Below are 111,013 nucleotides of genomic sequence, written 5' to 3' on the forward strand. Positions count from 1 at the left end.
ATACTAAAAGAAAGAAGAAAATTCGCAGAATTTTATAAGCCATCTTTTTTTTTTTTTTCATTTACAACCTCCCCTTAATGTCAGGTGTGCAGTTATATAAATTCCTCCTCAGGAACCCCAGAGTTCGGTTGGCTGTGGCACTGGTGTGGTCTATGTGGGTGTTGAACTTTAGGTTAGTGGAGAGGTGGACACCAAGATACTTGTGTGTGTGGACTGATTCGATCTAGGTCTGAATTATGGAGAGTGTAAGTGTGATGGATGGGGTTGTGAGCTCTGGTGAATCTTAACAGTTTGTACTTGTCAGGGCGGAAATGCATTAGCCAGGTGCGCTCTCACCGCTCGAGGGCGTCCAAGTCGTTTTGTAGTAGTCTGCAGTCGTCAGTATAGTCTTTACTGCTCTAAACAGCAGACTATCGTCGGCAAATAGTCTAGTAGAAGAGTTAGGCGTTGACAGTGGAAGATCGTTAATGTACAGGAGGGGGGGGGGGGGTAAAGATTGCTCCCTCGTGCACGAGGGAGCACGGGCCTTTGCCTAAGGCAGCCGACAGCAGGGAGCCGACAGACCGACTCTATCGGCGATCGAAATCTAGCCGACCAAGTCGGTCCGTCGACGAGGATTGGCGTGTCTCTGTACAGGAGGAAAAGAAGGGGGCCTAGTACGGTGCCTTGTGGGACACCTGAAGAAACAGGGACAGTGTCAGATGAAGATCTGTCAAGAAGAACACGTTGAGTCCGGTTATTAAGAAATGTAGTGATCCAGTGTAGAATATAGGTCTGAAATACCGTAGTATTTCAATTTTAATGTCAGTCTTTTGTGCGGGACTTTGTCGAAGGGTTTGGCAAAATCTAAAACAATAGCGTCAACTTGTTTGATGTCATGTCGGTCAAGTAGCCTCGTCATGTCGTGAAATGTAGTAATGAGTTGCGATTCACATGAGCGTTTAGGTCAAAAGCTGTGTTGTGAGTCAGTAAGGATGTTGTTTCTGTCAAGGTGATTCATTATGTGTTTGCGTATTATGTGTTAATTTTTTTTACATGGAATCGATGTTAGTGAAATGGGGCGATAATTGGCTGGGTCAGTCCGGTCACCTATCTTACAGGGGGGTTGTGAAATCCCAAATCTCATGTTAAATTCCTTATGTTCTAAGTGTATCGGTCCCCTCTCTTATTTATGGGCCGATTTCCTTCATTTAAAAAGCATTTTAATCAGGAAGGATAGGAAACTAAAGGCTACTCTCTTTTGGCTTTATACAATAGTAAAAAATGATTTTTTAAAGTTCGATGAAATAATACAAAAAATTTTAACAAATATTTTTCAGAAATTAAAATCAACTTCAAACAATAGTTTCGAGAGTAGCCTTTATTCCTTACATATATTTTCATAAACTGCAGTGGACGATATGTGTATAACAAGAAGTGCAAAGGAGGAGATATTTTTTAAAGTGCAAAATCATGGTTTTGAGATATCAAGCGATGAAGTTTAAATATTTTTTTTTTTTAATATTACCTATTCCACTATAGGGACTTGATATCCACGGATATATACATCAGGATATGAAGAAAAAAGCAAACATGGTTTCCCTTACTTAATTTTATTGATGGTGTAAACAGGCTGCTTTGTTTACCCAAGGTTACGTCATTTTTACAGGGTCATAAATCCATGTACCTACTCGAATTTTACCATATTTCACCATATTTCAAAGTAAAAACCAGTGTTCTACTGTAGAAAATCAATAAAAGATAATGAAAAAAGACTTATGAGGCGGATACATAGAGTATTTTGTTGGATTTATGAAAAAAATATATATTGTTATGGATAAATATAAAAATATAATAGTAGGTGCTAAAATTTTCCATTTTTTTAGCCAGTGATGAGAGAGGACCTAAGAGTTTCATGACAGACCTTGGAAAAAAAATCCTATAATTAAAAAGGGCAGAAAACATGGATTGTAGCCCGTAGCGCCGCGCGGAAACTCATTGCAGCACGTTGCATTGCATGTTGCATACCACTGTATTATTTTTTCATCCTATTCATTCACATACCAAAAAGATAAAAATTCACAGAATTTTATAAGCCAAACATAACAAGAACGATTTTTTTCAGGCCGACCACTTACAACCCCACCTTAAATAAAGGATTAATATTTGCCAAAAGCCAGTCAGAGGGTAATGAGGTGGATGATAGGGATAGGGTGTATATGGCCTGAAGGATGGGGGCAAGGATGGGGGCAAAGGATTTAAGGATGAAGGTGGAAATATTGTCGGGGCCAGTGGATTTAGTTGTGTCAAGTCCTTCCAGTAATTTCTGTATTCCGTTAGTCGTAATGTCAAGGAGGGCTATCGGGGGAAAGGGGCTGTGTGGCATATTCGGTGTCAGGTTGTGTTCTTGTGTGTACACCGATTGGAACTGTGTGTTGAGTATTTGTGCTTTGTGTTGTGGGCTGGTTACTAATGTGTTAGTGTTGTCTTTCAGTGATGTAATCGTGTTAGTGTCATGTTTGCGCGGATAATTTGAAGAAGTTTCTTTTGTTACTTCTTACGTTGTCTGCGAGGTAAGTTGCTATGTGTTTGTGTTCCGCTACTTTTATGTTTTTGGCAAATGTCTTTTGGTGGTTTTTGTAGGCGGTCCAATTATCTGTTGTGTTGTATGTGTGCGCGCGTCTGTAGAGTCTTTGTTTCTTACGATGTTGTCTGCGTAGTTTCCTGGAAAACCAGGGAAGTGTGTACCTACTAGAAAGTGTTTTTTGTGGTATGTGTCGGTTCATATTGTCATGTATGGCGTGTTTCAGGTTGTTCCAGTTAGCGGAAGGAGGTCTTGTGTGTGGGTCTATCGCAAAAAAAGTCAGTGCTGAAGGCAGTTAGGATTGTTTGATCATGTCTAAGTCAGCTCTTGAATAAAGGGATATCTGTCTGGGTCTCGCTTTATGTCTAATCGGTCGGAGGTCAGCGTCAATGATAAGCATGTCATGTTTTTTTTGTTTTTTTTACAACAAAGGAGGCAGCTCAAGGGCACAAAAAAAAAGCTCGCTAATCGCTGCTGCTCCCATAAAAGAATCAGAAGAGGTGGCCAAAAGCAAGGTCAGATCCGGGAGGAGAAGTGTTCTGATACCCTCCTCTTGAAAGAGTTCAAGTCGTAGGCAGGAGGAAATACAGATGAAGGAAGATTGTTCCAGAGTTTACCAGCGTGAGGGATGAAAGAGTGAAGATGCTGGTTAACTCTTGCATAAGGGGTTTGGACAGTATAGGGATGAGCATGAGTAGAAAGTCGTGTGCAGCGGGGCCGCGGAAGGGGGGGGAGGCATGCAGTTAGCAAGTTCAGAAGAGCAGTCAGCGTGGAAGTATCGATAGAAGATAGAAAGAGAGGCAACTTTGCGGCGGAATTTAAGAAGTAGAAGACTATCAGTAGAAGGAGGAGAGCTGATGAGACGAAGAGCCTTAGCCTCCACTCTGTCCAGAAGAGTTGTGTGGGTGGAGCCCCCCCACACGTGAGATGCATACTCCATACGAGGGCGGACAAGGACCCTGTATATGGATAGCAACTGCGCGGGGGAGAAGAACAGGCGGAGACGATACAGAACGCCCAACCTCGAGGAAGCTGATTTAGCGAGAGAGGAGATATGAAGTTTCCAGTTGAGATTTTGAGTTAAGGTTAGACCGAGGATGTTTAGTGTTGAAGAAGGTGACAGCTGAGTGTTGTCGAAGAATAGAGGATAGGTGTTTGGAAGATTGTGTCGAGTTGATAGATGGAGAAATTGAGTTTTTGAGGCATTGAAGGACACAAGGTTCCTTCTCCCCAAATCGGAAATGATAGCAAGGTCTGAGGTTAAGCGTTCTGCAGCCTCCAGTCTGGAGTCGTGTACTTCCTGTTGCGAGGGTCTTCTATTGAAAGAAGTTGAGTAATGCAGAGTGGAGTCGTCGGCGTACGAGTGGACAGGACAGTTTGTTATGGAAAGAAGATCATTGATGAATAACAGGAAGAGAGTGGGTGATAGGACAGAGCCCTGTGGAACGCCACTGTTGATAGGTTAAAGGGAAGATCAGTGACCGTCTACCACCGCAGAGATAGAACGGCCGGAAAGGAAACTAGAGATAATGGAACAGAGAGGGATAGAGTCCGAAAGAGGGCAGTTTAGAAAGCAAAGACTGGTGCCAGACTCTATCGAAGGCTTTCGATATGTCTAGCGCAACTGAGAAAGTTTCACCGAAACAGCTAAGAGAGGATGACCAAGAGTAAGTTAAGAGAGCAAGAAGATCGCCAGTAGAACGCTCGTGCGGAATCCATACTGACGATCAGATAGAAGGTCAGAAGTGGAAAGGTTAAGGATTGATTCAAAAGCTTTAGATAGACAGGAAAGTAAAGCTATTGGGTGGTAGTTTGAGGGATTGGAGCGGTCACCTTTCTTAGGCAAAGGCTGTACAAAGGCATACTTCCAGCAGGAAGGAAAAATAGATGTTGATAGGCAGAGACGAAAGAGTTTGACCAGGCAGGGTGACAGCATGGAAGCACAGTATTTAAGGACAATAGGAGGCACTCCATCAGGTCCATAAGCCTTCTGAGAGTTGAGGCCAGAGAGGGCATAGAAAACATCATTAGGAAGAATTTTAATAACAGACATAAAGGAGTCAGAGGGGGGATTAGTAGGAGGAATATGCCCAGAATCGTCCAGGGTGGAGTTCTTACAGAAAGTTTGAGCGAAGAGTTCAGCCTTAGAGACAGATGAGACGGCAGTGCTGCCGTCAGGGTTAAGGAGAGGAGGGAAAGAGGAAGAAGTGAAATTGGAGGAGATATTTTTGGCTAGATGCCAAAAGTCACGGGAAGAATTAGAAGAAGCAAGGTGTTGACATTTTCTATTTATAAAAGAAGTTTTGGTAAGTCGGAGAATAGATTTGGCACGATTCCGGGCTGAAATGTATAGATCAAAGTTAGTGGGAGTTCAAAGGCTCTGGAACCTTTTGTGAGCTGCCTCTCTATCTTTAATAGCACGAGAACAAGCATGATTAAACCAAGGCTTTTTAGCATGAGGAGTAGAGAAAGAACGTGGAATGTATGCCTCCATTCCAGAGACAATCACCTCTGTGATGCGCAGAGCACACACAGAGGGGTCTCTCTCCTGGAAGCAGTAATCATTCCACAGGAAATCGGAAAAGTACATCCTCAGGTCGTCCCACCGAGCTGAAGCAAAATACCAGAAGCATCGCCTCCTCGGTGGGTCCAGAGGATGTACAGGAGCGATAGGACAGGATACAGAAATAAGATTATGATCGGAGGAGCCCAACGGAGAGAACAGTTTGACAGAGTAAGCAGAAGGATTAGAGGTAAGGAAGAGGTCTAGAATGTTGGGCCTGTCTCCAAGACGGTCGGGAATACGAGTAGGGTGCTGAACCAATTGCTCTAGGTCGTTGAGGAGAGCAAAGTTGTAGGCTTGCTCACCAGGCTGGTCAGTGAAAGAGGATGAAAGCCAAAGCTGGTGGTGAACATTGAAATCTCCCAAGATGGAGCTTTCAGCGAAGGGAGAGTGGGTCAAGATGCGCTCGACTTTAGAGTTCAAATAGTCAAAGAGGTTTACATACTTAGTAGGGTGAGGTGAGAGATAAACAGCACAGATGTATTTAATAATAGAATGACAATGAAGTCTTAGCCAGATGGTGGAAAATTCAGAAGAGTCAAGGTCGTGGGCACAAGAGCAAGTGATGTCGTTGCGCACGTAGGCGCAACATCCAGCTTTGGATTGAAATTTAGGATAGAGATAGTAGGAGGGGACAGAGTAGAGGTTGCTGTCACCTGTCAGTAGCCTCAGAAACCTGTGTTTCGGTGAGGAAGAGAAGGTGAGGTTTAGAGGAGAGATGGTGTTCCACAGAATAAAAATTAGAACGGAGACCGCGAATGTTGCAGAAATTGATAAGGAGAAGGTTCGAGGAGTTATCAGGACACCTCTCAAGTCGGCAGCCAGAAGGGGAGTCCTCCCTGGGGGAACTTATGGTCTCCCCCCAGGCGGGGACTCCGAGGCAGTTATTTTTTTCGCCATGTTGAATTTTGAATTTTGGGAATAGGTGTGTGTGTTTTGTGAATGTAGTGTGGTGTAGAAAGAGAGGGGAACTGTCTTTAGAGAGCATGCTGATCTGCTCTCTGGTGTTGATGAGACAAAAGGGAAACGGTTAGTGAGGACATGGGAAGGGTCTTTGAAGGGCTTCAGCACCCTCCTCGCTTCCCATATATCCTCACCGGGAGTAGCTCACGCCCGTTCAGTAGGTGTCTTCCTACCTACTCCTACTAGTTTATGTTAGTTTAGTTACTAATAAGTCCTGGAACAACCTGAGTGTTTGTTATGATAAGAATGTTGTTGGTGAGAAAAAGGTCAAGTGTGTGTGCTGAGGTCAAAATAAGGGCCACCGTGGATATCAATGAAAGTGTCGTGTAGTTGGCGTCTGTTTGTGTGGGGAATATGTAATAGGGTTGGGGGCGTCAGCATCGGGAGGGTCAAGAGGGGAAATAGCAGTCCAGTCAGTGTCAGGGAGGTTGAAATCACCCGTGATCCAGATGTGTTTGTCTGCCTGTATGCGTGAAAGAGAAATGTGAAGGTTGTGTAAATAGTCTGTATTGGTAGAAGGCGGTCTGTAAAAAGCACCAATAAGAAGAGATTTACAGTTGAAGGGAATACTGTCATGCTAAAGGGGGGAGGGAAAAGCTCACTACTATAGTCTGTTCACTTAAGCCAGATCGCCTAGGCAGGTTGGTAATCTTGCAGCTGATTGGCTTCTTCTTCTTTTAAGATTTACCCCCTAAAAAGGGGGAACGGGCCTTTCTCTATGCGACGGCCCGTCGCAGGGGGGAACCCGCCGCTGGCGTGCGGCGGGTGTAGGGAAGCCTCCGCCGCCGCCACAGCCACGGGTAAAAGCCGGCGAGCAGCGACGGAGGCACGGGCTCTCTGGGCAGGCGCCCAGCAGACACCCGTAGCGGTACTCGTGCGAGCAGCCGACTGGTCGACCTGACCACGGAGGGGTGGCCCTTAGCGAGGAATACCCCACGGGTCCACCTCGCCTCCGTAGCAGGGCAACCCGGCTGCTCGCCCGAGGAGTGCTGGCGTTCCACTCGCTGATTGGCTGCTCCGCTCTCCCACCAACACTCATGTCGGACCACATCTTGCATGCTCGAGTGAGACATGTTTCTTTATTATATGCCATAGCTCACCTCATATACGAGCTAGCCAGTTTTGGTTGACACCATCAGACTCAGCAGTGACTGTAGAATCAAGATGTATTGTAAAAACTCGACAAAACAAAAAAGAAAATGGTATTACGATGAGTTGAACCGTGAAGATGTTAAAAAAATGTTTATAACATGTTTTAATTATGCTCACTATTTTCAACAGTTGTTCATTGACTGCAGAAATATATTATTACATGACGTAGGAAAATCTCTCATGAACACGATAGTGTGATCAGAATGCAGATGAAGCTCCACATATTGAAAACACAGGGTTGTTTATAGCAACATGTCACTCGCCCCAACCATCATGACGCGCGACACTCATTTTTTTAACATCATCATACAGGGTGTCTCGACGCCGTGATGGTTGGGGCGAGTGAAATGTTGCTATAAATAACTCTGTGTTTTCAATACGTAGAGCTTTAACTACATTCTGATCACACTATCGTGTTCACGATAAATTTTCCTACGTCATGTAATAATATATTTCTGCAGTCAATGAACAACTGTTGAAAACAGTGAGCATAATTAAAACATGTTATAAACATTTTTTAACATCTTCACGGTTCAACTCATCGTAATACCATTTTCATTTTTGTTTTGTCGAGTTTTTACAATAGCTACATCTTGATTCTCCAGTCACTGCTGAGTCTGATGGTGTCAACCAAAACTGGCTAGCTCGTATATGAGTTGAGCTATGGCATATAATAAAGAAACATGTCTCACTCGAGCATGCAAGATGTGGTCCGACATGAGTGTTGGCGGGAGAGCGGAGCAGCCAATCAACTACAAGCTTACCAACCTACCTAGGCGATCTGGCTTAAGTGAACAGACTATAGCTGCCATACATAACATACGGGGAGGAACTGTATGAGAGAGAGAGAGAGAGAGAGAGAGAGAGAGAGAGAGAGAGAGAGAGAGAGAGAGAGAGAGAGAGAGAGAGAGAAAAGTTGGAAAGTTTGGTTTAGTCGGCGCAACATCTGTGGTCATATGCCGGAGAGAGACAGGAGGGGAATTAAGGAATTACAGGAGAAGGGAACAGAGCCCAGGTGACGGGACACAACCCTCGATTAATACCTGACGGAGAGAGAGAGAGAGAGAGAGAGAGAGAGAGAGAGAGAGAGAGAGAGAGAGAGAGAGAGAGAGAGAGAGAGAGAGAGAGAGAGAGAGAGAGAGAGAGAGAGAGAGAGAGAGAGAGAGAGAGAGAGAGAGAATAAAAAGAAAGAATAAAAGAGAAAAAAGAAGAGTGTAAGAGGAATCGGAAGAGGAAGAGAAGGAGGAAAAGAGAGCATGAGTAAGATAGATACATAGATAGAAAGATAGATAAACAGGGAAAGAGAGATTTATAACTTTGCGGTGCCGTTGCAAAGACAGCAGCGTCCACCACACTCACCCCAAGCATCAGCGTCAGCATCAGCAGAGGCAGAGAGGGACGCTGTGTTATTACTTCTTAGCAGGAGCGGTGACGGTAAGAGGCAGGGAGGAAGTGGGCTGTGGCGGGGGGTGAGGTGGCCGGGCTGTGGCGGGGCGGGGTGAGGTGTGGCCGGGCTGTGGCGGGGCGGGGGTGAGGTGTGGCCGGGCTGTGGCGGGGCGGGGGTGATGTGTGGCCGGGCTGTGGCGGGGCGGGGTGATGTGTGGCCGGGCTGTGGCGGGGCGGGGGTGGTGTGGCCGGGCTGTGGCGGGGCGGGGGTGGTGTGGCCGGGCTGTGGCGGGGCGGGGGTGAGGTGTGGCCGGGCTGTGGCGGGGCGGGGGTGATGTGTGGCCGGGCTGTGGCGGGGCGGGGTGATGTGTGGCCGGGCTGTGGCGGGGCGGGGGTGATGTGTGGCCGGGTTGTGGCAGGGGGTGGTGTGGCCGGGCTGTGGCCGGGTTGTGGCGGTGGGTGAAGTGTGGCCGGACTGTGGCGGGGGTGTGAGGTGTGGCGGTGGGTGAGGTGTGGCTGGGCTGGCGGGGGTGTGGTGTGGCGGGCTGTGGCGGAGTGTGAAGCGTGGCAGTGGGTGAGGTGTGGCTGGGCTGGCGGGGTGTGAGGTGTGGCGGGCTGTGGCGGGGTGTGAGGTGGGGCTGGGCTGGCGGGGGTGTGAGGTGTGGCCGGACTGTGGCGGGGGGGTGAAGTGTGGCGGGCTGTGGCGGGGTGTGAGGTGTGGCGGACTGTGGCGGGTGTGAGGTGTGGCCGGACTGTGGCGGGGGTGTGAGGTGTGGCCGGACTGTGGCGGGGGTGTGACGTGTGGCCGGACTGTGGCGGTGAAGTGTGGCCGGGCTGTGGCGGGGTGTGAGTGTGGCGGACTGTGGCGGGTGTGAGGTGTGGCCGGACTGGGGCGGGGGTGTGAGGTGTGGCCGGACTGGGGCGGGGGGGTGAAGTGTGGCGGGCTGTGGCGGGGTGTGCGGTGTGGCCGGACTGGGGCGGGGGGGTGAAGTGTGGCCGGGCTGTGGCGGGGTGTGAGGTGTGGCCGGACTGTGGCGGGGGGGTGACGTGTGGCCGGACTGTGGCGGGGTGAAGTGTGGCGGACTGTGGCGGGGTGTGAGTGTGGCGGACTGTGGCGGGTGAAGTGTGGCGGACTGTGGCTGGGGGGTGATGTGTGGCCGGACTGTGGCGGGGGTGTGAGGTGTGGCGGACTGTGGCGGGTGAAGTGTGGCCGGGCTGTGGCGGGGGGGTGAAGTGTGGCGGGCTGTGGCGGGGTGTGAGGTGTGGCGGACTGTGGCGGGGGTGAAGTGTGGCGGGCTGTGGCGGGGTGAGGTGTGGCCGGGCTGGCGGGGGTTTGAGGTGTGGCCTGGCTGTGGCGGGGGGTTGAGGTGTGGCCGGGCTGTGGCGGGGGTGTGAGGTGTGGCCGGACTGTGGCGGGGTGTGAGGTGTGGCGGACTGTGGCGGGGTGTGAGGTGTGGCCGGGCTGGCGGGGGTGAGTGTGGCCGGGCTGTGGCGGGGTGAGGTGTGGCGGGCTGTGGCGGGGGTGAAGTGTGGCCGGCTGTGGCGGGGGTGATGTGTGGCCGGACTGTGGCGGGGGGGTGAAGTGTGGCCGGGCTGTGGCGGGGGTGAGGTGTGGGGCTGTGGCGGGGGTGAGGTGTGGCCGGGCTGTGGCGGGGGGTGAGTGTGGCCGGGCTGTGGGGGGTGAGGTGTGGCCGGGCTGTGGCGGGGGTGAAGTGTGGCGGGCTGTGGTGGGGGTGAAGTGTGGCGGACTGTGGCGGGTGAAGTGTGGCGGGCTGTGGCGGGGTGTGAGGTGTGGCCGGGCTGTGGCGGGGTGAAGTGTGGCGGGCTGTGGCGGGGTGAGGTGTGGCGGACTGTGGCGGGTGAAGTGTGGCCGGGCTGTGGCGGGGTGTGAGGTGTGGCGGGCTGGCGGGGGTGAGGTGGCGGGCTGTGGCGGGGGGTGAAGTGTGGCCGGGCTGTGGCGGGGGTGTGAGGTGTGGCCGGACTGTGGCGGGGTGTGAGGTGTGGCGGACTGTGGCGGGGTGTGAGGTGTGGCCGGGCTGGCGGGGGTGAGGTGTGGCGGGCTGTGGCAGGGGTGAGGTGTGGCGGGCTGTGGCGGGGGTGTGGCGGGCTGTGGCGGGGGTGAGGTGTGGCCGGACTGTGGCGGGGTGTGAGGTGTGGCCGGGCTGGCGGGGGGGTGAGGTGTGGCCGGGCTGTGGCGGGGGGTGAGGTGTGGCCGGGCTGTGGCGGGGGTGTGAGGTGTGGCCGGACTGTGGCGGGGGGGTGAGGTGTGGCCGGGCTGTGGCGGGGGGGTGAGGTGTGGCCTGGCTGTGGGGGGTGAGGTGTGCCAGGCTGTGGCGGGGGTTTGAGGTGTGGCCTGGCTGTGGCGGGGGGTTGAGGTGTGGCCGGGCTGTGGCGGGGGGGTGAGGTGTGGCCGGACTGTGGTGGGGGGGTGAGGTGTGGCCATGCTGTGGCGGGGGGGTGAGGTGTGGCTGGGCTGTGGTGGGGTGTGAGGTGTGGCTGGGCTGTGGCGGGGGTGTGAGGTGTGGCCGGGCTGTGGCGGGGGTGTGAGGTGTGGCCGGGCTGTGGCGGGGTGTGAGGTGTGACCGGGCTGCGGTGGGGGTGTGAGGTGTGACGGGGGTGAGGTGTGGCTCCAGCAGCCCTGCGTGGACACAGGAGCCCTGCAGCACACCCTTGACCTTCAGTACAAGTTGGCGCTTATGGTGCACCTCCCAGCCGTTAATGTTTCCTTTACTGATGTACCAATAATGTGCCCGGGCAGCAGTATGGCTTGCCCTTCCCTGCCCGCGGAGTGTTGCGTCCCTGATCATGTGGTTCACCTCGGGATCACTGGCGCTCAGACCTGCTGACTGTGCTAAATGTTCAGAGAGTTGCCCATCTCAAAATTTCATACACTGGGCAAAATATTGTGCTTTTTCATTTGGAGATAGTTTTTTTCGGAAACTACAAAAAAATGACATTGCAATTTCATCACAAAAGCGTAGCCTCCTTTGGTGGCGGCTGCGGCGACGTTGCTGCCGCTGCAGTTGCAAAATAGCTCACATAGGGTTTAGGGTGGGGGAGCATATTTAAACTACCCCAACCTAACTTTACGACCTGGTTAAATGGGGATGTTCACCCCCCTCGACCCCCATTCTAACCAGGGGAGGCGCAGCCCTCCCTGGACCCCACCCACATGTATATAAAACATTTCGGTAATACTTTATAAGAAGTCCGCCTCCCCCTTTCGCCACTCCAGCCCCCCCTAATCCCCAAGACAACCCTGGGGAACTGTGGGGAACCGGGGTTTGGGGGGGGGAAACCATAATCACTGAAAAATGGGCTTCCAAAATTTCCCTAGAAAAATCCCTCAATGAAGGAAAATTCCCTTGTCTCGAAAGTAAGGAAAGTCCCAACTTTATAACCTAACAGCCCCCCTCGCCCCCTTGGACCCCCCCACATGCATGATGCGCCGGAATATCGTTGGTTTTTTTTTCGGTGGGGAGCATATTTAAACTACTCCAACCGAACTTTACGATCTGCTAACGAGGGGGCTTCGCCCCCCTCGACCACCCTCCTTTCCAAGGGGGGACGCAGCCCCCCCTGGACCCCCCCCACTTCCAAAATTTCCCTAGAAAAATCCCTAAATTAAGGACAATTCCCTACAGGGGGGGGCCAGGGGGGGCACAGCCCCCCTTGATTTGGAGGGGGGCTGTTAGGTTATTAAGTTAGTACTTTCCTTACTTTCGAGACTAGGGAATTTTCCTTCATTTAGGGATTTTTCTTGGGAAATTTTGGAAGCCCATTTTTCAGTGATTTTGGCTTCCCCCCCCAAATCCCGGTTCCCCACGGTTCCCCAGGCTTGTCTTGGGGGGTAGGGGGGATGGAGTGGCGAAGGGGGAGGCGGACTTCTTATAAAATATTACCGACATTTTTGCGAGAAGGTATTTCTCACAACACCGGCTGCACCGCTGCCGCGGCCGTTGCCAGAGCAGTCAAGTACAGCGCTCGTAAACAGTGGTAGCCGTAATTATTTCTTATTTTCAATAATAGAAAAAAGTTAAATACAAAGTCAGTTACCCGTGAAATGTCAACGCGTGTGGATGTCATGTTATCCCTCCCACGCCCGGGGCCCACAACACCGCGGCCTGCAAGAAACTCACTAACTTTTTAAAAATCGGTAGCAGCGTTTCTATCAGTTTGAGATGCATATTTATGGGGTTCAAAATGCATAGAATAATGAGATCTAACCCATGGTTAGGGTGAGAAGTACCACATTGAGATGGGTAACTCTCTGAACATATACCCTGATGGTAGCCTATTTCCACTGTGGATGGTGTGCTGCCTTTGGATGCCAGTAATCGTGGGTGGTGCGCGGCATCCACGCCACCTCACTCAGCCCATTGGTCTGAGGGGACATTCCCAGGCCCAGGTCCAGAGCCTGGAGAGCCTGGGCTGAGAACCTCGCCCAGCTGATGAAGTCACAGCCCAGCGTCAGTGTGCCCAGAGATGCAACTCATTGACCTTCCCCTAAACTGAGGTGAGGTGACTTGACCTCGTCCTTTTTCCCCCTACTAAATTGAGTGGGTATGGAAATTGTATGAAATAAGTACAAAAAGAATAATCGTACTTTTGAATGGTACCGTTTATACGTGAGGAAGGATATCGAACCGTAATGCCAAGCCGTACATTTAGCCCTAAAATAACCACCGCAATTTCATATTGAATCATACCTTACTTCATGCCCTGCCTGTGGGCCTAGCCACCTGCAACCACGCTAGTTCCCACACACTTCATGACTATTTTTTATTATTAAAAAAATGTAATTCTGAAATCAGTGGGCAGCTAACAGAAGTTTTTAGGAAGTCGCTAAACACAGGGGTGGTGCCTGTTTCATGGAGGCAGGCACACGTTATTCCAATCTATAAGAAGGAAGACAAATCTTCTATGCAAAGCAATAGGCCGATTAGTTTGACGTCAGTTATAGGTAAAATGCTTGGGTCAATAATAGCAGATAATATTAGGGACCATATTGACAGACAGATTTTAATTCATGACTCACAGCATGGGTTTACTAAAGGAAAGTCGTGCCTTTGTAATCTCTTATCATTTTACAATAAAGTATACAAGGCAGCTGACAACGATGAGAGTTATGATGTAGTTTATCTTGACATTAGTAAATCTTTCGATAAGGTACCTCACAAGAGACTATTAACCCTTAACAGAAACCAAACTGAAGGAGGTCATCTAAATAGTGTTTGATAATAACTACAATGTATGGATGAGAGATAGAAAAGGCAAAGGTGGAGGAGGAGTGATGATAATGACGAGAAAGGAGTCATTAGTAAAATCAGTAGTACATGGAGAAGGAAAGGCGGAAATAGTGAGTGTAAATCTGGAGAATAAAAACATGGAAAGGATGACGATTATAGCAACTTATGTTCCACCAAAACTAACTCATGGAGTAAAGAAGAATATGAGACCATGATTGAAGATATCATCCAGAGTTTAAGTAGAATACTCAGGGCAAAAAAAAAAAAAAAAAAAAAAAAAAAAAGAGTCCCACTAGTTGGTGACTTTAATTGTGAGGAGGTAAATTGTGAGATGTCTGAAAGTGGAGGTAGTGAAACGGCATGGGGGGAAAGGTTTTTTAGATTGATGACGGAAAACTTGATGACGCAGTGGGTGAAGGAAAACACAAGATATAGAAGTGGAGACGAACCGGCGAGACTGGACCTGGTGTTAACAAAGGGAATGCACTTGACAAATGAATTAAGGTATGGACTCCTGGGCAAGAGTTACCACATGATAATAGAGATGGAAACAGAGGAGGAATGAAGTGAAGGGGATGAATCATATATAAGAAACAGGTTAAGGGTACGTCGGCTGACCTTATAGGTGTGGTGACATTAGATTTCTTTTTTTTCTCGTTGTGTTGTACATACTTACCCCTTACCACAAGCTGTTATTTGCCAAGTTCTACTTTCGGTATATATAGTACGTAGTGAGGATACTGGGAATAGTGTTGATGATTTAAAACAACATGTAATTTATCATTTCTCTGTATTGGCCTGATCAAACCCTTTTTTCTACATTTCAAATGAAAGATTAGACATCTAAAATCAATAATTCCAGAGTAGTTTTAATGTGATTTACATTTACAATTTATTGCGAATTTTTACATGTGAAGTACATATTTAAATGACTTAAAATTATTGAAAAAAATTGATAAAAATATTATAAATGAATGTTCCTTTTATTTGCTTTTGGAAAATAAAAGACCTCAAAATATACTTTAAAGTGCAAAAGGAATCATTAAAATCCGTTAATTCTAAGCAGAGTTATGTTGCGGCAAAGTATGAAAAAGTAAGTTTTCAGTAAATGAACATTTAAAGTTCGCCGGCATTAAAAGGCCGTCCATTTAAAGTTAAAACTCTCTAGCTGCATATTCTTTTGAGTCTCCCTTCACTCTCTTGCGTTCTTTTTGCCCTCCCTTACTCTCCCGTTTTATATCTTCTCTTTCGAGGGCAACTTATCCTATACATGTAGTTGGTAATCCAAGCAGTGGCTGAATATTTCCAACTCTGTAACCTGCGTTATAGTCATAAAGTCTTCAGAGCAGCACGGGCCTTCTCTGCACTTTTACGTAGTGCCTTCTTGCCTTTCTTGACACCACCCATGATATAGAAAAGCAAGGTAAATGATGAAGTATAAGGAGACCAGAATAAAAGTATAACCCACCTCTCTGTTTGTGTGTCACTGAGGCCTGAAACAATGGGAAGGGAGGCTATAGCCTCATCGAAAAGATGCCAAAAACCTCCAGCAACATTATTTTATCCAATTAAATAAAAAAATATCAATATATTTACCCGTATTACATTGTAAACAAGTGTTATGCATGCGTATGGGGTTGCCAGATGTTGCCAATATTTTATCTATTTTATTCTAAAAATATATTTATATAGCAAATACAGCTGTAAAACATTGTAACAGTGTTGGGAGTAGTATATAGATGCTCTTCGTGTGTTTCACAGAAAATCACCCATTTGCCATAATTCTACGTGTATTGGGGTGCGACGTTCCCTTAACCTATAGGAAGGCAGAAATGGAAAACCTCAGGAAATACTATGGAGAGCTGGACTGGGAAGAGTTAAAGAGAACAAGTGAAGTGCAAGAAAAGTATGATATTTTCATGGAGGTGTATAAATCAGGAGTTATGAAATTGGTACCAGAATACAAACCCAAAGAAAAAGGAAAAAAGGACTGGTTTAATGCAAAATGTGCTAAGGCAAAAGAAAAAAAGAGACAAAGCGTGGAAAAGATTGAAAAGAAATAAAAACCAAACGAATAAAGAAGATTATAAGGTGGCTAGGAATGAATACAGTAACCCCTCGCCATATCGCGGTTCACTTATCGCGGTCTCGCTGTATCGCGGAGATTTCGCTATATCGCGGGATTTTGCGGTAAAATAATAATTTTCTAGCCTTAAAAATGAAAACGATATAAATCAACGTAAGTAGGAACACACCTAAATAAGCACCTACGTCACCTACCTATTTCTTTTTATTTTTCCGTCACGGGCTATTGCGCCGTTAGTCTTTTCCCTGGTTCACTCCTCTCCACTTCCTTTTTTTCTTCTCCCTCTCCGTACCCATATTTTTCTCCTTCCTTCTCATTTCTTTCTTCTTTTCCTTTCACCTCCCTCCCAGTTTTTCTCTTTTAATCTCTTTCCCTCCCACTCACACCCTTTCTCTCCCCCTCTTTCCTCACCTTTACCTGACCCTCCCTACCTCTCTTTTAAGCTCTTTCCCTCCCACTCACACCCTTTCTCTCCCCCTCTTTTCTCATATTTACCTGACCCTCCCTACCTTTCTCTTTTAATCTCTTTCCCTCCCACTCACACCCTTTCTCTCCCCCTCTTTCCTCACCTTTACCTGACCCTCCCTACCTCTCTCTTTTAATCTTTTTCCCTCCCACTCGCACCTTTTCTCTCCCTCTCTTTCCTCACCTTTACCTGATCCTGGCTACCTCTCTTCTTTTCCCGTCCCATTCCCTCCACTCACTTCCCTTGTTTCCTCCTGTCTCACACCCTCTTATCTGTAGTCTTATCTCTCACTCTACCACTCTTCCTCCCTTTCTCCTTCCCCATTAGATTATATGAACACACACACACGCAAACACACACACACACACACACACACACACACACACACACAGAAGGTGAAATGAAATATAAAGGGTGTGGGGAGAGAGGGGCGGAAGTGAGAGTCCTGTCATGTCCTGACTGAAGTCCTGACCTGACTATCCCTCAGGACCTCACCTGACTCTCCCTCTGGACCTGACATGACTCTCCCTACTGTCCCTCCCTCCCCACACCCTTCTTGTTTTCATCCTCTTTATCTCTACCTGTTTCCTCCACTACTTTTCCTTGTTCTCCCTTCTTACATCCTCTATCGGTAGTTTTTTCATGACTCATTCTGTCCCTCTCCTCCCTTTCCCCTTCCATGTATTTACCTAATTGTGACATAAAAAAAGTGAGCTACGCTCATATTGTCCTTTCTCTGAGTAATCTTCCGCCCCTCCAAACTAATTCTTGCGCGAAGTTCGTATTTACGAAGCAAATTTCGAAAGTCGAAACAAAAATTATACGTAGTATCATTTATTGGGACTGCGCCGTAATAAGAACATAAGAACATAGGGAAACTGCAAGAGGCCGGGTGGCCTACACAGGGCAGCTCCAGAATCCCCCCCACTACTCACGGTGCGTGAGGTGTAGTTACAGGGGTTACAGGTAGAGTCTTGATCCTCGTTATACCGGCGGTACTAGGCACGCATCCAGTACCCCGTCACCTTACTGCACCCACACCTCACTGCCACCTGTCGTCCTCGTCCATGTAGCTATCCAGTCTACTCTTAAAACAAGCTATCGTCGCTGCACTAACTATGTGATTGCTGAATCTATTCCATTCCCCCACCACCCTATTACTAAACCAATGCTTGCCTATATCTCTCCTAAATCTATACTTTTCTAATTTAAATCCATTAATGCGAGTTCTATCCTGTTGGCTAATTCTCAGTACTTTACTTATATCGCCTTTGTTGTAACCCTTGACCCATTTGAATACTTTTATCAGATCTCCCCGCACTCTTCGTCTCCCTAGTGAATGTAAGTTTATATGTTTCAGCCTATTTTGATATGGGAGGTTCCTCAGCCCCTGAATCATCTTGGTCATCCTCCTCTGAACTGATTCTAGCAAGTTGATGTCCATTCTGTAGTGTGGGCACCAAAACTGGACAGCATAATCTAAGTGTGGCCTAACTTACGCTAAATAGAGTCTGAGGATGACCTCTGCACTCCTGTTGGTTACCGTCCTGTTAATAAAGCTTAATACCCTGTTAGCCCTATTCCTCGCACTAATACATTGCTTCCTTAGTTTTAGGTCAGAGTTCACTAACACTCCCAAATCCCTTTCACACTCAGACCTGCCTATCGCTGTGGAGTCTAAACTATACCCGTGTAATGGGCTGCGTGTTCCTACACTAAGTACGCTACACTTGGTGATGTTAAAATTCATCTGCCATTTATCTGACCAAGCTGACAGTTTGTTGAGATCCTCCTGCAGTGCTCTAGCATCCTCCCCTGTCCTTATAGTGCGTCCTATTTTGGTGTCATCTGCAAATTTACCTATGTCACTAGTTATCCCATTGTCTATGTCATTGATGACATAGCCTAAAACTGAACCTTGAGGAACCCCACTGGTAACATTACCCCATTCGGATTTTTTACCGTTAATGGTAACCCTCTGTTTCCTGTCGCTAATCCACGCCTTAATCCAATCAGATACCTTCCCTCTTATCCCATGAGCCCTGACTTTATTTAACAGTCTCTGGTGAGGTACCTTATCGATGGCCTTACTAAAATCAAGATAAACCACATCATCGCTCTCATCATTGTCAGCTGCCTCGTAAACTCTATTGTAAAAGGATATAAGATTAGTGAGGCATGACTTTCCTTTAGTAAACCCATGCTGTGAGTCGTGAATTAAACTATGTCGGTCTATATGGTCCCTAATACTATCAGCTATTATTGACTCAATCATTTTACCTATAACTGACGTCAAACTAATCGGCCTATAGTTCTCCATAGAAGATTTGTCTCCCTTCTTAAATATTGGAATAACGTGTGCCTGCCTCCATGAAACAGGCACCACCCCTGTGTCTAGTGACTTCCTAAATACTTCTGTTAACTGCCCACTTATTTCATTTTCGCATTCCTTTATTACCCTGGGGAAAAGTTCATCTGGCCCTGGCGCCTTAGTGACTTTAAGTCTATCTATCTGTCTAATCACGAGCTCCCTACTTATGTTGATGTCGGTTAATTCTTCTACCTCTTCTCCCCTGTAGATCTGTTCTCCCTGAGGTATATCATCTAATCTTTCTTTGGTAAATACAGTTAAGAAATATCTATTTAACGCCTCGCTCATTTCCTCATCTCTATCAATCAGTGATTCTCCTGACTTAAGCGGCCCTATCTTATCCCTAACCTTGGTCTTATAAAGCTGAAAGAAGCCCTTCGGATTGGTCTTTGCTTCCCTGGCAATTCTAATCTTATAATTACGTTTTGCCATACGTATGTTTTTCTTTACTGCTCTAGCTAAGTCATTGTAACTCTCCCTTAGGTGAGTTTCCCCCTTTTGATTCTAACATATAGTCATCTTTTCCTTCCTATTTCAGTTTTTAGCCTATCTGTCATCCATCTCGGGTAACCTGTTGACCTGACTTCCCTGTGAGGTATAAACTGTTTCTGTCCTAATTTAATCTCCCTGACCAGACTATTGTACTCACCCTCCAAGCTACTGACCTGACTAGTGACCTCACCAGAGATTACCGCCCCTCCCTGCTCTGGGTCCTGACCTACTTCTGATCTCATCCCCCTAAGCCTCTGCAGCTGCTTTCTTAACCCCTCGTGGTCTGCCTTCCTGAAGTCAGGTATTAATGTGTTGTTACTGCTGACTCTATCCTCCCATTTAATATTAAATCTAATTTCCTTATGATCACTGTTACCTAATGAATCCCCAACCTCAATGTTGCTGATTATGTCCTCTCTATTAGTTAACAACAAATCCAAAATATTTTCTTCCCTCGCTGGTGTTCTAATTAACTGCTTAAGGAAACTATCCTGTATCACATCTAACAAATCCTGTGCCTCTTGGTCTCCGGATAAAGTATCCCACTCTATGTTCCTATAATTGAAATCCCCAATTACACACACATTCCTATATCTTGACGCCCTACTAATTTCTTGTAAAAGGGGTTGGCTACTGTCCCTGGTAAGGTTGGGCGGTCTGTAAAGTACTCCGATGACAAGCTTCTCCTTCTTACCTATTGTTTCTACCCAGAGGGATTCTGTATTGCTATCTTCCTTGATTGAGTTGTTAATGACACACTTAAGATTGTCCCTGATGAAGAGTGCGACCCCACCCCCCTTCCTGCCTATTCGATCCTGTTGAAATAACATACCCTTCAATCTCTAATTCTGGGAGAAAGTGTCTGTCTGCAGTGTTTATCCATGACTCTGTGATCGCTATCATATCAAATTTCTCTACGCACGCCTTTCCCCTCAATAAATCTATCTTATTCCTAATACTTCTACTGTTTGTATAGTACACATTTAGACCTACCCCTTGCCTTACCCTGCAGCCGCTATTATTATTACTATATTTAGTGCTCCCACTTGGTATTGCCATCTTGGGCCCCTTCTTACTTACCCTAAAAAACCCTGCAGGGCCCCCAATCCACGTTCAAGGGCATCAGACAAGATCTGTACCCCCTCCCATGAGAGGTGAACCCCTTCCCCCTGGTATAGGTGGTTCTTGCCAAAGAAACGGTCCCAGGCGTCAACAAATATCCATCCATTGGCTTTGCAATAATCTGCCAACCTGCAGTTTAATGCAATAGCCCTGGACATCCAAATGGCACCAACCCGCCGCCTTGGCAGAACCCCACACACCACAGGAACCCCGCCTTTGGTCGTAATTCTTCGAATAGCCTCAATGTAGCGACGCAGGAGCTGCTCACTACCTAACCTGCTTATGTCGTTCCCTCCCACGCTCAGGCAGACGATGGGTTTGACTCCCTCGCCTGACATGCACGACTCTACCCTGTCGCTGACATCCTTAATCCCCGCCCCAGGAAAACACACCCTTGTCCTACGTGTCCTATCTTTAGCACAGAAGGCCCTATCTAACAACCTGACCTGGCTATCCCCAACAACCAAAATGTTACCTCAGGGCAGGGATTTGTCATCTGCCCTCCTCTCCTTCACCTCCTGCTCCTTCACTCCCTCCCTCAGCTCAGAGAGAGCCTGGAAGGAGTTGCGGCACTCCACACCCGCAGGATTGGTCCTCTTCAGCTTTAAGCAGTTGCCATGGCTCTTGACTACCTGCCAGCCCCCATCTTGTGACGGTGTACTATGTACGTCGCCTGTCTGAGGACCTGATGAACGAAGGGCTCGATTTTCCTTCCTCATGGCCTCCACAGTCCTCTCTAACTCTTCAATTCTCTCCAAGAGAGAATTTACTAACTCAACTGTACCCCCACCGGCCCCGCCTCCTCCCCTCATTGCACCACTGTAACTCATCCCACCAGACATGGTCAACCCAAGAGCTAGCCCGAGCACGTCGTAGGAAGTGTTTATAAGAGTGTGAGAAAGGTCAATAGGAGTGTGGGAAAGGTTTGTAAGAGCGTGGGGAGGGTTTATAAAGCCTTAAAATATATATAAATAATAAAAAAAATAAGAGGTCGCTACTTTGCGGATTTTCGCCTATCGCGGGGGTTCTGGAACCTAACCCCCGCGATAGACGAGGGATTACTGTACATGAAAGTAAGGAGAGAAGAAGAAAAGGGATATGAAAAGGATATTGTAGAAAAGTGTAAGGAACAACCTAAACTGTTTTATAGATTCATAAATGGAAATATCAAACCAAGGGAAACAATAGAAAGATTGAGTGACAGGAATGTGATCATCGAAGATCCTAAAGACATGACAGCTATTAAACAAAATGTTCCAGCAAGTTTTTACAAAAGAATCAAAATTCAACGAACCACAAGAAAACAAGATAGATGCTCATATGGAAGAAGTCACAGTAAATGAAGAGGAGATATTTAAAATGATGGAGGAACTGGAAGAGAGGAAAGCAGCAGGACTGGATGGAGTCTCAGGTTATATATTGAAAGAATGCAGAAATGAGCTGGTTGGACCGGTATATAATATCATTAACACTTTCGCCCACGTGGACGCGAAATACGCGTCAGTATAATTGTCTGGTCAAAAAGCACGGCTTATGATTGACGCGACTATCGCGTCACTGATACAAAAAAAATTCACCAAAATCTCTGTAATTCTCTTTGACGCGTAATACTTGGTCTGTAGACAGGCTAGCGCATGGCGGCTCAAGGTAAGCTGATAGACCCTTCTTGCCGGGAAATGTTCCTGGTGACTGGTGAAAATCTCTTCAGTTGACTCTCTAGCGGTCACGGACGGGTTAGTGTGTGGCGGGGGGCAGGGTTACCAAAGACTTTACTCTTTAAAGCCTAACTCATCAACTATACGTATATAAGAAATTCGAAACCTTCCATTGTATAGGTAATGATCTGTTCTTTAAGATGAAACCATAAAAAAACTATAACAGTTATGGAGATCAGTGGAAAAAAGTGAATTTTTTTAAAAATCAATTTTTAATTTTTTTTCAAATTTATGACCGTTATAATTGGTGTATCAAAATTCTGTTTGTTGCGCTAATTAGCTCATAAATGTCTGCTTCTTTTGTTATAGAACACAATTTGTTGTATTTTTACTCCTATGTGAAAATGTGTTTTTTTTTTTTTTTATTTCAGAAATCGGTTCGCGTCACTTCAACTCGCAATATCTCGGTAAAATATAAAACAAACATTGTTTATTTTTCTTTCCGTATGAAAGAGCTTACAATTTGCAGTGGAATGTATGTAGTTTCATAAAAGTGAACCGAGCAAAAGATTCGATAAGCGAGTTTTGAAAAAAAATTATACCGCGCGCTCAAGGTACCAAAATCAGGCCTGCCAATAGCCAGTCAGGTGTGCGTTTTGGACGAGAAAATCAAATGGGAGGGTGTGCGCTAAAGTGTTAAATCCTTAATAACAACTGGTGAAGTGCCAAAGGAGTGGCGGAGGGCTGAAGTGGTCCCATATATAAAAGTGGAAAGAAGGAAGAACCCCTGAACTACAGACCTGTATCATTGACCAGTGTAGTATGTAAAATATGTGAGAAATTGATAAAGAAACAATGGACAAGATTTCTAGAAGAGCATAATATAATCACAAGTAAACAATATGGCTTCAGAAAAGGGCGCCCTTGTGTAACAAACTTACTGAGCTTTTACTCAAGAGTGACAGACATAATACAGGAAAGGGACGGATGGGTTGATTGCGTTTACTTGGACCTGAAGAAGGCGTTCGACAAAGTTCCACATACAAGACTGCTGTGGAAGCTGGACAATAAAGGAGGAGTAAAAGAGAAAATGAAGAACTTGATGGAAAGCTACCTTAAGGGAAGAGAGATGAGAACAGTGGTAAAGGACATGAAATCGGAATGGAGAATTGTAGAGTGTGGAGTGCCTCAGGGATCGGTATTGGCACCAGTACTTTTCCTAGTATATGTCAACGATGTGCCAGAGTGGGTAAACAGTTATATGAGCCTGTTTGCAGACGATGCAAAACTGCTGAGACATATAAGAAACAGTAAAGACTGAAATTCTGCAAGATGACCTGAACAAGATCTGGAAATGGAGTATTAAATGGGAGATGGAATTCAGTGTGAAGAAATGTCATGTAATGGAAATGGGAAAGAGTGAAGGGAGACCAAAATGGACATATAAAATGAGAGATGGAGAAATATTAAAGAAAGTTCAAGAAGAGAGAGATCTGGGAGGGACAATACAAGATAATCAACAGCCTGAGAGTCATGTTACTCGGGTATTCGGTGATACGTATAGAATGGTGAGAAATATAGGATTAGCATTCCACTACATGGTTAAGGGTATGATGAAAAAGTTAATAACTATGATTAGGCCAAAATTGGAATATGCGGAGGTGGTGTGGTCTCCCCATGAGAAGAAACACATAAAGCACTAGAAAGAATCCAAAGGATGGCAACAAAAATGGTTCCAGAACTGGAGGGATTGACATATGATGAAAGATTAAAGGAAATGGACCTGCCAACACTGAACAAAGAAGAGAAAGGGGAGACCTAATACAAATTTATAAATTATTGGGCAAAATGGAAGAAGTAAATAATGAGGAGTTACTACTAAAAGAAGGAATTACCACCAGGAACACAAGAGGACACAGTTAAAAAATTAAGGAAAGGAAGATGCTTGAGAGACATAAAGAAATATAGCTTCACTCAAAGAAATATAGAGGTTTGGAACAGACTAAGTGAGGATGTAGTATCGGCGAGGCATGTGCAAAGCTTTAAGGAAAAGTTGGACAAATACAGATACGGAGACGGGGCCATACGAGCGTAAGCCCAGGCTCTGTAAAAGTACAACTAGGTAAATACACCCGCACATACCCACAAAAGATACTCATGTTTTCCATCCAGGATGGAAAACAAAATTTTATTCTCAAATGCTTCCCAATTGTTTCTCAAGACTGTGCACACTAGTAAAGTTTGTATGGAAACTCAGCTTTGACATCTCAAAGGTTTTAATGAGGCTCATAAAAGGATCTCTGCCTGTCAGATTATGGCTGCAGGCTGATGGGAGCTGGAATGGCTTTTCTGTGCCTTGTATCGATTCGTGGTATTTTGGGAGCCACCGTCCGCAATAGTTCCTCAGTCAGTGGTGGACATTCAAAGAGAATTATTAATTAATTAAACCCTGCTCTCACCTCCATCCAAACGTAAGTCATTCTGTAATGCTCAACTTTCAATAAATGATCTCACCCATATGTGTTTCCTTGTCTTCTTCTTGCTCTCCAGTGAGTGCAGTAACAAGTAAAACACAGAGGCCATTGTAGCAATCTCCGCACACACCGACATCCTGAGAACAACCCTAAGGTGTGGACAGGAAACATTATTTCCCGAGAGTATCCAAAAGTATCCCAGTGGTTTCCGGAACCATTTGATAAACGTCTGGGATGCAATTTTGTCATACAAAGATTCCTGGTGTGGACGGGCCTTAAGACGCACTTTTTTTCCAAGAAAATGTCCCAGAAAATAACCCTGCGTCTTATAAGCTACTGAGGTCTTAGTGCTGCAGTGGTACTTAGTAAATAAAACTGCAAACCTCCCCGCAAACGTAAACAAGATGGCGATCGCCTCTACACCAACAATAGCAACTCTTTTCTAAAGTGACCGTGTATAGCAGCAGTACTTACCACTACTGTATGCAGTGGAACCTCGCATCTGGTGATGGGTTAGAAACTTTCCAAAGCCCTTCATTTCGCGAGATAGCATCGCATTTAGCAATCGCTCTGTGCGCATCCAGCTTCTCGCTTGGCAGTGGCCATTTTTGATTGGTACCATTGTACGCCGTGGCGGTACGAGGTGGAGAAGCGGCGGACGACATGGACATTGACGACCCAGACTTAAACTTTGATGGATTTGTGATGCAGTCCATAGACTATGACCACCAACAAAGGTTCAACCCAGCCATCCAAGATGACGAAGAAGACTCGAGCGAGGACAGTGGCGAAGAGGCTGCCACCCACTCATATTTATTCTTCAACCCATGAGCCACACTTTTGCCCAATAAAACACTACTGAACATATGGTGAGTTTTTACACAGCCCTTACTTGTGTTGAGGCTTTGTGGAGTTATGATTAACGTCCTTGGGATAAGAGGACGGAAATATGGGAAAATTACGGTCAGAGACAAAATTTTCCGACTCCGGGAAATTTTACAGTTGCGACTCTGGCCCCCATGTCCCTCCCCCTCTATTGCAATTTTTTTCTTTTTAGATGCTGCCTGTAGCGCCGGTAGACTCTTGAGGTCCTTTTTCTCACAAGCATTTACATCCAAATTACGCGTACTCTGTATAGACAAATTCTAGATGATGTAAAAGAAAAAACTTCACAACTACATTACACGATAAATGATGACGTTAACCCCCTCGGTGCCAAGCATTTTTTGCAAACTTGGATTTTTTTTTTTTTTTGCTAAAAAGTGTTCAGAATGATTAGACGACACATAATTGATACATTTTACTACTCACCTCTTATAATTTCCATGATTTCTAGGCGCCGGAAATTTCCGATATTTGGAGTGTTACATCCCGTAGACTTACTCGCCCCAGGGAGGTCGTCTATCACCATCGCCATATAAGAGGCGCCTTTTGGCCTGAGAGGCAGCAGAGGGTTCTAAAACCCTCCTTGCTTGGGCATAATGCGAGTGGCAAGGCGTCGGCACCTCACTTCCCTCACCACTCAAGCTACCACTATCACTATATATACAGTCTTTATCAGGTCACTATCAGACTCAAAGTCACTCGCATCACTATACGCGAAGTCACTAGGAGCCTTGTCAAGGGCACGAGCAAAGTTGGGCTTTTGCAAAATGTGCTTTGCGCAGCAAGGCATCCTCCCTGCACTGCGGTCAGGTCAGGAAAAGGACCTGTACCCTCGGGATCCCTAGAGGCTCGATGGGGGGTGAACATCAGTGACTAGGAGGGGTAAATGATGAAAAGTGTCCTGACAAATTATGAAAAGCTTCTCAGTCAAAATAAGGCCACGGCGATTTTTCTAAATTGCCGCCGTAGATAAACGTTGCTGGCACACGGCGTGCGCCTACCCACCGCCGTAAATAAACGCCGCTGGCATCCTGGGGGTTAAGGAGTCGGAGTCGGGGGTATTTTTACCCACTCCGACTCCGACCTAAAGTAGCCAACTCCACCTACTCTGACTCCGACTCCACTCCCCTGGAAAAAAGTCTTGGTAATGTTTCCCCATTTAAAGTTTGCCCCAGATCTGGCGATGTTGCATTTGGCATTATAGTTTCAGAGTAATACGTACATTCGACAGATGTGAGGTTCCATTGTATAAAGTAACACCAGTCAGGAAGAGAACTAAATGAAGTCACTTAACCATGCGTGTACCTAAACAAACTAGCGGACGGTTGTGCACAAAACCTGACAACACGCGCAAGACACACTTTCTTGTCTTGTAAAAGTGTACAAAATATTTCAACTAGAGATACGACAGAGAATAAACAAGATTATCTTCACACTTCCTGATGTTTTAAAAATGTACTAAAATATTACAACAACTAGATTTACGATATAGAATGATAATACAAAAAATATGATGTACAAACTTTATACCCGTTACCCCTCTGACAATGTCGCTGTCTACACCTTGTTTGTTTACGTCTCAAAGCAGTACTCTTGAGTCTAAGAGGGACTGTTCTGGTAGGTCCCAGCATATATTAAGGCTTTTATGTGTACAGTATTGGGGTTAATAATGATCTGAATAGTACATATGACTTTAAAAATGGTGTCAGGCCAAAAATCTTCATTTGACACTTGTTGTTTAAACCCGTTTATTATATATATTTTTTTCACATGCCTGCCCAAATTTGGGGTGTGTGTGTGTCTTATAAGCTGTCAAATACGGCATTTATTTTGAAGGATTTTTTTGTTAAGTTGTGATCTTTGTGTCCCAACAGCCCCGCCGGTGCTGGTGCAGAAGTGAGGGTCTGAGGCGGTGCTGTGCTCAGCGCTCCTTGCGTCCTCACTGCCGCTGACTTCTGTTGCAGACTTGCAGTGAAGGCTGCAAGCCCGGGCAGTAGCCGGGACCAGCAGGAGCAGACTGTCTGTGGTGTGAGGGTCAGGGGTGATCAGGAGAGCCACCACCACCACCACCACCTTGCTGCTGGCATCTCCAGCCATAAAGGAAAGTGAAAGTTTGTGTTCAAGAAGACTTTAGACTGAGAAAAGGTCCACTAGACACAGCCTTGCACACACTGGTGAAGGAAACCATGAGTGCCAAGAGTGTGGGAAAAGACTCCCTGGGAAGGGTGACCTCACCAAGTACACCCACACACTCTGGAGGAAGACCTCATGAATGCCATGAGTGTGGCAAAAAGTTCAGGCTTAAGGGTGACCTTAACAGACACACCCTTACACACACTGGTGAAAGACCTCATGAATGCCATGAGTGTGGCAAAAAGTTCAGGCTTAAGGGTGACCTCAACAAACACACCCTTACACACACTGGTGAAAGACCTCATGAATGCTGTAAGTGTGGCAAAAAGTTCAGGCTTACGGGTGACCTCTACAGACACACCCTTACACACACTGATGAAAGACCTCATGAATGCTGTGAGTGTGGCAAAAAGTTCAGGCTTACGGGTGACCTCAACAAACACACCCTTATACACACTGGTGAAAGACCTCATGAATGCAAAGAGTGTGGCAAAAAGTTCACTCAGAAGAGTGACCTCAAGACACACACCTCTACACACACTGGTGAAAGACTTCATGAATGCAAAGAGTGTGGCAAAAAGTTCACTCAGAAGAGTGACCTCAAGACACACACCTTTACACACACTGGTGAAAGACCTCATGAATGCAAAGAGTGTGGCAAAAAGTTCACTCAGAAGTGTAACCTCAACACACACACCTTTACACACACTGGTGAAAGACCTCATGAATGCAAAGAGTGTGGCAAAAAGTTCAATCAAAAGAGTGACCTCAAGAAACACACCCTTACACACACTGGTGAAAGACCTCATGAATGCCGTGAGTGTGGCAAAATGTTTAGTAATAAGAATAACCTCAAGAAACACACCCTTACACACACTGGTGAAAGACCTCATGAATGTCAAGAGTGTGGCAAGAGGTTCAGTTCTATGTCTTATCTCAATGTGCACATCTTCAGACACTCTGGCCTGAGAGAGTTGAAGTGTGATGTTTGTGGGAAGCATTTCAAGATGAAGGCAGATATTGCCCAGCACATGAAGATCCACTTCCCCTGAGGTGCTGTGTGTGGTGGTGGAGGGCAGCGGTTGGCAGCCATGTCCTGGTTCTGCTGACGGGTCATCTTCCTCGATGCATCAGCATGAGGTACGTAAGGCTGCCCAGTGTGGCGGGTTCGGGGAATTGCACAGGTCAGGGCTGGCCGCTGCGGAATGCTTGCTGTCATTTCTGCATGGAGCATAATGAACTTGGTGTTTCTCAGTGCTTCAAAGACTCAATTTCTCCATCCATGGGGAGGCAGTGGCTGAGTGGTTAGTGTGCCAGCCCTGCATTCGGCGCATCGTCCATGATGCAGGTTCGAATCCGCCGCTACCACCTGGGATTTTTCAGTCACCGCCGAGTGGCCTAAGACTACCCACATGTTGTCCTGAAGACCACCCATCAACCCAGACTCTACACCTTTTCAACTTTAAATGAAAAAAATTGACCTTCAGATTTAAAAAGTTGACTTTCAAATTTAAAAAAGTTGACTTTCAAATTTGAAAAGTTGACTTGCAAATTAAAATACTTGACTTTCAAATTTAAAAAGTTGACACAAATAAATAAAAAAGTACAAATTAAGAAAAATGTAATTAAACTGAAAACAAGTTAGTATGTGAATGTGTGTAGAGCCTGTTTTCATAGCTTGTGGGATATTTTCTCATTATATCCTCATTGGCAACACTTTCGTGCCCCTAGTTAACGGTGCTAAGCACAACCCAACCCTCTCAGTGACCCAGCGAGCATCTTTTTTTAATCCTGCACTGGAAATACAGTTTATAATGCTACACCAGGATGGAAGGCTTGCCAAACCTACTGTGGAGTGCTTTTATTTCTTAAGCACAGTGGGGAGTGACCTGTGTTTGTCCATAGGTTACCGCATCCTTGCGCAAGGCTTGGAGGGTCCCATGACGGGTGTCAGGAGGTGGGGTCGAACCTACGACCTTTCGGTTGTCAAGGCGATGCTCTACCAACTGAGCTGACGAGAGTTCTAAATTAATTCCAATATAAAAAAATAAAAAACATGAAAATCTGATGGCATGTTTCAGAGCTGGTTAGATCCTCAGCATGCGGTATTCATTAGGATTACTTAAAATTACATGCAAAATAATAAATAACAAACAGAAGCCTGGGAATAAAATGTTATTAAAATAAGTCATTTGATTTTGAGGCTTTTATTATCGTCAGGTGTCATGTTTGCAGAGAAAACAAATCAATATTTGTATCCTTTTTTTCTTTGTAATGCATCCCATGGTAGTCAAGGCAGTTACTACTTACTAAGGGAAATAAAAACTGTCCAATTTAATAAATCAATATGAATTATGCTGTTAACTGAAAATCAAGCTTCGAAAACTAGCTCTCTACACACATTCATATGATATTAACTTATTTTTCAGTTTAATTATTTTTTTAAATTTGAAAGTCAACTTTTAAAATTTGAAGGTAATTTTTTAATATGAAAGTAAACTTTTTAATTTGAAATTCATTTTTTAATTTGAAGGTGAAAAAGTGTAGAGTTGAAAATAAACAATTAATTGACGTTTAATTGTCGCGACACTTTATATGACGCGCATTCAGCTCCCGTGCTCAGTCATTTGCCTCACGACTGCCGCAGAGGTAGGTGCATGATAGTTTCCTGCTAATTGCAAATAGTTTGGTGACATTCTAACTCGTCCTACTCTATTATTACTGATGTTATTGTGTTCATTTTTTTTTTTTTTTTTTTTTTTTTTTTTTTCCCCCAGAATGTACAGTCGTGATATGAAGTGATGTCCTGGCTGGTGGGATGGGAGGTGTCTTGTCCTGGCTGGTGGGAGGGGAGGTGTCTTGTCCTGGCTGGTGGGAGGGGAGGTGTCTTGTCCTGGCTGGTGGGAGGGGAGGTGTCTTGTCCTGACTGGTGGGAGGGGAGGTGTCTTGTCCTGGCTGGTGGGATGGGAGGTGTCTTGTCCTGACTGGTGGGATGGGAGGTGTCTTGTCCTGGGTGGTGGGATGGGAGGTGTCTTGTCCTGGGTGGTGGGATGGGAGGTGTCTTGTCCTGGCTGGTGGGATGGGAGGTGTCTTGTCCTGACTGGTGGGATGGGAGGTGTCTTGTCCTGGGTGGTGGGATGGGAGGTGTCTTGTCCTGGCCGGTGGGATGGGAGGTGTCTTGTCCTGGCTGGTTGGATGGGAGGTGTCTTGTCCTGGCTGGTTGAATGGGAGTTGTCTTGTCCTGGCTGGTGGGAGGGGAGGTGTCTTGTCTTGGCTGGTGGAATGGGAGGTGTCTTGTCCTGGCAGGTGGGAGGGGAGGTGTCTTGTCCTGGCTGGTTGGATGGGAGGTGTCTTGTCCTGGCTGGTAGGATGGGAGGTGTCTTGTGATGGCTGGTTGGATGGTAGGTGTCTTGTCCTGGCTGGTTGGAGGGGAGGTGTCTTGTCCTGGCTGGTTGGATGGGAGGTGTCTTGTCCTGGCTGGTTGGATGGGAGATGTCTTGTCCTGGCTGGTGGGAGGGGAGGTGTCTTGTCTTGGCTGGTGGAATGGGAGGTGTCTTGTCCTGGCCTGGCTGGTGGGATGGGAGGTGTCTTGTCCTGGCCTGGCTGGTGGGAGGGGAGGTGTCTTGTCCTGGCTGGGGGGAGGGGAGGTGTCTAGTCCTGGCCTGGCTGGTTGGATGGGAGGTGTCTTGTCCTGGCTGGTAGGATGGGAGGTGTCTTGTCCTGGCTGGTGGGAGGGGAGGTGTTTTGTCTTGGCTGGTGGGAGGGGAGGTGTCTTATCCTGGCTGGTGGGATGGGAGGTGTCTTGTCCTGGCTGGTGGGATGGGAGGTGTCTTGTCCTGGCTGGTGGGACGGGAGGTGTCTTGTCCTGGCTGGTGGGACGGGAGGTGTCTTGTCCTGGCTGGTGGGATGGGAGGTGTCTTGTCCTGGCTGGTGGGATGGGAGGTGTCTTCTCCTGGCTGGTGGGATGGGAGGTGTCTTGTCCTGGCTGGTGGGATGGGAGGTGTCTTGTCCTGGCTGGTGGGATGGGAGGTGTCTTGTCGTGGCTGGTGGGATGGGAGGTGTCTTGTCCTGGCTGGTGGGATGGGAGGTGTCTTGTCCTGGCTGGTGGGATGGGAGGTGTCTTGTCCTGGCTGGTGGGATGGGAGGTGTCTTGTCCTGGCTGGTGGGATGGGAGGTGTCTTGTCCTGGCTGGTGGGATGGGAGGTGTCTTGTCCTGGCTGGTGGGATGGGAGGTGTCTTGTCCTGGCTGGTGGGATGGGAGGTGTCTTGTCGTGGCTGGTGGGATGGGAGGTGTCTTGTCCTGGCTGGTGGGATGGGAGGTGTCTTGTCCTGGCTGGTGGGATGGGAGGTGTCTTGTCCTGGCTGGTGGGATGGGAGGTGTCTTGTCGTGGCTGGTGGGATGGGAGGTGTCTTGTCCTGGCTGGTGGGATGGGAGGTGTCTTGTCGTGGCTGGTGGGATGGGAGGTGTCTTGTCCTGGCTGGTGGGATGGGAGGTGTCTTGTCCTGGCTGGTGGGATGGGAGGTGTCTTGTCCTGGCTGGTGGGATGGGAGGTGTCTTGTCCTGGCTGGTGGGATGGGAGGTGTCTTCTCCTGGCTGGTGGGATGGGAGGTGTCTTGTCGTGGCTGGTGGGATGGGAGGTGTCTTGTCCTGGCTGGTGGGATGGGAGGTGTCTTGTCGTGGCTGGTGGGATGGGAGGTGTCTTGTCCTGGCTGGTGGGATGGGAGGTGTCTTGTCCTGGCTGGTGGGATGGGAGGTGTCTTCTCCTGGCTGGTGGGATGGGAGGTGTCTTCTCCTGGCTGGTGGGATGGGAGGTGTCTTGTCGTGGCTGGTGGGATGGGAGGTGTCTTCTCCTGGCTGGTGGGATGGGAGGTGTCTTGTCGTGGCTGGTGGGATGGGAGGTGTCTTCTCCTGGCTGGTGGGATGGGAGGTGTCTTGTCCTGGCTGGTGGGATGGGAGGTGTCTTCTCCTGGCTGGTGGGATGGGAGGTGTCTTGTCCTGGCTGGTGGGATGGGAGGTGTCTTGTCGTGGCTGGTGGGATGGGAGGTGTCTTCTCCTGGCTGGTGGGATGGGAGGTGTCTTGTCGTGGCTGGTGGGATGGGAGGTGTCTTGTCGTGGCTGGTGGGATGGGAGGTGTCTTGTCCTGGCTGGTGGGATGGGAGGTGTCTTGTCCTGGCTGGTGGGATGGGAGGTGTCTTCTCCTGGCTGGTGGGATGGGAGGTGTCTTGTCCTGGCTGGTGGGATGGGAGGTGTCTTCTCCTGGCTGGTGGGATGGGAGGTGTCTTGTCCTGGCTGGTGGGATGGGAGGTGTCTTGTCGTGGCTGGTGGGATGGGAGGTGTCTTGTCCTGGCTGGTGGGATGGGAGGTGTCTTCTCCTGGCTGGTGGGATGGGAGGTGTCTTGTCCTGGCTGGTGGGATGGGAGGTGTCTTGTCCTGGCTGGTGGGATGGGAGGTGTCTTGTCCTGGCTGGTGGGATGGGAGGTGTCTTGTCGTGGCTGGTGGGATGGGAGGTGTCTTCTCCTGGCTGGTGGGATGGGAGGTGTCTTGTCCTGGCTGGTGGGATGGGAGGTGTCTTGTCCTGGCTGGTGGGATGGGAGGTGTCTTGTCCTGGCTGGTGGGATGGGAGGTGTCTTGTCCTGGCTGGTGGGAGGGGAGGTGTCTTGTCCTGGCTGGTGGGATGGGAGGTGTCTTGTCCTGGCTGGTGGGATGGGAGGTGTCTTGTCCTGGCTGGTGGGAGGGGAGGTGTCTTGTCCTGGCTGGTGGGATGGGAGGTGTCTTGTCCTGGCTGGTGGGATGGGAGGTGTCTTGTCCTGGCTGGTGGGATGGGAGGTGTCTTGTCGTGGCTGATGGGATGGGAGGTGTCTTCTCCTGGCTGGTGGGATGGGAGGTGTCTTGTCCTGGCTGGTGGGATGGGAGGTGTCTTGTCCTGGCTGGTGGGATGGGAGGTGTCTTGTCGTGGCTGATGGGATGGGAGGTGTCTTATCCTGGCTGGTGGGATGGGAGGTGTCTTGTCCTGGCTGGTGGGATGGGAGGTGTCTTTTCCTGGCTGGTGGGAGGGGAGGTGTCTTGTCCTGGCTGGTGGGAGGGGAGGTGTCTTGTCCTGGCTGGCAGGAGGGGGGCATCTTATCCCAGCAGCCAGGAACAGCTGGTGAAGGGCAAGACCAGAGCTGCCACTAGCATGCAATTTGTCATGGCTGACGTGTCTTAGTGTGGGAGAGGGAGGAGAGTAGCTGATAAAACAGGCAGGATCATGTAGAGGCTGTGTGTCATGATGCTTTATTCTGTGAGGAACAAACGGTGAAATGTTTCCCCTTCTTCAGGTGGAGGTGCCGGGAGGCCAGCCATGCCGGGTGGGAAGATCCCTGGGGACCAGAGGCTGCCGGAACACCCCAGCTGTCCAGCACCCCATGGCGGGGGGCATCTGCCCAGCCCCGGGAAGGCAGGTCACCCGGGCAGGACTGCTGACACAGCTGGTGGCCCTGTGGTGCCGAGGTCGGTGTCGGGGCCACCTGGGGGTGCTGTCGCCCTAGGAGTGAGGAGGACACTGCCCGGGAGTCTGGGATGACCTGCAGATAAGACAACACGTGAGGAAGGACCACAGGAACTGGCAGCAGTGAAGGATCCTGAGGTGCATCACTGAGGGCAGGGACATGAACCCAAGCCTTCAGGGTGACGGCAGGCAGCACACCAGCTGGACCACCGATGGCCTGTAGGGGCACTGTACCGGGGCCACGCTGCCACACAGCCACAGCCCGGATAAGTGTGGCAGGCGTTTAGAGTCATTTGTGTGGTGTGGGGCAGGTGTCAGGGGGGTTGTCAACATACTGTGGGGGGGACATCCTGTGGGCTGTGGCGAGGCGTCTCTCTCTCTCTCTCTCTCTCTCTCTCTCTCTCTCTCTGAAGGCTGTCACAAGAAGGGCTCGGGCACAATGGTTCCTTCACCCACCCCACAGGCTGTACCTTCCTCGGCCACTCCTTCGGGTCAGTTCCAACACCAGTCAGTCAGTCAGTCAGGCGCGGCTCCTCACCAGCTTTCTGTGAACCACGTCTACAGTTAATGACTGGTTCCAACATGTTAGTTTTCTGTGTTAATAACTGTGTGACAAATAGGCCAGGAAGAAAGTAATAGAATGTGCAGTTTGTGGGTTATAACAAAGGGCAAACAAGTGTTGTTGCCTGCGTGGTGGGTGGTTGCATGTCTGTAGTCTGACACAAAAATTTGTGTGGGTCCCGCACCTCTCCCCGGCACTGACACATCACCCCAATACATCACTCAGATGTCAGCTGTTTACTGTTTGAAGTTGTGTATATAATATTCTGTATATATTAAATAAGGCTACATAGCGCTAACAGACTTTCCGGCGCTGTGGGGAGGTAAGCTGTAGTAACCCGCATGTCACCCTGCCCTGTGTCCCGGGGTGATGGGCTCCCTCCCAGCACAGGCTCAAGGGGCAGTGTGGTGGAGATGAGCACTGAGCCACACACAGGTACAGTGTGTGTCACAAACTTTACATCTTTACCTTTACTGAAAGTTTTGAAGTTGCTGTTGGTGTTTAAAGGACAGGCATCTCTTAGTGCGGGAGAGCTTGGAGCGCGGCCACACCTTGCTCTGCAGTCTTCTCTGCCACACTTGAGTGCTGCAGCAGCACCCTGGAACAGAGGGAACACAAGCCATGTATGACTGTTCACCACAACACTGAGCTGGGACATTATATGTTCAGCTCAGTTTCTCTTAATAAGCACACAGCCTCCCCTACTTACCAACAGGCTCAGGTGCAAGCAGTGGTTTTAGTCCGTGGGCCACCCTGTAATATCTTACACTTTCGTCGGGCATCATTCCGCAGCGCTCGTTTTCTTCAGGATATAATAGGTTTTATTACATAGAAGCTAGTTTCGAGGAGCTTAACTAGTTTTACTTGCACGTTTACGAAATAATAGCATATTAAAATCTATTTTTTTATATGAATAGGATAGTACTCCACAAAAACTTGTTGTATTCTCTAATGCTTAAAAGCGCCAAAGAAAATGTACTTTTATGGCTGACTAAATTCAATTCAATATTTTTTTATTTTTTTAATGCTTTAATGAATATTGAATTGAATAAAAAAGCACAAATAAAGTATGTCAAATATATGTAGTTTTATTTATACAAAAAAATATTTACGTACCTATTCTAATAAGGTTTTAATATTAACTGTAAACAAACGCCTTGCCTGTTCGTTCTGATGAATATTTCGACTCACGGGACTATTCTCGTTTTTTAAGAAGACAGAAGACCGTAATGTTAGTAAATATAATCCATATAATTTTGAAATGGCCTTGCGACTTTGGGCCACCATCAGATATCGTACACTTTCGTAATATTGCATAGAAGCTAGTCTCAAGGAGCTTAACCAGTTATATGTGCACGTTTACGAAATAATAATATAAAAAAAAGGCTTCTTGGTATGTATAAAATAGTATTCCCTACACGTTAAGTGATAGGAAAAGCAACTCTAAGCACTTTTTCATCTATGGCAATTTGTGTTTAACGCCTTCGTTTTAAAGTTACAGGATGCTTAAATACGAAAATTGATCCAGCCTTTGGTCCTGATCTGAAAATAAAGGTAGAGACATCAGGATGGTTGCAAATTACTCTAAAATACAAGCCAAACAATTTATATTCAGACAACATTGGGCTAATGTTAACTATTTGACCTATAAAAACAGTCAGTTATGCATGCTGTCATGAAAATACCATTTGCATCGTATTTTTGCTTAAACAAGTTGTACAGCCTAAACAGTTGCCATTAGACAAAGACTGTCTTAATGTAATTTGTTTGTCTTGTAAAGTAGAGTAATTTGCAACCATCCCGAAGTCCCTACCATGATATTCAGATTAGGAACAATGACTGGATTCCAATGAATTTTTCTTATTTAAACATCCTGTAATTAACTTGCATCCAACCTTTGGTCCTGATCTGAATATAATGGTAGAGACTTCAGGATGGTTGCAAATTACTCTACTTTACAAGACAAACAAATTACATTAAGACAGTCTTTGTCTAATGGCAACTGTTTAGGCTGTACAACTTGTTTAAGCAAAATACGATGCAAATGGTATTTTCATGACAGCATGCATAACTATGACTGTTTTTATAGGTCAAATAGATAACATTAGCCCAATGTTGTCTGAATATAAATTGTTTGGCTTGTATTTTAGAGTAATTTGCAACCATCCTGATGTCTCTACCGTTATTTTCAGATCAGGACCAAAGGCTGGAAATTGATCAATTTTCGTATTTAAACATCCTGTAACTTTAAAACGAAGGCGTTAAACACAAATTGCCATAGATGAAAAAGTGTTTAGAGTTGCTTTTCCTATCACTTAACGTGTGGGGAATACTATTTTATACATACCAAGAAGCCGATGTATGAATTTTCACTGTATGTTAATGTGCAAGTATTTTTGGTTAAGCTCTACGGATAAAGTGTTGAGAACATTGCTGCAACCTATTACAAGTGAAAAATTTCAATGCGGACATATGCCCGACGAAACTTGTTTTCTAGAGCTATTTTGTGAGGGTGGCCCACGGACTATTTGTAAGTAAGGTGTGTACATATTCAGGATTGTACAGCAGTGTGTGTGTGTGTGTGTGTGTGTGTGTGTGTGTGTGACAGGTGAGCATGTAGCAATGGGTGTGCAGTGTAGAGATATACAAGACTGTACAGCAGTGTGTGTGTGTGTGTGTGTGTGTGTGTGTGTGTGTGTGTGACAGGTGAGCATGCAGCGATGGGTGTGCAGTGTAGAGATATACAAGACTGTACAGCAGTGTGTGTGTGTGTGTGTGTGTGTGTGTGTGTGAGACAGGTGAGCATGCAGCAATGGTTGTGCCGTGTAGAGATATACAAGACTGTACAGCAGTGTAGGGTGACAGGTGAGCATGCAGCAATGGGTGTGCCGTGTAGATATACAAGACTGTACAGCAGTGTAGGGTGTGACAGGTGAGCGTGAAGAAACAGGTGTGCAGTGTAAAGATGCGTTAACTCAGGAATAATACAAACTACACGGTGGTAAATAAAACGTGTAATAAATGAAATAAAGTTTATAATAAATTGAATAAGATCTTTAACATTGCCTTAAAAATGTGGCTTTAAGTGGTGAAGGGAAACTAATCTACTGAGTGGAGGTGGAGGTGGTGGCCGTCAGCAACAGGAGGCGATGGCTTGGGAAGCAAGGTACTCAGCCCAACGAGCCCTCGGCTCTTCCATGTCCGACACAAAGCAGCTGTCAGCTGTTTGGATAGTGTTCACCTGAGAGGGAGGCTCAGAGTGGAGCTTCTTCAGAGCCTTGGTAAGCAGGTCGCAGGTCATTTGTTCTTGCCAGACCAGTGGCAGGTTTACCTCCACTACTGCTTGTAACCGCCAAGCCTCCTTGCGGAAACGAAATCAGCAGAAGACATGTATTTACCTAGTTGTAGTTTTACAGGGCCTGGGCTTTACGCTCGTGTGGTCCCATATCCGTATCTGCATTTATCCAACTTTTCCCTAAAGCTTTGCACACTCCTCACCGATACTACATCCTCACTTAGTCCATTCCAAACCTCTATATTTCTTTATGTCTCAAGCATCTTCCCTTCCTCAATTTTTTTACTATGTTCTCTTGTGTTCCTGGTGGTAACTTCTTCTTTTAATAGTAACTCCTCGTTATCTATTTATTACATTTTGCTCAATAATTTATAGATTTGTATTAGGTCTCCCCTTTCTCTTCTTTGTTCTAGTGTTGGTAAGTCCATTTCCTTAAGTCTTTCCTCATATGTCAATCCCTCCAGCTCTGGAACCAATTTTGTTGCCATCCTTTGCATTCTTTTTAGTTTCTTTATGTGTTTCTTCTTATGGGGACACCACACTGCCTCTGGATATTCCAATTTTGGTCTGATCATAGTGTTAATTATTTTTTCATCATATCCTTATCCTTATCAAAATGTTAGAATCGGTGCAGAGGAGGATGACTAAGATGATTCAGGGGTTGAGAAACTTGCCATACGAGGAAAGACTCAAACAGTTTAAACTTGCATTCTCTAGAAAGGCGAAGGGTGCGTGGAGATATGATCAAGGTTTATAAATGGATGAAGGGCTTTAATAAGGGAGATATTCATAAGGTTTTGTTGGTAAAAGAACTGGGTAGGACACGAAGTAATGGGTTTAAACTGGATAAATTCAGATTCAACAGGGACATAGGCAAAAATTGGTTTACCAATAGGGTTGTGGATGAGTGGAATAGGCTTAGCAGTCATGTGGTGAGTGCCAATACAATTGTCACATTCAAAAATAGATTAGATAAATTCATGGACAGCGATACTAGGTGGGGTTAGATACACGGGAGCTTAGGGTCAAAGGAGCTGCCTTGTATAGGCCCACCGGCCTCTTGCAGACTCCAACGTTCTTATGTTCTTATGTTCTTAGGTGGAATTTGAACCTTTGCTTGGGTGGGATGGAGCACACCAACACCAGACAGAGGACCAGGTGGAGAGGTGGAATTAGAACCTATGTATGTGAGAAATTGATAAAGAAACAATGGACAAGATTTCTAGAAGAGCATAATATAATCACAAGTAAACAATATGGCTTCAGAAAAGGGCGCTCTTGTGTAACAAACTTACTGAGCTTTTACTCAAGAGTGACAGACATAATACAGGAAAGGGACGGATGGGTTGACTGCGTTTACTTGGACCTGAAGAAGGCGTTCGACAAAGTTCCACATGCAAGACTGCTGTGGAAGCTGGACAATAAAGGAGGAGTAAAAGGGAAAATGAAGAACTTGATGGAAAGCTATCTTAGGGGAAGAGAGATGAGAACAGTGGTAAAGGACATGAAATCGGAATGGAGAATTGTAGAGAGTGGATTGCCTCAGGGATCGGTAATGGAACCATTAATTTCCCTAGTATATGTAAATGATATGCCAGAGGGAGTAAACAATTATATGAGCCTGTTTGCAGACGATGCAAAACTCCACAAAACAAAACAAATCAGTAAAGACCGTGAAATTCTGCAAGATGACCTAATCAAGGTTTGGAAATGGAGTATTAAATGGGAGATGGAATTCAATGTGAAGAAATGGGAAAGAGTGAAGGGAGACCAAAATGGGCTTTTAAAATGGGAGATGGAGAAATATTAAAGAAAGTTCAAGAAGAGAGATTTGGGAGTGACAATACAAGATAATCAACAGCCTGAGAGTCATGTTAATAGGATATTCGGTGATACGTATAGAATGCTGAGAAATATAGGATTAGCATTCCACTACATGGATAAGGATATGATGAAAAAGTTAATAACCATTATGATTATATCAAATTTGGAATATGCGGAGGTGGTGTGGTCACCCTATAAGAAGAAGCACATAAAAAACTAGAAAGAATACAAAGGATGGCAACAAAAATGGTTCCAGAACTGGAGGGATTGACATATGATGAAAGGTTAAAGGAAATGGACCTACCAACACTGGAACAAAGAAGAGAAAGGGGAGACCTAATACAAATTTATAAATTGTTGGGCAAAATGGAAGAAGTAAATAATGAGGAGTTACTATTAAAAGAAGGAATTACCACCAGGAACACAAGAGGACAGCAAAAGATTGAGGAAGGGAAGATGTTTGAGAGACATAAAAGAAATATAGCTTCACGCAAAGAAATATAGAGGTTTGGAACAGACTAAGTGAGGATGTGGTATCAGTGAGGAGTGTGCAAAGCTTCAAGGAAAAGTTGGACAAATACAGATACGGAGACGGACTACACGCGCGTAAGCCCAGACCCTGTAAAACTACAACTACTATTCAGATCAGACCCGATGACATACCGTTTTTCGTAAATATCTTTCAAACTAAGACTTGGATCAGCATGGGGCCTTGGCACAGATTGTTTCACATACTCCGCTAATTTTTGACGCTATTGTGCAATGCCAGATGTGGTTAATTATGACGTTTACTCTTGACTGTGATGGCAAAACCTGCGTGAGCCACTTACACATTCGAACAGGTGAGGCGTGACGTATTTGTGACGTGTATCCACCACCTACCTCCACCCCTGGCTTCCCCTACTCCCTTCCCTCCCTTTCCCTCCCTCCTCCTTCTCCCCCGCACACTTTCTCCCCCATGCCTCCCCCCTCCCCCCTTCCCCTCTCTCTGGAGGTAGTTGGTGGATACACGCACAGAGTTGATACACGTCACAAATACGTCACGCCTCACCTGTTCGAATGTGGAAAGTTGGAAAGTTTTGTTTAGTCGGCGCAACATCTGTGGTCATATGCTGGAGAGAGACAGGAGGAGGAAGGAATTATAGAAGGGAACAGATCCCAGGAGACGGGACACAACCTTTAATACCAATTAATAATACCTGGTACCCATTTACTGCTGGGTGGACAGGGGCGTAGGGTATTGGAAAAGCCATCCAAATTTTTCCACTCCGCCCGGGAATCGAACCCGGGCTCTCTCGGTTGAGCCGAGTGTACTAACCACTGCATCACGAAGCCCCTTGTTCGAATGTGGCTCACGCAGGTTTTGCCATCACAGTCAAGCGTAAACGCCATAATTAACCGCATCTAGCAATGCAAAATAGCGTCAAAAATTACTGGAGTGTGTGAAACAATCTGTGCCAAAGCATCCTGATGATCCGAGTTTTCGTTTGAAAGATATTTGCGAAAAACGGTGTGTCAGAGAGTCTGATATGGATAGTAGTAATACGTATGTGCTTAACCTGGTAGCTGCGGGTATCATGTTTCTTTAAGGCCCCCTAAGCGAGAAAAATGAGAAAAAGTCATCACTCACGCTAATCATTTCATAATAAATATCAACGCATTTGTGATCAGTTTATGCATCATCTATTTTGGAGGGTTTATATCATGGCAAAAATGTGGCCCGTCGCTGCTACACGGTAAAGCCACAAATTTGGCCCGTCGCTGCTACCGGTTTAAAAGAGGACACGATAACTTGGCTTTTGTCCTCTAACACTCCAGCATCCAAACACAGCACACCAGGGGCGGTATTCTTTGACGCATAATTCCACCTCGCACATCAACTATTTTCAAAGGTCAATATGGAAATTAATCGGGCTTTCATGAGTTTTTTTTTCACATTCATGGTACAGAAGAAGAGTTAAACAGCCACCAGGGCCATTAAACTACCCCTGAAAATGCCCGAAACGCCTGCTAAAGCCTTTGTCAAATATGTGTCATTAGGCGCCGAACGGTTTGAGAATACGGGTCCTGGGTCATCTTCCTGCCCCTCGCTTCTCCATGCTGAGTTTTCACGAGACTGTGGGACATGCCGAGCAACAGTCAGTCACTCAGCCAGCAAGTCAATCAGTCAATCAGTCACTCGGCCAGCAAGTCAGTCAGTCAGTCACTCAGCCAGCAAGTCAATCAGTCAGTTAGCCAGCAAGTCAATCAGTCAGTCAGTCACTCAGCCAGCAAGTCAATCAGTCAGTCAGCCAGCAAGTCAATCAGTCAGTCAGTCACTCAGCTAGCAAGTCAATCAGTCAGTCAGTCAGTCAGCCAGCAAGTCAATCAGTCAGTCAGTCACTCAGCTAGCAAGTCAATCAGTCAGTCAGTCAGTCAGTCAGCCAGCAAGTCAATCAGTCAGTCAGTCACTCAGCCAGCAAGTCAATCAGTCAATCAGTCACTCAGCCAGCAAGTCAATCAGTCAATCAGTCACTCAGCCAGCAAATCAATCAGTCAGTCAGTCACTCAGCTAGCAAGTCAATCAGTCAGTCAGTCAGTCAGCCAGCAAGTCAATCAGTCAGTCAGTCAGTCAGCCAGCAAGTCAATCAGTCAGTCAGCCAGCAAGTCAATCAGTCAGTCAGCCAGCAAGTCAATCAGTCAGTCAGCCAGCAAGTCAATCAGTCAGTCAGTCACTCAGCCAGCAAGTCAATCAGTCAATCAGTCACTCAGCCAGCAAATCAATCAGTCAGTCAGTCACTCAGCCAGCAAGTCAATCAGTCAGTCAGCCAGCAAGTCAATCAGTCAGTCAGTCACTCAGCCAGCAAGTCAATTAGTCACTCAGCCAGCAAGTCAATCAGTCAGTCAGTCAGTCAGCCAGCAAGTCAATCAGTCACTCAGCCAGCAAGTAAATCAGTCAGTCACTCAGTCACTCAGCAAGTCAATCAGTCAGTCTGTCAGTCAGTCAGTCAGCAAGTAAATCAGTCAGTCAGTCACTCAGCCAGCAAGTCAATCAGTCAGTCAGTCAGTCACTCAGCAAGTCAATCAGTCAGTCTGTCAGTCAGTCAGTCAGCAAGTAAATCAGTCAGTCAGTCACTCAGCCAACAAGTCAATCAGTCACTCAGTCACTCAGCCAGCAAGTCAATCAGTCAGTCAGTCACTCGGCCAGCAAGTCAATCAGTCAGTCAGCCAGCAAGTCAATCAGTCAGTCAGTCACTCGGCCAGCAAGTCAATCAGTCAGTCAGCCAGCAAGTCAATCAGTCAGTCAGTCACTCAGCCAGCAAGTCAATCAGTCAGTCAGCCAGCAAGTCAATCAGTCAGTCAGTCACTCAGGCAGCAAGTCAATCAGTCAGTCAGTCACTCGGCCAGCAAATCAATCAGTCAGTCAGCCAGCAAGTCAATCAGTCAATCAGTCACTCAGCCAGCAAGTCAATCAGTCAGTCAGTCAGTCAGCCAGCAAGTCAATCAGTCACTCAGTCAGCCAGCCAGCTTGTTACTATATATTACCTACTGATAATGGAAATACATGTCAGGATTAATCATCAAATACAAGGAAAAAAGAATCATGTATGGAAATTGTGAACTTTTAAGTTCATGTAACAAACAAGGTTTATTATATACAAAAAGGTTGGATACTTCAGATGTAAAAGATTTTTGGATATAACATCACCCCCTTCCTCCATATTGGTTCTTTAAAGCAAGGGTTGACTACAGCTGATTATCATTTGCGGCAGGTTTAATGACACTTTTTTTTTTAGTGCAAAGCATCTGGAAATCAATGATCATTACAAGGAATACTTCTCATGAGTAGCTACTAAAACTTGACAACCTAGAAGGATGCACCATCAGACTGTAAAGGATAGATATATTATAAGACAAAGCTACATTGGTGGATCCAAGGGGGGGCCCAGGGGGCCCGGCCCCCCCCCCCCCCCCAATGGTCCTGAATGATACAGGAACCCTAGCTCAAAAGCGCGCTTCGGATAAAACATTGCTTTGGCACAAAGTCCAGGCCGTTATACCCGTTGGTTTAGATCACTCCACCAGTTTTTCAAGACCAGGACTGCCGAGAATGGCTAATCGGTAATGCTAATGTTCCTTCCACCCGCAAAAAGTCTGACGTCCCCCCCAAAATCTGCACCCGAAGACATACCGTAACATGGTTCAGTGATCATGGACAAAAAGAATGTTAAGACAATCAATATCCAATCATTTCAGGATACATAAAGCAGCATCCATATGAAGGAATTCTACAACTTAAAAGTGATGTTGAGCAGGGCATGTGTTAAGTGACTTGCACAATCTATTTTGTGAAGTCATAATTAGATTAATAACACAACAATCAACAAACACTAGATGAAGTATTCATACCAAAATCAGTACATGGAGCTGGTGCACTGCAATGGGGAGTACATTCCTGCAGCTCAGCAAGAGGGTTGGATGCTGCCACGTACATCAGGGGGGGTGGCTAAATGTCTTCACCCTTGGCCTCTTTCTTGGACTCTCCCCTTCAGGTGCCACATTCTCTTGGATGATATCCGACGTGTTCGGATCTGTTGGGATGTGGTTGTGTTAGATGTGGAATAACATACGACAGTGGAACATGGAAGGAAAAAGTATGTCCACACGGTAAAATACAGAGATGAGGATTGCACTGGATTAGTTAAGTGATTACAAGATGAAGATTGAAATTCTTTGAATACTGAAAGGATGTACGGGGACAACTGGGTGAGAAGGGAGAGAGATGCAGATTTTGATGTTATATAGCACGTTACACCAATGAAGACTTAGGACATACACATTCAGAAAGACCACAATTTTGGCTGCTAGACGGAAAAGCACTAGATGTCAAAGTGCCAGGACATTGAAGGAAGTAATAATAAGAAAAGCAATAATAATTAATGAGTATAAATATATTTCTGATATTTTTGTTTATCTTAATACTAGTATTAGAATTTTCAAACACTAATAATAAAATAAATAAATATTGATAAATTAATGATAATAAATACATTAATTGTACTAATAATACCACTAACAATATTAACAGCACTGCACCTAATAGACTGAGCAATAAACTGAGTCTGATATGTAACCATAATTAAACTGTCTCTGTCTGAGTGTTATGTGAAGCTTGCTCCATGCACCGTGATAGGAATGGAATGGCATAGATGCATGCAGGTTGCTGAGATACTTACAGTCACCAGCCACTTGTAGATATGGCACAAAAATGTGTTGGAAGCATTGGCGGCCAACTTCCATTTATTTAATTATTATTTTCTTTAAACAAAGGAGACAGCTCAAGGGCAACAAAGCGTACTAGAAAAAAAAGCCCGGTAAAGATTCGTATTAGGTCCGGGCCAGTATCTCATAATCTACTTTATGAAACATCACTATCTCTTCATATATCTTTTCTACAAACCTTCAACAGTCATGGAAACGCTTTGAAAATCCAATTCCAGGACTTTTTTTTTAATCTTGAAAATAGGGGATAATGTTTACGAAAGCGCGTCGCCTCCTCTGGCGGCGGCCGCGGCGACGCTGCAGCCACAAAATAGCTCGCAGAGGGCTTAGGGTCGGGGAGCATATTTAAACTACTCCAACCGAACTTTACGACCTACTAACGGGGGGCTATGCCCCCCTCGACCCCCCCTTCTAACCAGCGGGGGCTACGCCTCCCCCCTGGACCCCCCCCTCATGTATATGTGACTTATTTCAGCGAGGAGGTATTTCTCGCAACACCCGCCGCGGCCAGCACCAGAGGAGGCGACGCTTTCGTAAACATTCTCCCCTATTTTCAAGAGTAAAAAAAAAGTCCTTGAATAGGATTTTCAAAGCATTTCCATGACTGCTAAAGGTTTGTAGAAAATATATATGAAGAGATACTGATGTTTCATAAAGTAGGTAATGAGATACTGGCACGGACCTAAAACGAATCTTAACCAAAAGCCCCACTACTCACCACTCCCAAACAGACAAAAGTAGAGTCTTGATACACTCTTCTTGAAGGTCAAATTATAGGCAGGAGGAAATGCAGACGATGGAAGGCTGTTCCAGAGTTTATCAGTGTAAGGGATGAAAGAGTGAAGATGCTGGTTAGCTTTTGCATAAGATGTTTGGCAAGATAGAACATGCAGTAATTGACTTAAATTAGAAAAAGTATAGATTTAGGAGGGAAATGGGCAGGCATTGGTTCAGTAATAGGGTGGTGGGGGAATGGAATAGACTCAGCAATCACGTAGTGAGTGCGGGGACGATAGCTTGTTTTAAGAGTAGACTGGATAGCTACATGGGCGAGGCTGACAGGTGGTAATGGGGGGAATCTGGAGCTGCCGTGTGTAGGCCATTCGGCCTCTTGCCGCGGGAGGAGGGGAGGCATGCAGTTAGCAAGTTCAGAACAGCTGTCAGCGTGAAAATGATTAGAATTTCCACATTATCATTATTTATATATATCACTTACCCCGGCTGGCATCCTTCCGTAATAAATGTAGCTTCACACCAGGCTGTGTCCTCTTTTTCACCACAAAGGGACATGATTTGAGGCTCCGGCTGGTAAACGTGGCGGCCGCGGCGGTGTTATGATTTTTGAACGAGGCAGCGTTGCAATCGGAGCAGAGAAAGATATTGCTGCGAATAGCAGTATAATAAACAGTATAAGTTAGACCAAGATAATTATATTCACTCACTCTTTCCCCCTACAAACCAATGATTCAATGTAAATCATTACTGATGGCAGTCAGCGTGCGTGCTAAAACAATGAGTTTGGAAGAAAAACATGTTCACATGGTTTTTAAAGAACGGCAGTAGGGCTACAATCTTAGTTCATTCCGGTATGTATATAGAAAGGTTAAACACATAAAACACATCTAACCACTGGTAGCCTCCCACAAATGCAGAGAAAGTAATATAACTCTCTCTCTCTCTCTCTCTCTCTCTCTCTCTCTCTCTCTCTCTCTCTCTCTCTATATATATATATATATATATATATATATATATATATATATATATATATATATATATATATATATATATATATATATATATACATATATATATATATAGAGAGAGAGAGAGAATGGAGATGCTGGTTAACTTTTGCATAAGATGTTTGGCAAGATAGAACATGCAGTAATTGACTTAAATTAGAAAAGTATAGATTTAGGAGGGAACTAAATGGGCAGGCATTGGTTTAATAATAGGGTGGTGGGGGAATGGAATAGATTCCGCAATCACATAGTGAGTGCAGGGACGATAGCTTGTTTTATGAGTAGACTGGATAGCTACATGGACGAGGCTGACAGGTGGTAATGGGGAGGAATCTGGAGCTGCCGTGTGTAGGCCATTCGGCCTCTTGCCGCGGGAGGAGGGGAGGCATGCAGTTAGCAAATTCAGAACAGTTGTCAGCGTGAAAATGATTAGAATTTCCACATTATCATTATTTATATATGTCACTTACCCCGGCTGGCATCCTTCCGTAATAAATGTAGCTTCACACCAGGCTACGTCCTCTTTATCACCACAAAGGGACATGATTTGAGGCTGCGGCTGGTAAACGTGGCGGCCGCGGCGGTGTTATGATTTTTGAACGAGGCAGCGTTGCAAACTTGCAATCAGAGCAGAGAAAGATATTGCTGCGAATAGCTTATAATAAACAGTATAAGTTAGACCAAGATAATTATATTCACTCACTCTTTCCCCCTACAAACCAATGACTCAATGTCTATATATCATCATTACTGATGGAAGTCAGCGTGCGTGCTAAAACAATGAGTTTGGAAGAAAAACATGATCACATAGTTTTTAAAGAACGGCAGTAGGGCTACAATTCCTTGGTTCATTCCAGTATGTATACAGAAAGGTTAAACACATAAAACACATCTAACCACACATGCAGAGAAAGTAATATAATTGCGGTATAATAATATAACAATAATAGCATTACTCATGACATGCAGTCAGGCTATATCTACCTAGTAAATATATACAGTATATATAGTTCCTACTGTTCATTTTAATATTTATCTACCTTTATTTTTATTTATTTAAAATGGGAAATAACCAGACTGAAGAAAAAAAGTAGCAACATTTGCTGCTTGATCCCATGTAGCAACACTGCTGATTGGTTCTAGGGGTTGGGGGTGGGTCTTAAGGGGGGGAGGCGCCTGGATGTAAACAACGCTGCTCCTGCGCCATCTGTTGCAACCGATCGACATACACCGCCACCCGCCCACGGTCTCCCATAGAGGCCCCCTCTCCTGTTCTGTAGTCTCCTTGCCGCCCACGGTCTCCCATAGAGGCCCCCTCTCCTGTTCTATAGTCTCCTTGATGGGAGACCGTGGGCGGGTGGTGGTGTATGTCAGTTGCAACAGATGGCGCAGGAGCAGCTTTGGTTACATCCAGACCCCCCAGTACCCATCAGCAGTGTTGAAGGACAGCAAAGGCTCCTCCCCACCCCCCACCCCTCCAGCCAAAGCTGGCAGGGAAGGGAAAAAAAGAACCATGCAGCATGGAAAAACTGCATGGAATTTATGTAGAAAAGAGGAAAGAACTATCATTACTGCTACCACTAACCGGGCGATAAAAGCGGACAAGGACACCAGTATTCGAAAGAACTTGACGTTATTACGACAATGAGTAATATCTTAGTTGCTGGTTGGATTCAAAATACTTGTCTAATCTATTCTTGAAGGCCGTAACTGTTGTACTATCAACGACATCACAAGGTAGAGAGTTCCAAACATTAACAACTCGATTGAAGAAGAAGTGTTTAGCTTCGTGCGACGAGAATTTTTTACCACTTATCTTCAAACTGTGATTTCTTCGTGTTCTATTTGATCGATCAATTGTAATCTTTCGCATTAATGTCACTGAATCCTTTAAAAATTTTAAACACTTCTATTAGATCGCCTCGCATTCTTCGTTTTGATAGGCTGAATAAATCTAATTCTTTAAGCCTTTGTTCATATGATAAATTTCTCAACCTAGGAATCATCTTCGTTACTCCTCGTTGAACCCGTTCCAACTTTTCAATGTCTTTTCTGTAATAGGGAGACCAAAACTGTACACAGTACTCTAGATTTTTTTTTTTACAACAAAGGAGGCAGCTCAAGGGCACAAAAAAAGAAAAGAATAATAAAAAAGAATCAGAAGAGGTCCTGATACCCTCCTCTTGAAAGACTTCAAGTCGTAGGCAGGAGGAAATACAGATGAAGGAAGATTGTTCCAGAGTTTACCAGCGTGAGGGATGAAAGAGTGAATATGTTGGTTAACTCTTGCATAAGGGGTTTGGACAGTATAGGGATGAGCATGAGTAGAAGGTCGTGTGTAGCGGGGCCGCGGGAGGGGGGGAGGCATGCAGTTAGCAAGTTCAGAAGAGCAGTCAGCGTGGAAATATCGATAGAAGATAGAAAGAGAGGCAACATCGCGGCGGAATTTAAGAGGTAGAAGACTATCAGTAGGAGGAGGAGAGCTGATGAGACGAAGATTCCACTCTGTCCATAAGAGCTGTGTGAGTGGAGTCTCCTTACACGTGAGATGCATACTCCATACGAGGGTGGACAAGGCCCTTGTATATGGATAGCAACTACCCTGTCTGTTCTCTCTTTCATGACTAAAGATGGCAGAGCCCGGTAATCTATATTCCGCAATGAAATCTCTATTTGAAGTGTCTATCCAAGATTTTGTGACTCCGATGATGTGATAATGATTTGCAGCTGCGAGGACTTCTAAGTCTTCAGATTTGTTACGTAGGCTACGAGCGTTTACATAGCAAGCTTTAATGTAATTCGAGTCGGGGGTTTCGCGGGTTGAGTGCTCCCTTACGGTGGAGCTGCTGGTGTTCTCGCCTCCGCGTTTTTTGGCTTTCGAAGAGCCACTTGGTCACAGAGCAGCCTCCCGAAACGGGCTGCTTCAACAGGGTTTAAGTGGATGCCATCACCAAGGAACAAGTCTGAATCGTAGTAAAAACTGTTCCACAAGTTAGCGAACTGGACGTTTTCTTGTGAGCAAAGGGACTGAAGTCTGTTGTTTGTGCTGAAGGCCTTATTGTAAAAGCTATATTCGGCGCCGACCCTCGGGATGATTCCTGAGATTATGATGTTATTGGCATCCGTTTTACGTTTATACTGCTTGATCATGCGGCGGTATTTCTCAAGCAGTTCCTGAGAACGGGTTGTCTTTACGTCATTTGTCCCCGCGTGAATGACAAAAAGGGTGTTTCGGTCGGCATCTCTCGTGACATCATCGCACGCTGCGGTGATGTCATCCAGTCTAGCACCTGGATAGCAGTAACGTTTTCTGCGGCCGTTTGATGAACGACCACAGAACTCAACCAGCTGGCCACGCACCATGGAGTCCCCAACTAGGCGAGTTTCGAACTCATCCTCCATGGTGTCTGCCAGCACCTGGAACCTATTGAAGGTAGTGGGGGTCAGCAAATGCTTGGTTGCCTGCTTCGGTTTGACTCCATTCCTTACAGGTTGGAACCCGACATCCTGAGAAGCAGGAATAGAAGCGTTAAATGGGGCAGGCTGGAAGGTGTCCTGTGAGGCAGGCTGGGAGTTATAGCCTGTGAGGCAGGCTGGGATTATAGCCTGTAAAGCAGGCTAGGGGTTAGCTTGTGAGGCAGGCTGGGGGTCAGCCTGTGAGGCAGGCTGGTGGTAGTCCTGTGAAGCAGGCTGGGGGTTAGCCTGTGAAGCAGGCTGGGGGTTAGCCTGTGAGGCAGGCTGGGGGTTAGCCTGTGAGGCAGGCTGGGGGCTATAGCCTGTGAGGCAGGCTGGGGGTTAGTCTGTGAGGCAGGCTGGGGGTTGTCCTGTGAGGCAGGCTGGAAGTCAACCTGTGAGGCAGGTAACTCGTCCTCCCGTGAAGCAGGAGATTCGTCTGGAGAAGGCACAGAGTTATATACCTAGAGCGCGCGCTCCCGTGTTGTGGGGTTGGCGGCGGGTGAGGCAAGCTAACCTGGCGCGGCAGCCATCTTGGGGAGCCCACTTTCCCTCACTCTGTGGTGGTGGTTTTGATGGTGGTGGTGGTGATGGTGGTGGTGGTGAAGGTGGTGGTGGTGGTGGTGGTGATGCTGGGATTGCTGGTGGTGATGATGGTGGTGGTGGTGGCGATGACGGTGGTTGTGTTGGTGGTGCTGTTGGTGGTGGTGGTGGTGGTGGTGATGATGGTGGTGGTGGTGGTGATGATGGTGGTGGTGGTGGTGATGATGGTGTTGGTGGTGATGATGGTGGTGATGATGGTACGTACGTGGTGGTGGTGGTGATGGTGGTGATGATGGTGGTGGTGGTGGTGGTGATGATGGTGGTGGTGTTGGTGATGATGGTGGAAGTGGTGGTGGTGGTGGTGATGGTGGTGGTGATGGTGGTGGAGGTGATGATGACGATGGTGATGATGATGATGGTGATGACGATGATGGTGGTGGTGATGGTGGTGGTAGTGGTGGTGGTGGTGATGATGGTGGTGGTGGTAATGGTGGTGGTGGTGATGGTGGTGGTGGTGATGATGATGATGATGATGGTGGTGGTGGTGATGGTGGTGGTGGTGGTGATGGTGGTGGTAATGATGGTGGTGGTGGTGGTGATGGTGGTGATGATGGTGGTGATGGTGGTGGTGGTGGTGATATAGCACCACCACCACCACCACCTACCACTTACCTCCACTTTGAAGCTGCCGGCTGGAGGACAGAGTTGGCTGGACTGGGCTCCCAAAGATGGCGGCCGAGGTACTCCCGGTTGCCGCACCCGAGTGTCTGGCTCGAGCGCTCTAGGTATATAACTCTGTGGGAGAGGGCACAGTTTCGGTGGAGGGCCTCACCACCATCAATGGTGGAGTCACACTCACATTATTTGAAACAAATTCCTGAAGGGCTTCGAATTTCTTTTCAAGATCATCATGTTTGACTTTCCATTCAGTCACAGCCTTCTGAAGTTGTAATCTTTGAACGCAGAGGCGGCAAGTTCTACTCAGCTGGAAGTACTGAGCTGCAAATCGTCCGGGACAGACGTCACACTTAAGGTTCGAAGGCACTGTTAGAAATTTAAGTGAGTTAACAGTTTGGGCAAATACTATTAAAAGCGCTTTCGAAATAACTTATAGTGTGACCATAAATTGAATTGGATAAAAATTGTGCATGGAAATTAGATACTGCTGTGTTAGATGCCTCCAACACTGGGAGTTCGCTCCCACAGGGTCTTGAAAACGCATCAAAGACCAATCGCTTGTCCTGAGCCTCGGTCACGAGAGAAACTTTCACAACCCGGCGCTTTTCAGCTATTGTCCTCGAAGTTTTGTCCCATAGAACGGGGCCGGCGTAGTGACTCAGAGCAGAGCTAGCAAGGGAGGAGAGGAACCAGCAATTCGATCCCACTTTCCGAAACGTCTAACCCAAATCTGCGACCCTTTCGAGGCCTCGCCAGTGGCACCTGTCACCAGGTGTTCTCCACCAACTCTAGAGAGTATCAGACGCCCTTCCTGACCAAAAAGCTGATATATTCCTTGTGTATAAGAAAAACCCTCAGAAACTCCACCTAGAAGCCGGGAGGTACAACCTCAAAAGGCCCACGGAAGACATCTCTTTCAGGAGAAAAGAACAAGAACCAGCTGCTATGCAGAATAGGGATGGGAGTACCGTCGATAGAGGGGAGGAACGGGGAGCTCACACCGACAAATGGTTCCCAGGGAGGCTTTTTAGTGTAGAGGTCGCCACACTCCTCTACACCGCAGGCCTAAATAATTAGGTACGGTCCAGGGGTGGGTTTCATCAAAGTTCCCAAGTCCTTGAAAGTCTGCTCAAGGAGTCCCAAGCGTGCGAGAAACCTTGGGCATGTTTCACGAAAGCTCCCAAGCCTTGGAACTCTGCCTATCTCGCTCGCCGCCTTGGGAGGCCGTGCGGGGTCTCCCAAGCGCTCCCAAGGAAGGTTCCGCGCGTCAGACTGTAAACATGGCAGCCCGTGAACAACCCCGTCAGCACCGACCGCTGTGACCGCACGGCTCCTCTCAGTCCTGTTGCCAATCACGTGTCGCACCAAGTCAGTGACGAACAACAGGCCACGATCCACCCTGTACCTCTTCTTGAACTCGGTGTCATCGTACTCGTTGAAGATGTCCCTTCTCGGGCGAAAATTCCTTGGTCGGTGATGGCGGGGTTGTTCACGGGCTGCTATGTTTACAGTCAGACGCTTGGAACCTTCCTTGGGAGCGCTTGGGAGACCCCGCACGGCCTCCCAAGGCGGTGAGCGAGATAGGCAGAGTTCCAAGGCTTGGGAGCTTTCGTGAAACATGCCCAAGGTTTCTCGCACGCTTGGGACTCCTTGAGCACACTTCCAAGGACTTGGGAACTTTGATGAAACCCATCCCTGGAACTCCAGCCATTGTCTCATAAAGAGATCCTCTGCCTGCAGTCTAATCCACCACTGTTGCTGCCCAGAGGCTTCACCGTGACCCTGGCACGGGAGACAGATCAGGTATTACACCTTGTCCAAGGGTGACCTGAGACTATGCAGGGCAGGGTCGTCTAGTTCCCTGAGGTGAAAACACTTCACCCGCATACCGAAAAAAGAATGGTAAAGTTGGCAAAAGTGTTCCTCGCACAGTGCTGGGAAAAAAAGGGCACAAATGTCTGAATAGTGAATATAAGTGACTTTGTTTCAGGTTAGAAGATAACATAACACTGAAAAGGAAGGTGTGTGAATAAGAGAAGGGAGGAACGAGAGGAGAAGGACCTAGGCGGTGTCACACTAGCACTTTTTCCGTCAACTTTTTCCGTCGTTTTTCTGAAAATCGTCGATATCTTGGCTGCGGCCTGTCACACACAAACGGTGTTTCGTCTGAAACTTTCCGTCGGCACAGACCAAGGAATGTAAACAAACATGGAGTCCACGCTGCGGCAAAGATACGCTGCTCTGAACCTAATACTGTGTATTGTGAGACTTAGACGAGCTAAACAAGCCAAAAAGCGTGCATAGATGCGCTCATGGTTGGCTCGTCGGGAAAGAGAAAGTGTGTACCACAGGCTGTTAAAAGAGCTGAGTTTAGAGGATCATGAGACTGAAGAATTGGATCAGGTTGGACAAGAGCCAGTACCACAGACTTCTGGAGTTAGTGACACCTCTTATTGCCAGAAGTGACACCAGGATGAGGAAGGCTGTCACTGCAGGAGAGCGTTTGAGACAGGTTGAAGCCACGCGGAAAGTCTCGGTCTTGGTCTTGGAAATGTAAACAAAGGCGGAAATTTGCAGGTGGAAACGATCCTGATCGTCTGACAAATTCATGCGATAAGTTCATGCGGAACGATGAAAAATCGACGGAAATCGCATTAATCGACGGAAAAAGTGCTAGTGTGACACCGCCTTTAGAGAGGTGTCAGGACACCTCTCCTCCCGAATTTGACCTTGCTTTTGGCCACCTCTTCTGATTCTTTTATGGGAGCAGCGATTAGCGGGCTTTTTTTTATTATTGTTTCCTTAATTTTGTGCCCTTGAGCTGCCTCCTTTGTTGTAAAAAAAAAAAAAAAAATACAAAGCGTTACAGGTCAAAAGAAGAAGAAGAAGCTCTCCCCGACGGCTTGTGATTGCTTGTTCCGTGACGCCTTCCTTGAAGACACGAGAGAGAGAAAGGAATATTCCCCTACAAGCCAAGCAGTCCGCGGTGCCGTTGCAAAGACAGCAGCGTCCACCACACTCACCCCAAGCATCAGCGTCAGCATCAGCAGAGAGGCAGAGAGGGACGCTGTGTTATTACTTCTTAGCAGGAGCGGTGACGGTAAGAGGGAGGGAGGAAGCGGGCTGTGGCGGGGGGGTGAGCTGATAGTGAGAATTAGGAAAGCCGGGAAAGGAGTAGAGATAGGAGGAGAGAAGTTAGGGTGCCTGGCTTACGCTGATGATGTAGTGTTGATGACGGAGAGGAAAGAGGAGATGGAGGAGATCCTGCACATAGCTCAGGCATATGGGAGGGAGTGGGACCTGAAATTTAGTGAAAGAAAATGTAAGGTTATGGAGTTTGGTAGTGGAGGCAGTAACCAATGGGTACTAGGAAACAACGTGCTGGAGGTAGTCGATAAATATATGTACTTAGGAATGGAGGTTAGCAAGGAAGGCATAGGAGGGGAGAAACAGAGGAAAGTGAATGAAGGGAAGGCAAGGAGGATGTCAGGGATGATAATAAATGGAGGCAATAGAGTAGTAAACAAATATGATGTAGGGCGAAGTCTGTGGAAAGGAGTAGGTGTACCATATTGCCTCTATGGATCAGAGATAACACACTACAGAGAAGGGGACATCGCACAGCTAGAAAAGGTTCAGAACACAGTAGGCCGGTGGGGATTAGGAGCCCCTAGGAGCACAGCGGTAGAGGCCGTCAGAGGAGATATGGGATGGAGTACGTTCAAGGAAAGAATTGTAAAGGGCAAGTTGGGCTTCCTTAAGAAAATTGAAAAGAGTAGTGAGGAGAGATGGGCAAAGAAAATACTGCAAGAAAGTGGAAACAAGTCCACCTGGGGGAAAGAGTTAGAGAGGTGGAAAAGGAGAGAACACCTGAGGGAAGAGTGGAATGAAATGGAGATCAGGGATGTGAAGAAGGCAGTAGAAAGGAACGGACAAGTCAAATGGCAGGAAGGAATGAGTGGCAAGTCAACGCTAAAATGGTACAGTAGGAAACAGAAACCAGAGGGAGTACACTGGCATGTAGGAGACTGGGGGAGCAAACTATTGTTTAAAGCAAGAACAGGAACCCTGGAGGTAAACGGCAGGAACAGGGACGGGGGAAACCAGAACTGTAGCTGTGGGACAGGGCAGATGGAAACAGTAGAACACCTAATAGTGGAATGCAGCAACTATGAGAGGCAGAGAGGGGAGTTGGTGGCAGGAGTAGTGATGGTAATAGGCGGAGAGGAGTGGGCTGGGAGACTAGAGGAGGAAAACGGGGCGATCTGCACGGTGTTGGGGCTGTATGGAGACAAAAAGGAAACAGAAAGAAAAATGGTAAAGTTGGCAAAAGTGTTCCTCGCGCAGTGCTGGGAAAAAAGGGCACAAATGTCTGAATAAGTGAATATAAGTGGCTTTATTTCAGGTTAGAAAATTACATAACGCTGAAAAGAAAGTTGTGTGAATAAGAAGAAGGGAGGAACGAGAGGAGGAGGACCTAAGAAGCGATACAAAGCGTTACAGGTCAAAAGAAGAAGAAGAGGGTGTGAGGTGTGGCGGGGGGTGAGATGTGGCTGGGGTGTGAGGTGTGGCAGGGCGTGAGGTGTGGCGGGGTGTGAGGTGTGGCCGGGCTGTGGCGGGGGGGGTGAGGTGTGGCGGGGGGTGAGGTGTGGCAGGGTGTCAGATGTGGCGGGGGGTGACGTGTGGCGGGGTGTGAGGTGTGACCGGGCTGTGGGGGGGGTGTGAGGTGTGGCGGGGGGTGTGGTGTGGCAGGGTGTCAGATGTGGGGGGGTGTGAGGTGTGACCGGGCTGCGGTGGGGGTGTGAGGAGTGGCGGGGGTGAGGTGTGGCTCCAGCAGCCCCGCGTGGACACAGGAGCCCTGCAGCACACCCTTGACCTTCAGTACAAGTTGGCGCTTATGGTGCACCTCCCAGCCGTTAATGTTTCCTTTACTGATGTGCCAATAATGTGCCCGGGCAGCAGTGTGGCTTGCCCCTTCCCTGCCCGCGGAGTGTTGCGTCCCTGATCATGTGGTTCACCTCGGGATCACTGGCACTCAGACCTGCTGACTGTGCTAAATGTTCAGAGAGTTGCCCATCTCAAAATTTCATACACTGGCTATTTATTTCTGGGCAGAATGTGGTGCTTTTTCATTTGAAGATCGTTTTTGTTTGGAAACTACTAAAAAGTGACTTATTGCAATTGCATCATGAAAGCTTAGGCTCCTCTGGGCCCTGGCGGTGGCCACGGCGACGGTGCCGCCGCTGCAACTGCAAAATAGCTCGCAGAGGGTTTAGGGTGGGGGAGCATATTTAAACTACCCCAACCTAACTTTACGACATAGCTAATGGGGGTGTTCACTCCCCTCGACCCCCCTTCTAACCAAGGAGGGCTGCACCCTTCCTGGACCCCACCCACATACATGCGACTTATTTCTGCGAGGAGGTATTACTCGCACCACCGGCTGCACCGCTGCTGCAGCCGCCGCCAGAGCAATCAGATATGCCGCTCGTAAACAGTGGTAGCCATAATTATTTCCTATTTTCAATAATAAAAAAAAAGGTAAATACGAAGTCAGTTACCCGTGAAATGTCAACGCGTGTGGATGTCACGCTGTCCCTCCCACGCCCGGGGCCCGCAAGAAACCCAATAACTTCTTAAAAATCGGTAGCAGCGTTTCTATCAGTTTGCGATGCATATTTATGGGGTTCAAAATTTCATAGAATAATGAGACGCACGTGGACGTGACAAATGCGTCAGTATAATTGTCTGGTCAAAAACATCGCCAGGAAGATCAGCGTACGCCATTTTGCTATGAGTGAGACGCCATTACAACAACAACGATGATATTTAGTAAAAGGACGGCCCTTAACTCCACTCTGGAAGCACTCTTGAAGCACTGGCAGTCACTGCAGCAAGAATTTTTTTCACTATGATTTTCAGGGTGTTTGCCCTGAGGGAATAAGTCGTTTCAAAGAATGGAGTTGGGACCAAAGGGGACAACTACCTCCCGAACTAAGACCAAGACCCGAGATGATAGATTCAGCGAACACTGCTCTCATTCAGGTGGTATGCTCTCCCTACGGCAAAGTAACTCATCCCAAAAAGTAACTTCTCCTAAATCTGAATTCCTCTCCAAGGTGAACGCCTTTCTCGAATGCATTGGGGTGCTTTCAGCAAGTGTTTGGTAGAACAGTGTTGTCACTCATGCCGTGGCTTCTTGGTGCGACGAGCGGGATATTTAAAAATCCTAAAAAAATCTTCCATGACAATCCGTATAAAACCAAAACCGTACTATTGGAAACTGTACTATTTGAGGGACGACTGTATATATATATATATATATATATATATATATATATATATATATATATATATATATATATATATATATATATATATATATATATATATATCCCAATAAATGATTCTATAATTTTTGTTTTGACTATCGACATTTGCTTCGTAAATACGAACTTCGCGCAGGCATGAGTTTGGCGGGGCGGAAGAATACTCAGAGAAAGGACAATATGAGTGTAGCTCACTTCCTTTATATCACGATTAGTTAAATACGGAAAGGGAAAGGGAGGAGAGGGACAGAGTGAGTCATGATAAAACTACCGATAGAGGATGTAAGAAGGGAGAACACAATAGATGATGTAAGAAGGGAGAACAAGGAAAAGTAGTGGAGGAAACAGGGAGAGATAAAAAGGATGAAAACAAGAAGGATGTGGGGAGGGAGGGACAGTGGGGAGAGTTGTGTCAGGTCCTGAGGGAGAATCAGGTCAGGGCTTCACGGCCGTCTTCTTAAACAGTGTAAATCTAGGATACCATATTGTTAGTTAGCTAGACACCCACAAATGGATTTCATAAACGCCTCTGACACCGTTCTGTGTATGGCTAGGATCCCACATTATTGGAACATTCGTGTGTTGACCTACCACACAACATGGGGCGACCGTACCCACCCGAAAGAGTAACGAAATGTAAGAAATATATTCATTATATTAAAAGCACTTATGAATAATCAATAAATATGCTATTATTCTACTTCTGTTATTATTTCACTTCTCTTTTTCAATCAGTAACTCTGTAATCACAACAAGTACAAGATTTTAAAACAGCATGCGTGGTCGCGCGTGTATTGAAGTGAGTAAGAAGTTGATTATAAGTATACAGTATAGTAATGTAGTTTATTATGATTAAGATGAATGAGATCACTACCTTTGGATGAATTCTTCTTCTGTGAGGTACGTCATTGGGTCACTGCAATCCTGTAAAACTGTGCGGGGTAATCTAATTCGTCGAATTTCTTCAATTTGCTCATCATCAAGCTCTTGTATGAGATGAATGACTCCACGAAAAAGTTCCAGGGCCTGAAATATGTAATGGTAATACGTACATGATAATCGAGTATACTTATACATGTGCCTACTTGTAATATATAATAATTGAAATGATGCATTCAGGCCTTGATATGCAGACTACTTCATAGTCTTTTCTTTTTTTTCTACTCAAAGATTTATACTGCTGGAAATCAGTAATGTTGATATAGTAAAATTCTAGTTTAACGCCACAGTACTTGGGCAAATCATTTGTAGGTCAGCAGCAGGGAATTGGGTATATTTTACTTTTTTCTCCGTCTCACAGCAGTACTTCTCACACTTCTCATCGGTTAAATGTCATTATTCTATGCATTTTGAACCCCATATAAAGGCCTAGGCATCACAAATTGCTAGAAACGTCGCTAGCGATTTAAAAAAAAGTTAGTGGGGCCTCGGGGCACCTTGTGGGAGAACGTAACGTGTTGACATTTCACGGGTAACTGCCTCATAATTAGGTTAAGCTTTCCCATGCCGTATTTCATGCTAAAACAGCATTGTAGTCGGATGGTTTCCTGTGCACAACCGGACTGTCTCTTATCTGCTTCACTAGAAATCATTTTTTTTTGCAAGTAAGCAGGGTGGTCTAGTCTCTCATAGCCATTTTTAAACAGTGCGCTGCTAGCTGATACACAGGTCAGCCAACCTACGAGGGCGGGAGCTACCAACCTTTGCTATTCTGTGGTATGCCAGGTCACGAGAGTGGTTGTCTAGCTAACAACACACTGCTGGGTGTGTGAGTGTTTAAGAAATCGAAACATAACTTTCGGGTGCTAGCACACCATAGTGGTGTGTTGACCTACGAAACAAAATTTTAGAAGTTTAAGAAAACGGGGGTCAGTCAGGACATGACCTGACTCACTTCCGCCCCTCCCTCCCTAGCTACAGCCTTTCCATTTTACCTTCTATGCAATTCACCTCTTAGTCTGGTCTCTCTCGAGACAGCCAGCCGTTCCCCTACGGAAGAGCACAGAGCTCATAGTACCGATCTTTGGGTAAGACTGAGACCACTCACACACAACACACCGCGACAACGAGGTCACAACTCCTTGCCTGACGTCGCGTACCTACTCATTGCTAGGTGAACAGGGGCTACACATAAAAGAAGATAAACCCAACTTATCTTCACCCGGCCGGGGAATCGAACCCCAGTCCTTCTACCCCTACCGATGGGCGGTTACCCCCTTTGTTGTGTAGTAATATGTAAAGTTCCCCTTTGTTGTGCCGATCCATGGTATCCTCTGGTATCTTAGACCTGCATGAATGTCTCATCCCAGGATTAACTCAGTAATAGAAAAGGATACATTTTTAGTGTCATTTGTATAGTCCAATGTTTGTGTGGACTCATGACTACCTCCTTGGTATCTTGAACCCCCACGACTACCTTGCTTCCATGATCATCCCTGTGAACACATATCGGTGGTAGGAAACATTTTTCTGTAATAATTATGTATCATTGAGCCCTGATTAGGGTAGTTTGTTGTTTAGCAATGGTTAGGTGTTGAAGCTATGGCCAGTGTACCATATCTACCATATAGTTGTAATAGTCTGAAGAGATGAGTGAGCCCTTTAAGGTGAATAGGAGTGATGAGTGATAATTATTAATTAGAATTGTTACTTAACTTCAATAAGCTCGCTACCATTACCAACAGAATAAAGAGTGGCCACAATATTGTTCCATAAGCTCGCTACCATTATATACCAACATAATGTGAATAAACCTCATAATTCAACCTTTGTGTTGCGTCACCCTAATAACTATGAAGCTCACTTGATAGTAATATATTAAAAACAGAGGATCGAAGCTCAAGGCCCTCAAGACCCTTCCCATGTCCTCACTAACCGTTTCCCTTTTGTCTCATCAACACCAGAGAGCAGTTCAGCATGCTCTCTAAAGACAGTTCCTCTCTCTTTCTACACCTCACTACATTCACACAACACACACACCTTTTCCCAAAATAAAAAATAAAAAATGGCTAACGAAAACACCGCCTCGGAGTCCCCGCCTGGGGGGGGGACCATAAATTCCCCCAGGGAGGACTCCCCCTCTGGCTGCCGACTTGAGAGGTGTCCTGATAACTCCTCGAACCTCCTCCTTATTAATTTCTGCAACATTCGCGGTCTTCGTTCTAATTTTCATTCTGTGGAACACCATCTCTCCTCCTCTAAACCTCACCTTCTCTTCCTCACTGAAACACAAGTTTCTGAGGCTACTGACAGCAACCACTACTCTGTTCCCTCCTACTATCTCTATCCTAAATTTCAATCCAAAGCTGGATGTTGCGCCTACGTGCGCAACGACATCACTTGCTCTCGTGCCCACGACCTTGACTCTTCTGAATTTTCTACCATCTGGCTAAGACTTCATTGTCATTCTATTACTAAATACATCTGTGCTGTTTATCTCTCACCTAACTCTACTAACTATGTCAAATTCTTTGACTATTTGAACTCTAAAGTGGAGCACATCTTGACTCACTCTCCCTTTGTTGAAATCTCCATCTTGGGAGATTTCAATGTTCACCACTAGCTTTGGCTTTCATCCTCTTTCACTGACCATCCTGGTGAACAAGCCTACAACTTTGCTCTCTTCAACGACCTAGAGCAGTTGGTTCAGCACCCTACTTGTATTCCCGACCGTCTTGGAGACAGGCCCAACATTCTAGACCTCTTCCTTACCTCTAATCCTTCTGCTTACTCTGTCAAACTGTTCTCTCCGTTGGGCTCCTCCGATCATAACCTTATTTCTGTATCCTGTCCTATCGCTCCTGTACATCCTCAGGACCCACCAAAGAGGCGATGCTTCTGGCATTTTGCTTCAACTCGATGGGAGGACCTGAGGATGTACTTTTCCGATTTCCCGTGGAATGATTACTGCTTCCAGGAGAGAGACCCCTCTGTGTGTGCTCAGCGCATCACAGAGGTGATTGTCTCTGGAATGGAGGCATACATTCCATGTACTTTCTCTACTCCTCATGCTAAAAAGCCTTGGTTTAATCATGCTTGTTCTCATGCTATTAAAGATAGAGAGGCAGCTCACAAAAGGTTCCAGAGCCTTCGAACTCCCGCTAATTTTGACCTTTACATTTCAGCCCGGAATTGTGCCAAATCTATTCTCCGACTTACCAAAACTTCCTTCATTAATAGAAAATGTCAACATCCTGCTTCTTCTAATTCTTCCCGTGACTTCTGGCATCTAGCCAAAAATATCTCCTCCAATTTCACTTCTTCCACTTTTCCTCCTCTCCTTAACCCTGACGGCAGCACTGCCGTCTCATCTGTCTCTAAGGCTGAACTCTCTGCTCAAACTTTCTGTAAGAACTCCACCCTGGACGATTCTGGGCATATTCCTCCTACTCATCCCCCCTCTGACTCCTTTATGCCTGTTATTAAGATTCTTCCAAATGATGTTTTCTATGCCCTCTCTGGCCTCAACTCTCAGAAGGCTTATGGACCTGATGGAGTGCCTCCTATTGTCCTTAAAAAACTGTGCTTCCGTGCTGACACCCTGCCTGGTCAAACTCTTTCGTCTCTGCCTATCAACATCTACCTTTCCTTCCTGCTGGAAGTATGCCTTTGTACGGCCTGTGCCTAAGAAGGGTGACCGTTCCAATCCCTCAAACTACCGCCCTATAGCTTTACTTTCATGTCTATCTAAAGCTTTTGAATCAATCCTTAACCGGAAGATTCAAAAGCATCTTTCCACTTCTAACCTTCTATCTGATCACCAGTATGGATTCCGCAAGGGGCGTTCTACTGGTGATCTTCTTGCTCTCTTAACTGACTCTTGGTCATCCTCTCTTAGCCGTTTCGGTGAAACTGTCTCTGTTGCGCTAGACATATTGAAAGCCTTCGATAGAGTCTGGCACAAGTCTTTGCTTTCTAAACTGCCCTTTTTCGGATTCTATCCCTCTCTCTGTTCCTTTATCTCCAGTTTCCTTTCCGACCGTTCTATCTCTGCGGTGGTAGACGGTCACTGTTCTTCCCCTAAACCTATCAACAGTGGCGTTCCACAGGGCTCTGTCCTATCACCCACTCTCTTCCTGTTATTCATCAATGATCTTCTTTCCATAACAAACTGTCCTGTCCACTCATACGCCGACGACTCCACTCTGCATTATTTAACTTCTTTCAATAGAAGACCATCACAACAGGAAGTACACGACTCCAGACTGGAGGCTGCAGAACGCTTAACCTCAGACCTTGCTGTCATTTCCGATTGCGGCAGAAGGAACCTTGTGTCCTTCAATGCCTCAAAAACTCAATTTCTCCACCTATCAACTCGACACAATCTTCCAAACACCTATCCCCTATTCTTCGACAACACTCAGCTGTTACCTTCTTCAACACTAAACATCCTCGGTCTATCCTTAATTCAAAATCTCAACTGGAAACTTCTTATCTCCTCTCTCGCTAAATCAACTTCCTCGAGATTGGGCGTTCTGTATCGTCTCCGCCAGTTCTTCTCCCCCGCGCAATTGCTATCCATATACAGGGGCCTTGTCCGCCCTTGTATGGAGTATGCATCTCGCGTGTGGGGGGGCTCCACTCACACAGCTCTTCTGGACAGAGTGGAGGCTAAGGCTCTTCGTCTCATCAGCTCTCCTCCTCCTACTGATAGTCTTCTACCTCATAAATTCCGCCACGATGTTGCCTCTCTTTCTATCTTCTATCGATATTTCCACGCTGACTGCTCTTCTGAACTTGCTAACTGCATGCCTCCCGCGGCCCCGCTGCACACGACTTTCTACACATGCTCATCCCTATACTGTCGAAACCCTTTATGCAAGAGTTAACCAGCATCTTCACTCTTTCATCCCTCACGCTGGTAAACTCTGGAACAATCTTCCTTCATCTGTATTTCCTCCTGCCTACGACTTGAACTCTTTCAAAAGGAGGGTATCAGGACACCTCTCCTCCCAAAATTGACCTTCCTTTCGGCCACCTCTTTTATATATTTATATATATATATATATATATATATATATATATATATCTATATATATATATATATATATATATATATATATATATATTTATATATATATATGTACAGGAAATCCCCTATATACGAAAGGGTTAGGGACTGAAAAACCTTTCGTTTATCGATTTTTCGTATATCGAAGCCATTTCCCCATAGGTTGTTAATAAATAGGGGTTAGGGACCAAAAAAAAAAAAAGTTAAATATAACAATGCTTAAAAGCAATTTACTACTCACAATACAATGAAACGCAAGGCTCATAAATAATTAAAACAATTACCATTTCCTGTTCCTTTACTGTTATAGAAATGCATTACATATGTTAGGACAATCCTCTAACTCGTCACTACAACTCATCACTTAACATTGCCAATGTTTACTGCCCAAGCTGTGAAAGGCCAGTTCGACTCTCGTGCCCAAACACGTGCCAAACAGTACACCTCCATCACCCTCACGTTTCCTCACGCTGGCTGGGATGTGTTTCAACTGGCAACGCTAAGTGATGAGCGTTGAAGTGGAGGACTGGACATGGACACTTGCTGCCTAATCACCGCGGTGTGCGTGAGGTGATTGCGCGCGCGCGGCGACCGATATAGACATCAACAGTGGGCGCGGAAACTGTCGTACTTTTCGTAAATTGTCCTATATTTTCACTTTCGTATATCCGAATTTTCGTACATCGAGCTATTTCCTGTATGTATGTATGTATGTGTATATATATAAATATATATATATATATATATATATATATATATATATATATATATATATATATATATATATATATATATATATATATATATATATATATATATATATATTTATATTTATATATATATGTATGTATATATATTTTCGTATGGCTAGCTGTCAAATATGGTATTTATTTTGAGGCATATTTTTGTGAAGTTGTGATCTTTGTGTTCCCACAGCCCCGCCGGTGCTGGTGCAGAAGTGATGGTCTGAGGCTCTGCTGTGCTCAGCGCTCCCTGCATCCTCACTGCCGCTGACTTCTGTTGCAGTGGAGGCTGCAAGCCCGAGCAGCAGCCTGAGCGGCCGGGACCAGCAGGAGCAGACTGTCTTTTGTTTGAGGGTCAGGGGTGACCAGGAGAGCCACCACCACCACCACCACCTTGCTGCTGGCACCTCCAGCCATAAAGGAAAGGGAAAGTTTGAGTGCAAGAAGACTTGAGACAGAACAGGTCCACTAGACACAGCCTTGCACACACTGGTAAAGGAAACCATGAGTGCCAAAAGTGTGGGAAAAGACTCCCTGGGAAGGGTGACCTCACCAAGCACACCCACACACTCTGGAGGAAGACCTCATGAATGCCATGAGTGTGGCAAAAAGTTCAGCTTGAAGAGTGACCTCAAGAAACACACCCTTACACACACTGGTGAAAGACTTCATGAATGCCAAGAGTGTGGCAAAAAGTTCAGTAATAAGAGTCACCTCAACACACACACCCTTACACACACTGGTGAAAGACCTCATGAATGCCAAGAGTGTGGCAAAAAGTTCAATCAGAAGAGTATCCTCAACACACACACCCTTACACACACTGGTGAAAAACCTCATGAATGCCAAGAGTGTGGCAAAAAGTTCAGTAATAAAAGGGCCCTCATCACACACACCCATACACACACTGGTGAAAGACCTCATGAATGCCAAGAGTGTGGCAAAAAGTTCATTGATAAGAGTAACCTCAACACACACACCCTTACACATACTGGTGAAAGACCTCATGAATGCAAAGAGTGTGGCAAAAAGTTCAATCAGAAGAGTCACCTCAACACACACACCCTTACACACACTGGTGAAAGACCTCATGAATGCAAAGAGTGTGGCAGAAAGTTCAGTCAGAAGAGTACCCTCAACAAACACACCTTTACACACACTGGTGAAAGACCTCATGAATGCAAAGAGTGTGGCAAAAAGTTCAGGGATAAGAGTGACCTCAACACACACACCCTTACACACACTGGTGAAAGACCTCATGAATGCAAAGAGTGTGGCAAAAAGTTCAGTAATAAGAGTGACCTCAACACACACACACTCACACACACTGGTGAAAGACCTCATGAATGCAAAGAGTGTGCCAGAAAGTTCAGCAGGAAGAGTACCCTCAACAGACACATCCTTACACACACTGGTGAAAGACCTCATGAATGCAAAGAGTGTGGCAGAAAGTTCAGTGATAAGAGTTCCCTCAAGAAACACACCCTAACACACACTAGTGAAAGACCTCATGAATGCCGTGAGTGTGGCAAAAAGTTTAGTATCAAGAGTAACCTCAAGAAACACACCCTCACACACACTAGTGAAAGACCTCATGAATGCAAAAAGTGTGGCAAAAAGTTTAGTATCAAGAGTAACCTCAAGAAACACACCCTCACACACACTAGTGAAAGACCTCATGAATGCAAAGAGTGTGGCAAAAAGTTCACTCAGAAGAGTGTCCTCAAGACACACACCCTCACACACACTGGTGAAAGACCTCATGAATGCCAAGAGTGTGGCAAGAGGTTCAGTTCTTTGTCTTATCTCAATGTGCACATCTTCAGACACTCTGGCCTGAGAGAGTTCAAGTGTGATGTTTGTGGGAAGCATTTCAAGGTGAAGGCAGATATTACCCACCACATGAAGATCCACTTCCCCTGAGGTGCTGTGTGTGGTGGTGGAGGGCGGCGGTTGGCAGCCACGTCCTGGTCCTGCTGATGGGTCATCTTCCTCGATGCATCAGCATGAGGTACGTAAGGCTGCCCCCTGTGGCGGGTGCGGGGAATTGCACAGGTCAGGGCTGGCCGCTGCGGAATGCTTGCTGTCATTTCTGCGTGGACCATAATGAACTTGGTGTTTCTCAGCGCCTCAAAAACTCAATTTCTCCATCCATGGGGAGGCGGTGGCGGTGGCTGGCCCTGCATTCGGCGCGGTCCATGATGCAGGTTCGAATCCGCCGCTAACCACCTGGGATTTTTCAGTCACCGCAGAGTGGCCTAAGACTACCCAAATGCTGTCCCGAAGACCACCCATCAACCTAGACTCTACACCTTTTCACCTTCAAATTAAAAAATTGAACTTCAAATTAAAAAAAAGTTTACTTGCCTATCAAAAAAGATGACTTTTATATTTAAAAATGACCTTCAAATTAATAAGTTGACTTTCAAATGAGCCAATAATAATGGCGCCACTATAAACACTTGCCTGCGCCATGACGGGCTCTGGCTGACCATCAGGCCCCTTTAGAATAGTCTACCGGCGCTCTAGGCCACGTAAAAAAAAAAAAAAAAAAAAAAAAAGAATCTGACCATGAAACAATCTTCCAGACATCTTTTCCCTCTACTTCGGTAACACCGAGCCGTCCCCTTCTGGAGCACCAAGCAGTGAGTTGGTGGGACGTGCTGATTCACAAGATGTATTTCGGACGCTCTGCAGCCAACAGGTTGGTGAGGGGGGCGGAAAGTTGCCATACCCTTCACGCTCCCCGTGACTGAGGGTCGGTAACATGAAGTGTCCTTTACTCTGAAATAAATTGGGCGACTTCTACTTTGCTCACTCACCTCTACTCCTCCTCGCAGCTGGGCAGGGAGTGTGGAAGGGTTTGAGAGAGTGTGAGGTGAGGGCCCAGTCAGTGGTGAGTGTGAGGGGGGCGGGGCACTGTGTACCTCCTAGAGTGTCGCCGTGCTCTAGGAAAAGTCACGGAAGCTGTGAAGCTGAGTGTTGGCGAAGAAGAGGGAAAAGATGTCTGGGAGAATGTGTCGTGTTGTCAGGTGGAGAAATTGAGTTTTTGGGGCTCTGAGGAACACCACGTTCATTGTGCTCCATTCAGAAATGACAGCAAGGCCAGAGGCTAAGCGTTCTGCAGCGTCCAGCCCTGAGCTGTGTAATTCCCGTGAGCCAAGAACTGAAAGTTGTAGCGTTTCTGATTAAATGGACGATGCCTTCAGATGGACCGCGGCAGGTGTGGTGAAGTAAACGATGTGTGTCGCTGAAGGGCTGAGGCAAACTAGGAGTGGCGGGGCATGGACCACACCGCCACTGCTTCAGCGGTGACTGGTGACCATGTTAGGGGCTTCAGGACACCTCTCCATGCGGAATTGACCCCTCTCTTAGCCACTTTACTTATATATATTTATAAGCAGCGATTAGCGGGATTTTTTTCTACAGTTTCTACTTCTGTTGTTGCCCTTGATCTGCTTCCTTTCCTGTAAAAAATGATTAGTAAAAAAGGGGGGCAAGAGATTGCTGTCATGCCCATGTTAGGTTATCACTAGTTAGGTTAGGTGGGTGCGTTGGGGTACAAGCCATGCCGCAATATGAAGTGGTGTGCAGTACGCTGGTGAGGCGCAGCTAAAGTATATATTTACCCAGCAGTGTTTGGTGTTCAATGGTAACTTGCAGGATAGTTTTTATATATTATTTAGCATCCTTACATGACTATAGGTTCATTTACTCCCGTGTTCCGGATTAGCCTTGCCAGTACGATATTTTATGTTCGTTCTGATAATATTTTCACTTTTTTCCTTAACATTCTTGCCTGTAGAACTTTTTTTTAACATTCACTGGTTAATTTGATATCTTTTCCTCAGTTTCCACCGGTCTGATCTTTCTCCACCTGTCATGATCCCAGTGGTGGTCAGTGTGCTTAGCTAGGAACCCGCGGGCCAGTCAGCACCCGCCTGGCCCAGCCTTTCGGCCTTCCATTTGAGCTTTCTGTGAATGGCTACCTGCGACACCTTGGAAAAGTAAACTGTGGTAACCCGAACTTCACACTGCCCTGTTACTTTGCTTCTACCCACCCCAGGCTCCAGGGTCAGCGTGGACAAGGCTTTCTTAGGAGATGTGGGCATTTCCAGTAGTAGTTTTATGACCCTGGTGGTAGTTTGACCCTTCTGTACCATGAACCTGAAGAAACACTTATTGGAACTCGAGTGACCCCCTCTTTGACCTTTAGAAATAGCTCATGTGAGAAGCGAAAGTGTCTTATAATACTGACCTTTATCTTTGCTCACCATTCTGTCGTCATTGTTCAGCATCTTCTGAGTGTCCACATACTTCAGAACTAATGGACGTATTCTCAACGCTTCCAGCTCTCACCGCCACTGCTTCCCAGGGCCACAAGGAAGATAGGTCAGGTTCCCATGAGTGTTTCCACGTTCATGGTGCAGAAGCCTTGTCGAGCTATCACTGTATGGGCGGTTTCCTTCCGTCTGTACACTCGCGAACGTAGATGTGGCACCTGTGCATTGCTAGTTCATGATTGCGTCAAGATCAAGTTTTTATTTTTAGTGATGTATTCGAATGATTGTGTTTACAAAGAACCCTCAAGCTCTCTTATATAAACAGCAAACATGCATTGATAATATACCATACAAGCACACGAGAGACATGCATGTATCAAGCAGAATTGTCAGGTCATACCCAAACGATCTATGGCCTTTCAAATACCTATCATTCGTCTCATTTCAGGTATACAAAAAGACATCTGGTCCTGCAGTGCCTGTACATGAGAACTTTGATATTTGTTGCATGCAAATAAGCCGGGTAATATTGGAAATAGCCTACCGGTGGCATCACACTCAACAGTTGTTGTTTACTATTTCATGTTGTGTTAAATATAAATCATTATTGACATTCAGTGAGTTATCAAAAACCTTTATTTGCACTTTCAGAGCCAGATTCCTTTTAATGTACGTACTTGAAATGAGATGAATTATAGACATTTGATAAGTCATAGATTGTTCAAGTATGATCTGACTACACTGTTGGATACAAGCTTGTCTTTTCTCGTGCTTGTGTTATGTACTATTGATGGAAATCGCCATGTTTGGGACGTATTTGGACAGGGTTTTTTGCATACTTAAACATTCAAATATATTATTGAAAAATTAGCTTGAATATCTTGACAACAGTTGATTTTCACAAATTCATGAACTAGAAATGTGCAGGTGCCACATGTATCAAAATTCTTGCTTTGTTGGACAGATGAAGTGAAGCCGAGTATGGGGTCACACCACCACCCTTGGAAACACCCTCGACAGCCTCCACCAAAGCCTTGCCAAGTGTAGGTGTGTGTCACACTTCTTTCTCTACTCCTCACGCTAAAAAGCCTTGTTTAATCACGCTTGTTCTCGTGCTGTCAATGATAGAGAGGCAGCTCACAAAAGGTACCAGAGCCTTCAAACTAATGCTAATTTTGAACTTTACATTTCTGCCCGGAATCATGCCAAATCTATTCTCCGACTAACCAAAAACTCTTTCATTAATAGAAAATGCCAAAACCTTGCTTTCTCTAACTCTTCCCGTGATTTCTGGCATCTAGCCAAAAACATCTCCTCCAACTTCACTTCTTCATCTTTCCCTCCACTCCTCAGTCCTGACGGCAACACTGCCGTCTCATCTGTCTCTAAGACTGAACTCTTCTCAAACTTTTTCTAAAAACTCCACTCTGGACGATTCTGGGCATATTCCTCCTACTTATCCCCGCTCTGACTCCTTTATGCCTGTTATAAAGATTCTTCAGAATGATGTTTTCTATGCCCTCTCTGGCCTCAATCCTCAGAAGGCTTATGGACCTGATGGAGTGCCTCTTATTGTCCTTAAAAACTGTGCCTCCGTGCTCTCACCCTGCCTGGTCAAACTCTTTCGCCTCTGCCTGTCAACATCTATCTTTCCTTTCTACTGGAAGTATGTCTTCATACAGCCTGTGCCTAAGAAGGGTGACCGTTCCAGTCCCTCAAACTACCGTCCTATAGCTTTACTTTCTTGTCTATCTAAAGCTTTTGAATCAATCCTTAACCGGAAGATTCAAAGCACCTTTCCACTTCTGACCTTCTATCTGATTGCCAGTATGGGTTCCGCAAGGGGCGTTCTACTGGTGATCTCCTTGCCTTCCTAACTGACTCTTGGTCATCCTCTCTTAGCCATTTCGGTGAAACCTTTGCTATTGCGCTGGACATATCAAAAGCTTTTGATAGGGTCTGGCACAAATCTTTGCTTTCCAAACTACCCTCCTACAGTTTCTATCCTTCTCTCTGTACCTTTATCTCCAGTTTCCTTTCTGACCGTTCTATTTCTGCTGTGGTGGACGGTCACTGTTCTTCCCCTAAACCTATTAACAGTGGTAACCCACAGGGTTCTGTCCTATCTCCCACTCTTTCTGTTGTTCATTGATGATCTTTCCAAAACGAACTGTCCTATCCATTCCTACGCCGATGATTCCTCTCTGCATTACTCAACTTCTTTTAATAGAAGACCCACCCTACAGGAACTTAACAATTCAAGGCTGGAGGCAACAGAACGCTTAGCCTCAGACCTTACTATTATTTCCAATTGGGGCAAGAGGAACCTGGTGTCCTTCAACACCTCAAAAACACAGTTTCTCCACCTATCCACTCGACACAATCTTCCAAACACCTATCCCCTATTCTTTGACAACACTCAGCTATCACCTTCTTCAACACTAAACGTCCTCGGTCTATCCTTAACTCAAAATCTCAACTGGAAACTTCATATCTCATCTTTTACTAAATCAGCTTCCTCTAGGCTGGGCGTTCTGTACCGTCTCCACCAGTTCTTCTCCCCCGCACAGTTGTTGTCCATTTACAGGGGCCTTGTCCGCCCTCGTATGGAGTATGCATCTCATGTGTTGGGGGGGGAACACTCACACAGCTCTTTTTGACAGAGTGGAATCAAGGCTCTTCGTCTCATCAGCTCTCCTCCTCATACTGATAGTCTTCTACCTCTCAAATTCCACCGCCATGTTGCCTCTCTTGCTATCTTCTATCGATATTTTCATGCTGACTGCTCTTCTGAACTTGCTAACTGCATGCCTCCCCCCCTCCCGCGGCCCCGTTGCAAACGACTTTCTACTCATGCTCATCCCTATACTGTTCAAACCCCTTATGCAAGAGTTAACCAGCATCTTCACTCTTTCATCCCTCACGCTGGTAAACTCTGGAACAATCTTCCTTCATCTGTATTTCCTCCTGCCTACGACTTGAACTCTTTCAAGAGGAGGGTATCAGGACACCTCTCCTCCCGAAATTGACCTCTGATTTTGGACACTCCTTTAACCTCTGTTCGAGAGCAGTGAGTAGCGGCCCTTTTATTATTTACGCCTTTGAGCTGTCTCCTTAGCTGTAAAAAAAAAAATATTCCTAATTCCTGTCTGTCCTTATGAGAAGGTCAGGGTCAGGGAAGTAACCTGTGTTGCATCTGACAAGTTTCCGAGGCTGGAGGGAGTCCCTGGAGCCCGGCGCTGCTGCAGGCACTCCCCCGGCCAGGCAAGGCGGCTCCCCTGGACAGCCCAAGGTGTGGGAGTTTGTTCCTTTTATTGTTTTGTTGTTAATTCCTGCATGGTTTTACATTAAAATGTTTTTGTTTAATAAAAGCAAGTCCTAATTTTGGGGATTTTCATTGACTGGTTTTGATGGCAGAATTAAATAGCTTTCTTTCCTCTCTAAGGGTGTTTTGTACACCATAGTAGTGCTTTGTGTGTTTTATTTGTGTGTTTCACGGCATTTGCTAATGTTTTTTTGAGGAGCAGAAAAATGTGGACCATCAATGTTTTCAAGGTTCAATAGTGCGTCTTGTTTTGTGTTATATCAGAGGCGATACCATTGGTGTCACTCATTTTGTGCGCCAACTGGACTTACTAAACTGTGGGTGCCGGCCACGTCACGAGGAGGAGACCGAGGCTGCTGTGTTGCCTGGGGGTGTGAGGCGTCTTGTCCTGGCTGGTGGGAGGGGAGGTGTCTTGTCCTGGCTGGTGGGAGGGGAGGTGTCTTGTCCTGGCTGGTGGGATGGGAGGTGTCTTGTCCTGGCTGGTGGGATGGGAGGTGTCTTGTCCTGGCTGGTGGGATGGGAGGTGTCTTGTCCTGGCTGGTGGGAGGGGAGGTGTCTTGTCCTGGCTGGTGGGAGGGGAGGTGTCTTGTCCTGGCTGGTGGGAGGGGAGGTGTCTTGTCCTGGCTGGTGGGAGGAGGTGTCTTGTCCTGGCTTGTGGGAGGGAGGTGTCTTGTCCTGGCTGGTGGGAGGGAGGTGTCTGGTCCTGGCTTGGGGGAGGGGAGGTGTCTTGTCCTGGCTGGTGGGAGGGGAGGTGTCTTGTCCTGGCTGGTGGGATGGGAGGTGTCTTGTCCTGGCTTGTGGGAGGGGAGGTGTCTTGTCCTGGCTGGTGGGAGGGGAGGTGTCTTGTCCTGGCTTGTGGGAGGGGAGGTGTCTTGTCCTGGCTGGTGGGAGGGGAGGTGTCTTGTCCTGGCTGGTGGGAGGGGAGGTGTCTTGTCCTGGCGGGTGGGAGGGGAGGTGTCTTCTCCTCGCTGGTGGGACGTGAGGTGTCTTGTCCTGGCTTGTGGGAGGGGAGGTGTCTTGTCCTGGCTGGTGGGAGGGGAGGTATCTTGTCCTGGCTGGTGGGATGGGAGGTGTCTTGTCCTGGCTGGTGGGAGGGGAGGTGTCTTGTCCTGGCTTGTGGGAGGGGAGGTGTCTTGTCCTGGCTGGTGGGATGGGAGGTGTCTTGTCCTGGCTGGTGGGAGGGGAGGTGTCTTGTCCTGGCTTGTGGGAGGGGAGGTGTCTTGTCCTGGCTGGTGGGCTGGGTGGTGTCTTGTCCTGGCTCGGCTGGTGGGATGGGAGGTGTCTTATCCTGGCCTGGCTGGTGGGATGGGAGGTGTCTTGTCCTGACTGGTGGGATGGGAGGTGTCTTATCCTGGCTTGTGGGAGGGGAGGTGTCTTGTCCTGGCTGATGGGATGGGAGGTGTCTTGTCCTGGCCTGGCTTGTGGGAGGGGAGGTGTCTTGTCCTGGCTGGTGGGATGGGAGGTGTCTTATCCTGGCCTGGCTTGTGGGAGGGGAGGTGTCTTGTCCTGGCTGGTGGGATGGGAGGTGTCTTATCCTGGCCTGGCTTGTGGGAGGGGAGGTGTCTTGTCCTGGCTGGTGGGATGGGAGGTGTCTTATCCTGGCCTGGCTGGTGGGATGGGAGGTGTCTTGTCCTGGCTGGTGGGATGGGAGGTGTCTTGTCCTGGCTGGTGGGATGGGAGGTGTCTTATCCTGGCCTGGCTGGTGGGATGGGAGGTGTCTTGTCCTGGCTGGTGGGATGGGAGGTGTCTTGTCCTGGCTGGTGGGATGGGAGGTGTCTTATCCTGGCCTGGCTTGTGGGATGGGAGGTGTCTTGTCCTGGCCTGGCTGGTGGGATGGGAGGTGTCTTGTCCTGGCCTGGCTGGTGGGATGGGAGGTGTCTTGTCCTGGCTGGTGGGATGGGAGGTGTCTTGTCCTGGCTGGTGGGATGGGAGGTGTCTTGTCCTGGTTGGTGGGAGGGGAGGTGTCTTGTCCTGGCAGGTGGGAGGGGAGGTGTCTTGTCCTGGCTGGTGGGAGGGGAGGGGTCTGGTCCTGGCTGGTGGGAGGGGAAGTTTCTTGTCCTGGCTGGTGGGAGGGGAGGTGTCTTGTCCTGGCTGGTGGGAGGGAGGTGTCTTGTCCTGGCTGGTGGGAGGAGGTGTCTTGTCCTGGCTGGTGGGAGGGAGGTGTCTTGTCCTGGCTGGTGGGAGGGGAGGTGTCTTGTCCTGGCTGGTGGGAGGGGAGGTGTCTTGTCCTGGCTGGTGGGAGGGGAGGTGTCTTGTCCTGGCTGGTGGGATGGGAGGTGTCTTGTCCTGGCTGGTGGGCTGGGAGGTGTCTTGTCCTGGCTGGTGGGCTGGGAGGTGTCTTGTCCTGGCTGGTGGGCTGGGAGGTGTCTTGTCCTGGCTGGTGGGCTGGGAGGTGTCTTGTCCTGGCTGGTGGGCTGGGAGGTGTCTTGTCCTGGCTGGTGGGCTGGGAGGTGTCTTGTCCTGGCTGGTGGGCTGGGAGGTGTCTTGTCCTGGCTGGTGGGGGGGGAGGTGTCTTGTCCTGGCTGGTGGGAGGGGAGGTGTCTTGTCCTGGCTGGTGGGATGGGAGGTGTCTTGTCCTGGCTGGTGGGAGGGGAGGTGTCTTGTCCTGGCTGGTGGGAGGGGAGGTGTCTTGTCCTGGCTGGTGGGAGGGGAGGTGTCTTGTCCTGGCTGGTGGGAGGGGAGGTGTCTTGTCCTGGCTGGTGGGAGGGGGGCATCTTATTCCCGCAGCCAGGAACAGCTGGTGAAGGCCAAGACCAGAGCTGCCACTAGCATGCACTTTGTCATGGCTGACGTGTCTTAGTGTGGGAGAGGGAGGAGAGTGGCTGATAAAACAGGCAGGATCATGTAGAGGCTGTGTGTCATGATGCTTTATTCTGTGAGGAACAAACAGTGAAATGTTTCCCCTTCTTCAGGTGGAGGTGCCGGGTGGGAAGATCCCTGGGGACCAGAGGCTGCCGGAACACCCCGGCTGTCCTGCACCCCATGGCGGGGAGCGTCTGCCAAGCCCCGAGAAGGCAGGTCACCCGGGCAGGACTGCTGACACAGCTGGTGGCCCTGTGGTGCTGAGGTCGGTGTCGGGGCCGCCTGGGGGTGCTGTCGCCCTAGGGGTAAGGAGGACACTGCCCAGGAGTCTGGGATGACCTGCAGACAAGACAACACGTGAGGAAGGACCACAGGAGCTGGCAGCAGTGAAGGATCCTGAGGTGCATCACTGAGGGCAGGGACATGAACCCAAGCCTTCAGGGTGACGGCAGGCAGCACACCAGCTGGACCACCGATGGCCTGTAGGGGCACTGTACCGGGGCCACGCTGCCACACAGCCCGGATAAGTGTGGCAGGCGTTAAGAGTCCTTTGTGTGGTGTGGGGCAGGTGTCTAGGGGGTTGCCAACATACTGTGGGGGGACATCCTGTGGGCTGTGGCGAGGCGTCTCTCTCTCTCTCTCTCTCTCTCTCTCTCTTTCTCTCTCTCTCTCAATACATCACTGGATTGAAGAGGCTGCCAGCATTGCCCTTTGAAGGCTGTCACAGGAAGGGCTCGGGCACAAAGGTTCCTTCACCCACCCCACAGGCTGTCCCTTCCTCGGCCACTCCTTCGGGTCAGTCCCAACACCAGTCAGTCAGTCAGTCAGGCGCGGCTCCTCACCAGCTTTCTGTGAACCACGTCTACAGTTAATGACTGGTTCCAACATGTTAGTTTTCTTTGTTAATAACTGTGTGACAAATAGGCCAGGAAGAAAGTAATAGAATGTGCAGTTTGTGGGTTATAACAAAGGGCAAACAAGTGTTGTTGCCTGCGTGGTGGGTGGTTGCATGTCTGTAGTCTGACACAAAAATTTTGTGTGGGTCCTGCGCCTCTCCCCGGCACTGATGCATCACCCCAATACATCACTCAGATGTCAGCTGTTTACTGTTTGAAGTTGTGTACATAATATTCTGTATATATTAAATAAGGCTACATAGCGCTGACAGACTTTTTCCGGCGCTGTGGGGAGGTAAACTGTAGTAACCCGCATGTCACCCTGCCCTGTGTCCCGGGGTGATGGGCTCCCTCCCAGCACAGGCTCAAGGGGCAGTGTGATGGAGATGAGCACTGAGCCACACACAGGTACAGCGTGTGTCACAAACTTTACATCTTTACCTTTACTGAAAGTTTTGAAGTTGCTGTTGGTGTTTAAAGGACAGGCATCTCTTAGTGCGGGAGAGCTTGGAGCGCGGCCACACCTTGCTCTGCAGTCTTCTCTGCCACACTTGGAGTGCTGCAGCAGCACCCTGGAACAGAGGGAACACAAGCCATGCATGACTGTTCACCACAACACTGAGCTGGGACATTATATGTTCAGCTCAATTTCTCTTAATAAGCACACAGCCTCCCCTACTTACCAACAGGCTCAAGTGCAAGCAGTGGTTTGTAAGTAAGGTGTGTACATGTACAGGATTGCACAGCAGTGTGTGTGTGTGTGTGTGTGTGTGAGACAGGTGAGCATGTAGCAATGGGTGTGCAGTGTAGAGATATACAAGACTGTACAGCAGTGTGTGTGTGTGAGACAGGTGAGCATGCAGCAATGGTTGTGCCGTGTAGAGATATACAAGACTGTACAGCAGTGTAGGGTGACAGGTGAGCATGCAGCAATGGGTGTGCCGTGTAGATATACAAGACTGTACAGCAGTGTAGGGTGACAGGTGAGCATGCAGCAATGGGTGTGCCGTGTAGAGAAATACAAGACTGTACAGCAGTGTAGGGTGACAGGTGAGCATGCAGCAATGGGTGTGCCGTGTAGAGATATACAAGACTGTACAGCAGTGCAGGGTGACAGGTGAGCATGCAGCAATGGGTGTGCCGTGTAGAGATATACAAGACTGTACAGCAGTGTAGGGTGACAGGTGAGCATGCAGCAATGGGTGTGCAGTGTAGAGATATACAAGACTGTACAGCAGTGTAGGGTGACAGGTGAGCATGCAGCAATGGGTGTGCCATGTAAAGATATACAAGACTGTACAGCAGTGTAGGGTGTGTGACAGGTGAGCATGCAGCAATGGGTGTGCAGTGTAAAGATATACAAGACTGTACAGCAGTGTGTGTGTGTGACAGGTGAGCATGTAGCAATGGGTGTGCAGTGTAGAGATATACAAGACTGTACAGCAGTGTAGGGTGACAGGTGAGCATGCAGCAATGGGTGTGCAGTGTAAAGATATACAAGACTGTACAGCAGTGTGTGTGTGTGACAGGTGAGCATGCAGCAATGGGTGTGCAGTGTAAAGATATACAAGACTGTACAGCAGTGTGTGTGTGTGACAGGTGAGCATGCAGCAATGGGTGTGCAGTGTAAAGATATACAAGACTGTACAGCAGTGTGTGTGTGTGACAGGTGAGCATGCAGCAATGGGTGTGCAGTGTAAAGATATACAAGACTGTACAGCAGTGTAGGGTGACAGGTGAGCATGCAGCAATGGGTGTGCAGTGTAAAGATATACAAGACTGTACAGCAGTGTGTGTGGGTGACAGGTGAGCATGCAGCAATGGGTGTGCAGTGTAAAGATATACAAGACTGTACAGCAGTGTAGGGTGACAGGTGAGCATGCAGCAATGGGTGTGCAGTGTAAAGATATACAAGACTGTACAGCAGTGTAGGGTGACAGGTGAGCATGCAGCAATGGGTGTGCAGTGTAAAGATATACAAGACTGTACAGCAGTGTAGGGTGACAGGTGAGCATGCAGCAATGGGTGTGCAGTGTAAAGATATACAAGACTGTACAGCAGTGTGTGTGTGTGACAGGTGAGCATGCAGCAATGGGTGTGCCATGTAAAGATATACAAGACTGTACAGCAGTGTGTGTGTGTGACAGGTGAGCATGTAGCAATGGGTGTGCAGTGTAGAGATATACAAGACTGTACAGCAGTGTGTGTGTGTGACAGGTGAGCATGTAGCAATGGGTGTGCAGTGTAGAGATATACAAGACTGTACAGCAGTGTAGGGTGTGACAGGTGAGCATGCAGCAATGGGTGTGCAGTGTAAAGATATACAAGACTGTACAGCAGTGTAGGGTGACAGGTGAGCATGTAGCAATGGGTGTGCAGTGTAGAGATATACAAGACTGTACAGCAGTGTAGGGTGTGACAGGTGAGCATGCAGCAATGGGTGTGCAGTGTAAAGATATACAAGACTGTACAGCAGTGTAGGGTGTGACAGGTGAGTGTGAAGAAACAAGTGTGCAGTGTAAACATACGTTAACTAGGGAATAATACAAACTACACAGTGGTAAACTGTTGAGCTAAGGGCCGTCATGATGGTGGATAGAAGTTATTTTTTGTGTGGGGAAAAGCAAACGCGCCTCTCTTCCTTGTGTTTACTTCCCGCTCTCATGTCTCGTACAAAAAATAGCCGCAAGGGGGCAGCACACAAAAAGGGATCATTCCTTTAACATTGTTTTATAAAGTATGGTAACTTCAAATTAAAAGGCACTTTCGTTGCACAAAAAATAAACAAATTTATTTGCTTCACTGTAACTCAAGTTTATAACTTAACATAAACAAAACTTGTAATAAATGAAATAAAGTTTATAATAAATTGAATCAGGTCTTTAACATTGCCTTAAAAATGTGGCACAGCTGGCATGTGTTCTCTCTCTCTCTGGTGAGTGGAGGTGATGGAGGTGGAGGAGGTGGTGGGCATCAGCAACAGGAGGCGATGGCTGGGGAAGCAAGGTACTCAGCCCAACGAGCCCTCAGCCCTTCCATGTCCGACACGAGGCAGCTGTCAGCTGTTTGGATAGTGTTCACCTGAGAGGGAGGCTCGGAGTGGAGCTTCTTCAGAGCCTTGGTAAGCAGGTTGCAGGTCATTTGTATTAAAATGGCACTCAACATCCTCAACAAGACCCCTGACATGCCTCTCCTTGTCTCTCCTCAGGAGAGCTTTACTCCTAGGCGACATAACCCTATATTGGTCCTGATTCCAAGCCAGCCTGGCAGGGCGACTCTCCTCAATATTCTCCAGCGTTTCTGCCGAGGTGAACCCACTCCTAGATCTCGGGCACTCTCCTATGCACTCCTTGGCAGCTGAAGAGTGTCACATTTGAAGGTGTTCCACAGTTCTACAGGGTTCTCAAGGGTGCTGAGCACATTGAGCTAATTTGAGACTGTCACTGCATGCTCCTGAGTTTATGGCAGTCTTTGAGCCTGTTGAGGGGCAATGAGTGTGTCCCAGGAGGGGCACTGGTCCAGTGTGGAGTTGAGTTTGGCGTAGAACACCTCCTCTTGTCTCACACTTCTCGTAGGAGTGTGCACTGCAACAAAGAGACAAGAAGATTTTCCTTTACTACAGAAATCTAGCATTACAAAGGCATGTGATCTTCTTGTTGCTCGTCCAACTTTTGGTTCTAGTTTTTGGCAGCAATGAAGTAGCTGACCTGTCTCGGGAATCTATAATACTTCAACAAGCGCGTTAATTCATCACTGAAGGAAAATGGATCCGCTCGGTCTCTGTACTTCCTCTCACGTCTCAAAGCCCTGTTTACTGCCACATCGTGTTGCAGTATAGTTGTAACTCCATCTTCTCTGACGAGACAGCGCAGAGGGTGGCAGGAGAGGTAAATAAACAAACAAGACATATCATACAGGTTATCTACGGTTTATATAGTGAAGAAACGTCCACACAACCCTGCGATCAGTGTAAGGGCCGGTGCTCCTCGAAACCCTCGATCAGCTCTACGAGCAAATATGGCGGTTCGAAAATCGTAAAGACAGCTCCAAGATCTTTCGAACATACACCTTAGGCGAGTTACGAGAGGGTCACGATAAGAGCTACGATGGTCGTATTGTGGCCGCTGCGAGCGTTGGAACATCCGGCCCCAGACCCAGAAAAGCAGAGGGTGCTGTTACAAAGCCGTTACAAAGGCAAAACTCCCGACCGACTACTACTAGCCAAGACTCCCGACCGACAACTCAACTTATCAGTGTCAGCACCAGCAGGGAGCAACACCTACCACTGACGGCCCCACAGCCTAACTAGCCCCATAAAACACCCACGAAGAAGAAGACAATGACGCTGTGTTACTAGTACTTACTACTTATTAGCAACAGGAGCAGTGACGGTAAGAGGCAGGGAGGAAGCGGGCTGTGGTGGGGGTGTGAGGTGTGGCCGAGCTGTGGCGGGGGTGTGAAGTATGGCCGGGCTGTGGCAGGGGCGTGAGGTGTGGCCGGGCTGTGGCAGGGGCGTGAGGTGTGGCCGGGCTGTGGCAGGGGCGTGAGGTGTGGCCGGGCTGTGGCAGGGGCGTGAGGTGTGGCCGGGCTGTGGCGGGGGTGTGAGGTGTGGCCGGGCTGTGGCGGGGGTGTGAGGTGTGGCCGGGCTGTGGCTGGGGCGTGAGGTGTGGCCGGGCTGTGGCAGGGGCGTGAGGTGTGGCCGGGCTGTGGCGGGGGTATGAGGTGTGGCCGGGCTGTGGCAGGGGGTGTGGTGTGGCCGGGCTGTGGCGGGGGTGAGGTGCCGGGCTGTGGCAGGGGTGTGAAGTGTGGCCGGGCTGTGGCCGGGGTATGAGGTGTGGCCGGGCTGTGGCGGGGGTGTGAAGTATGGCCGGGCTGTGGCAGGGGCGTGAGGTGTGGCCGGGCTGTGGCGGGGGTGTGAGGTGTGGCCGGGCTGTGGCGGGGGTATGAGGTGTGGCCGGGCTGTGGCGGGGGTGTGAGGTGTGGCCGGGCTGTGGCGGGGGTGTGAGGTGTGGCCGGGCTGTGGCGGCGGTGTGAGGTGTGGCCGGGCGGTAATAATTCAGGAGATGTGGGCTCTCGAATTTCCAGGCACAAACTATTTTTTTCTAGGTAAAATGTGGTGCTTTTTCAAGTGGAGATAGTCTTTTTTTCCGGAAACTATTAGGAAAGGGGCTATTTCAATTTTCTTGATCAAGTCACAATCCTAATATTTCCGGAAAAAAACCATCTCCACATGAAAAAAACACCACAAATTACCCAGAAAAAAATAGTTTGTGCCTAACCTAACCTAACCTATCCTAACCTAACCTAACCTATCCTAACCTAACCTATCCTAACCTAACCTAACCTAACCTAACCTATCCTAACCTAACCTAACCTAACCTATCCTAACCTAACCTAACCTATCCTAACCTAACCTAACCTAACCTAACCTATCCTAACCTAACCTATCCTAACCTAACCTAACCAGCCCGAGGCCGTGGCACTGCTTCTGCGACAATCAGTCATGCGCGGTATGTGATAAAGGGAGGGTGTATGTCTCTCGGGGTCCAGGAATAATTTTTTTTTTTATGTATTTTTATTTTTTATTTTTTATGGTTTCCGGAAGTGAACAGGGTCTACACTATATACTGATACAGAAATAATGCAGAAAACGTGAGTATTAACGGCGGTAGAGAGAGCCCATACCTCCTGAATATTATCCGGCCGGGCTGTGGCAGGTGCGTGAGGTGTGGCCGGGCTGTGGCGGGGGTGTGAGGTGTGGCCGGGCTGTGGCGGGGGTGTGAGGTGTGGTCGGGCTGTGGCGGGGGTGTGAGGTGTGGCCGGGCTGTGGCGGCGGTGTGAGGTGTGGCCGGGCTGTGGCGGGGGTGTGAAGTGTGGCCGGGCTGTGGCGGGGGTGTGAGGTGTGGCCGGGCTGTGGCGGCGGTGTGAGGTGTGGCCGGGCTGTGGCGGGGGTGTGAAGTGTGGCCGGGCTGTGGCGGGGGTGTGAGGTGTGGCCGGGCTGCGGCGGGGGGGGTGAGGTGTGGCCGGGCTGTGGCGGGGGGGTGAGGTGTGGCCAGGCTGTGGCGAGGGTGTGAGGTGTGGCCGGGCTGTGGTTGGGGGGTGAGGTTTGGCCGGGCTGTGGCGGAGGTGTGAGGTGACACGCTTTCGTTATCATTATTCCCTATTTTCAAGAGTAAAAAAAAGTCCTTGAATTGGATTTTCAAATCGTTTCCATGACTGTTGAAGGTTGTAGAAAGGATATATGAAGAGATACTGATGTTTTATAAGGTAGGTAATGAGATGCAGGCATGGTCCTAAAATGAATCTTAACCGGTTTTTTTTGGAAACTACTAAAAAGTGACTTATTGCAATTTCATCACGAAAGCGTAGCCTCTGGCAGCGGCCACAGTGACGGTGCCGCCGCTGCAGCTGCAAAATAGCTCGCAGAGGGTTTAGGGTCAAGGGCACGAGCAAAGTTGGGCTTTTGCAAAATGTGCTTTGCGCAGCGAGACATCCTCCCTGCACTGCGGTCAGGTCAGGAAAGGGACCTGTACCCTCGGGATCCCTAGAGGCTCGGTGGGGGGTGAACATCAGTGACTGGGAGGGGTAAATGATGAAAAGTGTCCTGACAAATTATGAAAAGCTTCTCAGTCAAAATAAGGCCACGGCGATTTTTCTAAATTGCCGCCGTAGATAAACGTTGCTGGCACACGGCGTGCGCCTACCCACCGCCGTAAATAAACGCCGCTGGCATCCTGGGCCCGGATTCATCAATCTTACCAGCCACGCCTCCGGTATCTCTCACATTTACCGGAGCGCTACCAGAGCTGCGGCATCTTTCAAACACGGGATTCATCAACGGTATGGTAACGCTCCGGTAACTCGCACCCTATCAATGATTGGTTGGGCTGTATAGCCAATCACGTGCGACCTTTGATGCTGTATTTCAGCTTTCACATGTCGTTTGTTTACTAATACACAGACTTCAGAATCAAGACATGTGTATTGTACAGTCGTAAATACTGACTTAAAACAAATAATTAGCGTGGTGATCCCTCAATTAGATGCGTTTTTTACGAATGAATGCACGTTACTTGTATATTTATCCTTGAAATAAAAATATACTCACTTATGTAGCCTAGCTATATTCTGAAGACTTTTGTATATTACCTTCATAGTTTTCCGTCGCCAATGCCAGCTGCGTGCCTCGCTATCACAAGATTGGGTATTATTCTAATGTTTGCCCATACTCACCCCTCGCAACCAAAATTGGGTAGGGGGCCATTGTCATCATGCCTCACTGGTGCAGCCAAGCAATGGGTGTGGGCGTGGGAAGCTGTGGCTGCTGAGGTGAATGGTGTGAGTGGCTTCGTGAGTAGTGTGGAGGAGGTCAGAGCAAAATTTTAAGACATTAAACTCCACAGCAAGAATATTGGAGACGAGATGGGAGGTGACTGTCACAGACAGAACATTATTCCGTCTGCGGTGTTTTAACAAGTAGGGAAAAGTCATATGGGTGGACCGTTCCACAGACTTACATACTATACAGTGCGGCCTGCAAGTGAAGCTGGCCTGAGGCCATGCACGGGTCTGCCCAGTTCATCCCAAACCGACGACTTCACACACCTCACTCCTACCCCGTTTCCTGACCCCAGCATTCATTTTTGAGAAAAATGGAGACCATCATCATCTTCCTGAGAAAATTCTGCATCACACTAGCATAAAATTGTAACAATAATGTGTAAATACACATACAAAAATCAAAGTTAAATGAATAGGGAGTTCACATTTTCTTGCATTTATTTCTCTTCAACTCCTACGTACTCAGCTGGTTTTCGTCACATCGCTTCTATAAACCCAGATCCTAAATCTGCATGCTTTTCTGCTTCTGATGGTGTAGGGCACGTCAGGAGGTCAAAACTACACAGGCTCAAAATCGCCTCCGAACATGAGCCGTGGCAGTGTCTACCCACTTACCACGCCTGCAGTAACTCAGTTACGGGTGCTCGGAGCCATGGTAACTTTTGGCCTTACCACGGCTCTGGTAAGTGGTTGATGAATGCCGATTTACTGGGTGGGCGGAGATACCGCAAGATTTACCAGACAGAGGTCCGGTAAATGGTTTGATGAATCCCGCCGCTGGGGGTTAAGGAGTCGGAGTCGGGGGTATTTTTACCTACTCCGACTCCGGCCTAAAGTAGCCAACTCCACCTACTCTGACTCCGACCCCACTCCCCTGGAAAAAAGTCTCGGTATTAAAGTTTGCCCCAGATCTGGCGATGTTGCATTTGGCATTATAGTTTCAGAGTAATACGTACATTCGCCAGATGTGAGGTTCCATTGTATAAAGTAATACCAGTCAGGAAGAAAATGAAGTGAAGTCACTTAACCATGCGTGTACCTAAACAAACTAGCGGACGGTTGTGCACCAAACCTGACAACACGCGCAAGACACACTTTCTTGTCTTGTAAAAGTGTACAAAATATTTCAACTAAAGATACGACAGAATAAACAAGATTTATCTTCACACTTCCTGATGTTTTAAAAATGTACTAAAATATTACAACAAGTAGATTTATGATGTAGAATGATAATACAAAAAATATGATGTACAAACTTTATACCCGTTACCCCTCTGACAATGTCGCTGTCTACACCTTGTTTCTTTACGTCTCAAAGCAGTACTCTTGAGTCTAAGAGGGACTGTTCTGGTAGGTCCCAGCATATATTAAGACTTTTAAGTGTAAAATATTGGGGTTAATAATGATCTGAATATATATGACTTTAAAAATGTCCTGATAGAAGTGTCAGGCCAAAATTCTTCATTTGACACTTGTAGTTTAAAACTGTTTATTATATATATATTTTTCACATGCCTGCCCAAATTTGGGGGGTGCGTCTTATAAGCTGTCAAATATGGTATTTATTTTGAAGCATATTTTTGTGAAGTTGTGATCTTTGTGTCCCAACAGCCATGCTGGTGCTGGTGCAGAAGTGATGGTCTGAGGCAGTGCTGTGCTCAGCGCTCCCTGTGTCCTCACCGCCGCTGACTTCTGTTGCAGTGGAGGCTGCAAGGCTAGACAGCAGCCTGAGTGGCCGGGACCAGCAGGAGCAGACTGTCTGTGGTGTGAGGATCAGTGGTGATCAGGAGAGCCACCACCACCACCTTGCTGCTGGCATCTCCAGCTTATATAGGAAAGTGAAAGTTTGTGTTCAAGAAGACTTTAGACTGAGAACAGGTCCACTAGACACAGCCCTGCACACACTGGTGAAGGAAACCATGAGTGCCAAGAGTGTGGGAAAAGACTCCCTAGGAAGGGTGACCTCACCAAGTACACCCACACACTCTGGAGGAAGACCTCATGAATGCCATGAGTGTGGCAAAAAGTTCAGGCTTAAGGGTGACCTCAACAGACACACCCTTACACACACTGGTGAAAGATCTCATGAATGCCGTGAGTGTGGCAAAAAGTTCAGTCTCAAGGCTAACCTCATCTCACACATACTTACACACACTGATGAAAGACCTCATGAATGCCATGAGTGTGGCAAAAAGTTCAGCAGGAAGAGTCACCTCAACAGACACACCCTTGCACACACTGGTGAAACACCTCATGAATGCCGTGAGTGTGGCAAAAAGTTCCGCAGGAAGAGTACCCTCAACATACACACCCTTACACACACTGGTGAAAGACCTCATGAATGCAAAGAGTGTGGCAAAAAGTTCACTCAGAAGAGTGTCCTCAAGGCACACACCCTTACACACACTGGTGAAAGACCTCATGAATGCCATGAGTGTGGCAAAAAGTTCAATCAGAAGATTATCCTCAACAAACACACCCTTACACACACTGGTGAAAGACCTCATGAATGCCGTGAGTGTGGCAAAAAGTTTAGTAATAAGAGTTACCTCAACACACACACACTCACACACACTGGTGAAAGACCTCATGAATGCCAAGAGTGTGGCAAAAAGTTTAGTAATAAGAGTAACCTCAAGAAACACACCCTCACACACACTAGTGAAAGACCTCATGAATGCAAAGAGTGTGGCAAAAAGTTTAGTATCAAGAGTAACCTCAAGAAACACACACTCACACACACTAGTGAAAGACTTCATGAATGCAAAGAGTGTGGCAAAAAGTTTAGTAATAAGAGTAACCTCAACACACACACCCTCACGCACACTGGTGAAAGACCTCATGAATGCCAAGAGTGTGGCAAGAGGTTCGGTTCTATGTCTTATCTCAATGTGCACATCTTCAGACACTCTGGCTTGAGAGAGTTCAAGTGTGATGTTTGTGGGAAGCACTTCAAGGTGAAGGCAGATATTGCCAACCACATGAAGATCCACTTCCCCTGAGGTTCTGTGTGTGATGGTGGAGGGCGGCGGGTCGCAGCCACGTCCTGGTTCTGCTGACGGGTCATCTTCCTCGATGCATCAGCATGAGGTACGTAAGGCTGCCCCCTGTGGCTGGTGCGGGGAATTGCACAGGTCAGGGCTGGCCGCTGCGGAATGCTTGCTGTCATTTTTGCATGGAGCATAATGAACTTGGTGTTTCTCAGTGCCTCAAAGACTCAATTTCTCCATCCATGAGGAGGCAGTGGCTGAGTGGTTAGTGTGCCAGCCCTGCATTCAGTGCGTCGTCCATGATGCGGGTCCAAATCCGCCGCTAACCACCTGGGTTTTTCAGTCACCGCCGAGTGGCCTAAAACTACCCACATGCTGTCCTGAAGACCACCCATCAACCCAGACTCTACACCTTTTCACCTTTAAATAAACAAAATTACCTTCAGATTTAAAAACTTGACTCAAATTTTAAAAAGTTGACTTGCAAATTTAAATCCTTTGGCTGCAGTAGGGCATTTTTGGGGTTTTTCAAGGTTGCGTCATATACCCTCAAAAAAAGAAAATGAACCAGTTGGCTTTATATGATTTGTACATCAAGAAAAGACCTTACCTTTTTCATAAATGGCATTTATTTTTCATAGAAAATGTGTAAAGTTTTGAATAAAGTCCAAAATTGTTACAAAACTGGCAAAAAAATAAATAAAAATATCCTGCTAAAATGTAAAATACTTCATTCACTTCATTGTTTGGGGACTTAGACTAAAGAAAAGGCTTGTAAATTGGTGTTGCTGCCATATTGTGACACTTTACTCAGTGCAAAACCTTTTTTTATTGATATAAAGTTGGCACCATTTATGTAAAATTTCCTTGGAGGAAAGACGGAAGATCAAATAAATTTCTTCCCACATAGCATTTATTATATGTAAAAAATATTGTGAAATTATATCCTATAAAATTCAATTCATCAGACATATAAATTGCAACAATGTACCAAATATAGAAAAATATAGCTCAAAAATTTCTTCAGGAAACAGTTTTATAAACATTGATAGGGTGAGAGATTTTCAATACCTTCCCTTCCATGATTATCTGTGAAATATATCATGTTCTGTAATTCAGTGGGGCTCTCTGAAGTAACACTTTATGCCAAATCATGTTTACATGCTCCTTACTTGAAGGAATCTTGGTGGAGGGAGCAACAGTATCCTCCTCTTCTAACTCCACACTATTATCGTTGAAGTCATCCTCAGCCTCATCCAGCCAGTCATCAGATTTTTCCTCAGACATTTCTTCTTCATTTTCACTGTCTGATGCTCTTAGTTCTTCAAGTGTTCTTTGAATTTCTTCATCTGTCTTCAGAAATTTAGTCCACTTCCTTGCTTACTCCATGGTAATCTTGAAAACAAATATATGTATATGTGTAATAAAAAAGGACATCGTACATATATGCAAGAGACAATAGTTATCACCATCCTAGTCTAGCCCAAGGAACATGCATACAAGAAAGAGACAACAGTTATAATCAGCCTAGTCTAGCCTAGGTCATAAATAATATAAAAGAGACTTGTAATATAAAAGACTTGTCTAGCCTAGGATTTGTAAAATGAGAGAGCAGGAGATTGAAAAAGAGAATTAGACATGTATACATGCATTATACATAAGTATCTGTGTGTGCGCACATATTGTTTTAGTAAAATTGCCCTTTTCATAGAGTTAAATGCCCAGTTAAAAACCCTACGTCTGTATTCAAGGTCACACTAATACATCTTCGTTTGTTTACATCATATATGCTTATATAACAATCAGGCATTGTTTATGACACAAATGCAATAATATAATTGATAAAACTTACCTCTGTTATGAGCAGAAATACAAGGAAGTTGTGATAGAAGAACTTCATCGCACACGTGGGCGCCGATCAGCTGTAGCATTGTTTGTTTACTGTTCCCTATGCCGTCGGCAGACAGTTGTAGCTATCGACCTGTGGTTTTCTGTGTGTACTTTTGGGTGAAAACGGATTAATAATCTAAATGGTAAACATTTTTATACCGATGGTGACTATAGTCGACTTTCGCAACCTGGCGCAATCACTCCCGGTGACTATAGTCAAGTACTGCAGCCAAAGGGTTAAAAAGTTGACTTGCAAATTAAAATACTCGACTTTCAAATTTAAAAAGTTGACTCAAATAAAATAAAAAAAATGTTCATATTGGGAAAAATGTAATTAAACTGAAAACAAGTTAATATGTGAATGTGTGTTGAGCCTGTTTTCGTCAAGGCAAGTATAGAGAAGGTATCGTCATACAGGCGGGAGGAAATCACTCCTTGGCAACTCCTATAGCCTTCACGCTTGGCCCCGCCCCGTCCTCGTTGTCTGCCCAAACCGACGACTTCACACACCTCACTCCCACCCTGTTTCCTGACCCCAACATTCATTTTTACGAAAAACTTAGACCACCATCATCTTCTTGAGAAAATTATGCATCACACTAGCATAAAATTGTAACAATAATGTAAAATTACACATACGAAAATCAGAGTTAAGTGAAGGATGGAGTAAACATGTTCTTGCACTTATTTCCCTTCAACTCCTTAGTACTCAGCTGGTTTTCGTCGCATCACTTTTATAAGCCCAGATCCTGAATCTGCATGCTTTTCTGCTTCTGATGGTGTGTGGTATCTCCCGAGGTAAAAATATACATAGGAGGGTCAAAATCGCCTCCGAACATAAGCCGCGCCGTGACGCTTTCATTCGCCTCGGCATTTGTTTACTCAAGTCAGACTCGCCGCTCACACACAGATGGGGCGTGAGGTGAGCGGCGAGTCTGACTTGAGTAAACAAATGCCGAAGCTAATGAACACCGTCACGGCGTGGCTTATGTTTGGAGGTGTTTTTGACCCTATGTATATTTTTACCTCGGGACGTACCACACACCATCAGAAGCAGAAAAGCATGCAGATTCAGGATCTGGGCTTATAAAAGTGATGCGACGAAAACCAGCTGAGTACTAAGGAGTTGAAGGGAAATAAGTGCAAGAACATGTTTACTCCATAGTCACTTTAACTTAATTTTCGTATCTGTAATTTTACATTTATGTTACAATTATGCTAGTGATGCAGAATTTTCAGGAAGATGATGGTGGTCTCAGTTTTCGTGAAATGAATGTTGGGGTCAGGAAAGGGGTGGGAGGAGTGTGTGAGCCGTTTTTTTGCAGACAACGAGGATGGGGCGGGGCTTAATTAGGCTCGAGGAAGGGGCGGAGCTTATCGAGACGCCAGCCAATCATCGTCCAGGATGAGATGCCGTGAACATTTCTATTTATATTTTTTATTCACCGACAATTGCTTCATAGGGTATATAATAAAAAATCAACATCTTATTTTCTTTTATTGTAGTAGTTTATAACATAAAAAACATCCGAGAGGTCTTAATAAAAAAGCTCATTTCAAAATTTGGTTCTTCACGTTCTATGAAAGTGACGCTTCCACTCTGTACTTGCCTTGGTTTTCGTAGCTTGTGGGATATTTTCTCATTATATCCTCATTGGCAACTCTTTCGTGCCCCTAGTTAACGGTGCTAAGCACAACCCAACCCTCTCAGTGACCCAGCGAGCATCTTTTTTAATCCTGCACTGGAAATACATTTTATAATGCTACACCAGGACGGAAGACTTGCCAAACCTACCGTGGAGTGCTTTTATTTCTTAAGCACAGTGGGGAGTGACCTGTGTTTGTCCATAGGTTACCGCATCCTTGCACAAGGCTTGGAGGGTCCCATGACGGGTGTCAGGAGGTGGGGTCGAACCTACGACCTTTCGGTTGTCAAGGCGATGCTCTACCAACTGAGCTGACTAGAGTTCTAAATTAATTCCAATATAAAAAAATAAAAAAAACATGAAAATCTGATGGCATGTTTCAGAGCTGGTTAGATCCTCAGCATGCGGTATTCATTAGGATTACTTAAAATTACATGGAAAATAATAAATAACAAACAGAAGCCTGGGAATAAAATGTTATTAAAATAAGTCATTTGATTTTGAGGCTTTTATTATCGTCAGGTGTCATGTTTGCAGAGAAAACAAATCAATATTTGTATCCTTTTTTTCTTTGTAATGCATCCCATGGTAGTCAAGGCAGTTACTACTTACTAAGGGAAATAAAAACTGTCCAATTTAATAAATCAATATGAGTTATGCTGTTAACTGAAAATCAAGCTACGAAAACAGGCTCTCTACACACATTCACATACCATTAACTTGTTTTTCAATATAATTATTTTTTTTTAATTTGAAATCCATTTTTTAATTTGAAAGGCAACTTTTTAAATTTGAAAATCAAGTATTTTGATTTGAAAGTCAGCTTTTCAAATTTGAAGGAAATTTTTTTAGTATGAAAGTCAACTTTTTAAATTTGAAGGAAATTTTTTTATTTGAAAGTGAAAAGGTGTAGAGTTGAAAATAAACTATTAATTAAAGTTTTATTGTTGCGACACTTATATAACGCGCATTCAGCGCCCGTGCTCAGTCAGTTGCCTCACGACTGCCGCAAAGGTGGGTGCATGATAGTTTCCTGCAAAGTTCAAATAGTTTGGTGACTTTCTAACTCGTCCTACTCTATTGTTACTGATGTTAGAGTGTGGTAGAGCAGCCGGGCAGGATAGAGAGGCAACGGGTAGGTAGGTGCGTTTACTGTGTGAGACCCGAGGAATCTGATCCCTAAGATCAGTACAGTGACGTCGTTACTTCCGACTCCTATTCGAACATATTCGAACCGTATCGTAAACCCTTTGCTGGAACACCACTACCACATTCCTTTCCCCCCAAGATAAAGTACCCCAATGACCTCATTCCGCATGGAATATTACAATGACAAATCCGTACAGGAATACAGATGAAAATATATACAATTTAATATCCTAGTCTGGATGGCGGTTGACCCTTTGTGGTCCTGCTGGACCTTCGCAGGGGCTGGACCTCAGACTTTGGCGGAGAGTCCCTCTTCACCACATCCTGAGCAGGCGGAGCCACACCCAACTCGCTGGACTCTGCTCCGATAACTGCCGATGCCTGAGGCGTCTCCTCGGGAACGTCCCTCGGCAGAGGAGCCGTTACGCCACTAATGTCCTCCCTCGGATGAGAAGCTTGAATCTCGGGAAATAGTACCGAATCACCATCTTCATCATCCACGCCGATGGAGTCATCGTCATCCCGAGGCTCATTCACGGGAGTGGCGGAGCGCCGCCGAATGTGGTCCAAGTGACGCCGCACCAAGTCCCCGTTCTGTAGTTGTACGAGATATGAAATGGGACCCAACTGCCTCGTTACCACTCCTGGAAGCCACCGAGAAACATTGTTAGTAAACATTTTGACAAATACTTCTCCCATTTCTATGTTCCTCTCCTTACTGTGGCGATCGTGCAGCCGAGCTTGACTGGCCTGCCTCAGAGCAACCTTATTCTCTACATCCGGCCTAAGTAGCGAGAGCCGCGAGCGAGGCAGACGACCCATGAGCAGCTCGGCGGGCGTCTGGCCGGTGGTCGTGTGCGGAGTGATGCGGTAGTGAAACAGGAATCTCGATAATCGCTCACTTAAGGTCGCGTTCGATTTCATCCTCTTCAGGCCATTTTTCACGGTCTTGACAGCATTTTCAGCTTGTCCGTTGGTAGCTGGGTGATAAGGTGAAGAATGAATTAAACGTATTCCGTTAGTTTTCAAGAAACTTCCAAATAAAGAGCTCGTGAAAGTCGGGCCATTATCTGTTACTACGGTGTGAGGAAGACCATGTGTGGCAAAAGTCTGACGACACCTTTCAGTAGTTGCTTCAGCTGTAATAGTCTTCATATCGGGCACTTCAATCCATTTAGAGTAAGCGTCAATCCATTTAGAGTAAGCGTCAATCCATTTAGAGTAAGCGTCAATCCATTTAGAGTAAGCGTCTACCATAACCAGCAACATACGGCCCGACACGGGACCAGCAAAATCCATATGAACCCTGTACCACGGCTTGTGAGGAAATTCCCAGGGATGCAGCTGAGCTTTAGGGGGTGACTGAGCCAGTTGTTGGCAAGGAAAACACTGCCTTACCTTAACTTCTATGTCATTGTCCAGGTGCGGCCACCATACATAGTTTCTGCTTAGAGCCTTCATCCGTGTTTTTTTTTTTTTTTTTTTTTTTTTTTTTTTACAGCAAAGGAGACAGTTCAAGGGCACAAAAAAGTAAACATTAATAAAAAAAAAAAGCCCGCTACTTGCTGCTCCTAAAAAGAATCCAAAGAGGTGGCCGAAAGATAGGTCAGTTTCGGGAGGAGAGGTGTCCTGATACCCTCCTCTTGAAAGAGTTCAAGTCGTAGGCAGGAGGAAATACAGATGAAGGAAGATTGCTCCAGAGTTTACCAGCGTGAGGGATGAAAGAGTGAAGATGCTGGTTAACTCTTGCATAAGGGGTTTGGACAGTATAGGGATGAGCATGAGTAGAAAGTCGAGTGCAGCGGGGCCGCGGGAGGGGGTGAGGCATGCAGTTAGCAAGTTCAGAAGAGCAGTCAGCGTGGAAATATCGATAGAAGATAGAAAGAGAGGCAACATTGCGGCGGAATTTAAGAGGTAGAAGACTATCAGTATGAGGAGGAGAGCTGATGAGACGAAGAGCCTTAGCCTCCACTCTGTCCAGAAGAGCTGTGTGAGTGGAGCCCCCCCACCACATGAGATGCATACTCCATACGAGGGCGGACAAGGCCCCTGTATATGGACAGCAACTGTGCAGGGGAGAAGAACTGGCGGAGACGGTACAGAACGCCCAGCCTCGAGGAAGCTGATTTAGTAAGAGATGAGATATGAAGTTTCCAGTTGAGATTTTGAGTTAAGGATAGACCGAGGATGTTTAGTGTTGAGGAAGGTGATAGCTGGGTGTTGTCAAAGAATAGGGGATAGTTGTTTGGAAGAATGTGTCGAGTGGATAGGTGGAGAAACTGTGTTTTTGAGGCGTTGAAGGACACCAGGTTTTTCTTGCCCCAATCGGAAATAATAGTAAGGTCTGAGGCGAAGCGTTCTGCAGCCTCCAGCCTTGAGTTGTTAAGTTCCTGAAGGGTGGGTCTTCTATTAAAAGAAGTTGAATAATGCAGAGTGGAATCATCGGCGTAGGAATGGATAGGACAGCTCGTTTTGGAAAGAAGATCATCAATGAACAACAGAAAAAAGTGGGAGATAGGACAGAACCCTGTGGGACACCACTGTTAATAGATTTATGGGAAGAACAGTGACCGTCTACCACGGCAGAAATAGAACGGTCAGAAAGGAAACTGGAGATAAAGGTACAGAGAGAAGGATAGAAACCGTAGGAGGGTAGTTTAGAAAGCAAAGATTTGTGCCAGACCCTATCAAAAGCTTTTGATATGTCCAGCGCAATAGCAAAAGTTTCACCGAAACGGCTAAAAGAGGATGACCAAGAGTCAGTTAAGAAGGCTAGGAGATCACCAGTAGAACGCCCTTGGAACCCATACTGGCGATCAGATAGAAGGTCAGAAGTGGAAAGGTGCTTTTGAATCTTCCGGTTGAGATTGATTCAAAAGCTTCAGAAAACAAGAAAGTAAAGCAATAGGACGGTAGTTTGAGGGATTGGAGCGGTCACCCTTCTTAGGTACAGGCTGTATGAAGGCATATTTCCAGCAAGAAGGAAAGGTAGATGTTGACAGGCAGAGGCGAAAGAGTTTGACCAGGCAGGGTGACAGCACGGAGGCACAGTTTTTAAGGACAATCGGAGGCACTCCATCAGGTCCATAAGCCTTCTGAGGATTGAGGCCAGAGAGGGCAAAGAAAACATCATTTTTGAAGAATCTTTATAACAGGCATAAAGGAGTCAGAGGGGGGATGAGTAGGAGGAATATGCCCAGAATCGTCCAGAGTGGAGTTTTTAGAAAAAGTTTGAGAGACGAGTTCAGCCTTAGAGATAGAGGAGACGGCAGTGTTGCCGTCAGGACTGAGGAGTGGAGGGAAAGATGAAGAAGTGAAGTTGGAGGAGATGTTTTTGGCTAGATGCCAGAAGTCACGGGAAGAGCTAGAGAAAGCAAGGTTTTGACATTTTCTATTAATGAAAGAATTTTTGGTTAGTCGGAGAATAGATTTGGCACGATTTCGGGCAGAAATGTAAAGTTCATAATTAGCATTAGTTTGCAGGCTCTGGTACATTTTGTGAGCTACCTCTCTATCATTGACAGCACGAGAACAAGCGTGATTAAACCAAGGCTTTTTAGCGTGAGGAGTAGAGAAAGAACGAGGAATGTATGCCTCCATTCCAGAGACAATCACCTCTGTGATGCGCTGAGCACACACAGAGGGGTCTCTATCCTGGAAGCAATAATCATTCCACGGGAAATCGGAAAAGTACATCCTCAGGTCGTCCCACTGAACTGAAGGAAAATGCCAGAAGCATCGCCTCTTCGGTGGGTCCAGAGGGTGTACAGGAGCGATAGGACAGGATGCAGAAATAAGATTGTGATCGGAGGAGCCCAACGGAGAGAACAGTTTGACAGAATAAGCAGAAGGGTTTGAGGTAAGGAAGAGGTCTAGAATGTTGGGCCGATCTCCAAGACGGTCGGGAATACGTGTAGGGTGCTGGCCCAACTGCTCTAGGTCGTTGAGGATAGCAAAGTTGTAGGCTTGTTCACCAGGATGGTCAGTGAAAGAGGATGAAAGCCAAAGCTGGTGGTGAACATTGAAATCTCCTAGGATGGAGATTTCAGCGAAGGGAGAGTGGGTCAAGATATTCTCCACTTTAGAATTCAAATCGTCAAAGAATTTTACATAGTTGGTAGAGTTAGGTGAGAGATAAACAGCACAGATGTATTTAGTAATAGAATGACAGTGAAGTCTTAACCAGATGGTGGAAAATTCAGAAGAGTCAAGGTCGTGGGCACGGGAGCAAGTGATGTTGCGCACGTAGGCGCAACATCCAGCTTTGGATTGAAATTTAGGATAGAGATAGTAGGAGGGAACAGAGTAGCGATTGCTGTCAGTAGCCTCAGAAACCTGTGTTTCGGTAAGGAAGAGAAGGTGAGGTTTAGAGGAGGAGAGATGATGTTCCACAGAATGAAAATTAGAGCGAAGACAGCGAATGTTGCAGAAATTGAGAAGAAAGAGGTTCGAGGAGTTATCAAGACACCTCTCGGGTCGGCAGCCAGAAGGGGAGTCCTCCCTGGGGGAATTTGTGGTCCCCCCCCCAGGCGGGGACTCCGAGGCTTGGTGTATGTGCGCCATTTTGAAATTTTAATTTTGGGATAAGGTGTATATGTTGTGTGAATGTAGTGTGGTGTGGATAAAGAGAGGATCTGTCTTTAGAGCGCATGCTGAACTACTCTCCGGTGTTGGTGAGACAATAGGGAAACTGTTAGTGAGGACATGGGAAGGGTCTTTGGAGGGCTTCAGTTCCCTTCTCACCTCCCATATATACCTCACCGGGAGTGGCTTGCGCCCGCTCGGTAGGTGTCTTCCTACCTACTCCAGTAGGTAGGATGCCCCTCATGAAGCTCATCCAGTAGTTCTTCTCTGGCCGATGGAGGAATAACCACCCTGGACCCCCACAGCACTACGCCTCCCTCCAGGCTGAGCTCTTATTGCCTCCTGAAATAAGGCACGAAGTCTTCACTCGGTGGTTTAAGAGGCCATCCTTCCCGGAGGAACAACTTTACCTTGCTCAGAACCGGGTCTCTGTCTGTCCCAGTCCTCACTTGCTGCACCGTTATTGGAGAGTGATTTAAAGCATCCATGGCCAGAACAGTCTCTGGAAGAGGAGTATCTTGAGAGGGAGCCTCAGAGTACTGTAAACGGCTCAAGGCATCAGCATGAACAATAAGCTTCCCCGGCCTGTATTGGTACGCAGATAAAGTGATAGCCCACCTCTGTAGCCGTGGTGAGGCAATGACTGGAATGGCCTTGTTTTCCCCCAACAATGCCAGTAACGGCTTGTGGTCAGTAGGGACCTCAAAAGGCCTGCCAAAGAGGTACTTATGGAATTTTTTAACCCCATATAATACCGCCATTGCTTCTTTATCTAACTGTGAATAATTCCTCTCTGCCTGCGAGAGTTTCCTTGATTTAAAGGCGATGGGTCGATGGCTCCCGTCGTCCATGATGTGGGCTAAAACAGAACCCACTCCGAATGGTGAGGAGTCAACAGTTAATAGCAAGGGCTTGGAAGGGTCATAATGGACTAACACAGGGGCAGACTTCAGCATTGACTTTACCTTGTCGACAGCGGCCTGTTGAGATTGGCCCCACCCCCATGGCTGGTCCTTACGTAACAATTCATGAAGAGGCTCCAGAACCGTCGACAGATGTGGCAGGAACTGATTGTAGTACGTAACCAAGCCCACGAAGCACTGCAACTCTGTCACATTCGTGGGAGACTTCATGTTTGAGATGGCCTCGACGCGGTCGTCTAGCACCTGTACTCCCGCGGCAGACACACGGAAACCCAAGTAAGTCACCTCTGGTGGTCTGAAAAAGCACTTTCTTTTTTCAATTTCAATCCCGATGCTGCGAGCTTGCGAAGCACTGCACGAAGGTTGGCATCGTGTTCCTTCAATGAACGACCCGTGATCAATATGTCGTCCAAGTAGACTGCCACTCCTGGTAAGCCGCGCAGCAGGTTTTCCATCTCTTTGAAAAACTGACACCGCTGAGCTCACACCAAAACTGAGCCTGTTACAAACAAAGAGCCCCCGGTGTTAATAAGGACGCCTCCGTGTCACAATCATTGGTCTTGACTTTCTTTCTGGTGCACTGTTCTCACCTCCTTCATTACTTGCGGGCTGAGGCACCATACCTATCCTCCGTAATTCCACAACGTCACTATCAAAACAATTTAGGTCCAACTCTCCACAAAACTCTTTAAACATTAGCTTATCATGTCTCATCTTGTCTTCTCAATCCTCCATATTAAACCCACTTATCATGACTTCCGGCATTCTGTGAAGAATTATATTATTCTCTCTACGGAGAATGTCCTTAACTTGTTCCACTGCCTCCTCTGCAATCCCACTTTTGCCTGCTTTTGTAGTACTTTGTGAGTTGTAAGTATTCTGAGTTTCCATCACATAATCCTTGCAAGATTTTACTAAATCATCCTTTACCTCATTGTAAATTTTCTCCTTAGCTTCTTCAATTAGATTACCTTTTATGACATTCATATCCTTATGCACCTCTACAAGCTTATCTGTCTCCCATTTCCAACACTCTAAGTTCTTCGATTTTCTCTTTCACTCCATCCATTTCTATACTAAGTCGGCTCTTAACTTCGGCTACTTCACTTTCAACAGCACCAAGCTTAACATATGTCTCCTTCTCAAAATTCTTCATCCTTGTTTCCATTACATCTTGTCTCTTTTCTAACTTTGTAATGTGGTTCAGAACCTTACCAGCAACAATATCACATTTGTTGCAGTACCAGTGGAGTTTGCTAGCATCAGCCCTCCCTAAAAATTTATATACCTCTCTTGATACTCCTTCACACTTAATATGGTGCCAAAATTCACAAAGACCGCACAGTAATGCATCATCATATTCTTGTACCTTCACTTTGCAGTCTGGACAAACCTCCCCCTCTTGAGCCACCACCTTCTCTGTTTGTTTACGTGTGTCACCTCCTTCCGCCATGGCTGATCGGCTGATCCTGGGATGGTAATTTCTTCCTATGTATTTGTCCACTTCTTGCTGGAAACACTTCTCCAGATCCAGTCAATATACTCCTTGGCTTCTTATATTTGATTTAAACAGCTTGCCACTATTCAACTATAATTCAAACTCATAAACAATCGAGCAAATGCAGAGCCAGCCAGAAACACGTCCAACACCAAGACCTCTCTCTCCTGTTAATAGTAGGCATTAGGCTAATAGCCGGTGAGGATACACTTTGAGAGTGAAGTTAATATCAAAGTCGAAAGTTAATACCAAGTTTAGTATTAATAGTTGACGAGGATACGGGCCCTGACATGACTCTCCCTCAGGACCTCACCTGAATCTCCCTCAGGACCTGACATGACTCTCCCCACTGTCCCTCCCTCCCCACACCCTTCTTGTTTTCATCCTCTTTATCTCTACCCGTTTCCTCCACTACTTTTCATTGTTCTCCCTTCTTACATCCTCTATCTGTATTTTTTTCATGACCCACTCTGTCCCTCTCCTCCCTTTCCCCTTCCGTATTTAACTAATTGTGATTTAAAAGAAGTGAGCTACGCACATATTGGTCTTCCTCTGAGTATTCTTCCGCCCCGCCAAACTAATTCCTGCGCGAAGTTCGTACTTACGAAGCAAATGTCGAAACTCGAAACAAGAATTATTGAATCATTTATTGGGACCGCGTCGTAACGACGAAACGTCGTAGGAAGTGTTTATAAGAATGTGGGAAAGGTCAATAGGAGTGTGGGAAAGATTTGTAAGAGTGTGGGGAGGGTTTATAAAGCCTTAAAATATATATAAATAATAAAAAAAATATAAGGTCGCTACTTCGCGGATTTTCGCCTATCGCAGGGGTTCTGGAACCTAACCCCCACGATAGACGAGGGATTACTGTACGTTACACCGGCCAAGTTTACAACTGACTGCTCGCCGTGAAGGCTGGCCACAGACTGCTTTCGGCAGAAGGGCTAACAGCTGACTGCTCGCGTCTTAACACCGTGAAGTTTTACAGCTAACTGAGTGTGTACTCAACAAAAGAACAGTAACAGGGTGTGTTAGCAACCACTTTTTAAATTTTTTTTTATTTTATTTACAGCTAAGGAAACAGTTCAAGAGCGTAACGAAAAACATAAAAAAAGCCCGCTACTTACTGCTCCTGAATAGAGGTCAAAGGAGTGTCCAAAAAGAGAGGTCTATTTTTTTATTTTATAGTGCGCCATTTTGCAGCGAGTGAGACGCCGTTACCATAGCAACGACGAGGCTTAGTTAAAGAACGGCCTTTATCTCCACTCTTGCAGCACTCTTGGAGCACTGGCAGTTACTGCGGCAAGAATTTCTTTTACACTATTATTTTCAGGGTGTTGGCCCTGAGGGAGTAAGCCGTTTCAAAGGCTATAGTTGGGACCGAAAAGGACAACTACCTCCCGAACCAAGACCAAGGGAGAAATCCCAGGCCACCTGTGACATCAAGACCAGGATCAAGATCAAAGATACAGCGAACACTGCTTCCATTCACGTGGTATGCTCTCCCTATGGCAACGCAACTCATCCCAAAACGTAACTTTTCCTAAATTTGAATTCTTCTGCAAGGTGAACACCTTTCTCGAACGCTTTGGGGTGCTTTCAGCAGGTGTTTTGATAGAACTGTTGCCACTCACGCCATGGCTACTTGGTGCGACGAGCGGGAAATTTAAAAATCCCTAAAAAAATCTTCCATGACAATCCGTATAAAACCGAAACCGTACTATTTGAGGGACGGCTGTATATATATATATATATATATATATATATATATATATATATATATATATATATATATATATATATATATATATATATATATATATATATATATATATATATATATATATATATATATATATATATATATATATATATATATATATATATATATATATATATATATATATATATATATATATATATATATATATATATATATATTTATTTATTTATTTATTTTGTATGCCTGCCCATATTGGGGTGTGTGTCTTATAAGCTGTCAAATGTGGTATTTATTTTGAGGCGTATTTTTTGTGAAGTTGTGATCTTTGTGTCCCAACAGCCTCGCCGGTGCTGGTGCAGAAGTGAGGGTCTGAGGCGGTGCTGTGCTCAGCGCTCCCTGCGTCCTTCCTGCCGCTGACTTCTGTTGCAGTGGAGGCTGCAAGCCCGGGCAGCAGCCTGAGCGGCCGGGACCAGCAGGAGCAGACTGTCTCTGGTGTGAGGGTCAGGGGTGATCAGGAGAGCCACCACCACCACCACCACCTTGCTGCTGGCATCTCCAGCCATAAAGGAAAGGGAAAGTTTGAGTTCAAGAAGACTTGAGACTGAGAACAGGTCCACTAGACACAGCCTTGCACACACTGGTGAAGGAAACCATGAGTGCCAAGAGTGTGGGAAAAAATTCCCTGGGAAGGGTGACCTCACCAAGTACACCCACACACTCTGGAGGAAGACCTCATGAATGCCAGGAGTGTGGCAAAAAGTTCAGGCTTAAGGGTGACCTCAACAGACACACCCTTACACACACTGGTGAAGGAAACCATGAGTGCCAAGAGTGTGGGAAAAAATTCCCTGGGAAGGGTGACTTCACCAAGTACACCCACACACTCTGGAGGAAGACCTCATGAACGCCATGAGTGTGGCAAAAAGTTCAGTCACCTCAACATACACACCCTAACACACACTGGTAAAGGACCTCATGAATGCCAAGAGAGTGCCAAAAAGTTCAATTATAAGAGTGCCCTCAACAGACACACCCTTACACACACTGGTGAAAGACCTCATGAATGCCAAGAGTGTGGCAGGAGGTTCATTTCTATGTCTGTGTTGAACAAGCACATCTTCAGACACTCTGGCCTGAGAGAGTTCAAGTGTGATGTTTGTAAGAAACATTTCAAGACCAAGCAGGATATTGCCAAACACATGAAGATCCACTTCCCCTGAGGTGCTGTGTTGTGCTGCTCGATGTGTGTGTGTGTGTGTGTGTGTGTGTGTGTGTGTGTGTGTGTGTGTGTGTGTCCAGCATCTATTATTATTATTATTATTATTATTATTATTATTATTATTATTATTATTATTATTATTATTATTATTATTATTATTATTATTATTATTTGAGTGACAATGATGATGTAATGTGTGAAAGAGGTCTGTAAACAAACATACAGACATACAGATGTACACACACACACACACACACACACACACACACACACACACACACACACACACACACACACACACACACACACACACACACACAAACAGTTTTTTCATCTTTGTAATAAATTCTTCAACTTGAGAATTTGTTTGTTTGTTTGTTTTTTCTTTTTTTCCTCCATTGTCCTTCATTTTATACTTTTTGTTAAATTTTTTCCTTCCATTTCTCTTTAATTTCCTTCATTCTCATTCTTTCCTTCCTTGTTTTTCTCCTTGTGTTTTCCTGTTTCCTTCATTTTCATGTTTTTTTTTATAATTCCCTTTTTCATTTCAGTGTTTTTTTTCACTTCTTAATTTTCCTTAACATATTCCCTGAACCTTTTCTCTTCCTTAACCTTTTCCTTAACATTTTTCCTTCCTTTTTCCTTGATCTTTTCCCTTCCTTAACCTTTTTCCTTAACCTTTTCTTTCCTTTTCCTTAACCTTTTTCCTTAACTTTTTTCCTTTCTTTTTCCTTCCTTAACCTTTTCCCTTCCTTAACCTTTTTCCTTAACCTTTTTCCTTCCTTTTTCCTTAATCTTTTCCCTTCCTTAACCTTTTTCCTTCCTTTTTCCTTAATCTTTTCCCTTCCTTAACCTTTTTCCTTAACCTTTTTCCTTCCTTTTTCATTAATCTTTTCCCTTCCTTAACCTTTTTCCTTCCTTTTTCATTAATCTTTTCCCTTCCTTAACCTTTTTCCTTAACCTTTTCCTTCCTTTTCCTTAACCTTTTCCTTTTTTCCTTAACCTTTTCCCTTTTTCCTTAACCTTTTCCCTTTTTCCTTTACCTTTTCCTTCCTTTTCCATAATTTTTTTCCCTTAACCTTTTCCTAACCTTATCATTTCATTTTTCATTTCAGTGTTTTCTTTCACATCTTCATTTTCCTAAACCTTCTTTTTCTTCATGATTTTATTTTATAGACTCTCTCTCTCTCTCTCTCTCTCTCTCTCTCTCTCTCTCTCTCTCTCTCTCTCTCTCTCTCTCTTCCTTCCCTCTTAATTTTTGTCTCTCTACTTTCTATGTCTGTCCATATATATATATATATATATATATATATATATATATATATAAATATCTATATATATATATATAAATATATATATATATATATATATATATATATATATATATATATATACATATATATATATATATATATATATATATATATATATATATATATATATATATATATATATATATATAGTGTTGTACTCACTTCTACCCTCACACAGGCAGACAGGTGCTCTCCCAGTACTTAAACTGGGCTCGATATGGAAAACACAGTGCTCCCAAGAGGCGGACAGAAGACACAAAGACACTCCCGCGGACACACTAGCACAAACCCACAGAGCACACAGCGAGGCACAAGTAAATACAGGGCGGACTTACTTGGGGTTTACTAAGCAGTAGCACGTTGTACAATCCTTATAGTCAAAGGGGGAGGCAGTCAAGGCACAAATCACAGGCGATTAAGTCCTAAGGCACAGAGCACAGGCGAGCGCGTCCTTTGTCTTCTCTCCGTCTCCACTCTTCCTCGCCGCATGGCGTCCCTCTCCAGCCCGCCCCCTCAACGGGGCCGCAGGGAACCCTCATTACGTCACGTGGCGCCAATTACAATTTAAACTAAGCTAAGCCTTGGCGTAACACTACCCCTTAAGCGCAGGCGACCCGCCTCGCCAACTTAACAAAACAAATAAAACATAACTGGGGAACTAAACAAATCATTCTGTATCAAAATCTGTAAGCCATCCTGGCCTCCTCCTCTCACGTCTTGGTCGTCGCGGTGGAGGTGAGGGCGAGGAGAGGCAGCAGGCTGGTCCAGGTCACCAGCAGAGCCGGCCACCAGGTCGGCGTCTCCACCTGCCTCCTCCACATCATCCGCGACCTCGACGTCCACCGGGTCAAGTTCTGCCCGGTCCTCCTCGTCACTACTGGGGTAGTCAGGGTCCTCCTCAGCGCCAGTACCCCAGGAGTAACGGCCCGGCCCATGGTAGCGCCAGAGCCGGTCAACGTGGACGACAGAGGAGCGTTTGCGGCCCCTCCTGATGCGGTAGGTGACAGCGGACAGGACTGCAATCACCGTGTAGGGCCCCTCCCAGGGACTCTGCAGCTTCGGTGATAACCCTTTCTTCCGGCGAGGGTTATGCAGCCACACTCTGTCACCCACCGCATACTTCACGTCCGCATGCGGCGATCGTAGTAGTCCTTCATCGCCTGGCCTGCCACTCTGAGCTTGCCGCGCACCTGGTGATGGACCTCGACCAGGTTCTCCTGCAGCGCGGCAGCGAAGCCAGAGGTGACAGTCGGCAGGCCCACGTCCGGCCGCCCTGTCGCCAGATCCACGGGGAGTCTGAGCTCGCGGCCAAACATAAGACGTGCGGGTGTATAGTCAGTGGCCTCGTGCACAGCGGACCGGTACGCCATCAGCATTGCGGGCAACTTGACGTCCCAGTCCTCCTGGTTTGCCCCGCAATACGGCCAACTGCTGTGCGAGTGTCCGGTTGAACCGCTCCACCATCCCGTCCGACTGCGGGTGGAGTGGCGTCGTTCAGGTCTTCCACTCCCAGCAAGTCGCAGCACTCACGGAACACACGGGACTCGAACTCACGGCCCTGGTCTGAGTGCAGTTCTGACGGCACACCGAACCGGGTGAAGCACTCGTTTACTAGGACACTCGCCACTGTTTCAGCCTCGTGGTTCGGGAGCGCATACGCCTCAGGCCACTTCGTGAAGTAGTCCATCACGACGCATACGAAACGATTGCCCCGGGGCGTCATGGGCAGCGGGCCAGCAATATCTACAGCAACCCGCTCCATTGGCGCCCCCACGCTGTACAACTGAAGCGGAGCCCGATTCCGGCGTGTGGGGCCCTATTACGCACTACAAACGTCACAGGCCCGACACCACTCGGAAACGTCGTGCCGCATACCGACCCAGTAGAAGCGCTGGCGGAGACGTTTAAGGGTCTGTTTCTCGCCCAAGTGGCCCCTAGTAACACCGGCGTGCACCTCCCGTAACACCTCAGCACGCTTTGCACGGGTACCACCACTACCCAGGCGTCTCTGCCCTCCGCCTAACACCTCCCAGCGCTTTACTAGCACTCCCCACCGGTCCAACCGCAGCGTCTCCCACTGGTCGACGAGGCACTTAGTGGCAGGACTCTCCGCCGACACTTCCTCCCACCGGGGTCGCTCCCCGCTGGCCCTGAGCCAACGCACTACAGGAGCAAGAGCGGGGTCTGCGCTCTGTGCCTCACGCCACCGGTCGTTGCCTTCAGTGGCGTTGGCAGGCACTGTTAAGCGTCGGCAAACAGGGTCAGGGTCCCGACGCGCCTGGTGTGAGTAGCTTGCCTCACACGGGCTCTGACTCACGGCGTCAGGTCCTTCAGGGACGGAATGAGCTACCTGCCTCACACGGGCGTCGAGTCACAGGGTCAGGGTCCTTGCTAGCACAGTGAGAGCAACCTGCCTCACACGGGCGCCGGCTCAAACTATCGGCGTTGCTGTGCACACGACCCGGGCGGTGAACAATCCGGTAGTTGAACTGCTCGAGCCTTCCCAACCACCTCGCCAGCTGACCCTCCGGCGCCTTCAGTGTTTTCAACCACTGCAGGGCAGCGTGGTCGGTCCGGACGGTGAACTCAGCGCCGTAGAGGTACGGCTGGAAGTGCTCGAGACTGTTTCCTACTGCAGCTCCTTCCTGGTCACGCAGTAGTTGCGTTCAGGCCTACTGAACTTGGCGCTGTAGTAGGCCACCACGTGCTCCCTTCCATTCTTCACCTGCGACAAGACAGCCCCGATGCCCTCCGCACTGGCGTCGGTGTCAAGCAGGTAAGGGAGCTTCGGGTTGGGGTACGGCAGGACCGGCGCCTCCACTAGGGCCCTCTTCAGGCCGTCGAACGCAGCCTGGCACGCCTCGTCCCACTCGAAAGGCACTCCTTTACGAGTGAGGCGGTGTAGGGGCGCCGCGATGGTGGCGAAGTCCTGCACGAAGCGACGGTAGTAGGTGCACAGACCCAAGTAGCTCCTGACCTCAGCTACGTTAGTGGGCCGAGGCCAGTCTGCTACTGCTGCCACTTTCTGCGGGTCTGTGCGCACGCCGTCCTTGCTGACGACATGCCCCAGGAACGGCACCTCGTACTGGAAGAGGGAGCACTTCTTGGGGCTGAGCTTGAGGTTAGCCTTCCTCAGGCGTTGCAGGACCTCCTCCAGCCTCCCCAGCTCCTCCTCGAAGGTGCCTCCGTAGACGATGACGTCGTCGAGGTAGATGAGGCCGTCCTCCACTGCAGGCCGTCCAGCACCCGCTCCATCAGACGTTCAAAACCGCCAGGGCGTTGCAGAGGCCGAAGGGCATGACATTAAACTGCCACAAGCCCTGCCCGAAGGAAAAACTGTCTTCGGCTTGTCCTCTTCGGCCATCTCCACCTGGTGGTAGCCCGACTTCAGGTCGAGCGTGGAGAACCACCTCGCCCTACCAGCGCGTCCAAGGTGTAGTCGATCCTCGGCAGGGGGTAGTAATCCTTCACAGTCACGTCAGTCAGTGCCCGGTAGTCCACACAGAAGCGTTGTGTGCCGTCCTTCTTTTTAACCAGGACTACCGCTGAAGACCACGGACTGTCGGACTTCTCGATCACCCCCTGATTTGCCAGGTCGTTGACGGTGCGCTGCATCTCCTCTCGTCGGGCAGGTGCGATACGTCGAGGGGGACACTTGATGGGCGCGCTGGTTCCAGTGTTGATGCTGTGTTTCACCAGCGACGTGCGGCCCAAGTCCAAGTCGCCCCGGCTGAACACGTCTGAGTACTGCGTCAAGGTGTGGCGCACCCTCTCCGCCTGCGACTCCGTCAAGTTAGCGGAGCCCAAGAGCGCCAGGTCTTCAGGAAGTCAGGCAGCACTCCTCCGCAGGCGTAGACGCACTCTTCGACGGCTGTTCAGTTCGCTCCACCTCTTCACATGTGCCTAGTCTGGCACCAGCGGGTAGTCGCCGAGCCTCGTCAGAGAAGTTAGCAACGAGTACTGTCACTAACTCCTCCCCGCTCCCACGAGGCTCCTCCCGACTGCCACACCGTCAGTCAGGTGCAGGTTTTCTGAGGGTTCTACTATGCCTTCCGCGTCGTGCATCACCCTCGACAGTCGACACTGGACTCGTCGCTCCGTCCTGGGGGCAAGGTGCAGTCGCTCGGCCGTCACTACCTCGGCACAACCGACTTCCGGAAGCCAGGGCACCTCTTGTCCGTGCACCCTCATCCGCTTCCGTCCAAAGTCGATACATGCGCCAGTCTGCACCAGGTAGTCAAAACCGAGCAAGCCCTCTTCATCCAGGTCGGCGGCGTACACTGGCAGCCGCTCTTCTGCGCCGCCCACGCCGACACGAGCCACTACAGGCCCCTGGAGTGCCACGCAATGCCCGTCACGCCGCACAATCTCTGCGGGGCGTCTGGGAGCCGCTCAGCGTCCAGCAACTCGGGGCGCACCAGGGTCTTTTTCAGCCCCGGTGTCGACTGTCAGGCGGCAAGACTTACCGTCTACGTTGCCTCCACCTGCACCGAACTAGTGGTATGGCGGCATCTTACACAAGTGGGGCGTGTCGACCTTGGCAGGCTGGGTAGTCGCCCCTTGTCCAGCCCGCTGCTGTTTCCCGCCTGCGCCACTTGCTTCGGCTTGGGCAGGCGCTGGGCGGTGATCAGACTTGCCGCAGTCCTTGCAGCAAGTCTGGAAGCCCCAGACTTCGGCCGGTCGAGGAACGCGTCTTTCGCCCCCTCGGACACCGGTCGCGTCTGTGGCCCTTCTCACCGCAGCCCCAGCAACGGCCACCAAACTCGGGGCTCGTCTCCCTCGACGCCGCCTTACGCTCGAACTTCGCCTTCCGGCCTCGCACGTCGTTCCGAGGCTTGGCGTAGTCAGCGAGGCGGCTTGACGTCTTGAGAAACGCCTCGAACTCCATGGCCCTCGCCAAAGCCACCTGCAGGTCACCAGGGTGGGCTTGCTTTACGTAGATCTGCAGCTGGTGGTCCTGCAGAGCATCTACGAAGGCGTCACGGGCGAGGACGGTCGTCATGTCTTCACCAGCAGCCGGATAAGCCCGCCTCACAAGGGCCTCCACATCTTGCGCCAGTTGTGACAGCGTCTCGCCCTTCTGCCTCGCCCTCTTCTTCAGCTGAGCCCTGTACACCTCAGCCTGGTGACTGTGCCCAAAGCGGCGCTGCAAGGCTTCCGACAGGCTGGTAAAGAAGCTTGCTTGGTGGCTGGAAGGTGGCTGAGAATCTCGAGTGCCGGGCCCCGCAGCGCCGTTGCCAGCTGCAGCGCCTTTTCTTCCTCAGTCCACCTTGAGCTGTTGCGAGCATGACGAACTGAGCAACGTAGGCCTCCCAAGCTACCTTGCCGTCATACTCAGCCGGCTTACGCCTGCGGTGGTCGTGAGAAGGAAACGAACGAGCAGGGTAGAAGGCAGGCACTCGGGGCAAGAAAGGAGGCAGGGTAGGGTTTAGGTGAGGAGGCGAGGGTGGCGGGCTGTTTGGCAACAGTGGCGGGGCCGCCGCTCGCGCCCCGCCGCAGCCCACGCCAGCCGCTGAACCCCGAACGTGACCCCGGCCGGACACGCCAGGTGCGGAGGCTCAGAGAATGCACTGCGTGGCCTCAGCGAGGCTTGACACTGCCCCCAATCACACAAAGGCTCACTCTGCACTTCCTCTGGGGCAGCACACACGGCAGCCTGCCTCGCCTCAAACCTTACCTCCTGCACCTCACCTCTCAGTGCCTCTAGGCCCCTCTGTAGCTCACCCCGGACCTCCTCACAGGCCTGATCGGTATACTGCCGTGCCTCCTGCCGCACAGAAGCCAAGCTTGCTTGTAGTGCCTCCTCAAGCCTGCTGGCCTGTGCCTCAGGCGCTCGGCCTGCTCACGGGCCTGCTCCTCAAGCCTGCTGGCCTGTGCCTCAGAGCGCTCGGCCTGCTCACGGGCCTGCTCCTCAAGCCTGCTGGCCTGTGCCTCAGGCGCTCGGCCTGCGGTGCCTGCTTTTGACCTTGAAGCGTTATTTCTTGCCTCAAGCCAGCCAACATTGAGGCAATTAACTCCAGCTGGCCAGGCTTAGCGTCTTCATCAGCCTCAAGGTCACCACTACCCCCACCACTCGCTCCGCCAGCCGCACCGTGCTCGCCGAGCTCCATTGTGCCCGAGGCGTCACTCTTTGTCTGCCCGTCCACTCACAGCACATTTCCACCCCGCTCCTGACACCACTGTTGTACTCCACTTGTCTACCCCTCACACCGGCAGACAGGTGCTCTCCCAATTACTTAAACTGGGCTCGCTATGGAAAACACAGTGCTCCCACGAGGCGGACAGCAGACACAAAGACACTCCGGCGGACACACTCGCACACACCCACAGAGCACACAGCGAGGCACAATTAAATACAGGGCGGACTTTCTTGGGGTTTACTAAGCAGTAGCACGTTGTACAATCCTTATAGTCCAAGGGGGAGGCAGTCAAGGCACAAATCACAGGCGATTAAGTCCTAAGGCACAGAGCACAGGCGAGCGCGTCCTTTGTCTTCTCTCCGTCTCCACTCTTCCTCGCCGCATGGCGTCCCTCTCCAGCCCGCCCCCTCAACGGGGCCGCAGGGAACCCTCATTACGTCACGTGGCGCCAATTACAATTTAAACTAAGCTAAGCCTTGGCGTAACAATATATATATATGTATCATTTATATAAGAGAGGAAAGGAGGGGAGTAGGTGTGGGTAAGGTGAGCATAGTGTTCGATGCTGCAGACACTTAATAAAAGAGAGGGAGATGAAGTGCTCTGAAAAAATGGTGCGTTCAAGAGGTGGAGAGATTAGATAAACAATGCTGAATGACTCTTATGAATGGCATTTACCGTGGAGAGGCTACGGTGGGAAGGAGAGAGAGAGAGAGAGAGAGAGAGAGAGAGAGAGAGAGAGAGAGAGAGAGAGAGAGAGAGAGAGAGAGAGAGAGAGAGAGAGAGAGAGAGAGAGAGAGAGAGAGAGAGGCATTAACACATAAATAAAATAATAAAATGTTGTATATTAGAAAAAACTGATATATATATATATATATATATATATATATATATATATATATATATATATATATATATATATATATATATATATATATATATATATATATATATATATATATATATATATATATATATATATATATATATATATATATATATATATATATATATATATATATATATATATATATATATATATATATATATATATATATATATATACAGTAGCTTCCCTTCCATTGTATTTCGACTCTTTCCCAAAATTGAACGGACTAATTCTGTACGTTTGTGTGTGTGTGTGTGTGTGCATGGCCACACACACACACACACACACACACACCGTTCATCTTCACAAGCTCAGTTCCGTGGTGGTGGTGCAAGGTCGTGGTGGTGGTGGTAGTGGTGATATAGAAATCGATATACTACAGCTAGTGTGTGTGTGTGTGTTTGTGTGTGTGTGATCATGTCTTTACCTGTGAGCACTGTGTATCCACCACGTAATAAACTTGTATTCTACCAGTATTAAACTCTCATATCCCCTAACCTGTGAGCACTGTGTATCTGCCACGTAATAAACTTGTATTCTTCCAGTATTAAAATTTCATATCCCTTAACCTGTGAGCACTGTGTATCCACCACGTAATAAACTTGTATTCTTCCAGTATTAAAATTTCATATCCCTTAACCTGTGAGCACTGTGTATCCACCACGTAATAAACTTGTATTCTACCAGTATTAAACTTTCATATCCCTTAACCTGTGAGCACTATGTATCTGCCACGTAATAAACTTGTATTCTACCAGTATTAAACTTTCATATCCCTTAACCTGTGAGCACTATGTATCTGCCACGTAATAAACTTGTATTCTTCCAGTATTAAACTCTCATATCCCTTAACCTGTGAGCACTATGTATCTGCCACGTAATAAACTTGTATTCTTCCAGTATTAAACTCTCATATCCCTTAACCCGTGAGCACTGCACTGTATCTGCCACGTAATAAACTTGTAGTATTCTCTCAGCATCAAAGTCTCTCATGCCTTTACCCGTGAGAATTAGTCTGAAGGAGAAAACAAGTGATTCAAGCTGGAAATTATAGTGCAGTGAGGAAAGATAGTACATGATATAACCCCATTGAGGAGCAGTGTGTGTGTGATATGACCCGCGAAGGGGCCACACAGGTCAACAGAACAAAGGCAAGACCAAGACAGATACAAAGGACTGAGGAAAGAGAGACATGAAAACATTGAGGCAGAGAATGAATATCAGAATACATGGTCAGAGTATGTAAGGCAACAGAGGGTCACTAAATGGAAGATTAGGGAGGCCAAGGTCAGGTGTGAGAGGAGTGTGATTGAGGCTCTGAAAGAAAAAGGCCTAGAAGGGGGGCGTGAATGGTATAAATTCTTGAGGGGTGAGAGTGTGACTGATAGTGAAACCGTGGAGTGCCTGAAAGTAAATGGTGAGGATATCAGGGACACAGATAGAATGAAAGAGTGTATAAAAGGTTTCTGGGAAGAGATTGGAGGGTTGGGTGAAGTTTTTGAGGTGAGAGAGGGATGTGTAACGCTTGAGAGGAAGGATGCGGATGAGCTGAATGAGAGAATTAGCAGAGAGGAAGTCGAGGTATGTTTGAAGAAGCAGAATTGCAAGGCAACAGGGCTGGATGAGATCCCGTATGAATTGTATAAGAATGGAGGTGAGGTGGTGATAGACAGGATGACTGAGCTGTTCAACTGTGTATGGGAGAATGAGAGAGTGCCTCGGGAATGGAACGAATGCAGAGTGACTCTGATACACAAGGGAGGACATAGGAGTAAGAAAGAGCTGAAGAATTATAGGCCGATAGCCCTGGCGAATACGGTGGGAAAGATTTTCTGTGCTGTGCTGAATGAAAGGCTGTGTAAGTGGATTGAAAGAGAGTGCTGGGTGAGGAGCAGAATGTTTTCGCACAGACA

The 111,013-nt window shown here is 47.1% G+C and overlaps 3 protein-coding genes across 53 annotated transcripts; 2 read left to right on the forward strand and 1 right to left on the reverse strand.

Moving 5' to 3' along the window:
- The first annotated feature begins 8,623 nt into the window (after positions 1-8,623).
- LOC126993931 (zinc finger protein OZF-like) lies at positions 8,624-78,669 on the forward strand. 50 transcript variants are annotated; one of them, XM_050853136.1, is made up of 8 exons: positions 54,373-54,507; positions 64,683-72,064; positions 75,010-76,713; positions 76,779-77,046; positions 77,188-77,531; positions 77,602-77,802; positions 78,082-78,148; positions 78,218-78,669. In XM_050853136.1, exon 2 carries the CDS (start codon positions 64,994-64,996, stop codon positions 66,410-66,412), a length of 1,419 nt encoding a protein of 472 aa, XP_050709093.1. In that variant the 5' UTR covers positions 54,373-54,507; positions 64,683-64,993; the 3' UTR covers positions 66,413-72,064; positions 75,010-76,713; positions 76,779-77,046; positions 77,188-77,531; positions 77,602-77,802; positions 78,082-78,148; positions 78,218-78,669. The 50 variants fall into 50 exon arrangements, with proteins under 50 accessions (XP_050709061.1, XP_050709093.1, XP_050709065.1 ...); XM_050853108.1 differs by having other exon boundaries at positions 77,602-78,148; XM_050853105.1 differs by lacking the exon at positions 78,082-78,148 and having other exon boundaries at positions 77,602-78,081; positions 78,149-78,669.
- Positions 78,670-79,254: 585 nt separating this feature from the next.
- Positions 79,255-82,365, reverse strand: LOC126993947 (uncharacterized). Its single transcript, XM_050853175.1, has 4 exons — positions 82,329-82,365; positions 80,558-80,667; positions 80,160-80,383; positions 79,255-79,360 (listed from the first exon to the last, which is right to left on the reverse strand). The coding sequence occupies exons 1-4, from the start codon at positions 82,363-82,365 to the stop codon at positions 79,255-79,257; spliced, it is 477 nt and encodes a 158-aa protein (XP_050709132.1).
- LOC126993934 (zinc finger protein 239-like) lies at positions 80,021-100,930 on the forward strand. 2 transcript variants are annotated; one of them, XR_007748586.1, is made up of 3 exons: positions 80,021-80,186; positions 84,748-86,226; positions 99,879-100,930. XR_007748586.1 is itself a non-coding variant. In XM_050853164.1 (2 exons), exon 2 carries the CDS (start codon positions 85,056-85,058, stop codon positions 86,136-86,138), a length of 1,083 nt encoding a protein of 360 aa, XP_050709121.1. In that variant the 5' UTR covers positions 80,021-80,186; positions 84,748-85,055; the 3' UTR covers positions 86,139-87,148. The 2 variants fall into 2 exon arrangements, 1 of the variants encoding a protein (XP_050709121.1); XM_050853164.1 differs by lacking the exon at positions 99,879-100,930 and having other exon boundaries at positions 84,748-87,148.
- Positions 100,931-111,013: the final 10,083 nt, after the last annotated feature.

This window comes from Eriocheir sinensis, unplaced genomic scaffold, assembly GCF_024679095.1.
Source record: "Eriocheir sinensis breed Jianghai 21 unplaced genomic scaffold, ASM2467909v1 Scaffold7, whole genome shotgun sequence".
Lineage (NCBI taxonomy): Eukaryota > Metazoa > Arthropoda > Malacostraca > Decapoda > Varunidae > Eriocheir > Eriocheir sinensis.

What these genes read in the sequence shown, in the direction of transcription:
- LOC126993934 (XM_050853164.1), top strand. Translation starts at nt 85,056, where the DNA reads ATGAGTGCCAAGAGTGTGGGAAAAGACTCCCTAGGAAGGGTGACCTCA.
- LOC126993931 (XM_050853104.1), top strand. Translation starts at nt 64,994, where the DNA reads ATGAGTGCCAAAAGTGTGGGAAAAGACTCCCTGGGAAGGGTGACCTCA.
- LOC126993947 (XM_050853175.1), bottom strand. Translation starts at nt 82,365, where the DNA reads ATGTTCACCCCCCACCGAGCCTCTAGGGATCCCGAGG. An exon ending in AGCCTCTAGGGATCCCGAGG is followed by an intron (nt 80,668 to 82,328) that starts GTACAGGTCCCT and finishes CCCCTGCCACAG; the next exon opens with CCCGGCCATACTTCACACCC. An exon ending in GCTCCTGTTGCTAATAAGTA is followed by an intron (nt 79,361 to 80,159) that starts GTAAGTACTAGT and finishes TCCTACGAGAAG; the next exon opens with TGTGAGACAAGAGGAGGTGT.